The following is a 120,517-nucleotide window of genomic DNA, read 5'->3' as shown; positions in this document are numbered from 1 at the left end:
AAGAAAAAAATCAGGTGTTCATTTTTATAGCTCCCTGGGGAAGGGAATTGGGAAAATGGCACTTGTTTCCTGGGCTGGAGAGACCAATGTTGAATCATTTTGTTTGCTTTTTATTAACATAATAGGGGTTATTCCATTCCTTGGGAAACATGGTTCATTAATGAAAAGTTCTCAATTCCTGAAAGTTCTCTTTTTATGAAGATAAAAGAGAAGAAAGCAAGATGAGGAAAGATAAAAGGGAAAAAGAGTTTGTATATTGACCTGGGGTGTCTTCCCGGCGGAGAAATACTGAGGACCTGGAGGGAAGGTGGGTGTACAGGTAGGGCAGAGAGTGTTCCTGCATGCTGGGAAGTCTGTGTTCAGGTCACTGGGGGTCACGTTACAGTCTCAATGCCAGTGTGTAACAGATGAGAGGAAAATCCCAGATGCTTGTTGGATGGGCTCTTGGTCATTATTGTCATTTGCTCCAAGGCAAATCCTGTAACTCTCTAGGCAACAATTGTTTTGGGGATTAGCCAATGGTTCTCAAGGTGTAATTCTTGGACTGGCAGGTTCCACATCATCTAGGAACTTGTTACAAATGAAAACTTTCAAGCCCTAGCCACAGATCTGCGTTTGAGCCTCTGGGGGTAGGTGAGCCAAGTGCTTTGGTTGATTCAGACATGGATGCCACACTCTGGGCTCAGGGTGTGGGAGCACCCTCCAGGCTGTTTTAGTGGGAAGTCTTGAAGTGTCTACTGAGTATCTTTTCTTCCTAGAAATTAGGAATCAGCTAAGCAGGTTTATACTTTCAATAGAAACAATGTATATTGAATATTTTTTCCAAGTTTTTATTCCAGTTCACAAATAGTGTTCCATTAGATTCAGGTGTAGAATTTAGTGGTGATTCATATGAAATATTTTTGTGCCTTTAGGGACTGGCCACTAGTTCAGCCTTTTTCTGTAATTTTAAGTTGAACTTTCAGACCACTGTGACTGATGTTTAGAGCTGCTACAAAAACCACAGCACACTAATTCCTGCTATGAATAAGTTTTCTCCAACAGAACAACCTGCTACCACCCAGTCTAGCAGCTATTTCTTTTCACGCAAGGACTAAAAGGGGGCCTTTCCCCCATATTTGGCTCATTCTTGCATCAGAGCTTTCATTCCTTCATTATAATCCCCATTTCACCTGTTTCTAGAGAACAGGTGTTCTTTAGTCCTTAAGGACTTTGCTCCTTACCTGGGCATTGGGGGAGGTTGTGGGGCAGCAGCCATGGGTCTAAATCGGGGTGGGGTGCTCAGTCCTTCTGTGCTTCCATGGAACGGAGCCTGACCACCTTGTTGCGAATGGCCTGGCTCACACAGTAATGTAGGTTCACATAGAGCTCAGGAACATAGGCATCCAAGATACTGGCTTCGGAAATGTCTGTGATGGTGGTAGCCTCCACTGTGTGCTGAATAACCAGCTCAGTAATGGCTGTGTCTCTGGGTCCACTGGGCGCAGCTGGTGTGGTGGATAGGCTTGCACAGCCCTGGCCCTCCTGGGCATGATCACTCTTCCTTCTTTTCCTGGTCATCTTGGAATCAAGGACCCCAGAAGTGCATCAGAGTTCTTAAGAAACATTTGATGGAGATGTGAAAATAACTTTATGGCCTTCTTTTGGAACACTTGTCTCAGATTTTTGCTAAACTGGATTTTTAAACAATCAGCATTTAAAAAATATTTAAATGCAATTTGCTAACATAGTATAACCCCTAGTGCTCATCCCATCACATGCCCTCCTCAGTGCCCATCACCCAGTTACCCCATCACCCCCCCACTTCCCCTTCCACGACCTTTTGTGTGTTTCCCAGAGTCAGGAGTCTCTCATGGTTTGTCTCCCTCTCTGATTTTTCCCACTTAGTTTCCCTCTTTCCCTTATAATCCCTTTCACTATTTTTTATATTCCCCGTATGAGTGAGACCATATAATGGTTGTCCTCCGATTGACTTATTTCACTCAGCATAATACCCTCCAGTTTCATCCACATTGAAGCAAATGGTGAGTATTCATCCTCTTTGATGGCTGAGGAATATTCCATTGTATCTATATATACCACATCTTCTTTATCCATTCATCTGTCAAAGAACATCGAGGCTCCTTCCACAGTTTGACTACTGTGGACATTGCTCCTATAAACATTGAGGTGCAGGTGTCTTGGCTTTCCACTGCATCTGAATCTTTGGGGTAAATCCCCAACAGTGCAATTGCTGGGTCATAGGGCAGATCTATTTTTAACTCTTTGAGGAACCTCCACACAGTTTTCCAGAGTGGCTGCACCAGTTCACATTCCCACCAACAGTGTAAGAGGGTTCTCTTTTCTCCACATCCTCTCCAACATTTGTTGTTTCCTGTCTTGTTAATTTTCACGATTCTCACTAGTATGAGATGGTATCTCATTGTGGTTTTGATTTGTATTTCCCTGATGGCAAGTGATATGGAGCATTTTCTCATGTGCTTGTTGGCCATGTGTATGTCTTCTTTGATGAAATTTCTGTTCATGTCTTTTGCCCATTTTATGATTGGATTGTTTGTTTCTTGGGTGTTGACTTTGATAAGTTCTTTATAGATCTTGGATACTAGCCCTTTATGTGATATGTCATTTGCAAATATCTTCTCCCATTCTGTAGGTTGTCTTTTAGTTTTGTTGATTGTTTCTTTTGCTGTGCAGAAGCTTTTTATCTTGATGAAATCCCAAGAGTTCATTTTTGATTTTGTTTCTCTTGCCTTCATGGATGTATCTTGCAAGAAGTTGCTGTGGCCAAGTTCAAAAAGGGTGTTGCCTGTGTTCTCCTCTAGGATTTTGATGGAATCTTGTCTCACATTTAGATCTTTCATCCATTTTTGAGTTTATCTTTGTGTCTGGTGTAAGAGAATGGTCTAGTTTCATTCTTCTGCACATGGCTATCCAATTTTCTCAGCACCATTTATTGAAGAGACTGTCTTTTTCCAGTGGACATTCTTTCCTCTTTTGCCAAATATTAGTTGACCATAGAGTTCAGGGCTCATTTCTGGGTTCTCTATTCTGTTTCATTGATCTATGTGTCTATTTTTGTGCCAGTACCACACTGTCTTGATGATCACAAGTTGTAGTACACCTTGAAATTTGGCATTGTGATGCCCCTGGTTACTCAAGGTCTTTTCTGGTTCCACAGAAATCTTTTTTTTTTTTTTAAGATTTTATTTATTTATTCATGAGAGAGACAGAGAAAGAGGCAGAGATACAGGCAGAAGGAGAAGTGGGCTCTGCACAGGGAGCCTAATGTGGGACTCGATCCCAGGACCCCGGGATCATGCCCTGAGCTGAAGGCAGATGCTCGCTCAACCATTGAGCCACCCAGGCATCCCTGGTTCCACACAAATCTTAAGATTATTTGTTCCAACTCTGTGAAGAAAGTCCATGGTATTTTGATAGGTATTGCATTGAATGTGTACATTGCCCTGGGTAGCATAGACATTTTCACAATATTTATTCTTCCAATCCATGAGCATCAATACTTTTCCTCAGTTTCTCTCAGAAGAGTTCTGTAGTTTTTAGGGTATAGATCCTTTACCTCTTTGGTTAGGTTTATTCCTAGATATCTTATGCTTTTGGGTGCAATTGTAAATGGGATTGACTCCTTAATTTCTCTTTCTTCAGTCTCAGTGTATAGAAATGCCACTGATTTCTGGGCATTGATTTTGTATCCTGCCACACTGCTGAATTGCTGTATGAGTTCTAGCAATCTTGGGGCAGAGTCGTTTGGGTTTTCTATGTACAGTATCATGTCATCTGCAAAGAGGGAGAGTTTGACTTCTTCTTGGCCAGTTTGAATGCCTTTTATTTCTATTTGTCTGATTGGTGAGACTGGGACGTCTAGAACTATGTTGACTAACAGTGGTGAGAATGGGCATGCCTGTCGTGTTCCTGATCTTAGGGGAAAGGCTCTCAGTTTTTCCCCATTGAGAATGATATTCTCTGTGGACTTTTCATAAAGGGTTTTTATGATATTGAGAAATGTTTCCTTTATCCCTACACTTTGAATAGTTTTGATCAGGAATGGATGCTGTATTTTGTCACATGCTTTGTCTGTATCTACTGAGAGGATCATGTGGTTCGTGTCTTTTCTTTTACTGATGTGATCTCACACATCAATAGTTCTACGAGTGTTCAACCACCCTTGCAGCCCGGGAATAAATCCCACATGGTCGTGGTGAATAATCCTCTTTATGTACTGTTGGATCCTATTGGCTAGAATCTTAGAATTTTAACATCCATGTTCATCAGGGATATTAATCTGTAATTCTCCTTTCTGGTGGGGTCTTTGTCTGGTTTGGGGATCAAGGTAATGCTGGCCTCATAGAATGAATTTGGAAGTATTCCTTCCATTTCTATCTTTTGAAATAGCCATAGTGGAATAAGTATTATTTCTTCTTTAAATGTTTGGTAGAATAACAATCAGCATTTTGAAGGTATCTTTGCAACTTGCCATGAGACCCACTGCCCATATATGATCACTTTGTCTAATACTGCAAGATGCTATGTAACTTGTGATTCATGGCTAGCCTCATTGCCCAGCTGACAGGCTGGCTCCTCTGAAGGGCAGCATAGGCCCTGGGGTTGACAATGTGGATTACCAGGTCAGGGAGATCTACATCTCTGCTCAGTGCCATCTCTTCAGACTGTGGAGGGACACTCCAGTTGTTTGAGTGTCCCCAGCTGTAAACTGTAAAGTCACTGACAGGGTTAAGTTGATGAATGCCTGTACAGAGCACATTTCTTCCAGGAGTTATTGGTGGTTGCTGATGTCACCAGAATGTCTGTAATGACTGAATGGGGAACTCATGCTGCTATGCATCGTACGTAATGTCAGGGTGAGAAAGGATGAATGGCAAATTTGCAAACCTGGGCATATTTAGGGAGAGATGTGTAGGAAGTATTTGGAAAACCTTTTTCAAAAGGACTTAAAAAGAAGTTTCTAGATCTAAGATGCATCCATCTCCCATCAAATACAACTATAATTTCATTATTTGAAATGACCTACACATGCTTGTGTTTGAGTCCATTTTCTCTCTGCAAAATGGGGATAATGCTATTGGCTACGTGTGATGATTAAGTGGAAACATATGGCACAGGATAGGCTCTTGCTAAATAGCATTCCATTCTGAGGGATGAGTTTCTGCTCATCACCAACACTGCTAACCTCTCCAACATTTAGAACACAAGTGAAAAATATTAAATGCAAAGAAAAAGTTTTTATTCTTTGATATATAAAACCAAGAAAACTTTAATGTGTAATACAACATAGTATTTTTGTTTTGTTTTGTTTTAAAAAGAAAATGGCAGAAGATATGGTACAAAAATACACTGAAGCAGCTGTTCCAAGAAATTCAGAATCCCTAAAATTATGAACAACAGCATACAAGTCTGAGGAGGCTTCTTTTTTTTTTCTTTAAAAAATTATTCACATTTACTTAATTTAAAACATGGTAAGAAATATAACGTTCCTTCTTGGTAACAGATCCAGTTACTCAACAAGATATTCAATAACCAGCAATAACTTAGTAAAAGAACATTTCATTTCTGATAGTAAGTAGCACTAGAGTTTTGGTTCTATACTTATTGTAGTAAGAAAAAACCCACTTCTGACTGCTTAGGTGCCAAAAAAGATGCTCATACAGTTCACTGGAGCCCGTAAGTTTGGGTGCATTTGGACTCTCTGCCTAGACCTCAAAGGGAGAGCATCTCTGGTCCTCCCTTTGCTTAGGAATAAAACCAACAGTGATCCCGGTATACAAATAATAACATCAAACATAGGTGCAGGAGACCACAACTACTCAATAAAAGCTATTTCTGCCCAATAAATAGTTTCCAAAAGAAAATTAATTTGCTTTTACACTTAACGAATTCAGGAAAAATGGAGATGTTGACATAGGGTTTTCCCGTTTGTTAGCAGCAGGACAGTTCTGCCACCGACCAGCAGGGGTTGCTGTGCCACAGGAGAAGCATTGCCTGGAAAGGCATCCTAGAAAAATATTTTTACCTGTATTTATATGAAAGCTTTGTTTGGTCAGAGTTCTCGAAGTATAAGTGTAATATTTTCTCCTCGACAGTGGACTCAAACAAAATACACTTCATGTAAAACTGGGTCAAACATGAATAAATCTTTAAAATTACTGAATATATAAAATATTTCTGGAAGATCAAAAAGGAAGTGACAGTGAATTTAATGTGTTAAAAATAATTAATTTTCATGTGACTTGTAATTTAAAAACAGAGATAAGAGAAACTATACAACCAAATGACAGCTTTTAAAGGCGTATCTGGGGTTTGTGGTAGGTGGATCCATCCTTTCTGCTGACAATATTTCAAAAATTGCCCTCAATCAGTCTACAAGACTAGTTTTTATCTATATTGGCTTTTGGTCAGAGAAGTATTGCTGAGCATACAGTGCCATCCAGCAGAGGTGGCGTTTGCCCTCAGAGGCTGAAGACAAGCCGCCTCTGACCACCTGCAGGCACTGCCGGACTGTTTCACACCAGGTCTTTTTTCCAGGGATGTCTGAGAGTTCGACACCCACTGGGCTATCTGAAATAGAGCTGTAAATAATGTGAAAATTTGAGATTCATTGTTTATAGTCCTACCTGTTAAAGGTTTGGTATGTATTGTTAGAAACCAGTCTCTGCAAGTCAGCTGGAGCACAGTAAAAACAGTGCTGACTCGACAGGTTGTTTTTGCACAAGTCACGTTAAAAACACAAATTCGACTGTATTTAAAAAGTAATTTTAAAGCTTCATTTATAAAAGTATCTTTAAAAATTTCTGAATGAAATCTTTTCTGCACGCAGTCAGATCCTTTCTGCCATTTCGGGAAAGGGCCGGGACCGACCTCGGCAGGACGCAGACCGCAAATGAGTGCGTGTGATGTTCTACGCAAAAGTTCTGTAAAAATAGCATCTGTATTTTCTGTCGGCAGGTTTGAATAAAGCGAGCCCGGGGTGCGGGCCAGGAGGCGGGATGGACGAAGAGCCGGGTGGCGGGCTGCCGGGCGGCGCGGGCCTACAGCGTGACCGCCGGGCCGTGCTCCTCCACCGCCCCCGGGGGCAGCGGCAGGGCCAGGCTGTGGCGCGGGTCTGCGCGCAGCGAGCTGAGCAGCCGGTGCGCCGGGCCCTCCCTGCCCAGCCCGGGGCCTGCGCCGTTGACCCGCGCCTGGCTGCCCGGCGCGGGCGGCGGGGGCGGCGGGGGCAGCCTGGGCACCGGCCGCGGCCCCAGCACGCCCTCCAGCACCACGTCGGGCTCGTCGTCGCTGTCCACGTCGTCGGGCTGCAGGCGCAGCAGGGCGGGGGCCGCGGGCAGGCTGTGGCGGCTGGCCCCGCTGTCCGAGGAGCGGCCCGAGCCGCCCGCCACGCGGCTGCCGCGCACCACGTTGTTCCTCTGGTTGGCCGGCTTGACCGTGACGATGAGGTTGTGGCTGTTGGCGATCATCATGTCCGTGACCTGGTCCAGCGTCTTCCCCGCCACCTCGATGCCGTTCACCTCCAGGACCTCGTCATCCACGGCCAGCAACCCGGTGCTCTCGGCCAGGCCGCCGGGCACCATGCGCGAGATGAAGATGCCAGGCACCTTCTCCAGGCCCTGCGGGGCCACGCGCACGCTCGTGCCATCGCGGATGTAGAAACCCAGCGGCTTCTGGCAGCCGTGCCTGTACAGCCTCACGCGGCGGTGCGTCTCGGGCAAGATGTCCACGTCGATGATGGAGGACACCGGGCGGAAGTCGTGCGGCAGGCCGATGTGCAGGTGCGTCCGCCGGCGGGGGCCGTCCTCACGCAGTGCCAGTGCCTTCCTGCGGCGGGACAGCGAGCCAGCCCCGAAGCTGCCATGCTCGGCCTCCTCTGAAACAGCAGAGGGGACGATCAGGATGGGGCACAGTAGTGGAGGGTGGGGGCCCTGGGCCCGCCTCTCTGCTGCCCACCTGTTGGCTGGGCCCCGGGCTGCCAAACTCCCAGGCACTGAGCACCACAGTTACCTCTGGCTTCCATGGACTCCCAGGACTCTCACCCACATGCCTAGCAGGTCTCAGCCGCCAGGATGCTATGGAGGGACTTCCTGAGTTGTTTCACTGAGTCCGCAGTGATCCTGGCATCACTTGAGCTGGCCCAAGAGTTCAAGTCCAATCCCTAAAGTTAGCTCTCTGCAAATCTCCAGAACCACCCACAGGCAGTCGACAAAATGAATGAAAGGTGGAGAGGAAGAAACAAGAAACTGCAATAGATGGAAAGTTTAAGTGCCTGATTGGACTTTGGGAGGAGGGCAGCTCAGGGAGCGCCAGGACTCTCCCCGACCTCAGCGACCACTGCAGGGGCAGAATCTGGCTGATGGGACTATTTTGGGATAGTGGAGTCTGCTGAAGGATTCCAACTGTCCAGCAGAAGGAGCCAGTTCTGGTCTATTCTAGCTTGGAGCACAGGGGCAGCTACTCAGCCCTGCAGCAGGCAGCTGTGCATGTGTTTCAGGAGCCGCCTGCTGACGCCAGGTCAGCAGGAAGGACCCTTTCCTTCCAAGAGCAGAGTCTGTGCTCTGACTTCACAGGTGCAGATACAGAGGCTGCGGCCACTGCTGTCGCTGCTCTGGCTCCAGCTTGCGTGACTGCAATGGCACTGAGAGGGCGGGTGCCCCCTGATGCCCCTGTGGTTTCTCACTTTTCCCCTTTGGGGAGCCACACATTAGGACATTCAGAAACAGCTGCACACGTGGGAAATTAGGACGGATGGTGCCTGCCCAAGGGAAGGCTCAGAGAAGACCCCAGAAGACACTGAGCTTGCACCTTGGGCTGATCCTCAGCACAGAGGCAGCCTGCCACCATCCAAAGAATGATGACAACAAAACAGCAAAGCCTGGGAAAGGGGGGTGGGGAAGGGGAGTCTGATTTCCAGAGTCACCACATCAGGAGATTCGAATGTGCCATGTTCAGCCAAAAAATCACAAGGCACAGGGAGTTTGGCCCATTGAAAGGAAAAAGGGAATTCTACAGAATCTGTCCCTAAAAAAGACCTGATGTCAGATCTACTGGTCAGACGTTAACATGAATGCCCTGAGACCGTGGGGCTGAGAGTAGAGGAGTCTGAGCTCACCTCCCCCCACGGACACACAAGGCATCCACCACACAGAAGGCAACTCAACCCGAGAACCTGAGGCTAGCAGGACAACTCTTCCACAGCCAAGGACAGAAAGAAAAAGCCACACCAAGAAGGGCAGGAGGGGCAAAGACAGGAAGCAAATTCCTGGCACATGACCCACATGCAGGATGGCTATCACAGTTGCAGAGGTCCTCCCTGAGGACTGATGGCATCAAACCCCCAGGGTGACCCTGTACGAGGAAGATGAGCCCTCCTGATGTCTAGCTTTGAAAATCAGCAAGGCTCAACCCCGGGAGCTTTGAAAACTAGTGGAGCCTAACTCCAGGAGAGCAGGGCTGCTTTTGGAAGGCTAGTGTACTGTATCACTTGGCTTCAGAGCCAGTACAGAGGCAGCAGTCTGAGAAGTGCCTGGAGTATACGTAAGGGAAACTTACTGACAGATTTTAGGGCATGTGTTGCAGGGGCAGGAATCTGCAGGTGCTTTCTTTGGGAATGGAAGTGCTGATGGACACTACTGTTTTGCCCTCTTTCAGCCTAGCTGGCCAGGCACCACTACTGGCACTCTCCATCTAACGTGCTGGTCCTGCTTGCCTGGCCTTGGCAGGCACTCCTCCATCTGCCACACCCAGGGGGTAGCCCCAGCTGGGACGGACACTGCTGCACAGGGACTCCTGGCCCCAGGATGGGGGACAGCTCCCCCTACCAACATACTCCCAGCAGCCCACCCAGGGGACAACCCTGAAGCACATGCTTCTGATGACCAGAGGGGACTATGGCCCCAAAAGACATCTTTTGTGTGAGTCTATCACTTCAAGACCAGGAGACATAGCTGATGGATCTAATACATAGAAATAAACACAGAATCAGACAAAACCTCCGAAAAGGACCTAAGGAAATGAAGATAAACCACCTTCCTACTTGATAAAGAATTCAAAGTAATGGTCATAAAGATACCCACCAGACTTGAAAAAAAGAGTAGATGAACTCTGAGAACTTTAGTAATGAGAGAGTATTAAAAAAGTTGAATCCAATAAGTATAATGAAAATTATATCAGAGAAAACAAATAGCAGATTTGAGGATGCAGAATGGATCAATCAATGGTCTGGAAGACAGTCATGGAAAGCACCCATGCTGAACAACAACAAAAGGAAAAAATTAAATGATGAGACAGGTTAAGGGCTAAGTGTTTAAGATTCATGGGACAGGGGTCTTAGAGGGAGAGGAGATAGAGAAAGGTATAGAAAACCTATTTGAAGAAATAATAACTGAAAACTTCCCTAACCTGAAGAAGGAAAGGGATCTAGGTCCAGGAAACAGAGAGATCCCCAAAAAGATGAACCCAAGGAGTTACATACCAAGACATATGATAATTAGAATGTCAATGTTAAACAGAGAATCTTAAAAGCAAGCAAGAGAAAAGCTACTAGCTACGTAAAAAGGAAAGCCTATTAGACTGTCAGTTGATATTTCAGCAGAAACTTTGCAGGGAGGAGTAATAGGTTATAGTCAAAGTGCTGAAAGGAAAAAACCCTACAAGAAGAACATTCTGTCCAGCAGGGCTATCATTCAGTACTGAAGGAGAGATGGAGTTTCCCTGACAAACAAAAATTAAGAATTCCTAACTACTAAGCTGGCCTTATAAGAAACATTAAAGGGACTTCTATAAGTGGAAAAGAGAAGGCCATAACTAGAAGTACAAAAATTATGAAAGGGAAAAATTTCACAGATAAAAAGCAAAAACATAGTAAATGTAGTATAATTAATATACTCATTAAGAGTTACAAAACTAGTATGAATATTAACAAGCAAAAGTGGTAAAATAAATTATATCTATAAAACTTGGGGATACACAAAATAAAGTAAAATACATCATGTCCATAAATTATTTTTTAGAGTGCTTTTGACTTAATATAGATTGCTGTATATATGCTATACATATATCATGAATCTCATGATAACCACAAGCCAAAAACCAATAAATAGATACACAAAAAATAGAGAGGAATCCAAGCATAACACTGAAGAAAGTCATCAAATCACAAGGGAAGAGAACAAGAGAAGAAGAGAGGAACAGAATTATATCAGAAAACAGTGAACAAAATGGCAATAATTACATAACCTATTGATAATTTAATGCTCCAATCAAAAGACATGGGGTAAATGGATCTATAAACAAGATCCATCTATATGCTGTCTGTAAGAGACTCACCTTAGATCTAAAGACATACACAGATAAAAAGAGAAGGGATGGAAAAAGATATTCCATGCTAATGAAGAAAAAAAAAAAAGCAACTGGGATAGCAATACTTATATTGAACAGACTAGACTTTGAAATAAAGACTATAACGAGACAAAGAAGGGCATCGCATAATGATAAAAGGACCAGTCCAACAAGAGGATATAACAATCACAAACATGCATGCAACCTGAAGCAACTAAATACATAAAGCAACTACCAACATTCTAAAGGGATAAACTAATAATAATAGTAGGAGACTTTAGCACTTCACTTGCATCAATGGATAGATATTCCAGACAGAAAAATCAATAAAGAAACAGTGGCTGTAAATGACACATTAGACCAGATGGACCTAACAGATATATGTAGAACATTCCATCCCAAAGCAAAAGAATATACATTCTTATCAACCACATGTGGTGCATACTCCAGGACAGATCATATTTGGTCACAAAACAAGTCTCAATAAATTTAAGAAGATTGAAATCATATCAAGCACCTTTTGTGACCACAATGGTATTACTAGAAATCAAATGCAAGAAAATGGAGAAGCCACACACATGTCAAGGCTAAGTAACATGCTACAAAGGATCAACAAAGAAATCAAGCGAAATAAAAGTTCCTGGAGACAAATGAAAATGGAAACACAGTAGTTGAAATTCTTTAGGATGCAGCACAAGCAGTTCTAAGAGGGAAGTTTATAGATACGCCTACCTCAAGAAACAAGAAAAGTCTCAATCTAACCTTACACCTAAAAAAGACTATTAAAAAACCTAAAGCCCAAAGTTAGCAAAGGAAGTAATAAAAGATCAGAGTGAAAATAAATGAAGTAGAGACCAAAAAGATAATAGAAAAGATCAATGAGGGGGTCCCTGGGTGCCTCAGCGGTTTAGCGCCTGCCTTCGACCCAGGGCATGATCCTGGAGATCCAGGATCGAGTCCCACATCGGGCCCCCTGCATGGAGCCTGCTTCTCCTTCTGCCTGTGTCTCTGCCTCTCTCTCTGTCTCGCATGAATAAGTAAAGTCTTTTTGAAAAAAAAAGATCAATAAAACTAAGAGCTGGTTCTTTGATAAGATTTAAAAAATCGATAAACCTTTAGCCAGACTCATTAAGAAGAAAAGACGACTCATGTAAATAAAATCAGAAATGAGAGAATTTAAAACTGACATCACAGAAATCCAAAAAATTACAAGAGATTGCTATGGAAAATTATATACCAACAAATTGGACAACCTAGAAGAAATGGATAAATTCCTAGAATCTTCAAAGACTGAATCAGGAAGAAATAGAAGATCTGAACAGACTGCTACTAATGAAACTGAATTGATAATCAAAACCCTGGAAAAAAAAAAGTGCAGGGCCAGATGGCACAGGCGAATTCCACTAAACATGTAAAGAAGAGCTAAAACCTGTCCTTCACAAGCTCTTCCAAAAAATAGAAGAGGAAGGAAAACTTCAAAATTCATTCTTCAAGGCCAGCATTACCCTAATGCCAAAACCAAAGACACTACAAAAAAAGAAAATCAGAGACCAATGTCTCTGATGAACATAGATGTGAAAATATTCAACAAAATATTAGCAAACCAAATCAACAACACATTAAAAGGATCAAGTGGGATTCATTTCAGAGATGCATGGAAGGTTTGGGATCTGCAAATCAATCAATATGATGACCACATTAGCAAAATGAAGGATAAAAATCCTATGATCACCTTAATGGATGCAGAAAAAGCATTTGGCAAAGTCCAACATCTGCTTATGATAAAAATTCTCAACAAAGTGGGTGTAGGGAATATACCTCAACATATTAAAGGCTATATATGACAACCCACAGCTTACATTATACTCAATAGTGAAAAGCTGAAAGCTTTTCCTCTAAGATCAGAAATAAGTCAAGGGTGTCCACTTACCAGATTCATTCAACATGGTACTGGAGGTCTCAGATGGAGCAGTCAGACCAAAAAATGAAGTAAGGGGCATCCAAATTGTGAAGGAAGAAGTAAAACTATCACTATTTGCAGACTACAAGATAATATATATAGAAAACCCTAAGGACTCCACAAAAAAACTATTAGAATAAATGAATTCAATAAAGTTGCAAGATACAAAATCAATATGCAGGAATCTATCAGGTTTTTATACACTAATAACAAACTAGCAGGAAGGGAAATTAAGAAAATAATCCCATTTACAGTTGCAGCACAAAGAATAAAAAACCTAGGCAAAAACTTAGCCAAGAAGGTGAAATACCTATACACTGACAACTCTAAGACACTGATGAAAGAAACTGAAGAAGACACAAATGAATAAATGAAAGATATTCCATGCTCATTGATAGGAAGAATTAATATTGTTAAAATGTCCATACTACCTAAAACAATCTATAGGTTCAATGCAATCCCTATTAAAATTCCAATGGCATTTTTCACAGAAATAGAACAAACAACCCTAAAATTTGTATGGAATCCCAAAAGACCCCAAATAGCCAAAGCAATCTTGAGAAAGAAGAACAAAGCTGGAGGCATCATGCTCCCTGATTTCAAACTAGATTACAAAGCTCTAGTAAACTAAACTGTATGGTTTTGTCATAAGAATAGACACATAAACCAAAAAACCAGAGTAGAGAGCCCAGAAATAAACCCACACATATACGGTCAACTAATGACAAAAGAGACAAGAATATATACTAGGTAAAGGATACTCTCTTCAATAAATAGGCCAAGAAAACTGGGCAGCCATATGCAACAGAATGAAACTAGAGTACGATCTTATACACAAAAGTTAACAAAAACACTAATTTGAAAAGATATAGGCACCCATATGTTTATTGCAGCATTATTTACAATAGCCAAGGTGGAAGCAACCCAAGTGTCCATGATGGATAAATGGATAAAGATGTGCTGTATATACATACAACAGAATATTACTTAACTATAAAAAGAATGAAACCTTGCTATTTGTAACCATGTGGATGGATCTTGAGTGTATTATGCTAAGTGAAATAAATCAGAGAGACACAAACACTGTATGATTTCACTTGCATGTCGAATCTAAAAAGAAACCAAAACCCCCAAAATCAATAACAATAACAACAGCACCAGAAAGAGTCCTAAAATACAGAGAAAAAACTGGTGGTTGCCAGAGGGAAGAGGGGTAGGGGACAGGGTGAAAGAGGTGAAGGAGATTAGGATTATAAACCTCTAGGTATAAAGTAAGTAACACTGATGAAAAGTACAGTGTAGGGAATATAGTCAATAATACTGATAACTTTTTATAATAACAGATGGTAATTACACTTATTGTGGTGACCATTTAATAATGCATATAATTGTTGAGCAACTGTCATATGCCTGAAAATATAATGCAACTATTCTCTAAAATCACTAGGGAGATTCATGGTATGAATAGGTAGAAGGAATCAGGGAACCTGGAACTTGGCAACAAAAGTTATCTTGTCTGAGGAACAGAGAAAAAAGTTTGAAGAACAGTTAATAGAACTGAAAGAAACTTTGAGACACCATTTAGGAAACCAACATGTGCATCATGGGACTCTCAGAAGGAGAAAAGGGGGAAGAGGGAATAGTGGAAGAAATAATGCCCAAAAACTTCCCAAATTTGATGAAATGCATGAATATAAACATCCAACAAACTCAGCGAACTCTAAGATGAACTCAGATCCACACCTAGACAATTACAATCAAACTTTACAAAGACTCTTGAAAGCAGCGAGAGGGGAGTCACCATATATGAGGAGCCTCATCAGATGATCATTAATTTCTCATTAACATTTCTCATCAGAAACTGGTGGCCTGGAGGCAGTGGGCTAATATACTCAAAGAACTAAAAGGGAAAAACTGTCAACCAAGAATCCTGTATCCAGCACACTGTTTTTGCAAAGTGAGGGAGAAATTCACACATTCCCAGATAAATGAAAGCTGAGAGAGTCTGTATCTAGACCTGTTGGGCAAGAAATGCTCAAGGGAGTCCTGCAGGTGAAATGAAAGGCAACTAGACAGTAACTTGAAGCCATGTGAGAAATAAAGATCCAAATCAAGGTAAGTCCATGGGCTATTACAAAAGCTATTATTGTAACAACAGCCTGTAGCTGCTCTTACTGTTACCACATGGTTTAGACTAATATATTTAAAGGATAAACATTATTTGTCTAAAAGCTGGTATTATTGTAACTTTGGTTTGTAATTTCAAATCTTGTCTTCTACATAACATAAAAGACTAATACATTTACAAGAATTATCAGTTTATGTTTCTGGTCATGCAATGTATAAAAATGTAACTGTGACAACAACTACAAGAGATGGGGGTTGTAGAACTGTTATGCTTTGTTACTTAAATTCTGTTGCTATAAGTTAAGTTTAGAATGTTATATCCATAAGAAGTTCGATGTAATCTCCATGGTAACCACCAAGAAAACAGCTACAGAACAGACACAAAGGAAATTAAGGGATTTAAATATTTCACTACAAAAAATTTAACTGAAAAGAAGAGAGGAATGCAGACAATGAGGGAGGAAAGAGGTATCGGGTGTATAGAAAACAAACAGCACAAGGACAGAAGTAAGTCCCTTCTTACCAGCACTTTATATGTAAATGAATTAAGCTCTCAAATCAAAGAACAGATTGGGATAATAATGAAAACACATGATCCAACAATATGCTGTCAACAAGAGACTCACTTTTGGCCCAATGACACAAACAGAAAGTGAACAAATGGAAAAAGAGGTTCCATGAAAATAGTAACCTTTGGAATGGCTCTACTAATGTCAGACAAAAAGACTCCAAATAAAAAAGTTACTCAAGACAAAGGACATTATATACTAATAAAGTGCTCAGTGGAGCAAGATAATAATAATTACAAACATTTACACACCTAGTGACAGACCATCAAAATATATGAGGCAAATCCCGACAGAACTGAAGGCAGAAACAGTTCTAGAGTAACAACTGGAGACTTCAGTGCTCCTCTCATAATAATGGATACAAAAACCAGATGAGAGAAGTAGGCAAATAGAGGACTTAATGCAATAAGCCAAGTGGATTTAATACATACGTGTAGAACCCTCCACCCAGCAAGAAGAGCATACTCGATTTTCTCAAGTGCACACATGTGACACTTTCCAAAACAGACCAAATGTCAGGCTACAGATTAAGCCTCAATAGATGTTAAAAGATATCTTGTATGCATGGTATCTTCTCTGACCACAACATGACAAAGTAAAAATCAGTAACAGAGAACTGGAAAATTCACAGAAATGTGAAAACTAAACACCACTTTATAACAACAAATGGATCAAAGAAGAAATCACAGGGAAGTTAGATAAAAACTTAGATATGAATGAAAACAAAACACAACATACCAAAACTTATGGGATGCAGCAAGAGCAGTGCTAAGAAGGAAATGTATAGCTATAAATGCTTGCATGAAAACCAAGAAACATCTCACATTAGCAACCCAACTTTACAACTTAAGGAGCTAGAAGAATAAGAACAAACTTCAAAGCTACCAGAAGAAAGAGAATAATAGAGATTAGAGCAGAGATATACAAAGTAAGAACAGAAAAACAATAGAGGAAATCAGTGAAACAAAAAATTGGTTCTTCAAAAAGATCAACAATATTGATAAACCTTTAACTAAATGGACTAAGGAAAAAGACTCAAATTACTAAAATCAGAAATAAAAGTGGGGACATTACTACCATTTCTATAGAAATAAAATGGATTTTAAGAAAGTACTATGAGTAATTGCATGCCAATAAATTGGAGAGTCTATGTGAAATGGACAAATTTCTAGAAACACAAAACCTACCAACACCAAATCATGAGGAAATAAAAAACCTGAATAGATCTATAACTAGTAAGGAGATTGAATCAGTGATCAATAATCTCTCAACAAAGATAAACTCAAAATGGATGAAAGATCTTAATGTGAGACAAGATTCCATCAAAATCCTAGAGGAGAACACAGGCAACACCCTTTTTGAACTTGGCCACAGTAACTTTTTGCAAGATACATCCATGAAGACAAGAGAAACAAAAGCAAAAATGAACTATTGGGACTTCAAGATAAGAAGCTTTTGCACAGCAAAAGAAAGAGTCAACAAAACTAAAAGACAACCTACAGAATGGGAGAAGATATTTGCAAATAACCTATCAGATAAAGGGCTAGTATCCAAGATCTATAAAGAACTTATCAAAGTCAACACCCAGGCAACAAACAATCCAATCATGAAATGGGCAAAAGACATGAACAGAAATTTCATCAAAGACATACACATGGCCAATAAGCACATGAGAAAATGCTCCGCATCACTTGCCATCAGGGAAATACAAATGAAAACCACAATGAGATACCACCTCACACCAGTGAGAATGGGGAAAATTAACAAGACAGGAAACAACAAATGTTGGAGAGGATGTGGAGAAAGGGGAACCCTCTTACACTGTTGGTGGGAATGTGAACTGGTGCAGCCACTCTGGAAAACTGTGTGGAGGTTCCTCAAAGAGTTAAAAATAGACCTGCCCTACGACCCAGCAATTGCACTGCTGGGGATTTACCCCAAAGATACAGATGCAGTGAAATGCCGGGACACCTGCACCCCGATGTTTATAGCAGCAATGTCCACAATAGCCAAACTGTGGAAGGAGCCTCGGTGTCCATCGAAAGATGAATGGATAAAGAAGATGTGGTCTATGTATACAATGGAATATTCCTCAGCCATTAGAAACGACAGATACCCACCATTTGCTTCGACGTGGATGGAACTGGAGGACATTATGCTGAGTGAAGTAAGTCAATCGGAGAAGGATAAACATATGTTCTCATTCATTTGGGGAATATAAAAAATAGTGAAAGGGAATAAAGGGAAAAGGAGAAAAAATGAGTGGGAAATATCAGAAAGGGAGACAGAACATGAGAAACTCCTAACTCTGGGAAACGAACAAGGGGTGGTAGACAGGGAGGTGGGCAGGGGGTGGGGGTGACTGGGTGACGGGCACTGAGGGGGGCACTTGATGGGATGAGCACTGGGTGTTATTCTATATGTTGGCAAATTGAACACCAATAAAAAATAAATTAAAATAAATAAAATCTTTTGTATTTCCTTGGGGGGGAAAAAGTATAGTCCTGGACCTGACCGTTTCGCTGGTTAATTTTTAAAAAATTTTTTAATAAATTTATTTTATTTATTTATTTATTTATTTATTTATTTATTTATTTATTTTTTAATAAATTTATTTTAAATAAAAAAGATTTTGCATCAGTTGAGATGGTCATTGACTTATTCGCTGGTTAATTCTGCCAAACATCTAAAAAGAAATAATACCAATCCTTCTCAAACTTCTCAAAAATTCAAAAAAGAGAGAATATCTCCTAATTAATTCTAAGGCCAGCATTACCCTGATACCAAAGCCAGACAAAGACACAGACCAATATTCCTTATGATCACTGATGCAAAAGTACTCAACAAAATATTTGCAAACAGAATTTAGGAGGTATATTAAGAAGATTATACACCATGACCAAGCGGATTTCCCCTTGGAATGTGAGGACAGTTCAACACGCAAAAGTCAACATGATTCACCACATCAACATAATGAAGGGAAATACACATGACCATCTCAACTGATGCAAAAGCTTTTTTATTTAAAATAAATTTATAAAAAATGCAAAAAAGCTTATGACAAAATACAACACCCTTTCATTAGAAAAATATTCAACAAAACTGGGATAGAAGGAAACTATCTCTGCATAAAAATTTACATAGGAAAAGTTCATAGCAAATAGAATACTCAATGGTGGGAAAAAAAGCTTTTCCTCTAAGAGCAGGAAGACAATATCGACTCCTTCTCTGACTTCTATTCAACATAGCACTAGAATTTCTAGCCAGAGCAAATGGCAAGAAAAAGCTCAAGATGAATCCAAATTGGAAACGAAAAAAAATAAAATTAACTGTTTGCAGATGATATGATTTTACATGTAGAAAATGCTGAAGACTCCATAAAAAAAGCTATTAGAGCCAATAAATGAATTCTGCAAAGAGGCAAGACACAAATACAGTACACAAAAAGCAGTTTTCCTACACAAGAAATGAATGATCTAAAAAGAGTATTACAAAAATAATTCCACTTAAAATATCATCAAAAAGAATAAAAGATTTAGGAATTAACTTGACCAAGGAGGTGAAGACTTGTACAATGAAAACTACAAAATGCTGCCAAAAGAAATGAAGACATAAACAAATGGAAACATACCCCATGACCATGGACTGGAAGACTTAATGTTGTTAAATGTCAGTACTACCCTAAATGCTCTCCAGATTCAGTGGAATCCTTATCAAAATCCGATGGCTTTTTTTGTAGAAATAGTAATACTCATCCTGAAATTCATACTGAGTCTTAAAAAAATCCCAACAGCCAAAATAATCCTGAAAACAAGGAACAAAGCTGGAGGACTTACACTTCCTGATTTTAAAACTAACCCCAAAGCTCTATTAGTCAACACAGTTCAGCACCGGGATAAAGGCAGATCCACCCCTGGGGCAGATGGAGAGCCCGTGGGCAAGCCCCCATGGATGTGGTGAGTGGGGTAAAAAGCGTCTTTTCAACAAATGGTGCTAGGAAAACTGGACATCCACAGAAGAAGAATGAAGTTGGACGCCGACTTAATGCCACACACGACAATTAACTCTAAATGGATCAGAAACTTAAATGTAGGACCTAAAACTATAAAACTTAGGAGAAGACACAGGAGAAAAGCCTCAGGACACTGGATTTAGCAATGATTTCTTGGATGTGACACCAAAGGCAGAGGTGACAAGAAACTGAACTCTGAAAATTTTAAAAATGTGCATCACAAATGTGATCAAGAGTGAAAAGGTAATGGGCTGAATGGGAGACAACGTTTGCAATTCGCATATTTGATCAGGATCTATATCCAGAATACAGAAAATGCCCCAAACTCAATAACAGGATTCCAATTCAGAAATGGGCAGAGTTTGCAATATATGCAAATATCAAATAACTCCTGTAAACCTGGTATACACATATTATACACTACCTGTATACCTGAACTAATATAATGTATGTCCACCATTTATTTCTCAATTGAAAACACAGTTATGGTTATGGCAAAACAATAACATAAAAAGGCAAAAGAGGGATGCCTAGGTGGCTAAGTGGTTGGGCACCTGCCTTCCGTTCAGGTTGTGATCACGGGATCTGGGATTGAGTCCCACACTGGGCTCCCTGCGAGGAGCCTGCTTCTCCCTCTGCCTGTGTCTCTGCCTCTCTCTGTCAGTCTGTGTCTCTCATGAATAAATAAATAATAAAAAATCTTTAAAAAAAAGGCAAAAGATTTAGAAACATCTTGTCCAAACAAGATACACAAATCACCACGAAACATTCAAAGATGCTCAACATCATCACTGATAATTAGGGAAATGTCCACAGCATCCTTATTCCTAATCGCCAAAAACTAGAAGCAACCCCAAATGTGGTTGTAACCACACAATGGAATGTTATTCTGCCTCTAAAAGGAGGGTGCTCCTGATGCCTGCTATGACGTGAGTGACCCTGAAGGACACTGTGCTCAGTGAGATGAGCCAGAAAGACAAGCACCGCAGGTCTCATGAATACGAAGTACTCAGAGGAGTCACAGTCCCATGGATGGAAGGCGGGGGGGGGGGGGGGGGGGGGGGGGCGGGTAACGCCAGGGCAGGGGTTCATGTTTCAAGGGGACAGAGTTTTGCAAGATGGAAAGAACTGATGGGTGGCGGTGAGGGTGGCACGAGTATGTTTAATTCTACTGAATCCTATACTAAAAAGTCACTAAGATGATCAATGTTATGGGCATTTTATCTCAATACAAAAACCTTAACAATCCAAAACATTCTCCTGGGTGACAGCATTCCATGTCCCCTTCTGAGGAAGCATTCCAGCCTGGTCACCTTGTGTCATGTGGGTGGGCTCAGGGAGGGGGCAGCCCGTGACCACCACCTCCTTTGTCTTCAGCAGTATGGATTTTCAGAACTTATGCCACCTGACCAGGGAAATATGTATATTGTGTACATGTGAGCAAACAATTTGTGCGGGGAATGGGAAGCCCTGGGGCCACTGAGAGCGGGGTGCACTGCAGCTTCCTGGAGCACTTACAGGAAGTCCAGGGCGGGGTGCTCTCTGACGGGGCCACATTCATGCCTGTGTGTCCCCACCACTCCTGCAGAAGAGGGCTCCAGGCCCCAGGAGCTTGCACGGGGACAGGACACTGGCCTCCACTTACCCCACTGCCTTCCTATAATGTTCTCTGTAGGTCCTGTCTCTCACCCACAGGTCATTCGTTCTTTTTCTAGGTTAGCAGACATAAACACCCAAGAGCCAAAGTGTGAGCTAGCAGTGCAACCTAACTGAAGACTCGGGAGGGAAAGTGAATCACTCTTACTTAGTTTTGGTTAGTAAGTGACAGGGCGACAAAGGGGTGGAGCAGAAAACAGTTGCTCCTCCTGATAGTTGCTCAGATGTTGGTGGTGGCCAAGGAAGCGTCCTGCCCGCATGCCCAGCTCAGACCCTCCTGGGTATCGGGGCTGCAGGTGTCGTGAGACCCCGGGAGCCACCTGGAGCACCCACCTGCCTGTGCAGGATGGAACAAACACCAAGTGAACTCATGAACCAACCAGGGCGACTGTAAAGCAAAATTTTTAAAAATCAAAAGAACAGGAAGGAACCAGGCAGGTGACACTGGGATGCCCTGAAGAAAGCATTTCCTCATGTCGGAAACACATCTTGTTTCATGTCATTTCTGCTTTGTGGCTGCACAGGAAAAATACTCTGGGACCCAATGGACGTGGCTCCCGGCACAGCTGCCCAGGCTCATCTGCTCCCAGCTGGGGGGTCCCACAGCTGTGTCCATGTTTGGCCCCCGACCCAGGGCGTCTGCTGCACCTGACAGCCTGCCCTGTCTGCCTGGGCCCAAGTCTGCTGCTCCCCTGACATCCCCTCACCCCTCCCCACGCAGTGGGCAGAACCCTCACGGGCACCCATGAAACCATCTGCATGTCAACCCCAGCCCTTCCTCGTTCACCTGGATGCAAAACAAAAGATGGATCAATTGGAAGGAAATCAGCCAAGAAGCCTGAGCAGAACAGCTGGGTGGGAGAAAGAGGGAGGAGCAGAGGGGTCTATAGCACCTGTGGGAGCCACCACAGAGCACCCGTCAGTGCCTATCAAACAATTTCTCCCCGTTTCATCCCCCGGAAATGTGTAGCTCAGTCTCTAGGATGGGCTGCAGGCACGGAACCACGAAGGGAGAGGACCGGGTCCTCGGGGCCAGGACCAGGGCCGGGCGCCAGCCTGCAATGTAATGGCCAAGTCCATCGGTTGGTCGATTGCACCACTGAGTTACTGTCATTTCTTATCCACATCAATGTAGCAAGGGCCTCACTTTTTTAGAAAACATGATTTTAAAATTGCATTTGTAATATATGAGTGTGTCCTGCTCTTGTCCACAGCTGTGATCCCTGATGGCTGGGGTACCTGTCACACACGCACACGTGCGCTGTCTGCACCTCTGTCATTTTACAGGAATGGACCTTGCTCTGCACTCTGCCCAGCAGCTGCTTGTGCCCCTTCATCTGTGGAAGGGTTTTGGCTGCTGCTGGTGGCCCACACTGGCCTCTGGGAACCTTATGTGCTCAGCCCTTGCTCATTGACCTCCTTCCAGTGTCGGGAGTCCCTGACCTGAAGAAACCAGGAAAGCAGACAGCGAGACGTGACTCCAGATAACGCTGTCCAGGAGGTGCCTCAACAGGACCCCATGCTGGACCTGACAGGACCAGCAAAGGCTGGCGCATCCTCCAGGGAGGCAGGTGGAGAGGTGAGCACGCAGCTGGGAGGACGGTGGTCCGAAGCTGTTGCCAGGATGTGGCTCAGGGCCTGGGACAGAGTGGGCTCCCCCAGACTAAAAACTGAGCTCAGCAAAGGCACTTGCCCCCATGACCAGCTCGCCCTCCCAAGCAGGCTGACCCCGGGTGGAACCCACATCAGAAATGGCAGCTCCTGTGGCCAGGGAACTTGGAGATGTGTCCATGGATAACATGGGAACAGCTCCGTAAAGGACAGCAGTCCTCACAAGCTCCTCCAGCAGCTGAGCACCGCATGTGGCCACGAGCCCACCCACAGCCTTTCCTGCGGGTGGGCCGTGCCTGAGGCTCGTGTTCTGGGAGCTGCAGCAGGCCACGCACTGCTCAGGAGCTCAGAGCTCCAGAGGCCAAGCCCTAGAGCAGACGCTGGGCGGCCTGAGGTTGGTGGGAGACGAGGCTAGCCCTGGACCAGGAAAGACAACCGCCAGGCACCTCCGTGTGCGAAGGATTCAAGCACGAACTCAGGGATAGTGGGGGGCGGCAGGGGCTGAGCCACGATGACCGAGGTGCTGCCTGAGGCCCTGTCCACACCTCTGTCTCCCAGATCCAATCTGGGGCTGCACCAGCACCCGTCCCCTCCTAAAGCTGGCTCATCCAAGCCCCAGTTCACCTGACTCCCTCAGGCACGTTCCCTCCGGCAAGCCTGGGTGTGGCTTGCTCAGCCCCTGTGGCACCAGGGCTGGGCCCACCAGCAGTGGGCACTCTGCATGTGATGCATAGCTGACTCAACTGGGGCTCCGGGGACACCTCACCTGTGCACCCAGCACCAGCCTGCAAGTTGGGGCACAGAGGACATGATAAAACGGGGCTCCCCACCTAGGCAGACAAGGCCTCCAAACAGCAGAAGACACGTGTGGCCTTCTGCTCCCAGAAGTGGGTGTGTATCTCTACATGTGACACCACGTGAGGACACGCCGGGGGCGAGGCGCACATGGGGCCCGAGCCCCAGCTGCTCTGTTTATACCGCAACTGCCACAGATGAAAGCCAAGACCCTGCTCTCCAGAGGCCAGAGGGGGCAGCGTGGAAAGACACATTCAGACCCTGGTGCCCTACCCTGTCCACCACCACAGGAGACAGCAGAAGCCGAGAGAGGAGCCCAGTGGGGTCAGTGGAGGCCACGAGGGGGCCTGGGTGTCTACCCCGTGCCCGGGGCAGGGGGCGCAGTAGACAGTCCCAGGGATCAGCCGGGCTCCCCCTTCTGGCTGGGTGTCTTCAGCCCCACCTGGGCATGGATGTAATGGCACAGGCAGGATCCAAATAAAAGGTGAGACCACATGCACGTTAGTCACCTGCAAGCAGGAGGGGCTGCTATCCTGCGACTGCCTGGCTGCGTGCAGCACACAGAGGAGAACCAACAAGCTGGCAAACCCTGCAGGAGCTGAAAGGGAAGTCCAGAACCTTCTGTCTGTGGCTGACATCACACGTCCACAACATGCCATCAACCACCGGTCCGGCAGGTGTTTCCAGAGCAGCCAACCACAGCGGAGCACACACTGCTTTCACCCGCCTAGGGGACAGCCATGAGGACAGACCAACTCCCAGCCACTTCATGCTTCAACACATGCTGAAAGGTGAAAACCGCCATGTGTTTGCTGACCATGTTTCTGATTCGTGAGCTCACCCCAGATATAAGTAAGAGAGACCACAGGAAAATCTCTGAACACTCAGAAAATAACACCCTTCTGCATGATCTCCAAGGGAAAAAACCAACAGTGACCAGGGTGAAAATGAAACAGCACAGGAGAGTGTGCAGGACACTGCTCAGGGGGGCGTGATGCAGCAGGTGCTGGCACTGGGGCCCCACACCTCCTAAGCCCAGAGAGAGCACACAAAATGAGCCTAGGAGAGGCAAGGGAAGAAAATTACAGACAGGAAGGGATTCCATGAAGGTGAAACAACAGAAAAATCAATAGCATTAAGAGCCGGGTCATCCTGTCACAGTGTCATGGGGGCAGAGTCATCCTGTGGCCCTTCCCCCTGAGTCCTTGGTCCTTCTCCCCGGGTCTCCCATCCTCCTTCGTCAGCTCCCCTGTTCTCCGTTGGCTCCCCGTCCTCCTCCGTCAGGTCCTTGGCTCTTCCCCTGGGTCCTGGGCCACTGGTGCCCCCATCTGTGCTCCAGGTCCTCTAGGGCTCATTCATCACTTCTGTTCCTCCAGTACTTAGCCTGCTAAGCGTGTCTTCCAACTCCACCACGGCCTCTCCTCCCCATCTGCCGTATGAGCTCATGAGGCCATCCAAACTCCTTGCCATGCCAAGGCACGTTAGCACGACTGCTAACATGTTCTTTCCACCTTAGAGTTGGAACCCGTTGAACTTAAAGGGGCATCACCTCCAGGATATTTTCTCTTCTTGTCTAAAGAGCTTCTAAGACTTTCATATTCGAGTATTTTTTGTAGGGTCCATATTGTTGTTCATTAACACTGTGAGTGCTAGGTCCTGGGCCTTCTTGGACACTAACAGAGGACTGGGTGTGAGGGACCCACCTGACAACAATATAAAGTATAATCCCATCCAACTTCACATTTTAATAAGTGCTTTTTTAAAAATGGTGTTGAATCACTAACCTCTAGGAAGCTGCCAGAAAATGCTATCATTTATCATTTCCAGTTATTTCCTGAGTGACAAAGCTACCACTTTGTCACCATCTGGACTTGTAAACAAATGCTGAATCTTCTGGTGTGTTTCTCCTCTGAAATGAAGGCAGGCCTGCTAACAGTGCTGACTGAGGCCATATGTCAGGTTGGCACCAGTCATTAACTACTGTGTTCCTGCTCTCAGCTGCATCTACCTCAAATGACATACGCCCGGCAGTCCCAGCCCCAGGTCTGGGAAAGCTCACCTCACTCTGCCAGCGAGGCAGGACCATCTGGGGGCATCTGTGTCTGGCAGGTGCTGCTGACCCACCCATGTCCACAGCCTGAGAGCACCGGGAGGACTCCTCATCCTGGTGGGAAGTTCTGGAATTAGGTTTTTTTGAGACGGGCAGACGGAAGGCAGGAAGGCCAGGGAGCTGTGTCATCTCAGCATGGATGAATTATTAGTGTTTTCAGGGTTTTGAGCTGTGCTGATGTTCTTAGTCAAAGACTGTTCTTTCTAGCAATTCATGTACAGAAATACCAACTACTTTCCCTTTTTACCTGACTATGAGAAAATTACTGTAACAAAAGCCGGCTTGTACTTCCAAATAATACTCTACAAATTTTTTGTTCAAGACACTATTAATTCCATGCAAAAAGCATATCAGCATGAAGTTGGCAGTCTCGGAGTTCCTTAATCCTTTCTCATGCACAATTTTGGTTTTGACGCTTCCTTGAACAACATGTACACCAGGGTTTCAACACTAAGATTGTAACCTGTTCTCATTGATGAAACACGCTAGCCCTACCAGATAAATACTTAAACTGAATGTTGGTATTAATTATCCAATTACACATACGCACTTACACATACCTCCCCCTCCATTTGAATCTAAAGACCAACAAGTTCATATGGTAGGCAGTTAATTACAACCTGTGTCCAAGAGGTGACCTTGGGTCTGCCCCTTCTATTGTGAGGTGTAATTAGTTGCTAGATAAGAAAGCACACAACTGCTCAGTGCCAGCTTAGTATTTAAAAACTAATGTTTTCAATTTTAGTTAAATGTCCTCAGCAGAGATTATCACAGGAGTGGGGAAGACTGTGGCCCATTTCAACCCATCCCTGCTTCTTATAGCCACCCAGCATGTGCATCTGTTCTCAGTGACCTTTGGGGGAGCAGTGCCATGCACAAGTGCAGGCCCAACAGGGGGTTCAGGGCTTGAAAACCCACAGCCAGAGGGCCCTGAGCATGCCCTGGGTGATGTGGGTCCTTTCCTGATACCACGGCAGCCTCCTTTATTTAAGGACCCTACAACACCTGTAACATCTGACCTTTATCATGCTGGCAGGACTCAGCGTCCAGCACTGACCCTTAACCCTGCATGTCTAGCTGCCCTGGTTTATTCATCAGCACCTCCAGGAAAGTTTGAGCAAATGTAAAGGTGACCCAAAATGTCAACACATTGGATGCTTATTACTTTTTGGTACAAACAGGTCATTAGAAATGAACACTGCAGTAGCAGGTTCTCTGCTACAGTTTCCATCCTGGGAGCGCCTCGTCCCACTGGAAAACACATGTAAGCATAAGGTGGGCAGCAAGCACAGGTGCAGAGACCTGAGCGGGGCTCCTCAGAGGGGTGGATGGGGTCCCAAGAAGGGCCTCCACAATGCTGTGGCTGTAGACACACCAGACAGGGTGGGGGCACCACAGAGGGTCCTGCAATGCGGCCTTGCCATCGTTGCCCACCTTGCACCCCTCTCCAGGAGGGAGGCGTCTCAGGCCCCTGAAACATGTTTGTGTTGGTCAAAGCCCTCCAGGGGAACAGACTGATGGGACACGTGCGCACAGGGTGGGGGTGTGTGGACACACAGGTTTATCACACAGTGGCACTCACAGAGGTCCCACAATCTGCATCTGTAAGCTGGGGACCCAGGAGAGCCCACGGTGCACCAAGCCCCACAGCCCAAGAACCAGGGCACTGATGTCCCAGGGCCCTGACGATGACCTGGGGCACTGACGATGACATCCTGGGGCACTGACAACAACGCAGGGTACTGAAGATGACTCAGGGCACTGACAATGACCAAGGGTACTGATGACGTCCCAGGGCACCGACAACGACCCAGGGCACTGACGACCTGGGGCACCGATGACAACCTGGGGCACCGACGATGACCCGGGGCACTGACCATGACCCAGGGCTCTGATGACGACCCGGGGCCCTGACGATGACCTGGGGCCCTGATGATGACATCCCAGGGCACCGACAATGACCCAGGGCACTGACAACCACCCGGGGCACCAACGATTACCCAGGGCATCGACGACGACCTGGGGCCTGTCCCAGCTCAAGCCAACAGAGAATTCGCCCCTCCTCCATCCTCCTGCTCCATCCAGGTCCAGTGGATTGGGGACTGGATGTGCCCCCTCCACATTGGAGGGGGTGGTCTGCTTTGCTTGCTTCCAGAAACACCCGGGGGGACACACCCAGAAATATATTATGTGAGGCTGGTTGGCTGTCCCGCAGCTCCCTAGGCTCCGGGGCTCCCGCCTGCTGCTCTGGGCCTTGGAGCTGCTGCTGCCGAGTTCCAGAAGGCGGCCTGGGACGAGTGTGTGCAGGGCCTGCCTTGTAAACAGGGCCGTGCGGTGTTTTCCGCAGACCCTGGGTTGCGCGAGTCTGACTTCAGCCTGAGTGATGCCCTTGGTTCTTTGTCTGACCCTGACATCAAGGAACTGAGGAGGGAGGACAACTCCGGCACACGCGGCAGCTGTTAGGACGGTCTCCGGGCATCGGTGGGAGGCAGAGCCGTGCAGACGGCCTCTCAGGAAGAGGGAGCGTGGGCGTGGGGTCCCCAGGTGGTGGGCCGGCCTGGCATCTCCTCGCACCCAGGAAGCCCGTCCTTGCACTGTCCAGTGAACCGTGGCAAAGGCGTGAAGGCACACGGCTCCTGCTGCGTCCAGCACGTGTAGCTTCCTCACGCGTTTACACAGAAACCGTCACATACGAACTTCCTTAGTCAAGAACGCCCAACTGCTTAAAAACAAAATTCATTACAAAGAATAGCCCATTCTTAACATTCCAACATTAAAATAGTTTTTATAAGAGCAAAACCGTCAGCCTCTTTATGCCAAGTGATATGTTAAATCTCATGTTTTCTATGAAGCGAACAGTTGAGGGAGATTTGCAGATGCAGCCAAATGCCCACTCGCCCCTCCCCCGTTCTGTCACATTTTCACTCCAATCATATTTTTTTCTCTACTTCTATTTCTAGATGTCTTTGACAGGAAGAGAGAGAGACACTGGCCCCACTTTCCCCCAAGCAAGCCCGAGTGCGCAGGTGGGCGCAGGTGCTGGCTCTCCCTGTGCCCGGGTCCAGCCAGAAGGGTTCTGATAGGGGGGACAGCACCAACCCCTTGGAGGAGGCAGGTCTTCACCAGCTGCCCAGCTCCCCTGCTCACAGCACAGAACCCGCGACACACATATGGGAGACACGGCGACACCTTCGTGACAGGAGCTTCTGAGAGTTATCTTTAATTGGAAATGTGTGACATAACAGTGTTGCAGGGCCTGGCTTGAGCGCAGGCGGCCGATGGGCGTGGATGTGCTGTGCTCATAGGGCCTCTCCACCAGGGACCCTTTCTAGGCACACACGCTGAGCAGCTGAGCCCAGCGGGGTCACAGAAACCCAAGCCCACCAGGACCCTGACGCCGCACCTGGGACCCGGGTGGGAGCCACTGGCCTAATGGCTGACCTCGGCGCTGACCTCGAGGACGTGTGCAGTGTCTGCCTCCAGGTTCATGGACCTGTCTGAGAATTTTGGTGGCAACCTTAGGAATGTTCTTGCTATAACTGCAAGCATGACAAAAAGATCATGACAAAAGTAACCAGAGGTAGCAGCCCTGCCTGCTCAGCTGCGTCAATGGCCGAGGTACACCGTGTGCTGTGGCTCCTCCACCCCATGGACCCCTGTAACACAGCAGGGAGGGTACAGGTGGGGCTCGGGCTCATCTACAGCCATGGGGCAGGGATGGAGGGGAGGGACACGTGGGGCAGGGTCCCTGGAGCCACGAGACCAGAGGAGGAAGGTCGAAGGACCCAGAGCAGTGCAGGGAATCACAGTGGAGGATGGCCGGCTGGTTTCTGATGAAACTGGACCTACTTTCATCACACAACCCAGCAAATGAGTCCCTGGTTTCACCTAAATAAACTCAGGGCCACACAGAAGCTGCACTGGGATGTTCACAGTGGCTTCGTTCCTCATCATCAAAACCCGGCAGCAACCACAGGTGCCCCCAGCAGGTGGCAGGTCCATAAACTGTGTTCGTCCGCCCTGGAGACACAATTGGCCCTCAGGTGTCAGGGGCAGGAGCCATCGGGACCAGCAGTGGGAAGGAGTGGAGGGGAGTGTTCCCAGTCTCGCTGGTCACCTGGCCAACATAAAGCAAAGCTCCACGTAAGCAGCACACATATGTCCCTCTCGGCCTCGGCGACTTCGTGTGTGTCCAGGATGCAGGAACATCCACAGCCTCTACCCAGGAAACGGGGAAGGGGGATTTTGTTCAGTGGCCTTGGGCTGAGCTTGAGGAGGAGGAGCTTCGTGCCCACGAAGCGGTGGTGGGAGGCACCTCTGCCATCCCTGCTCACTGAGGAGGGACGCACAGTCCGGAGAGCCCACCTGTCAGGATGACATGGTGGCCGAAGTGGGGCCAGGGTGTCAACAGTGAGGATGGCAGGGCTGGCCCTGATGCCAGAGAGCTGGCATGGGGCTCATACGCCCGTCCAGGCTCTGCCCCCACGGCCCGAGGCCCGGGAGGCCCCGCACCTGCACACATGAGGCCGTCCTGGTCACAAAGGGCTACCTGCCCGCTGCTGCTCTTCTCTGGGGGTGGATACGCATTCAGTAACTCTGCCTCCTCCTGGTTTCTGGAACAGGACACGCTCAGGGGATTCTAAGCTGCGTGCAGACCTAACAACAAAATACCCAGCTCTACCGCTTGAGGGGACTTCGCTGACCTGCCGTTGCCCTCGTGTATGCGGGGAGAGGGTCGCAGTCTGGGTGGCAGTGCTCCTCTCATCCGTGCCATGGCGCAGAAACACTCGCTCAGTATATGTGTTGCTTTGAGAGACTCTGAGGGATGAACAAGATTCCAACACATGGACTCGCCTGCGTTTGTCCAACCCAGCCGTTGCAGTCGGACCGTCGGACAGCTGGCAGTCGGCAGCGAGGGGGCTGTGCACACCTCCACCCCAGGTCGGATGGTGAGCACGTCCCGGGGGTCATGCTGCCAGGTGTGGGCAGAGGGCCCGGGCTGCTCCTCTGGCCTGCAGACGTGCCTGTGGCCGCACACCCCCCCACTGGGTGTCATGGTGACAACACGGACACAGACACATGAGGAGACACCGTCTGTGGTGGCCATAACCTGCCGTTTGGGGGTGGCCTTGCGCACATGCTTGACCTGCTCTGCCAAGCAGCAGTCGGCATACTGCCATGCAGGCCTCATGCGGAGGAATGATAGACGCTGCGGGCACACACAGGCTGACCGGGGCCAGGGCTGGGGTCGGATCCACGCGTTGCTCCTGCCGCATGCTCCGACAGAGGTGGAAACTGCCGGCCCCCCAGGCCTCACTTCTCATAAACCAGTGGAGGCTCTCCCTCCCTCGACTTGAAGGCCTCGTGAAGACAAGAGCTCACCCATCAGCCCAATGTGGTCCAAGAATGACAAGATGAGCCCCTGTCAAGTTCGCCCCACCTTGCTCATCCAGGGGGTCACCTGGGGGCAAAGCCTTTCGGGAAGGGGTGCTGGCCAGGGGCTGCTGGCTTCAGGGGAAAGGAATTCTAGAAATAAAGAATAAAAGGAGGGAGGGAGGAGGAGAGGGAGGGAGAGGGAGAAGGGGAGGGAGGGGGAGGATGATGGGAGGGTGGAGGGGAGGGAAGGAGAGGTTGGAGGGCAAGAGGGTGAGGGCAGCATGTTTTCACTCTGGGTGGGGACAGGACACGGCACGCAGAGGTGACTGTAAGCACCGGCAGGGGTGAAAATGCCTTTCACGTCTCAGCTTGTCCAGGGCAGCGAAGACCAAACCCTCCTCTTTCCATAATTAGACAAACATGCAGACGCCATAGAAAATACCCTGGAAGAACCGTGCACCCGATCAAACACAAGTCAGCACAAGATTTTATTCTGAGAGATGCTGGAAATGTTAACATTCTAAGTCTGACACCTAAGCTGCAAAACAAGATGCGCCACACATGACGGAGGAAAAACACGACTCCAGCAGCGTCCGCCCCAGGCGCTGTCCTGAGGCTCCGGGCCCCCTCCGCCTTGGTGTCCCCCAGCAGGCGCTGCACTTGGGGGCCTTGGGCTGCACCCCCGCCCTGTGGGGTCTTCTTCCCTGCGGCACACCCCACCCCAGGCTGCCGAGGTGCTGGGTACATGTGCTCCCCGACATGCCTCCTGTGCTCAACATCTGACCTGGTGTCGTGGTTGCTTCATCAGGGCGGGTCCCAGGTTCCAAGTAAGTTTAATAAGCGTTTTTACAGAAGGACTAGAAGTGGCTGTGCAGTAAGAGGAAGGTGGGTCCATGTGGACTCTGGCACCCAGCAGCCCAAAGGATGTAGGAAATAGGAAATGCCGGCAGCTGAGAATGCAGGGCCAGGTCCTGAGCTATCCCCTCATTCTGCGAGGGCCCACTCGGCAGGCAGCCTGGGAGGGAGCAGCACTCCAGGGGCTGGGCCAGGGACTACGTCAGCGCCGCAGCATCTGTGCCCCTGGTCCGGGCAGCGACGGCCAGTGTCTTCAGGGCAGCTGGGACCCCCTCCCAGAAGCCAGCTGAGAGCAGGTAACAGCTTCTGATCATGTCTGTGGATCCTCCCTCTGTGTGAACCGCATCACGACAGTCTCAAGTTCTTCATTATGAGCGGTACTAAGGCACTGGGCCCTGTCTAGTGTGGCGGGGGCGCCGTGGGATGCCAGGTGGTACTCAGGTTGGGGCGGTTAGTAGGTGGGCTGAGATGCACCTGTCTGCCCAGGCAGCCGAAGGCACCTGGGCCTGTGCTCCTTGGGCCCTCAGAAGGGGACGCAGAGCTGACCCCGTGTCCCCAAGTCCACACCCACTGTGGAGACCACCAGTCCTGGAGCCCTCCTTCCCACTCACTCTGAAACATATTCTTTCAAAATCAACTCTCTTCATGTGAGATTTCAGAGGGGCTGGGAGCTAACCAGCTTCCTTTTTGACAAAACACAACACCCACGGAAATACCAGTTTTTACCTCGGTAGTGTTTTCTGTGACTTTAAAGAACATTTTATTTCTACTATGACAAGAAGGGAAGCCCAGGACTTGAAGTTCTTGACTGACTTAGGGGCCCGTTTCTGGAATGTTCCCCCGCTCCCAGGCCCAGAGCAAGGAGATGCAGGGAAGGAAGCAGCATAATAGAGTTTAAACATTTGCTGGGGGCATGTAAGAAGCATCTTGTTTGGTTCTGATTTTCTATCATTTCCCTTTAATAAAAAAAATCAACTCAAGAGATCCATATTTACTATGGAAATTGTGGCAGCAAAAATAAAGAAACCCAAAGACTGCAACCCATTAGCCTTTCAGTACCTCTGCTCATAACTGGGAGCCCCTGGGGAAGATCATGCAATACCCCTGCCCTGTGTGCTTCTCGGGCCCCTGTCCTAGCCCCCCTGCCGGTCAACATGTGTGTCCACCCTCCCCCCAGGATGACCTCTGTGGCAGGACACATGGCCCATCCTCGCCACAGCTGGGTGGTGGGAGGTCAGCACAGGGGAGCGAGCACCAGGGACACAGGCACCTGCCGGCCCCTCACATCACTAGCCTGTGTGCGTACGAGATAAGTTCATGTAACAGAACTTCACCATTTACACTATCCTAGGTGTACAATTCAGTGGTTTTTACTCTCCCTATATATAGTTAAGTCATTTTTGGAGAGAGAGAGAGAAAGAGAACACACATGCATGGAGCTGGGAGGGGCAGAGAGAGAATTGCAAGCAGAACCCGCTGAGTTCAGAGCCCGACACAGGGCTCGACCCCAGGGCCCGGAAATCACTACCTGAGCCCAAATCAAGAGTCAGACGTTCCACTGACTGGCCCACCCAGGCACCATGTGGTTTTTAGTATGTTAACAATGTTGTGGGATCATCACAATGATCTCATTCCAAAATACTTCTATCATCCCCAAAAGCAGCTCACGTTATGATGTCCTCCTCCCTCCATCCTTGGGCAAATACTGATCTACTCAGGGTCTCACTCCATGTCTCCATAGATCTGCCAACTCTGAATACTCTGTATACGTGGACTCATCCAGTATGTGGCCGTTTGTGTCTGACTTCTTTCACTTGGCATGATGCCCCCAAGGTTCAGCCACACTGTAGTGGGGTCACTGCTCTACTGGCTGAATGATCCCTCCTGCTGTGTGGATGGCCACCCTGTTCCATCCATGTGTCGCTGGCGGGTTGGGTTGTTCTCACCATTTGGCTGCTGTGGGCAACGCTGCTTGGACGCCAGTACACCTGGTTCTGTGTGCGTGCGTGTTCCCTAGGAGTGAGGTCACTGGTCACACAAGCCCACAATGCTGCAGCGTCTGAGGATTTCTCCACGTTTGCTCACTGGTCTTTCACCCTTCTCTGTGCTCACAGGCCATTTGTATGTCCTCTTTGGAGAAATGTCTATCCAGATCCTTTGCCCGTTGTCACTTGGGCTGCCTTCCTACCGACGTGTTTTTTACATACTCTAGATATAAGTCTCTTACGTATAAACTGGAGATAGCTTCCTCTATTCTGCAGGTTGTTTTCATTTTGTTGATAGTATCTTTTGACACAAAGTTTTAAATTCTGGTGAAATCCTATTTTACCTATATTTTCTTTTGTCATTGATGGTGTCATATTTAGGAAACCATCACCTAATCCAAGGTCATGTCCCAGGTCATTTCTAAGCAAAGCAGCTATGGCCCCGGTTCAAAATGAACAGGACCGCGAATAACACCCCATGCCTGGGGTCTGGCCTTCTGAGCTCTTTCTGCTTGTCCCAGACACAAAGTCCAACCCCAGATCCCAGGCGTTTACAGAAGTTGTCTGGAACCAACATCATGTGAGAATGAACAAACCAACTGTGCCCTGTGTAAAGTCCTAATTGAAGGAATTAAGAACCACTGAGGTCGGCTATCAGTTTCCAGACTCACGTGGGTGTGATATATGCCAGGAAATGCACTGCTCTGGAATGCTGGAAAAGTCGACCATGGAGGAGAATTCAGGACACAGACCAGACAACGGCAATGGTCCCTGCCTGGAAAGTGACCCCACCCTGGCAGACACCCCCCAGCAAAGGGAGAGACAGCGGGGTGCCTGGTGGCTCGGTCAGTAGAGTGTCTGCCTTTGGCTCAGGTCGTGATCCTGGGGTCTGGGGATCGAGTCCCACATGGGTCTCCCTGCTCAGCAGGGAGCCTGCTTCTCCCTCTGCCCCTCTCCCTGCTCTTGCTCTCTCTCTCTCTCAAGTAAATAAATAAATAAACAAACAAACAAGCAAATAAATAAACAAATTCTTTAAAAATAAAGTAAAAACCAATGTTTTTTTTCCTGCTAAAAGTTTCCTCAAACAACAGGTCTTTCTGGAAACCATCTCAAAGTCAGCTCTAATGTGCTTTACCATGTCTAAGTTTTGGGGGCTCTTGGATGTTCACAGCCTGTAGGGAGGGGAGCGGGGGCTCCTGTCCTGGGCAGCCCTTGACTCTCTCTGCCAGTTTCAGGGTTCCGCTTACTGTTGCAACCACTGAGGTTGGCGACACATGCACCACTGAGCCTACTGTTCTCTGTCATGTGGCTTGAGGACGGAGGGAGAAGCCAGGCTGCGGTACAGCCCTGCCAGCTGAGGGCGGCCTTCTGCCCTTCCAGAGCCACTGCTCACATCATCAGGGGTCCTGAGCATGAACCAAGGGGCTGCAAACACATGTCTGATGACATTCGCTGCCTCAACTGTCCTCAGACCCCCTGTGGCTGCTTGCTTGGTGCCAGGGCCCAGCCCTTGAGCCCGGCACACGAGAAGCAGGCTTGCGGGCCAGCCAGGCACTTCCGGGGACCTTCCTGAGGCCACACCAGGCCACGCGGGATGAGAATGCTGCTTGCTGGAGCTGGGCCCGGACGAGCTTCCCAGCCATTTCCTCCTGGGTCCTGCCCACCTTGAGGTCTCCTCCATGGGGGTGAGGTGGGGTGTGTGGGGACGACACTGACCCAGAGCCAGCAGCACCCCGGACAGCACGCAGAGGAAGACCTCACGGCACTGCTCCTCTGCTAAGGTCAAGACGGCCCTGCAAACCCTATGCTTGTCCCCATATGGTCATTCATTTAAACAACAGGCAGAAAGAAGGGCAACCCCAGTGTTGGGAGCAGGATGGATCTGGGGTTAAGAAGAAGGAAAACACCCCGTCATCTTGCCTCCCCACAGTCTGTGGTCCTGTCCTCCCCCCATGGTCTGTGGTCCTGCCCCCCAACAGTCCATGGTCCTACCCCCCCCATGGTCCGTGGACCTGCCCCCCCAGTCTGCCCAGGACAGACTAAGGCTTCGAGGGCACCCTGAGGGAAGGGACGTGCCTCCGTTTCACCGTTTGACACCAAAACCCCAGTGTGTACCTGAAAGGGGATGCTAAGCATCACAGCCAGCACAGCTGTGAGCCACTGTCCAGCTGACTCCCGTTACCCCACTGCCCGCCAGCACCAATGACCTGCTGTGTTGTTGTTCTGGTCAGAGGACAGGCAATCCCAACAGGCTTCCTGGAGGAGGTGCTTTGGAAGGGTTGGTTTGGGATCTACACTGATGGTCTATGGGGAGGAACAGCCAAGGATGTGGAGAGGACATGAGGAGCCACAGTCATGATGAAGACAAGAGGTTGGGGGAGGTCAGGAGGGATGTGGGGCCTAGGGGTCCCTTCTTAACACTGATGGAGTCACGTCTAACCTGGAAAACGTCATAACCGAGAGAAGTATGGGCACCAGGAGGGAGGAGTGGCCACAGACACAGGAGGAGCAGGATGCAGGGCAAGCACCCAGCAGACAAGCCGTCTGCATGAATACTCCATGTTCTCCCTAACGTCTGTGGCTGGAAAATCCAACACTCCCGAAGCCGCACACCCGGTGTGTTGTCTGAATGTAGAAAATGGGAGAAGCTCCCAGAACCAGTTGTCCTCCTTATGAAGCATATTTCCTACTCCCATCAAAACCTAAACCAAACATGCCCCAAAGCCCTGAACCACAGAAGCAGCTTTCACTGCCTGCAACTCGGCTGGGGACAAGGGCCAGATCCGCGGCTGGGGCGGCAGGAAACACGGGAAGAAGTAAGAGCACAGGCCAGCATCCAGCTTCTCCTGCCGCTGCCTCCGGCAGCGAGGCCCAGAGCAGCTCCACGCGGCGGGAACGAGTGTTGACAGGTGTCGGATGCAGGCTGCGGGCGGGACATTCTGTCAGCAGGCCGCCCCAGCCCTGGAAACTTTCTCAGGAAACAGGCTTAGGGTAGATCCCGGCCCAGGGAGATGGCGTGTCTCGCCAGAGATGCTCAATGGTGACTTTGTGTCTGGTTTTCCCAGAAAATGCTGAGATTTGCCATTAAAAACTGCACAAGCACCCAGAACAGTGTGTGAGCGACGTGCGGCAGGTGTGAGTGAGGAGGCGACAGCCAGGCTTCTGGGGCTCTGTGTGCTCTGACAGCTGCTGTCCCTGCAGGCAAAGCCCAGCCCAGAGCTCAGGGGCAGCCCGGTCGGGGTGCTGGTGCCCCTCCCTCGGGGCTCTGGGGTTTCTGTGGCACCTCGGGCTATACTCAGGTGGGAAGACGTCTCTGGGCCTCCTTTCCCTGGGGAGCCCCTGAGCCTGCCTGCTGACCCTGTCTGTCCCCCCCTCCCCCATTAGCCTGTGGCCCAGCTCTCCTCCCGGCTCCGCATCAGCTCCACTCCGGGATGGTGGGCACCCGTGGCTTCCGCACCACCAACTGGTCACGCCCTTCTGGAAGACCAGAGGTCTTTGTCCACAGGGCACCAGCAGCAGAGAGCAGTCACTCCTGCAGAGGGGTCTGTGGGGAGACACGGTGGCTGCCGTCCCACACGGCTCAACGGGGACACAAGGGGAGGGGCCTGTTTCCTGGGCCTTCGACACCTCCCCGGAGCCAAGCCTATAACCACTGACCCTGGGCAGCGTTGGCTCTCCTGTCCTTGGTCCCCTCCACTCCTGAGTCCTCAGTGGCCTTTGGGATTTGTAGCAGCGGCCCCTCCTGCTGGGAAGCAGTGAAGAGCCAGGAGGAGAAAGAAGAACCCACACTGCCCGACTGTGCCTTAAGAACGTGCAGAGTCAAGGGAAACAGCCGCCTGCTTTCCTACGTTCTTGCAGAAGCCACGGGGGGGGGGGGGGGGGGTCTGGTCACAAAGGCCCAACTGGAAGGCACCATTCCTGCCTCAAGCGCATGTAGGAGACTTTCTCACCAAACCTCGAGGCACCCGGCCCGAGCCTCCACAAGGGGGGCCTGGAAAGATGATGGCAGACGCGCCGTAACTGCACCAGGCAGAGCCCGGGAGCTGACATCACTCAGGTGTGTGTCGGCGGAGCAGCTGGCGGGCAGGATGACCTCACTTGCACAAGCCCCGAGCTGCAGCCACATGCCCCTGCCCGCCCACCCAGCGCAGGGCACGATGCTGTTCCTTGCCAGGGCCGGGTCCTACCATCAGCAGGTCAGAGCCCCCAGGGCCCCCAATGCTGCTACGTGCCCCCCAGCCCGTCCCCACCACCCGCAGGGGCCGCGCTCGCTCTGCAGTGTACCCGGCCTCTGTGCCTGAGTCCCCCCAGCAGCGCCTACGGCCGAGGGGGAAGAGCCTGAGTTGAGGCGGCATGGGCGGTGGGATGGCGGCAGATGAGTGCAGACACCCCAGGGGCTTCGGGTTCAGCCACTGCCCCAGCCCCTTGGCCCCCAAGGCTGCACTGGCCCCTGGATCAGCGAGCTCAGGGAAAAGGGCAAAGCCAAGGGTCAGCTCTAGCATTGAACGGCTGCCCCCAAAGCCCGGTGTGGCCACCACAAGAAGTCCCCGGGGAGGAGTCTGCCTTCCCATCAGAGTGTGGCTCCACAGCGCTCCTGCAGATGCTCGGTCACTTAGGGTCAGGAACGCAGGTGTCCTGGTCCGACACCGAGAGGCTGCAGTGGATGCCCTGCCCCGGGCTCACAACCTGGGACACGAGCAGCAGCAGTGACGGGTGGGGCCTGGCTGGCCCTTTCCCCATGGACAGAGCAGAGGTCGAGCAGGGTGCCTACCCCAACTCCGCCAGGGACAGAAGTTGTGCCAAGAGAAGGGAGAGTCACGTGTCCAGCGTGAGGGACACGAAGGCCCCGCCTGGTGGCCCCGCCTCTGGGCTCTGAAGTTGCTCAGCTCCAGGAGACCCACGGGCTTATGGCCCCAGGCAGGCAGCTCCTGGCAGACAGTGGACACGGCAGCAGGTGACAGTGCCATGCTCAGCACTCTGCCCGCAGGGGTGGGGTCCTTGCTGCCCTGGGTTCCCTGGGAGGGCACAGAGGCGGGGACCCCGCACCTCAGGCTGTGCCCCGGCCGCCCTGGTGGGGCTGTGCGCATGGAAACATGGACGTCAGGCCCTGCTGGGGCCAGGCTCTGGAGGGCCAGCACTCAGGCCCTGACTCCCCTCACACTCCCTGGGACATCGACCTACAGCGAAGCTGGGAAGCACCCCAGGGGCTGGGGCCCACATCTGCCCCTGGAAGTTTCCAGAATGACCACCTCATTCTCAAACCAACTTGTCTCTATCACGCTGCACGATGGGGACTCTTGATCTCCATGAGAAGCAAGACTGGTCTAGCTCTGGCCTTTCCTGGGGAAGCAGGACCTTCAGCCTGCAAGCCCGCTCCTTCCTCGTCACAGCACAGAAAACCCGCAGGGAGCCATCGTGACCCACCTCAGAGGTTCCCAACCCCAGGGACACGCGGTGACAATGGGCGCCCCACAACATAGAGGCTGGTGTTCGGGGGCCTTGTCAGGCTTGGAAGGGGCTGTGGGCCATACAGGGAACAGGCCCAGGTCACAGGCTGGGAGCTGGGGGGGCAGGTGCCTGGGGCTGGCTGGTGGCCTGTTCCACTTGACTGTCCTCATCCCAGGCAGGATGTCCCTGGATGGGGGAGCCTGGGCCGGGGCCACCATCACACAGCTGACCTGTGGGTAGAGCCGGGGTCTGGTGGACCTGGACGTGGTCTGCAGAGGATGAACTGGCTCTGGCAGATGATGCGTGTGGCTGTCCTCCGCTCTGGCCGGGACTCGGGGAACCTGCTGCACAGGGCAGCATGCATGGGCATTGGGATACCCTTCGGCCTGGGCCCCTGTGAGGATGCAGCCCCAGCGGCTGGGCTCTGCTGGGGGACCTGGGGTACATGCTGAGCCTCCTGTGGAGGTTCCTCCCCTCTCATCCTGCATCCTCCCTGGGGGTCTGACCAGGGCCCTGGCCCAGGGGGCTGGGGCAGGAAGCTGGGCCATTCCCCCGGTCCTAGTGGGGCCCCTTCTGCTGCTGGCCCTCCTGCCAGGGTCTGGTCTCACCCTGCCGTCTGCAGAGCAAATGTGGAAAGCAGGCCCCGGGGAAGCGAGCTGGGCCAGCCGATGGAACCCGTGCTCCCACAAGACCCTGGGACGGCATGCACATGGCAGGGGGGTGGGCAGCTTCGTGGAGGCCAGAGCCCTCACACCTGTGTCCACCTCCCCTGTCCTCCCCGCCACGGAAACCGAGGCCAGGGTCTGCAGCTGCTGGGCTGGTCACCCAATGCCCGCCGGGCCCCTCTGCATCCAGCATATGACCCTGCACCGTGGTGTCCCTGTCCCAACATGGCTGGGCCACTAGGGAAGCCTCTGCCGGGGGCTCAGAAATGGCAGCCCTGCTTTTGCACTCACACCAAGTAAGCGGTGATGGGGCTGTGTCTGACTCTTGGCTCTTGGCTGCGCTTAGGGAACTGTTAGCTTCCGCTGATCACAGACACATTTATTTGTCTTTTTTAAAAGACTTTATGTATTTATTTGAGAAAGAGAGTGAGTGAGCACAAGCAGAGGGAGGGGCAGAGGGAGAGGCAGACGCCCCGCCACGCAGGAGCCCCACGCAGGGACCGACCCAGGACCACGGGGTCAGGACCTGAGCCGACACTTCGCAGCCTGGCCACCCAGCATCCCCATATTTGCTAATGGCTGAGAACGACCTGGACACATGTACACACCTTAGCTTTAAACTTATTTCTGTCAATATCTGAAAATATGCATTAAAGTTAATTCACACTTTAAGGTAATAATGTTTTTGGCCAATGTGTTCTGATGACACGTACAAACTGGGCAAGGACAGCTTCCACCGGGCAAGGTGGGTACCCTCTGACTCTGCATCACCTGGACGTCACCCGGAGGTGTAGGCAGCCTTGCTCTATCCGCATTAGCCAGAAGTGCCAAACAGTTGAAGCAACATGCCGGCTGCAGAAACCCCTCCCCAGCGTGTGGGTGCACAGGGCTACCGCCTGTGCAGGGGGAGCATGGAGGGGATGCACCAAGTCCTCCAGGGGGATGGGCCTGTCCCCTGTGCCCTCCTGCATGGTCACTGTTAGAAGGTGGCATCTACAGGAAAATGCGGCAGACGGGAGAGCCATGGTGGGGCCGGGGGCAGGTAGGACTCAGAGCCTCAGTGTCTGCGGGAAGCTGGCCACAAAGGAGCCTGGTGCAGAAAGATTCGCTGGCCTGCCCATGGCTCCTGTAGAAACTACGACTAAAGTGACCCAAGAACATGAGCGGCAGCATCTGTCAGACAATCCTCCATGGCCCCGAGGACCAGGCTGAGGGCGACCCTGGATCCTTCGTCTCCATCCCTGTCCAACAAACAGCACAGAGGAACCAGCATCCTTCTGGCTTCAGCTCCCTGCCAGTCCCCACGCCTCAAAAGCTGAATTTAATAAACCAGTCACAGTGCTTTTTTTAGATCAAAACCAGCTTCGATGACTTCTTACACAACTTTTAAGTAAAAAAGAATGGAAAATACAAAAAAGAGAGAAAAATCTGTAAATCAAGCTGTGGAATGAAGTTAAAATTCTCCAAATCAGGAAATGAATTGACATGTTGTTGTGTGAGCTGAGCCCACAGATGAGGAAACCACACACAGACTAGGACAGACTCTAGGGACGTGTGTCCTCGAATGTCAATGCTGCAGAAACAGCTTTAATTGCTAAATATGTTGGAGCAGCCCCGGTGGCCCAGCGGTTTGGTGCCGCCTTTAGTCCGGGGTGTGATCCTGGAGACCCGGGATCGAGTCCCACGTTGGGCTCCCTGCATGGAGCCTGCTTCTCCCTCTGCCTGTCTCTGCCTCTCTCTCTTTCTCTCTCTGTCATGAATAAATAAATAAAACTTAAAAATTGGATTTAAAAAAAATTGCTAAATATGTTGGTGCTTATAGGTCTATCTTCCTGGGTCCTTTTTATATTCAAACAAGATGAATTTAAGAACCTGTCCCCAGATGAATTTGACCCCTGAGTAAGAAAGCAACACTCAGGTCTTTAACCCTACGAACCCACAGCACACCTCACACTTAACTGTGGATGCTCCAGGTTGGAGCAGGACAAGGACACTGCCTTGGATGTTCCAGCAAAACAGCGAGCCGAGAAACAGACAGAAGAGGCATCCAGGTGGGAACACAAGATGTAAACTTGACCCCCGAGTGGAACTGCGGGGCCGCATGGGAAGTACGTTCACCCTCTTGAGGAACCGCCGAAATGAAGGCAGCCACGTGTCCTCACAGGAACTGGATGGACTATGGCCATCTGGATGCGGAGCAGTACTGGGCCCAGAAAGGGACACAGCACTGACACTGCAGTGCGGCTACCTGCAAGGAGCACAGGCTCAGTGACCCATGCTGCCACCCAAGCCCACGCATTGCCCAACTCTAGCTCCATGACGTGTTCACAGACACACACAGCAGATTTGTGGGCACTGGGGACGACTTAGCGGGTACATAGCTTCTTTCTGGGGTGACAAGAAACACCGAAGCTTTGTTCGTGGTGCACAATTCTGTGAACCACCTAAAGGCCGCTGAATCGCACATTTGAAATGGGTGAATCATAAAAAAAAGAAAAAAGAAAAAGCCTATGTCTTTGCCTCTCTCTGTGTGTCTCATGAATAAATAAAATTAAAAAAAAAAAAAGAAATGGGTGAATTACGTGTAATTACGTGTAGATGTAAACTACATCTCAAAAAGTCTTTACTCAAAACACTTTATTGAAAAATAAACTGGTCCTTCCCAGCTTTGGGGGAAGGAACAGGTCCCAGCAGCCTAACACAGTGTGCTTTCCCATGGCTGCACCTCAGGACCTTCTGCAGGATGAGACATGGGCCGGTGACCCCAGCGCTACCCTGACTCTCTGTCTTTGCTCCTTCCCAAGTGCACCAAAGCCATGGGCACTGGATCAGTCCACACCATGCAGCGCATGCCTTGCCGTGTCCTGGGTGCATGTGTTAGTGTCTCGTTTCCTCACATGCTTCCTGTCCCCGGGATGAGGGCCCGTGGGAGCAGGGATGGGGCTGCAGCCATGAAGCCCTGGCTGATGTGCTCTCCAGTGCGTCTCTGAACGCAGTCACCAAGGCTCCTTTCCTCCTACTTCGTCCATAGGAGCTTGGCGCTCGTTCCAGGCCGTTCCATCCCTGCCTCTGTGCCAGTCTCAGAGGTGCCACAGGGAGGGTGGCAGTGTGTGAAGACTGGGCGTTGTCTTTCCAGGGTGATCCCCATGGGGAGGTGGGAGTGGCCTCAGGGGCATGTCACACACACCAGACCTCGCTGACACTGTTTCATTAACTCTGGTAGCACAGTTTCCAGACAAGCGAGACGCAACACGATCTCCACTGTGTATGAGACAGAGACGATGGTGCCAGGGTGAACGTCAATGCGAGTCCAGAACTACGATCAGAAGACAGAGGACGAGTTGCCTCATTAGCTCTGAAGCTGAGGCTTGAGTGACACCCGGTGCCCCTCACCACGCCCACCAGCAGCAGCATCCTCGCTCCCCTAGTTTGGAACAAGGTCCGGCCCTCTGACTGGGCAAACACTCAGCCAAGATCTCACAGATGGGCCATCCAATGGGGCAGGGAAGACGAACCCAGACAGCATGGCTGGGCTTGGGCTGGCCGACTTCCTGTCATCTGCGCCACACTCTGGGGTCACGGCCTCCAGGGCCTCGAGGGCACTGCAGACACCCAGAGTCTGACATAAGGCTGAGGTGAGTCTCCACCAGGCCACCTTATTACCCTCCCAGGCTCTGCTCTGGGCTCAGGGGACACTATGCTTTCTGGTAAGTTACTAGAAGATCATTCCGTCTGCAATGACCCGGCAGGTCCTGCAGGCGGCAGGTGTGCGGCCTCATGGTTCCAGTAATGTACCCTCATGGGTACACAACCTCAGAGGGCTGCTTTGCATTCCTGGCACGAGTGATCAATTCCCTCTAGCCCACAGGTGGCAAAGCCGGCATCTCTACTTACAGATCCATCTTGAATTACATCTTCAGAAGGGTCTTTAACTACTAACGTACTAGAAAGCAGTGACTTAGAAACTAATATTAGAGAAAGTAGATTAACTTTGTCTTTCCTACTTCACTACAGTCGGACTAGCGACCGGAATGTGACCTGAAGCAGAATCAGTCCCGACACGTAGTAAAGACCTGGTCACAACATGTGTCACGCACCCTGACCCCGGACAGCGGTGTGGCCACATCTGTGAGGGGCGCTAACAGTGATTTCACTGCAGCTGCTGCTTCTTCTATGGTTTTAAAAGTAACATAGGGATCCCTGGGTGGCGCAGCGGTTTGGTGCCTGCCTTTGGCCCAGGGCGCGATCCTGGAGACCCGGGATCGAATCCCACGTCGGGCTCCCGGTGCATGGAGCCTGCTTCTCTCTCTGCCTGTGTCTCTGCCTCTCTCTCTCTCTGTGACTATCATAAGTAAATAAATAAAAATAAAAAAAAATCTTAAAAAAAAAAAAAGTAACATAAAGTGGGGTATCTGGTGGCTCAGCCTGTAAAGTGTCCCACTCTCGGTTTCAGCTCAGGTCACCATCTCAGAGTTGTGGGGTTGAGCCCTGTGTCAGGCTCCAGGCTAACCTGAACCCCCTTCCCCTCTACCCACTTGGGTGCATGCTCTCTCTCTCTAAAATAAATTAAGAAATCTTAAAAAAAAAAGTAGCATAAAATTCCACCCCCAATCCCTAAAATCTGCTTCACGATCAATGTCCTCTCTTCTTTTTTGGTCTTCAGAATCAACGTCAGACATGGAGGAGGAATCGTCAAGAGTGGTTCTTATGGCGCTGTGCACACACACGGGACAGCCCCAGGCTTTGCACACCACACGCCTCCTGGTGAGGGCTCAGCGTGGAAGGAACCTCATTCCACAAGCAGGACACACGTGATGGGCCGCATGAGGGGCCCGGACCAGGAGCAGCAGGTGTGTGGCATGCTTGGGGACGTCCTGTGTGCCTGCCTCCTGTACCACAGCCCCTTCCAATGCCTCCAGGGGCAGGACAGGGAGGCAGGATGGCAACAGCTATGCTCAATGCACCTGATGTGCCAGGTGCCGTTCTGACAGGTCTGATGGGTGAGGACGCCGAGTCCAAGATGGGCGAAGAGACCCACCTGGGCCCATGTGGCTGCTGAGCCAGGGGCAGGGCCCCACATTCCTGGTGGCCCCTCCGAGGACCACGGCTGACCTAGGAAGTGGAGGACAGCGGTGACTCCCAAGGAGTGAGACTCAGAAAACCTCCAGTTCTGGGAGCTGATCTCACGCAGCAGACTTCACAGGATGTACTCAGATCCAGCACTGGCTGGGTGTTGCGGGCACAGTTGGTCCCTCCTGGTCCAGGGGGCTCCTGCCGCCCCAGGTCTGTGCTGTTTCATCCTGGGTCCTGATCCACATTCAGGAGCCACTGAGAAGTGGGTGGGGTGCTGCTTCCACAGCACCAAGGGCCTAGTGATCACCAGCCCAGACCGGGGGGGAGGGAGCACAGGGTCGGGGACCCAGGGGGGCATGGGGGCCGGGAGGACAGGGGGGCACAGGGACAGGGACCTGGCACCCCCCAGCCTGGCTGGTCCGTGCACCTGCTCTGCCGCCCTCCCGAGCTCCGTTCCCACCATGCAGCGCCTGTGCTCTGCCTGTGGCGCTCCCTGCGGTGAACAACAACCAAGAACAGGGTCTGGCCTCAGCGGGCCCACCTCGCCCACATCGCGCGCCCCATCGGAACGAATGCCCTGTGCTCCCCCCTCACATTGAAATCTCGTTTGTGGTGTAAGAGGTGGGAAAACAGGGGATGCCTGGGTGGCCCAGTGGTTGAGCGTCTGCCTTTGGCTCAGGTCGTGATCCTGGGGTCCCGGGATCGAGTCCCACATCGGGATCCCTGTGAGGAGCCTGCTTGCTTCTCCCTCTGCCTGTGTCTCTGCCTCTCTGTGTCACTCATGAATAAATAAAATCTTAAAAAAAAAAAAAAAAAAAAAGAAGTGGGAAAACAGGAAGGAGAGAGAACCCTGATTCCCCCCAAATGGCAGGACCGACTGACTTCCCACAGTGTCTCAGCAGCAGGGTGTCTATGCCAGTCACTCGGTGCCGGGATCGCCAGGCCAGAAAGCAGCTTGTCCAACACATGTGCAGGCCTGGGGGCCACCCCGAGGGTCAGGGCCATGGGCAGGCACTGCCGTCACACACCTGCAGCCACAGGGGTTGGGGCACTGGGCAGGCGGCGCCAAGTCATAGACCATAGGCCATGGCCACCAGCCCTGCCTTTTGAGACGCTGCTTCAAGCTCTTGGGATCACCGTCCACGTGTCTGCCCTCCCAGCCCCAGCTGTGCCTCGGCCTGTGTTTGCAGGACACCGTGGCAGTCACCAGAGAAGACAACTGTAATCAAAACGCCGAAAATAACTGCTGGCAGGGAAGCCCATACTTAGAGCAGACCTCCTTCTGTGGTTCTCATGGCCGCATTCCGTGCCCAGGCCTGGCTGCGGCGCCGGACCCCTCTTCCTTTCCAGGAGGACGGCAGGGGCTCCAGAGAGGCCTGTGATGAAGCCCCTGCTGACTCTGCCAGGGCCCAGCCACGGGGAGCAGCCCTTGCAGAGCACAGGGCCACTGGGCAAACGGCTCTGCTCCCATGAGCCCACCAGAGACCCCCAGTTTCTGCCGTCTTCCAGCCCTGCGCACAAGCACCGGCGAGAGCTACGCTGCAGCCACATAGCACTCCTTCCCCGCCCTGCTCAGGGCACGACCCCTGCGCTCACCCTTTCCCAGACAAACACGGCTTCACGGGGGGGCCTCCGTCCCGGGGTCCCCCTCACCCCATTTCCTCCTGGAGGGAAGGGGCAAAGCACCAAGAATTCAACAGTGTCAAATGACTGTACAGAGGCCCCGAGCCAAATGCAATGCCGCCTCAAGAAGAGTGAAGTGGCTGGATGGAGACGTGACACGGTGTGTGATTTCATCTACCGCAACGCACTGTGTGCCCCGCGCAAACCTATGCTTGTTGTGCATTCCCAGAGCTGCGTGACCAGCACCCACTCCTGCCTGATTCCAGAACATTTCGAAGGCTGTGATTTCTGCAAGTTCATTTAGTGTATTAACCTATAGATCATTTATGCAAATACAAGCAATGTGAACACAGATCACATCCTCTTGTTCTGTTACAGATGGAATAGAAGGCATTCTGTTCCTGTGTTTTCCACTTAATACGTCCTGGAGACCCTGGATTTTAAGAACTGAACATGTCACCTTCCAGCATCTCTAAGAGGCTACCCAGCACAGTAGCAGCCATCTGGGCATCTGGTCATCACAGTGGGCAGCGTGCTGCAGGCTAGGAAACACAATGCGTGTCCGCCTGCCATACAGATGTCAGTGTCCACAGGAATCTGCTGTCCTGGGCCACTTCCTGACGTTTCCCCTTCCCAACCTGTGTGCCATTCAGTTCACAAGCCGAGGGCTCTGCCTCCTTCACAACTTAAGCTGCGGGAAGAAACATGAGAGCAAGGACTGTGGAGGCTGCCCCGGGCACAGGCTGGACCCCTTGGCTCTCTCGGCTCAGGTTTATCCTCTGTGAAAGGGACAGTCCACCCTGATCCCCACAGGCTGGCGCAGGGGTGGGGCAGGGGTGCTGTGGGGTCTGCGGGCCAGGACACCCCAACTTGCCCATGATAGCTGCACACCTTCACTGGCCCCTGCCACCCACACAACGGGCAGGAAACAGGGCTTGTGTGTGCGTGGCTGTAAGCCTCACCCAGCAACCGTCCGAGGCCTGCGACCTGCCCAGCAGTTGTGTAGCCCCACCTATGGTCCCGGGAGTGCCTAGCAGTCACCCCATGGCCTGGTGGAGCGTGCGCAGCACAGTGGTACCTGAGTGCTACCTGGGTCTCCAGCACCAGGTGCACAAAGGTTGAAAGCAGCAAACAATAAGGAGGATGCACATTCTACCCAGAAGTGTGTGGCAATCCCCAGGAACCATGCTCCCTGCCTCATAAGTTCTTTTTGCGGAATTGGCTCTGCACGTGAGGTCTGTGTCCTCACCTCGGGGCAGGAGCTCACAACCCTACATTTGCAGCAAGTTCACTCCTGTGACTCTGAGGGGCAGGCGGCTCTATCGGTGTCGGCTGAATCCCTGTGTCTGCACACGTGGCAATGGTGGGGGGACCTGCAGGAGCCATCTACCTCTTCAAGCTAACGAACCCCGATTCCTAACGTTGGTCAAAGCTCTCTGACTCTGCCCTGCCAGCGAAATGCCCGCTTCAGGACAAGGAACCCCTGACCCATCACTAGGGGAAGCTGGAATGTCCTGGGAGGTGCTTGGGTCAATGGCGAGAGAGCACTCTGAATGTAACACACCAGGGCAGGGAGCACAGGCCAGCAGCATGACCTCTCTGCTCGGGTCACACAGGGAAGTGCAGGGTGGGTCAAGGCTGAGGGCAGGGCAGACCCTTCTGACACACAGAAAGGTGTGCTGTGCCATGGGCCCCGTGCGGCAGCTCAGTGATGCCCAGGGATGCAGGCAGGATGCAGGCAAGGATGGCTACCGGCCCTGATCCTCAGTCAGCACAGCCACAGGGAGGGAGCTGAGGGGCAGGGCTGTCACGATGCCTACTCGCATCTGGGAGGTGGAAGGAGAAATGTCCAGAGGGAAGCACATCTGCCACACTGTTGGTGGAGCCCCGGAGCCCTCGGGGCCTCCTGCCCTAGCATAGAAAGGCAGCACAGAGGCTGCCATCACAACACAACTCACTTCCCAACCCAGGCTCTTTACAACATATAAGGCCCCAAGCAGGTAGAGGACAAGGGTGTGGTGACCCACTGTTCTGAGTCATCGCTGATGCCCTGATACGTCCAGAGGGTCTGGGAGGCGCTCTTTCCTGGGGTGACTCAGCTGGAGACTCACAACCTGCAATCTAAGGTCCAGGATGCCAGCCCTGGTGCCGCTGTGGTCAGTGCGGGGCCCCAGGCGTGAGCAACCAGAGGGAGCAGGGCCAGCCACGGTCACTGCCCCCTGGGAAGGCCCAGTCCTCTGCGGGGGTGTGGGGACCCCATCAGCTTCTGCACAAGTACGCTTCCTCACCCTTGGATCTGAAATATTTAACAAGATGATAGACGTGAGACACACACGATGTGCAACAGGAACATGTGCAAGCAGAGCTCCGTCTGGACTCACCCGACACACAAGGTTCAACAGGTAGTGTTTCCCTTGGGAGGATGGAAAGTTCGGGAGATGGGTGCTGACCGCACAATACCTTGAACGTCCTTCACTTCACCGAGCTGTACACTCAAATGTGGTTAAAATGATGAATTTTGTGTTATGGATGTTTTTCCACAATAAAAAAAATTAGATTAGCCTTTATCGTTGTTCAGTACACACTGTGGTAACACCACCCTTTCCAATGCACAGCACTCCCCAGCTGGCAGGAGGCAGGAGGCAGGCGCGGGCTGGGCAGCCCAAAGGGGCCCATCCTGCACCTGCTCCTTGGCCCACCATCTGCCTCGTCCCTGATCTGTCTGCACGTGTTGAATGCCTCAGAATGGCCCAGGGCTTGGAGACCTGGGGTGCCAGGGACGTGCTGTGGCTGCTGGCCTCTGTGCTGAATCATTTTCCCACAGGACAGGGTGGAAAGTAGAGATACCGGGCAAAAACAGGAAGACAAACCACTGTGCAGGAGGAAATCCAAGTCTTGCTTATGCTTCTGGGAGAGAAAAGTTCACAGTGGAAATTTTTATATCTCTGGACTCCACATAAGCGCAGGTAAATCATTCGTGTGTGTGTGTGTGTGTGTGTGTGTGTGTCCTGCCCAGTATAGCCTGTCCAGGGGAGTCACAGAGACACGTGGAAGTGGGCAGCGCTGGCACAACAGTGCCGCCAGTGGGCAACAGGCCTGTGCTTAGGAAGGAAGGAAGCGACAGACGAGCAGGTGACCCTCTCCAGGGCCTGTGAGTCCAGGGGCCTAGGATGGTGGGGGCACCACCACGACTTTGTTCAGGGCTCTGAAGATCATTTCTACGGCAGAGCATCGCCTGTCCTGCCTGGCTGCTGGCAGTCTTCCTGGTGAATCCTTGGCTGGAGTGGGGGCCCCCGACACTGCCTGCTGGCCTGCACTGCTGCCCTCTGGAGTGAGAACACCTTTTAGAAAGACACGGTCCCCAGAGTGGGTGGAGCCTCTCCCTGGAGCGGTCCAGCTGGTGTGCTCCATGGGAGCTGCACCCAGGGTCCAGCCTCTTCCTCATGGGCCCTCCAGGGCCGTCAGTAACTGCACGTTCTCTCCAGCAACCTCATTCCTTCCTAAAAAGATGTTTCTCCAAATAGAATGGCATCTGATCAGGTTCAAAATGACCAGTAATCATACCGTAAGTAGCATACTCAGCCTAATTACCCTAAGAGCATGACTCAGGTGTAGATTTGGGGGCCTCAGGCTTAGGGAAGAGCCTCACCGGGTCCAGCATGCTGGTGCCTCTGTCTAGCAAAGATGCTTCAAATGCAGAATGCTTCAGAGAAAACACCGTGACGTTAATACCCACCAACTAGTTCTCACTTACACAGATGTTTCAGCCAGCTGCTTCATAAACAGGCCAAGAAACATCTCAACTCAGGGTAATCTGCGTACAGACACCCATGAGACATGCAAGTAGTCACAGAGCCCATACGATCCTTTGGTTGCTTCTCCTACGTGTCCTGTCTTCCTGTCCGCCCGTCCTGTGTGGTCTCTTGGCCAGCGGTGTCGTCTGCCAGCATCTGGTCCCCAGCTCCGCAGTGCACACCTACTGTGTGCAGGCAGGGACACAGCACCAGGGAGTTCCGCTCTGCGGAGCTCCTTGGTGCCATCTCACCATCTCTCCAGTGCTTGCTTCAGCCTGGCTCTCCTGGACTGAGCCCCCCAAAACCTTGTGATCTCCTGTGACTTCACACACTCTTCAGTTGGCCTGGCTCCACATCCTGAAGAAGCCAGGCTTTCCATTCCCCATCCCGGGGCTCCCACAGCACACTCACTGGGGTGGTCACTGTGCTCCTGGGCAGGATGTGGGGTTGCAGAGCCCTGAGGGCAGAAGACCCTAAGTGACCTGTGACTGTCTAAGTGCTGGGTGCTTACAGGGCTGCTAACTGGAGGAGCAGTGGCACAGCCTCACAAACTGGGATGAGCCTATTAGTATAGCAGTTGAGCTAAACAAAGAAATTAGCCAAGAGCTGGTAATTCTGTCACCATCACGAGTGACATCGGAGAAGCTGAATCTGCAGTGGAGGGTCCTACAATGTATGGTGCAAAGTCAGTGGTGGCTGACCTCCCTCGGACCATCACCCAGGTCAAAGGGGAATGGCAAGGACCTGACTTTCAGAAGGTACGCAAGGCCAGATCATCCCTCCAAAATTTCTGTGCTCACACCTGTGGCTGCCCATCCCCAGAAATGGCCAGAATAGTTCAAAGTTAACCCCTTGCTTACAAAGGCCCAAGGGGCTGGCATTCCTCGTTCTTGCAGAGTTTTTTTTTTTTTTAATTTTTTTAATTTATTTATGATAGTTACACAGAGAGAGAGAGAGAGGCAGAGACATAGGCAGAGGGAGAAGCAGGCTCCATGCACCGGGAGCCTGACGTGGGATTCGATCCCGGGTCTCCAGGATCGCGCCCTGGGCCAAAGGCAGGCGCCAAACCGCTGCACCACCCAGGGATCCCCCTTGCAGAGTTTAATTCAATAGTACATCAGGTTTCAACTCCATCCAACCCAGACAAGTAGGTCCTAACTGAACCCAGCGTCCTGTCCATGAGAGATACTTACAAAGACACTTCTGCTTCACAGAGCATGTGGTCCAGGACATTCAGGCGTGTGTACTTATCACCAGGCTTCAGAGAAGGCAGCTCAGCAGGCTTCCCATAACCTGCCACCTGCAGCAACATGTCTGTCGGGTCCCACGGAGGCCCTGCTGACCTTTCCCATGGCTCTCCAATACCAAACAACCCCTGCGCCCGTAGTAGACACCTGCACTCAGATGGTGGGAAGAGTATCCAGTTTGCTCCCACGCTGTTTGAGGAAAGTGCGAGATCTAGTAAACCCAGGGAGGGATGACTAGTGTGCAGGCTTGCGTGATCGGCTGGGCTCCAGGCCTCCACCTCCCATGGGAGGTGCCTGAGTGCCCAGCTCTGGCAGCTTCCAGACAGGCACACGGAGGAGGCTGTGAGTGCAGGGCATAGGGCTTACCAGGCAGGCCATCGGAAGGGCCAAAGAATACCTTTCTTCTAAAAATAAGTGAAGGCACAGAACCCTAACACACCCTGGTAACAGAAACACAGCCCTGTTATAGTATCTGAGGAGTATGCTCTTTTTGTTTAAAAAGATTTTTTTTCAAAGAGAAATCCTGCTAACACAGACAGCTTGATAACCAGTCAGTTGGCTCAGGATCGTCAGCTTAAACATGAAAAGAAAGCCCCACGCTGTGCTTCCATGCTTGGCCTTTCCCCTTCAAACGGGACATCCTTGAGCTCCTCCTCTCTGACAACTGGCTTAAATAAACATGTTAATTATCCAATGACCAGCCACTGTGACATGATGGAAAGGAAACAAGTGGGATGGTCACCTCCAGACAAACCACTCTGGCCTCCACAGAGGCTTCAGCAGGAACAGTGGGTCTGCGTATCAGCCACGGTTTGCAGCTCCCACCAGGAAGGCCAGGCTAAGAGGAGCTCCCTAAATTGCAGGACATCTGATACCAGGTATAGTAGGATAACAGCCCCAGAGGGTCCTAGCTGAGGGCCCAGACTTGCAGAGTCCCAAGCTGGGTGCTGTCTTAACAGGCGAGCAGCCTACAGCCTACACTTAGGCCAGACCCTCACTGGCCTTCAAGAGGGTAGATGAGTGTTCATGCCACACAAGGACAATCTTCAACGATGTGTTCAGAATGATTCCATCCAAATATCATTCAAATGCCCTGCTAAAAAGAAGACCACTGGAAGTATGTATCTTAGTTCAAAGTACACACCTAGCAAGACATCTCTGCTAACTTACCCCAAAGATAACCTGACACATATGTAAAAATGTACCACACAGTTTCTACGAATAAAAAGTTGGAACAGTTGAAATAGAAAATAAGAGGTTGGTTACATTTTTTATATTTATAACTGATATCTCCTGTTAAAAGGATGGTGTGTATCTACATACATCTACAAAAAGTAAAAAATACAATGCCAGCTTAAAACAATGTCTAAAAATTAATTTAAAAGTATGTGTATTATGACCCTATTACTATAAAACTATGTCCAACTAATTTACCTATACCAAGCCGTCAGGAAAGGGCTCACCAAAATGCTAATGTGGTTACCTTGGGGTGATGGAGTTGTTTATTTCCACATTGTTTGAATTTTCTTTTACAAATATGTTACAGGCAGAAAAGACTTTTTAAATAAAGTCTTACAAAGAGTTTAATGACAGGATATGCTTATGATATATTGGGGCTTTAAAAAGCATGAGTCCAAATCATAAACATACCATGGGCTTGAATATGTAAAAGTAAATAACACTAGAAAACAAGAAAAGAGTAGATTCCAATTCCATCTCACCATTCCTGTACAAGGTGTTTGCTGGGATGGGGGTTCCTCCCTCCCTCACACAGGTCAGCTGAGGGCAGGGGCAGAGCGGGTGCACAGGTGTGCCATGCTGGCTGGAAGATGCCGATGACCTCGTGGCTTCCGACCATCTGCACAGATGGCCAGCCTTTCCAGGACCAGCCCCTGGATTCTTCTGGATGGTGGGTGGCTCTGGCTTTGTTTTCTTTTTAATGAGCTACATCAGCACATTCTCTCCCCCCATCCACTCCCACTCCAGGGGTGAATGTGGGCTTCAGGCATTTTGTTTTCTGCATGTTCCCACGATGGAGCAGTGGGAGACTGTTTGCCCTTTCTTTCAATTATTAAAAAAAAAAAAGAAATTCTCCAAACATGCAAACTTTCAGGAATCAGTGGCAATTAAAGAGGCAAATGTGTCAGAAGAGCCAGCAGGGGGGGTGTTACATCTGCTCCTACAAGCACAAGGACATAGACAAGGTTAATTCAGCAAAACTATACATTCCGCTGCCTCAATACACACAGCCTCAAACCCTGGGCAGAGTATGGAGAAAGACAGAGACACTGAGTGTCTCCTGCTGCACAGTGAGCCCCCAACCTAAAACAAACGCACCTCTTGGTACTTAATGAAGAATCTGAGAAAAGCGATTATAAGCAGAATTTATATACCTAATATTTTAAGATTCTACCAGTGTGTATAACCAAATTCTCAATGATTACATACGGTTTACCTTGAAGAACATTCTGCAATTACTTTTTCTAGCAACATCCTTAAGTGAAATCATAAGCAAATACCTCCCTGCCATCCCCGATCATGCAACCTCTGATTAATCACACAGTTAGCAGACACACGGAAATAAGCAGTATTTATGTTTACTGTAAAGGTAAATATTTCAGAACATTTTAATTGTGCTGAAAATCCTGTGGCACAATTAAGTCCTCACAAGCCTCCTGTGACATCCTGAGATGCTAATCATCCGAGCCACAAAACAGCTACTAAAAGTCAGCTAGAATTCCATTTTGAGTTCTGGGCTGGGGCCGGTGCGGGGTGGGTGTGGGGCAGAAAGGCCCATCTCTTAAATAACAAGAGGGCTGGGTGGGAGTGCTCGTGTTTGAGGGGTTTATTTGATGGATAAGTGGTGAAAAGTTAGTGTTTGCACTTCCTGTTTATTCTGCTAAAAATAGACATACTCTGAGTGTCTCTGCTTGTTTGGGCCAACTTTCCAAACATTCCTGAGTCTTTAGGGAGGACTACAGGAGCACACAGGGGACAGAGAAAGTAGTTCCTCAACACGGACAGTGTGTGCGACCCAGGTCCAAGTCCAGAGTCTCCCGCTGTGAATTCTTGATTCTGTAACTTATTTAATGGGCAAAACGTTAAAGTAAAAGGCTAGTGATGTGTTATATACACACAAGGAGGCCTCAGAGTCCACATCAATGGACTCAAAACAGAACTCCTCAGGAGCCAATTGGAGGGTCCTTAGCACTGTCTTGAGTTGTGATGCCAAAGAAATTAATTATAAAGTGTAAGTATTCACACCTATTGAAAATGGCTGAATTTTGGAAATAAAGGCCAAAGATGAGCCCTAGATATCATCTAGGATTGAGGCTCAGAAACAGGACAGTCTGATTTAAATCTCCTATTTTAAAATTTATCAGAGGTATTAAGATATAATTTATTCATTAAAAATAATTTAAATACCATAACATCCTTTCACTTAAAGAGTATAATTCAATGGTTATGAGTATATTTACAAAGCCCTGTAATAAACACCACTATTGAATTCCAGAATATTTCCACTGTCCAGTAAAGAAGCCCCAACCTACCAATACCCTCTCCCTCTAGCAACCATGATCTGTTCTGTCTCTATGGATTTGCCCATTCTGGACTTCTCATACAGAGTTGATTATCATTATTCTTGGTGGTTACGTTCTATAAAGTCTCCTTGAACACTGAGCCATGGCTCCAGGGAGAGTATAGGGTTAGGTTCCTGTAAGCCTTTCAATCATGTTTTCTCCACTGAGCAAATATGAACCCTTGTGCTCTATGTGTTTCTATTTAAAGACATGTGTTTGGTATATATTACCAATTCATAATGTTGAACTCACCACCAAAGAGCATTTTCTTTTTCTTTTTTCTTTTTTTAAAAGATTTTATTTATTTATTCATGAGAGACACACAGAGAGAGAGAGAGAGGCAGAGACACAGGCAGAGGGAGAAGCAGGCTCCATGCAGGGAGCCCAATGTAGGACTCGATCCCGGGTCTCCAGGATCATGCCCTGGGCCGAAGGCAGGTGCTAAACCGCTGAGCCACCCAGGCATCCTGAGCATTTTCTACATAAGAACATCACATCCTTCTGGCACTGATGAAAACTCAACAGCACTCCTGCACTATGCTTGGGGTCATTTCCAACAGTCACATCATAAGAAAAGCACAGGGGGATTTTGGGACGAGGGCAGTGCAGGGAGCACCAGGACTTTCTCCCCACCCCAGCGACCACTGCAGGGGCAGAATCTGGCTGACAGGACTATTTTGGGATAGTGGAGTCTGCTGAAGGCTTGCAACTGTCCAGCAGAAGGAGCCAATTTTGGTCTATTCTAGCTTGGAGCACAGGGGCAGCTACTCAGCCCTGCAGCAGGCAGCTGTGCATGTGTTTCAGGAGCTGCCTGCTGATGCCAGGTCAGCAGAAAGGACTCTGTCCTTCCAAGAGCAGAGGCTCTGTTCTGACCACACAGGTGCAGATACAGAGGCTGCGGCCACTGCTATCGCCCCTCTGGCTTCAGCTCGTGTGACTGCAATGGTACTGAGAGGGCGGGTGCCCCCTGATGCTCCTGTGGTTTCTCACTTTTCCCCTTTGGGAGCCATATATTAGGACATTCAGAAACAGCTGCACACGTGGGAAATTAGGAAGGATGGTGCCTGCCCAAGAGAAGGCTCACAGGAGACCCCAGAAGACACTGAGTTTTCACCTTGGGCTGATCCTCGGGACAGAGACAGTCTGCCACCATCCAAAGAAAGATGACAACAAAACAGCAAAGCCTGGGGAAGTGGGGGAGTCTGATTTCCAGAGTCACCGCATCAGGATATTCGAATGTGCCGTGTTTAGCCAAAAAATCACAAGGCACAGGAGAGTTTGGCCCGTTGAAAGGAAAAAGGGAATTCTACAGAATCTGTCCCTAAAAAAGACCTGATGTCAAATCTACTGATCAGACATTAAACCCACAGTCTTAGAGATACTCTAAGAAGGGCACCTGGGAGGCTCTGTCAGTGAAGCGTCTGCCTTCAGCTCAGGTCATGATCCTGGGATCGAGTCCCAGGTAAGGCTCTCTGTTCCAGGGGGGTCTGCTTCTTTCTCTGCCCCTCCCCCTCTTCACCACTCATTCATTCTCTCTCTCTCTCTCTCCCCCTCTTTCTCTCTCTCTCTCCCTTCCAAATAAATAAAGTAAAATCTTAAATAAAAGATGCTCAAAGAATTAGAAAATGTGGGTAAAATCATGAAAAAAGTATGAACAAAATGGAAATATCAATAAAAAAGTAGAAAACCAGAAAAGAAATCCAAAAGACATTCTGGAGCTGAAAGTACAGTGACTGATATGAAAAATTCACTAGAGGGATTCAAAACAGATTTTAGTAGAGAGAAGAAATATCAAAGAACTTGAAGACAGGATAATGGAAATGATCAACGCTATGGAAAAGAAAGTACATGAGAAGAACAAACAGGCCTAAGGGATCTGTGGGACACCATCAAGAGAACCAGCATACACACGGGGGAGTCTGAGAAGGAGTAGGGGGCAAAGAGAATATTTGAAGAATGTTTTGAAAACTTTCCTGTTAGAAAGACATGAATATAAAATTCAAGATGCTCAACAAATTCCAAGTCAGATAAAGTCAGAGATCCACTTGGAGATGTGTTATAACCAGACTTCCAAAAAACAAAGAGAGAAGCATGAAAGCAGCATGAGAACATCCAAAGGATCTTCAGTAAGGTTATCTGTGGATTTCTCATTAAAAACTTTGGATCTGAGACAAAGAACACCAATACGATCAAAGTGCTGTAAGAAGAAAAACCTGCCAACCGAGAATCCTACATCCAGCTAAACTGTGCTGCAAGGTGAGGGAGAAATCAAGACATTCCCAGACAAACAAAACAAAAGCTGTGGAAGTTGGTGATCACTGGACCTTTCCTGCAAGAGCTGCTCCCAGGAGTCCAACAGGTGTAAGGAGAGGACAGGAGACAGTAACTTCAAGCTGTGGGAGAAATAAAATCTCAGTGAAGACTAACACAGCCAATTATAAAAGCTAAAAACCTAAATGTAAGACCTAAAAATATAAAACCCTTGGAAGAATATTTAAGACAAAGGCCTCAGGACATTGGATTTGGCAGTGAGTTCTTGGATATGACAGCAAAGGCACAGTTAACAACAACAACAAAAAAATTTACAAATTTAACTTTGTAAAAAATTACAAATACATCAAAAGACATAACCTACAGAAGAAAAAAGCAACCCACTGAATGAGAGAAAATACTTGCAAGTCATATATCTGACAAGGGATTAACACCAGAATATAAAGAACTCCTGAAGCTCACCAACCAAAGAGAATCTGGTGCAAAAATGGGCAAAGGACTTGAACACATGTCTCTCCAGAGAAGATGTATAAGTTGTACAAGTGGCCATTAGGCGCTAAAAATACACTCAACATCGCTAAATATTAGGGACTTAGGAATCAAAAGTACGAGATCCCACCTCATACCCACTGTGATGGCTACTATTGAAAATCAGAGGGGCACCTGGGTGGTTCAGTCACTTAGGTGTCCAACTCTTGATCTCAGCTCAGGTCTTGATCTCAGAGTTGTGAGTTCAAGCCCCATGTTGAGGAAAAAAAGATTAAAAATTTCAGAAAACAATAGGTGTTGGTGAGGAGGTGGAGAAACTGGACCCCCGTGCAGCCACTGTGGAAGGCAGTATGATAGTTCCTCAAAAAATTAAAAATTGAACTACCACGTGAAGCAGCAATATATATACTACAGGGTCTATACCCAAAAGAATTGAAAGGAAAGTCTCAAAGAGATATCTGTCTCAGGCTCACAGCAGCATCATTCACAATAGCTACAATGTGGAAGAAACCCCTATGTTAACTAATGAATGGATGATGAACAAAATGTGCTCTGTCCACACAAAAGAGTATTATTCAATCTTAAAAAGGAAGGAAATTGTGCAATATGATACAATGTGGATGAACCTTGAGGACGCTGTGTTCAGTGAAACAAGCCAGTCACAAAAAGACAAATACTGTGGGATTCCACTTATGTGAGCTTCTTAGAAGGGTCACAACCATACAGATACAGAGCAGGGTGGCAGGTGGCAGGGCTGCAGGGAGGGCAGCATGAGGAGTTAGTGTCTATGGGACAGAGTGCTCAGTGTTACAGAGAAACGGTCGTCCATCCTTGAGATTGTGTTCATGCTACTGAACTGCACAATGGCAAATTTTATGTTATATGGATTTTACCTCAATTTAAAAAAAGAATACACACAAGAAAATGACATATATGACACTACACAGTGTGGATAGGACACGAGTTTCTGGCATAAGAGCAGAGGCAGGAAGGTGGAGCGGTGCCCTTTCCAATCTCAGTGGTATCTCTGCCGCCAGCATGTCTGTGAATGGCCACCAAGGGTCCTGAGCATCAATTCTGGGCAACAAACACATTTGAGCCACTTCACAGACACAGACTCTGCACGTCAGAGGACATACTGTGAAGGGGGGCCCCCCGGCAGCAGCCTGCACTCCCGGTGGTTCCCACCTCACGCCCTCCCCAAGGTGCCCGTGTGTGCGTCTGTCCCTTCAGCTGTCCCACGGCACATCTAGGGCACCCACCCCTGGTCTGTGGCCTTCCACACAAGGTCCGCTGTGAGAACAGGACTCCACATCCTGGTGCTTTGGGGAAGAGTTTCCACGTCCCTATCCATCAGGGATGTTGGTTTGAAGTTTACTTGTGACATCTGTGTGGCTTTGGAGGAGAGGGCAGCTTTCTCTGAAAGTCCACAGCAAGGCTCATGAAGTTATTAAGTGAAGGACAAGTGACTGAAGCCATAGTGAAGCCATGAATACAGCATTACGTGACTGATGTCTCAGAACCCTTGCTGTGGGAAAGGACATGGGACTTCAGTGTTGCCTCCCAGGGAGGCCCCAGCAGCAGCCTGCCCACGGGGACACTGTCTTCCTCACAGCGAGTGGTCTGTCCTGAACATGGAGCCCGTCAAGGGGCTCCTGCTTCGCCCCACCCACAGAGACACAGCTGTCCTGCTTCTAACCACACATAGTGAGTACAGTGAGGGTCCCTTGGGGATAGTGAGAATACAGCCTTAGTTTCCCCAGCGATGGGGGCCCGAGGCAGAGGCTCTGTTGTCATACAGAGCAGGTCATGACAGACCTGCTGGCCACAGAGCCAGCGAGAAGGTGCGGAGGCAGTGACGGAATGGAGGTCCCCCAGCTCCTCACTGTCACATGACAGAAGGGGGGGGGTCAGCGGACACCTTGACCCTGGCCAGCCAGGAAAACTGAGCATAGTGAATAATGAAACAGGAGGCAGGGCCCAGCCAGTGGCGTGTGAGCCGCCCTGGAAAGTCAGCGTGTCTGTCCCCCTTGCAGGCACACGAACCCTGGAGCTCCCGGCACCACCGCAGCTTCGGGGAGTCAGCAGCACAGGGCGTCACGACCACTGGCGCTTCAGGGAACAGTGCCCTCGGCAGTGCCTCCACCTCAGCTCCGAGCCTCAGGCAGCCCTCACTTCCTGGGGACAGGAGTTGAGGCTCACACATCCACCGTGAGGCCTTTCTGTGAAAGGTGAGCGAACAGCACAGCCTCAGATGGCTGGGGCAGAGCAATGGATGGTGGAGTGTGGCCAGATGCCAGGACAGCTCTGAGGATGGCGACACACATGGCACAGAGACGTGGAATGACAGGATACAAGCTGGGTGGAGGGGACGCGAGGTCACGAGGTGCAGTGGCCTGAGATCAGGCCTCATGGAGAAGAGTGGTGTGGAGCAACCACTGGTCGACAGGCAGGGCCACGCCCCGGGGCCAGCAGGGAGGCGAAGTCCCCGTGAGGAAGTGACAGCTGTGCTGGCTTCTCGGTACCGTCAGCAGGATGTCCCGGCTCAGCACAGCCTGCAGATGCTGAGCTGTGTGATCTCGTGCCAGAGGACGGGTCAGAAAGGGATCTCCTGCAGTTTACTTTCCACGTGTCCCCTTCTATCGCCACAACAGCGGGCACTCACAGCACGGCCTGCTTACTTCCTCAGGATGGCGTGGGGACCGTGTGCTCAATCAGGCCTCACACCCAGTGGGGACTGTGGCACCTGCCTGCCTTTAGGACCAGGCGCCGGGCCCTACACCACGGCCCCGAGCCAGGCCTCCTTGTCCTCCAAATGTTGCAGCTGCTACTCACTGTGTCCATGCAGCAACCTGACTGGTCAGTGAATCCCCCACAGCAAACACAGTGAGCCCCAGAGTCACCCTGCAAGGGCCCCCAGGGTGCTCTGCCTCCATGGGTAGCCAGTGTGCTCATTACGGCACAGAAGGTCCAGGCATGACCAAGTCAACCAGGAAATACCATTTGCCCAACATCAACCCTCTCCTGCAGGCAGTACCTTCCTTCAGCGTGTTATTTTGAAATGTGAAGATTCTCCCAAGTTTAGAGATGAGAAAGCATACGTAAAACGCAGCTGAGAAGCGAGCAGCACAAGGACCCCTTGACCCAACAGTCCCTCTCAACCATTCACTTACAGCTTGTTTCCCATAAAGTGATACTGTTACAGCAAAGCTAGGTCCTCAGAGCGAAAAGTTAACCAAAGTTATAATTTAAAGCCAGCATCATTTTCCAATCCTAAAGACAGTGGGAAGCACACACAGGAAACCACAAGTTTCATTCTTGGGTTACTGGCTAATGCCCTTCTTTCAGTGACCCCCTTGCTTCCAGTTAAAATATGAAAGTATCAATATTATTTTTTCCTCAGTATTTAAAAATCAGAAGTCAACACTATTTAAGATGGAAAATGCATTAAAATTTTTAAGCCCTTCTAATAAATTAATGTTGACCAAACCAACATGACTTTCTATAATCTACCAGCACAGGCTACAAAAAAGAACCATAAGGTGCTGTGCTGCCCGACGTCCCTGGATGTGGCCTGTGTGTGATGGCACTGACAAGCAGCTCCCCACGCCCCGGTACCTCGCTTCTGGATGAAGACCCGGAGCAGAGGGTTTGCGCTTGAGACCGCCTTGCAAAAGTTGTCATCGTTGTTGATGGGCAGCAGGTCCCCGTGCACATCTGCATAGCCGATGGTCACATCTGTGTTGGCGATGTGGTGCGTGTGCACGACCAGCTTGTAGAAGTCTTCAAACTTCCCAGGCTTGTGCCGGTCCAAGGAGAACCTTCGGAACTCAGCCCCAAACTAAAACACAAGAGACAAGGTGTAAATGAGTAGCTTGTTCACTTAATGACAGGTGTGTGCCATCCTCCGTGAGGCCCAGGGACCAGCGGGGGTAGCTTGTGCAAAGTCAAAAGTGTGCAAGATTGTTTCTGTCACCTCTGACCCACATCCTGAGGACAGGACGGGTGCTAGAGCTCAGGCTGTCGAAGAAAAGCCCTGTTGAAATTAATTACAATGGGGATCCCTGAGTGGCTCAGCGGTTTGGTGCCTGCCTTTGGCCCAGGGCGCGATCCTGGAGTCCCGGGATCGAGTTCCGTGTCGGGCTCCCAGCATGGAGCCTGCTTCTCCCTCTGCCTGTGTCTCTGCCTCTCTCTCTCTCTCTCTCTCTCTCTCTATCATGAATAAATAAATAAAATCTTTTTGAAAAAAAGAAATTAATTACAGGGATGGTGGATGAGATGAACTGATTTGATATGATTTGCATTTCAAAAAGACCAAAGGGCTGTCCTTCCAAAGGATGGGAAGTGGAAGCAGAAGTGAAGGAAGTAAGGAAAGTGGTAAGAAGGAGGCCTCGGAAATCTCGGGAGACCTGGGTGCTGGCCAAAAACACAGAGCAGGTCTCTCTCCCTAAAAAGCTGGTATTCGCTCTGTCTGCTCTGGGGAATGCCCAGGCCCATCTTTCCTGACAGTCCCTGGCTCGGGGCCGAGAGTTATCTGCTGGGACAGGACCCTGGGTCACCTCCCACAGGCCAAAGTATCCTGGGACCCTGGCACACGGCCTGCCTGGCCTAAGGCTTTCTGGAGTTTTGCTGTTCCTCACTTGGCAAGAGAGACCTTTATTCCTCAGGCAGGACAAATGCAGCGCTCTTCAACATATCTGAAAACTAATTACAGGGGTTCCAAAATACACAAAAATGAAACGTCTGATGTTTATACTAAAAGAGTCATTACATCATCTAGATGTTATGTCAATTAGTCAAGGGCAAATCAACTCAGACCATATGGGTCTGTGTGGCTTTCCAATTGGGTGGGCATAAGAGCTACCTGAAGGCCCCAGAGGTCTGGACTTGGCTGACCTGGAGACCAGCCCGAGAATCTGCATTTTCAACAAGTTCCCAGAAGAAGCTGGTGCTGCTGGGCTGAGAACCAAACACATGAAACCTCTGATTTTAAGGCAATCTCCAAATCTCCAAGTCTGCAGATCCCTGAGAACCAGTTTCCCGATCCGTTTCCCTTTTCAAAAAGCAGAAGAAAACCAAGTCCTCAGCCATCCTGCATTGCCCCAGGGATAAAATACTTAAAGGCGCACAACAGTGAGACGTTCCAAAATACTGGTTTGAGAAAAGCCACCTTGGATGAGTAAGCAGAAGCCCCAGGGCCTCCCACACACTGGGTAAGGGGAGGAAGGCCCTGAGCTCACCAAGGCTCTGCTCATCCCTGCCGCAGCAGGAGGCGCCCTCTGAGCCCGGGCCTGTGAACACCGCACAGCAACCCCAAAATCCCTCCTGCATTATCTTCTCAGTGTTTATCCCGAGCACCATCACCTCCTGGCCCAGGGTGAGCAAACCTTTCAAGATTCAAGAGTTCACACCTACAAGATTTAAAGTGGTTTTGTTCAGATTTGGTTATGTCATCACATCATGAATATCTATTTCAACAAAAGCCATCATCTCTGCCATCTCTATCTAAGGCAAACTAACTTCTGGAGCAATTAGTTTTTACTCGTGTCCATGTTCTTTTCATTAAATACATAAAGAGAGTTGGAAGTTGGACTGTGTCCAGTGAAACAAGAAAGTGTCTCTCTTTTCCCAGGTCATTGGTGGGAGGTGATTCCAGCTGAGAGCCCCCCGGTGCGCCCCCATGAAGGGATGCCGGCTGCCCCCATCTCTGCAGGACTCAGGCCACATCCCTGGCAAGTGGTGAGTAAATGTCGCACAAGCCAGCCTGTTCTGCACAGCTTCTGCCCTGTCTTTGGTCTAAGAACCTCTCATTTCTTCTCACTGCTTCTAGTTGTTTTCTTCAAAATATGTCCTAATGTGTTGATCTGAAGTGAAAATGAATCCAGACTTCTTCCTGACAGGAGGCAAGTCTGAGTGGTGCTGATGAGGCTGACCTTGTTAATTCAGAAGGACGGCAAACACGGTTCCTATGCTGAATGGAACCCAAAGTTAGCAAAAAGAGATAGGAAAGGGGATGTTAGCATTTTCCCTATTTTTTATTGTGGCAAAATACACAAAACATAACATTTACTGTATTAACCATTCTTAAGTGTACAGTTCAGTGGCAGCAACACATTCACAGCGTTGTGCGAACATGCGCACCGTCCACGTGCCGTTTCCTCCTGTGAAGCTGAGTCTGTCCCGTCAGAAATGGATGCTGGGCCCTGTCCCTAGCCCTGTCCCCAGCACCATCCCCAGCACCATCCCCAGCCCCGTCTCCTGCCATGGCTCTAGGACCATGACACCTCCAACTCCTTCAAACAACTGCAATCCTATAGTTTTGTCTTTTTGTGATGGGCTTGTTTCCCTCATCAGACACATGATTTGAAACACTGTGTCTGTTCTGCTGGTTGCTCTACTCTTTGGATCTTAGTCCTTCTGAGGGAAACGTGATGGCTGTGGTTGGGGTGCAAGGAGAAGGAAGTGGATGGTCTCTCACTTGCCCGCTGACCTAGAGCACCAGCCATAAGAGCTTTTCTCAAAACTCTCCTCAGTGAGAACTGAGCTTTGAAGTGGTAACTGATTTGGAGTGAGGGGCTGGGTCTCCCCAGAGCAGCCCCCACTGTGGAATCCTGCTGGTTTGCAGGGACAAACGTGGGACAGCCTGCAAGTGACATGCACTCATCACTTGCCACCTTCCCTGGGGACCAAACGCCTGCGGGGGTCTCCGACCTTTCAGGCTGGTCTCCAGCCAACTCTGATGCTGGTTCAGGCATTGTCCTAGGCATCCCTCTACACAAACGCAGTTGTCTTCAAATGCCACATGCCTCCTAAAGAATTTTGAAAACTACCACTATAAAAAGGATAATATATTTTTAAGCTAGCATCTACATTTTTCATAATAAAATATAATAAAATATTTCAAAGTAAAAAAATATTTCAAAGTAAATAGGATATAATTTCTAGAGATGCCTGGTGGCTCAGTGGTTGAGCATCTGCCTTCGGCTCAGGTTGTGATCCCAGGGTCCAGGGATCGAGTCCCACATCGGGCTTCCCATAGGGAGCCTGCTTCTCTGCCTATGTCTCTGCCTCTCTCTGTGTGTCTCTCATGAATAAATTAATAAAATCTTGTTTTTTAAAGGATACAATTTCTAGCATACTGTAAACATTTCTTTTAAAAATAAATATTTTATCAGATGATCTTTTAATACAGTCAATGAAATCTAAATGCCAGAGTGATTTGATGTTGCCACCATGCATTTTAAAACAGGAAAAACAAGCTCTTTTATAACCATCAGAAATTCTACAGGGTTCCTTTAGAGTTCTGCTTGGTCTATCATTTCTATTATATTGCCCCAAGAGGTTTTAATCCTAATATTTTATCATGATAATTTATGCTTGAGTACCCTATCACTCTTCTATGCAAGAAAAACAGATAAATTGAATTAAACTTTTTTTTTTTCACATAGCCATTGTGAAGAATATTTCTACATCATTGTCAGTGGGTATGAAGTTTTAATTTTGCAAGATGGAAAGAGTCCTGGATCACACACACAACAATATGAATGTAACTAAAACCGCTGAATTGGAATCCCTGGGTGGCTCAGCGGTTTAGCGCCTGCCTTTGGCCCAGGGCATGATCCTGGAGTCCCGACATCGAGTCCCACATTGGGCTCCTGGCATGGAGTCTGCTTCTCCCTCCTCCTGTGTCTCTGCCTCAATCTCTCTCTCTATGTCTATCATAAATAAATAAATCTTAAAAAAATAAAATAAAAAAATTAAAACTGCTGAACTGCTCAAAAACTGGCTAAGATGGTAAATCTTAGCTAAGATGATATGTGTATTTTACCAAAACTATAAAGTAAAAACAAACAAACAAAAAAAAAAACCATAGATTTTCTTACAGTATAAAAGATTCTAGCCTGAGTCATAACAATGATTTTATCATGATTAGAACAGTTACAAGATTTCATAAATAATCATTAAACATCCAAAATAAACATTTAAAACATCTTTCACTGAATGAAAAGCGTTTAATGCCAGAAGACGCAAGCACAGCATCGTCTTTTTTGCTACTTCTTGCCTCAAATGTCAGCCCTGAGAAGCTGTCTCACGTCAGCAGGTAGATAGGACTGAGCACTCTGAAGGCATGCCACACGCCAGCTGCCTGACACTCAACAGGTAATATGCCAAAAATAAATAATCATAAAGTGGTCTATCATTAAAATTATTTTTAATAATCTATTAGCTGACAATTTGATTAGGGCAACTTTCAATGCTGTTGAAAGCAAAGTACTAGAAACCAGTGGACCTGGAAGATTTCCTACCCAATCCTTGGAACAATTCACTTTATCAATTTCTGAGAAGTACACCAAGAATTATATGACCATGAATTTTGCCTGCTAATTATTGCATTTAGAGAAAACTTGTGTAACCTAATGTAATGGGGAGATAAAAATATAAGACTAGTGGCCCATGCCAACATATATTTGTAAATAAAATGCTTTTATCACAATGAAATTGGATTCTTATGTAACACCATTACCAAAAGTCACTCAAAATGGATAAATGTGGGACTTAGAACTATAAAATTCTTAGATGAAAACTTAAGGAAGGGATCCCTAGGTGGCGCAGCGGTTTGGCGCCTGCCTTTGGCCTAGGGCGCGATCCTGGAGACCCAGGATCGAATCCCACATCGGGCTCCCGGTGCATGGAGCCCGCTTCTCCCTCTGCCTGTGTCTCTGCCTCTCTCTCTCTCTCTCTCTGTGACTATCATAAATAAATAAAATTAAAAAAAAATGTTAAAAAAAAATAAAAAAAGAAAACTTAAGGAAAAAGCTTCAGGACACCTGGTCTGGCAATGATTTCTTGGCTACAACACCAAAGGCACAGGAAGAAGAAACAGACATTGGTCTTAGTGAAATCTACCTTTTGTGCATCAGATGACACTAGCCACAGAGGGGCGTCTGGGTGGCTCAGTTGGTTAAGCATCTGAATTTTGGTTTTGGCTCAGGTCATGATCTCAAGATCATTGGATTAGAAATAAAATCTTTTTTAAAAAAGAAGACACTATTTACAGAGTGTAAAAGCCTATAAAAAGGGATAATATTCAGAATATATAGAGAACTCCTAAGTATAACATGGTATCTATTCATACAGTGGAACATTATTCAGCCATAAGATGGAGGGACACTGTGGCACCTGCAATGACAGAGGTGATACTGGAGGATACTATGCTAAGTGAGGCAAGCCAGACACGAAAGGATCAATGTGCTGTGATTCCACTTGTAGGATGTTCCTACAGCCATCTGATCATGGAGATGGAAAGCAGGCAGTGGTTGCAAGGAGCTGGAAAATTACTGCTTAATTGATAAGAGTTTTGGTTTCACAAGATGGAAGAATTCTGGAGACAGTGGGGACGTCAATCAGAGGTGGCTGGCTGAAGAAAGAATCAGCCAACATGAGGACGGGTAAATTGAGACTGTACAATCTAAGAAGCAGAAAGAAAAAAAGAATGAAGAGAAATGAACAGAGCCTCAGAGCTCTGTGGCACGCTACCAGACATCCCCAGGAACATATTACCTGTTGAGAGTCAAGCAGCTGGGGTGTGGCATGCCTTCAGAGTGCTCAGTCCCATCTACCTGCTGATGTGAGATGGCTTCTCGGGGCTGACATTCACAGCAAGAAGTAGCAAAGGAGCTGATGCTATACTTGCCTCCTGTAGCATTAAACATTTCTTCCTCAGTGAAAGGTTTTTTAAATGTTTACTTTGGATGGTTAACTAGAGAGAAAAAGGCAGAAAGAATATTTGAAGAAACGATGTCCATAACTTCACAAATCTGATTAATTTAATCTACCTATCCAAAAGTCCAACTACAATTAAGATAAATTCAATGAGTTCCACACCTAGCTGTATCATAGTCAAACTGTCAAGACCCAAAGCCAAAGAGAGAATCTTAAAAGCAGGAAAACAATTCGTTATATTCAAAGGATCGTTCAATAATATGACTGACTTCCTGTCTGAAATCACAGAGGCTAAAATGTCGTGGGTGGAGAATGTCAACTGTGAATTTTATCTCCAGCAAAACTATCCTTCAAAAACAAAGAAGAAATGAGATAGTCTGAAACATACAAAAACTGGAAGAATCTGCCACCAGCAGACCTCCCTTACAAGAAGTATTAAAGCTATCTTTCAGGCTGAAATAAAAGGACACTACATTAACTTGAATCCATGGTAAAAATAAAGAGCATTATTAAATGTAACTATAGATGTATGTAGAAGTGAAAGTCAAACTGTACCTGGCTTTCTCTCTCTCTCTGTCTCTCATGAATAAATAAATAAAAATATTTTTAAAAAGTATACCTGGCTTGCTTGTAACTTGTTTATTCTGATTAAAAAACAACTCCAGAGGCAGCTTGTTTTCCTACCTCCGACATTTGTAGCTGCTGGGAGCCTCTACTTGGTCAGGCACACTGACCCCACAGCAAGACTGGGTGTGGGGCCGCTGGCTTTCCCTGGATCCTGCCAGGCTCTCATGAGGGGATCCTGGTCTACTCTGCCCCCATAAATGAAGTACTGATAGATCCTACAACAAAGATGAGCCTTGAAAACATTATGCTAAGTGAAAGGTGCCAGACACAAAACACAGCAACCGTGTGAGTCTATTTACATGAAATGTACAGAACATGCAGATTCATAGAGAAAGCAGACTAGTGGTTGCCAGGGACCAGTATAAAAGGGTTTGAGAATGGCTGCCAATGGGGAGAAGGTTTATTTTTGGGGTTAACATTAACATTTGGGGGTTAGAATATTAAAATGTTCTAAAATTAGATAGTGGTAATGACTCTGCAACTCTGTAAATATACTAAAAAACTACTGAATTTATACTTTAAACTTTTGAATTTCATTTCATATGAATTATAGCTTATAGAGCTGCTGCTTTTTTAAAGTTTCACCTCAAAGAATAATTCTTTTAAGTAGCCAATTGAAGGCTGATGGAAACCCCAGAGACTGACACTGAACAGGTTCAATGCAGGCTCTGCTTTTGCTCCCGGCATATAGGAAACCCTAAGGGACCAGGTATCCAAGCATATCTTGTGAGCACAAATGGATTTAGAAGATAAAGACTTAAGAAGGTAGGGAAGCCCCCCCCATTACTCCTGGGTCTTCAGGGCAGAAACAGGATGCCAGACTTAGTCCAAGCTGGTAGGGCAAGCTCTTCCAGTTTGAGCTGGTTAAGGACAGAGGGCAGGCTCTTAGAGCAGGGTAGGACTTGCCTTCTCTCACACCCATCTCCACCCTGGCCCCAAACTGTAAAATGCCCTCAGTCCCTCTTCTCCAATTCAGAAACTCAAACTTTATATGAATGATATTTCTAGAGTTGCACGGCTCTGGCAATACAAATCTATTTTCATCATTCAATGTCATGTGACTCCAAGGATTATCCATTACTGCTATCATGATTCTTATTTTCCAGGTTAAAAATATTAAAAATGTAAAATTTTTATTTTCTTGATACATAATGAGATCTCTCTACTTTCCTGTATATTTTTTTAAAAATCTGTTACATGCAGAACACTGCAGAGCACATAAGGCTTGTTTGGGTTAGCTGTGTTCTGTCCATGACTAAATTTTAAGCTTCCCCCTGGAAGTGTCCCCCCCACCCCACCCCAAGCATCCATACTGATGGTCTCAGAGAGGGTGAGACATCTGCCCACAGCCACAGAACACCTCGATTCCAGGCTGGAAATAAGACCCTATTTCCTGCTTCTGATGCTATTCGAAGTCTGCAGCACTAAGCTGCTGCCACTTCAAGCAAACCTTAAAGTCATTCTTCCTACAATGGAAAACACGGTCCCTAGATTTCCTCTTAAACTTACTCAGGTGCTATTTTCTTAAAAACTCTAAAATGGCACAGTTTTCTGATGACTAACAAGCAGCTCTGGCTCAATGTCATCCCTCCCGTTAGGGCTAAAGTCAAAGGGAAGAGGACAATCTAACGGAGCACTTTCTTCTCACCAAGTCCCCTTCTGCTGCTGTCTTTCCAGCCAGGGAGGGTGATCCGGGCTTGAACCCCATGTGATGTGTCTGCATGTCCCAAAGAGCAGAGGGAGGGCCAATTATTCACTTTTTCCATCACTTGAGGATTAGGGCTCACACATATTCGTATTTCTAACAATTTCATGGGGGCAGGAATACACGCACACCATTTTTCATCTCAAGCCACTTGAGAGATATGCATGAACCCCTTCATCCCCTTCACAAGGTGGCAGCTCCAACGCAGGGGGTGAAATAACTGGCTCATGGTCTCTGCTGCTACAGTATCTGATGCAACTGCCCCCACCCCAGCTTACCTCTCCTCTCAGGGTAGTTTTCATAAAAACGGAAATCGAAGGGCAAAGGTGTCTAATTCTGAATTTCTATCCTCCTTCATCTTCCCCTTTAAAAAGGGCTTCTTTCGTCTTATGCATATAAACCAAGGTAGTCTTTGCCTATGACACAGTCAGAAAAGCTGGCCACACATGCCTGTGAACACAGCTACTATGAGGAAACCAGCAAGATCCATTCAAGATTTAAAAAAAAAAAAAAAAAAAAGAAAAGAAAAATTAAAAAGGAGGAGGAAAATCAAGGTCTAGCATCTGGAATGATGCTTTGAGGTGCCATCTGGAACGAGAGTGCATCTGTTCTGGGGTTGGTCCAATACCTGGGTTCGTTCACAAGGGTCCCATATAGGGACATCTGTGCCGTGTGAGAACATGCTCTTGGAGGCTTCTCTAACATGCATGCTTTTAAAAAAAAATTGGAAGCACATGCTGTTTGGTATGTTTTTCTTTATGGTTTGAATAGGGATAGAACCACATAGGTACTCAGTAAGAAGTCTCCCAGCCCCCTAGTCCCCTCCCTACAGGAACCAGTGACTGTAGCTGTATGTGCCCTTCAAAAGGCGTGTGATGGCAATCAGTGTGAACTCTATCTATGTTCCCTCTTTTCTAAACTTATGATAGTGTACTATCCACACTGGTCAACTCCGTGCTTTTTTTTCGTTTATCTGCTATATTTTGAAAACATTCTTTTTCTGGATGTTTGTGGTCTAGTGGAGGAGGTATCTCTAACTCTCAGATGGCCCTGAAGTGAGAAAGGTTAAGTCACTAGGCCCTGGTTTGTAAGGTCCTCACAGGGATATGACAAGGTATTGACAGATTCACCAGGCAAGGCCACAGGAGTCAGGCATTAAGGCAGAGTCCAGTTAGAATTTGCTTAGTAACTGAGTCACTTCTAAGACACCTCCCAAACCCCACGCAGCCACAAATTGATAATTACTGTATGAGTGACGGCAGCAAAATGCCACAGCTCACCACTGGATTACAAGCCCATGAGAGCAGGGTCTGCTTGTTCTAGACTAGCATAGTTCCTACACACAAATTGTCATTGAGTTAATGAATTAAACTTCTATTATTTTAAAATAAAATTCTAGAATTTTAATTAAATGGATATTGACTGACAGTCTCAAAACAGGAACATGGGAGGAGATATGGGCATGAAGTCCTACACCAGGTCCCATGCCACACACCAGTTCTGTCCCGTGTATTAGATTTGAAGCCATCAGCACCACCCTCCACCCTGGATGTCAGTACAAAGGTGATGTTTTCACCATCAAAACCAAGGAGGCAATGTTCCAATGACTATTTGCAAACAGGTGAGTATACAGGTGACATGGAGGGGTCTTTAATCACATAAAACAATTTCTGTGGTAACCAGTTTGTGACTACACTTCAGACAGCTCACGGAGTCTCAACCACACCCAGGGGCTGTCTGAAGGTGTTTCTTGAAGAAAGGCCTTCTTTCCAAATTAGTCCCCCAGGAAGGAAGGGCAGTCAGTTACTCTGACCACATGCCTTCTGCTTGGATAAACTTGGGCAGGAGCCCTTGGGTCAGTGTCACCAGGCTGCGCCCTCCACTAGGCACCACACAGTAGGCACCATATATGTGCTGCAGGCAGATGGATCCACCAAGAGGCTCTGAGGCCATGTCCTACCTGCATCCTAGCTCACATCCTTTCCCTGAGTAGAACTGACTCTAAAGAGAAGAATGTCTGAGAAGCATTACTCGCTTTTGCTGCTGCTTCCTTTCACCAGACAGCAACCCCCAGGACTAGCACACCAGCAGGACACTTGTGAAGGTGTCATATTAAGCAACATGTATGTGAACTCATTCCTCTAAACTATCAAGTGGGAACTTATTCATCAAACAAATATTTTCTTGCATTTGGCTTTGCAGTTGTAAAAGAAAAATATGGTCTCCATTTTATCCACACCCTCTTTTCCCGATCCTGGTATGTAGTAGGCACAAAAATACATTTACTGAATTAGTGCAGTACATGGCCCCTGCTCTTATCATCCAATAAATATGTATGCAGTGGCTCCAAACAATAGGTACTCTATACACTGGGCAGGGTGAGTAAAACAGAAAAGGCCTGTCCTCATGAAGCTTATATCCTAGAGGGGAAGACAGGGGGCAAACAGTACAAACAAGGAGCCGCTGTAAACCATACAGTGTGTCAGAAGCTGGTAAGTGCCACAGGACAAAGGACAGAATATACTGAGGAGCCAATGGGCACTCCATCCTGCTGTGAGCCCCAGAAGCAGCCCAGAGTTTAGAGGGCTTTGGTGTTCAGCCTGGCCCACCACAGGACGCGGTGCTGGGAGCCCCAGGACCAGTACGCAGGGCAGGAGGCCAGCTGCCACAGCCACTCTACTCATCATTGTATCAATGCAAGTCTTATCAGAACACTATTTTACTTAAAAAAAAAAAAAATCCTTCAGGGCCAGACTCCTCAGTGATCCTGAAAGTGCTTTAACTGTGAGGGGTCACAATTAACCGGGAGGACCCTAGACACTAACCTCATTCTGACATCCACTAAGGCCTGAGGCTGATGCATGCAGATTCCTAGGGTCTTTTCTGGTGTAAAATGTTATCTTGGATAAAAGATATCCTGAAGGGCATCCAGGGAGTTACTATGTCCCTTAACGCATAACAAACACAGACTTAAAATGATGCACTCACATCACCTAGTTATCTACCCCATTATCCAGGTTTCCGAGCTCTCCCTGCAGGGCACCACCCCTCCCAGCCCTAGGGGCCCTGCATCCAGGTTCCCCCCCAAAAGAAGGCACTTGAAGCGCTGGGGTGAGGCCAGGCCTCCGACTCAGGCCCCGCCCCCATCAGGGCTGCCTCACCTGGGCACCTGACCCCGAGGGCACCTGGCCCCGCCTCCAGGCCACTCAGGTGAGACCAATCAGGGGAAGTCATCAGAGACAGATTTTCAAGGAAAACCTTCACCAAAATACTTACAGTAGTAAAAAATGTTAACTCCATTCCTAGGATGGAGTATAATTACACCATCAGAAATGCCTCATTGGAAAGGGTTTAATGACTCCCAGAGGCCCTTACTACACCAGAAGTGAGAGAAAACAGGCCGAGCTGGATGCAGTGAGATCCTTGAGGCCAAGAGCCCACGGAGCCGTGAATACCTGCCCCACCTGCAGCCAGTGGAGCCGGACTCTCGGGCTGCACATAGGCACCTCAGGTTCAAAACCTCCCCAAAGTGTGTCCACTGAACCATTAGTATCATGGGCATCTGGGACCTGCTGGAGACGGTGACCTCAGACCCCAGGGCTTAGGGAGTCAGAATTCTGTCCCAACTACGTTGCCAGTGAGTCATGTGCACATCAGTCTGAAAACATCCCAGTGAGCCCCTTGTTGGGCCCTGCTAGGGCGTGTGTTTTAGTATTTGTTCACCGAACAAAATTTTACTTCAGACACGTGTGGCACCCGGTGCCAGTACTGAGCATCTTCATGGGGCTGAAGGGTGTCTGAGAGCCCAGGCCTGACAGTAATCACACACGCAAATGTGTAATTACAAACCAAGAAATGCACACATAGAAACTGCAGCACAGGCTCGAATTCAAACTGTGTATATGAGGAAAAGAATTATCCAGGTAGAGAGAACAGGAGCAGCTCACCCACAGCACAATCTAAAGGAGCCCAGACAGCCGCAGACAGGAAAGATCTCAGGTGCACACTTCCGCGTGGTAACGAAAGCACCTCAGACTGTTTGGGGACAGGGCCAGGGAGCAAGAGTGCACATGTAGGCCACAGAGACAACCGTGGGAAGACTCCCACTTAGGGAATGATCAGGAACCACAGGCTGTTATGCTCGTGTGGCATCTGTTGGAGCGTGGGACCCCGCCAGGGGACGACTTCCTGGGCTGACATGTTGGGACAGTTTAAAATCAGGCCACAGACCTGTGAGTCAGATGGGGCGGAGCTGAGCACAGAGCCCAGCCCCTTCCTGTGCCCCATCCACCCACCCTGATCTGGAGTCTGGAGTGATGATGGCACAGACACGAGTAGCCACAGAACTGCTCAGACGGGCACCACATCCTTTGTGAGGCTGCTGAGGACGGAGAACCCAATACACCTGGATCACCTTGGTGAGTGTGTGCGTGCTGTAGGTCCCATGTGTGCTCCTCTGCTCACAGACACGCACACCAGTCCGTATGTGCGATCTGTGTCTGGGGCACCGACTCTGGTTAATGCAGGGCTGGGGCAGCACTGAGAGTGGAGGACGTAGAGCCTTAGGGACAAGTCTGTGGCTTCTGTGTGGCAGGGATTTCCAGCATGGCAGAGGAGACAGGGTCAGTGCCACGCTTTGTGCAAAAGCTCTCCTCTTTAATAGTAAGAGCCACTGGGAAGTGTCACTGGTCCCATTGTAAAGGCCAGGCTACTGAGACCTGGAAGGACCTGATCCCTGATCACAACCGCGAGGGTAGTAAATGGAGGAACCGACGCTAGTACCGGGGGGAATGCAGAAAAGAGTGCAAGAGCTCCAGTGGTGGAGCGAGTACACCCTGTGGATGTAACACCAGGATGCCCCATTGGGAGTAGACTCCCCAGGGAGGAAGGGGCGCCTGGACCTCTGACAGCGTGGACAAAGACAGGCTGTCAGCAGGTGCAGCAGGTAGACTACTCTAGGAGTAGAGGTCCAGGGGCAGGACACCGGGCTGCTAGGAGAGGTGGAGCCGGGGGACTGGAGTGACTGCTCAGGCCAGGTTTCTTGTCTGTCCCTGCCTTCATGGGACTTATCAGAAGCAGAAATCCACTCCAGGAGAAGCTTGGGACCCTGGCCCTCTAGAGAAGCAAGGTCACATCCCAGGATGAACTCACTGTGCATGAAAAGGAGGCAGTTTCCAGGGATGGGGCTGGGCTGAGGCAGGAGGGGTCTGGACCAGTGGTGTCTCCGCAACACTGATGGGAAGGCAGAGTCATTGGACACAAGGCTGTGCGATGGCAAGTTCCTGACTCATCTTACTGGCTGTGTGACTTTGGATAATTCAGACTTCTCTGAGCTTATTTCCTCCTTTGTAAAAGCAAAGGGATAAAAATATATTTTTCATAGGGTTTTTGTGAGACTCCCACACATGTGCCATTCTGAGAGTGTGTGGCCCCAGCAAAGGGCCACTGTTCAGCAGAGTGCCTAGAGAACCTGCATGGTGTACAGGTGTTCACATGGCCGCAGGCTGAGTCCTCCTCAAAGCCTGAAACTTGTGGGGCGCCCAGGGGGCTCAGCAGTTGAGCATCTGCCTTCAGCCCAGGGTGTGACCCGGGGTCCTGGGATCAAGTCCCGCATCAGGCTCCCCACAGGGAGCCGGCTTCTCCCTCTGCCTCTCTCTCTCTCATGAATAAATAAATAAATAAAATCTTAAAAAAAAAAAAAAAAAGCCTGAAACTTGCAAACACAGTAAAGCAAGTCCTTTCACACACATGGATGTCATAAGCACACCGAGGACCACAGATAGCAGCAGGTCCTTCCTCAGTGGAGCTACCTTCGCAGTCTCTGAGAAGCCACCGCTTCTTTCAGCCCTGCCCCTTTCATCACTGGCAGGCAGCTATGTCTCAGGTCCATTTTTCCAAATGAAACAACTTTTGTATGATTCTGTAAGAGAAAAGCTGTGCTCATGGGCACGACCCAAATGCCGCAGCTCCAGGTGGAGGCTCAGAACCCAGCTGTGCACCCCTAGCCATGCAATTCAAAGGGCATCTGCTCAGTGACATATCCAGCTGTGCCAGGGCCTAGGGCGTTGCCAGTACTACTCTGTGCACAGCTGCAGCTGCAAAGAGGAGGAAGTGGGAGAGGTGGTCAGGTTCTCCCTGTACCCACCATCTCCCAGCAAATAGATGGTGCACAATGGCCAGAGCTCAGGGCACTGCCTAGGACAGGGGCTTTCACAGGATGCATGAGGGATACTGAGGAAGCAGCACAGCCTGGAGCCAGTGTCCAGGTGGTGCAGGAGAGGGTGGAGGGATAGAGGATGTGACTTCAGAGCACATTCAGGCAGGTAGGTGTTGTCTATTTTCCAGGAGGAAGAATCAGGGAATAATGTGAAATTGAGGATTTAAGACCTGTTTTTGCCACTTCTAGCTGGGACCTTGGTTAGGTGACCTAACAGGCTGGTCAAGACCTCAGGGTCCCCCTCTCCACCACCCTTGCACACGGTGTCATGAGCTTCAAGGAAAACATCTGTGGTAAAGACCTGGCGGGAGTGCTGGCAGAAGGCCGAGCACAGCTGATGCTCCAGGAAAGGGAGTTGTAACCATGAGATATCACTGGAACACGGAAGGTCCCACCCACCTAGACTCTCCTCCAGGTGATGTGACCCTGGTGGCAGCTGCTCCCACCAGAATCACCGAGGCTCCCGGTGCAGAGAGGGAGCCCAGAGACTGCATGCCTTCCAGAAACACAATCAAGGGGCAGCACCCACAGCACAACACTTGGCCACTCCAAGAGGGCCAGATGCTGATCCTCAGCAGTGCTGTGACCAGTCCTCAGCCCATTGGGCAGAGAGGAGGCACCAGTGCTCAATAGGCAGCGGGACCACAGCCCTGGGAGGTTGCTCCCAGCTTGGGTGGTGGGGAGATAGTACAGGCCACTCCAAGCTCATGGTGAGAAGAGACTCCAGGGCAGCTCATCTCCTGAGGAATGGAGGGGGGTCCCTAACACCCATGTCTGCTGCCACTGTGCAGATATGCAGAGCCCCTATACCACCTTCCAGTCAACAGGGGCACGGCCCAGTGAGGTTGGAGTCTGTGCCCCTTATGCCTGCACCTGCACAGTCACTAATGGGCCTGAGGGGACCAGAGGTTGGGTGCCCCCACCTCATCCACAGGAGGGACCATCCTAGAGGCACAGAAGTTTGTTTTGTTCCATAGTAACACCTCGTTGTTGTTCCAAACCAGTGAGGGAAGTGAGGTCAGGACTTGTGGGTAGGGAGCCAGTGGCTCAGACCCCACGCTGTGGAAAACAGGATACTGACATTACTTTAGTCTCCAAAGCCCTCCAGCACGGCAGCCCTGATGGCCCTCACAATTCTCTTCCACAGCCCTTACTGGGGACCTCAGGGTCCTTCCACAAAGCACATATCCCCCAACAGAGGCTCCTCGTCTGTCCCAAGCCTGTCTCAGAAGCAGAGGCTCTGAGAGAGGTCCACTGACTGACCAGTGCCTAACCCGCCTTTTGGCAAGTATGCCGCTGTGAGAAAATGGAGAATATACTTGCTGTCTAGGTAGAACTTTTAGGTGGAGCAGACAAAGCCCTACTGGTGGCTTCGCCATGACTGTCAACATCTGCAGGTGTGTGAGGGTACAGAGCTGTGGGGCAATAGCCAACCACTCAGGGGGAAGGCTTAAAGTTCTTATGTCCACCGGTATCCCCGGCCCACCCAGCTGGAGGCTGCTCATGGGTCTTTGTTCCACATGTGAAGCTCAGACACTTTCTAAAAGGGACACTTCCCATCCTCATTGAAGAGCCTGAGCATGAGATGCCTGAGGACCCATCAAGAGGCCCCAGGTCCATCACTGCTCATCTGGAGTCTCAGCTTCTCCCACAATACCAGGCTCACCAGATGGGCCCATGGGCCTTTGGTTTGGACCAAAGGAAAGCCAGGAAAGGCATGACAACAGCAACTGGAACCAAGGAGTCATGTGGGAACCTTAAATTCTACAAGACAAGGAATCTCTTCCTGATTTATTAATCAATAAATACTTAATACATTATGGTTCAAGGCCTTCAGGATTCCCAAATGGCCAGACCTCCTACAGCAGCCACTCCCCCTAAAAACAGTCTACTCCAGGGCTGGAGTAGAAAACAGCCACCCCAGAATGTGGGTTAGACTAACCAAGGCCACCCAGGCCTGCTCGATGTCTCCTGGCATGGGAGTATAGCAGCATCACAAAAGGCTAGCGAAAAGCATGGGTGCGTGCACCAAGAGGCACTCATGTACACAACCACCAAAGGACATGGGTGCAGCGTGAAGCACCATCTACACAGGCGGTTGCACACAACATGGATGTAGCCTACGTCATGCCCATCAACCAGCACATTTATCTTTGGTGACAGAAACCCTGATGGTGTTTACAATGGGGGTGGAATCTTCCCGGATACTGGAATGTTCCATACTTTGATCGGCATAGTGGTCACTGGGTGTGCCCCACCACATTAAGGAGGTCTGGAACAGCCTCTGCAAAGGCTGTTTCAGCCCTGAGGTAGAGCAAGACTAGGACAGGGGTGGGTTGTAAGAAGGTCAGCCTGTGGAGCATGGGCAGGAGACACAGCAAGGATTTAACTGGGCTGAGCCATGCACAAGGCCCAGGGCGGTTTTCAAACTCTGTAAGCAGCAAAAGCTTTTTTTCTCCCCCCAAGTAAAATGCAACACACACATCCTAAAATACAGAGCGGATGCTCCGGTGGGGGATACAGAGGGGAGCCGTCCAGCAAGCACCTGCTCAGAGTCCCAGCAAGGAACACAGCATTGGGAAGAGAGAGAGAAAGACGGATAGTGGGGTGTGGGAGACACACCCCTGGACCCCGAGAACTGAAATTAGGGGACAGACCACAAAAGGAATGGATGGTAGCTGATGTCACAGCCAGGATGGTGAGTATCCTGTGCTTCCTGCCCTATCTATAGGTAGCACTGGGTTGCCCAGGGGACTCTGCAGGGGGAAGCACATAGAGCTGATGGTCCGACAAGGAAGGGGTATGAACCCTGATCCTGGAGATGCTTTGAGGAGGGGCTGCAGGCTGTGCCCCTAGAGCTCTTCGCCTGTAATCAAACACCAAATAAGTCAGCAGACACCAACAGTGCAGAATAGCAACATGGACTTTTAAATCAATTTCCTTTTTACTTTCAAAGTTTCTCTCTTTTTTTGTGCAATTCATTTTCTCCCTGCTTTTGTCTGTTCTTTCCTCCACGGCAGGGAGCAGGAAGGGACCAGGCCGCTGACCCCTCTCTGAGGTCCCTAGGAATAATCCCAGTGGTGAGTCAAGATTTGCTGGCCAACCTCAAAACATAGTTCTTTTCTGAGGTATCCTAACAACTTCTGAACTGATAGCTATTGGGAAAATCGCGTTATTCCTTATCTGAATTCAACCCAACCAATATTTATGGGGTCCCTCCTCTATGCAAAACACTGTTCTTCACACTTTAGGTGCTGAGTTTTTCTTTGGAGCATCCTTCTCAGAAATGCAGCTAACTTTCTGAACTGGCCTCCCCCAGATGGGGAAAAGTGGAGGCCAGAGCCCAGCTGCTTCTGGAAGCACGAGGGCAGAAGGTGCTCTGACTAATCTCAAAGCAACCATAGCCGACTTCGACATCGCTGATGTAGAACATGGGCAGGACTGGTTCTGGAGCCTGAGTACCACAACAGGTCTTGCTGGGAGGGCAGAGGAAACCTCTGAGCTCAGGGAGATGTGAAGTGGTGACGCTTTGGACATTAGAATGAAAGACCCTGCCCCCCACTTCTCACTTGCCAGACCAAACTTTCACTGGATGGTAGGTTCCTATGGAGGAGATACTGTCTATCTTGACTATCTTTGTTCCCAGGACAAGCCCCATGCCTGACACATAGTGGCTGCTCAGTAAATGAATAAACGAATAAATGAATGGACTGACACATGGGAGAATCAGACCTTTAAGGACAGTACTGAATACAGAGGACTTCCCTTGAGACCAAGCCACAGAACCTGCTGCAGTTAAGTAAGAAACACAGAACCTCTTGCCCCAAAGCACAAGAGCTTGTCTCATTCTACACAAGGCCAGCTAGGGACCCCTTCATCAATACCTGGACCTGGATTCAGGGCCTGTCAGAGGAAGGCCTCCTTCCCCAGTGGCCACAGACATTCATGGCAAACAACATCCACCCTGGAGCCAGACTGCTCTCTGACCTTGGCAGCTTCATGTAACTCCTTAGTGTTCTCTCTTGTATTATGGTGGTGATAAGAGAACCCATCTGGCAGGGTTGTGATGGAGGCTAATGAAATATTATTTGCAGTTGCAATGTATTCAGACATTCAGGCATATATACACACATATATATTGGGGCAGATGGTTATCATCTTAAACACTTCTAAGTACAACCAACACACAGACGGCAGTGTCCAGCCTGGACCTTCTGTATATCCCCAGTGGGAGGCTAACACTCCCATGGCTCCCCAGGTTCACAGAAGAGTATAATTTGCCAAGAGGAAGTGCTCAGCCAGTAAACATGTACACAGCCAGCTGAACGAGTCTGACACTAACCCTGATGCTTCCTTTAACCACTGTGGTAATGGATGCTTCTGTAGCCGCCATTCCAAGCTCCCTGGTTGCTTGTCTCTGACCATTGGGAGGCCCATTCATGGGAAGGGTCAGGATGATTCTAGACACGATTCACAAACGTTAGAGCTTCTGATACCTTGAATGGTTACATCTTCTAATCCTTGACACCCCTTCCCTGAAACTGGGAGAACTATCTGAAATTCCATGGTTCCTAGGAAAGGGTCTGAGTCCCTGGCTAGCTGGGGTGTCCCCTTGGGAGAGGTCATAGGGCTCACTACCTACTAGAGACCCACATCAACATCACTGGTGCCCACCTGGGTCCCTAGTGAGAGTCTCCTCCAGATGCAGCTTCCCACATCAAGTCACCGAACCTGTCTGAGCACAGACATGCACACATACAAAACTGCAATCTTAAAAGGGTGTAGCTGACATACATGGGTGAGTCAAACAGTGTTAGGCAGTTCTCAGCTGGCCCATGGGTGGTAAGTGCTCAGTTGCCTATGGGGAGGGCCTGGCCCAGCCCCCCGCCCCTTAGATGGACAGACATTTACCTGCCACATAAGCCAGAGATAAGGTCTGAGGATCAGGGGAAATGTGTGGCTGAAACCCTGTAACCTCAGCACCGAATGGAAAATCTATCGTCAAGCAGTTCCTATAACTCAACAAAAAATAATAACACAAACAGAAAAAAAAAAAAAAAAAAAACAGGTGGGAAAGAAAGAGATACCTAAAAATAGATAAATAGCCCACAAATATAAAAATGTTCAATTCACTAATAATTCAGGATCAGATTAAAACAATGGGAGGAGGTTCCACTTATCTAACAGGAAAGAGTAAAAAAATATGCAATACTGGAAGGAGAGGAGAGAGAGCGATGGACAGGCACCAAACAGTATATAAATCTGCAGAAGAGCTTTTCTGCAAGAAAATTTAGCAATATATATTTAAAGTCTTCAAAATGTGCATCCTTTTAACATAGTAACTACACTTCCAGGAGTTTGTCTTGAGGAAATAATGAGTTCTGCACCAACTTAATAGAACCAGTAGCTCTTTATATCCTTCATGTAACATATCTCTACTTACTCTGTATATAATGTTTACGTAGAAGTTTGAGCACAAAGATGTTTTTCACAGCATTGCTTATTGTAGAAAAAAACTGGAAATGACCCAAATAGGATCCTGGTTAAATTAATCATGGTTTACACATAAGATAGAATACTAGGTCATAATTTTAAAAATATGTTTTTTATAAAATACTAATGCCATGAGAAAACACTTGCAGTGTTAAGCTGAAGTGGGGGAAGCAAGCTATAGAATAAGATGCCTGTAAAATGTGATCCTGATTCTGTAAGAGTTGTAGGCATGCATATGTGCACAGAAAACACAAGGAAAGCAGCAGCACTGAGGGGCAGCCAGTTTGGGATGGGAGAATGAGCCCACTTTGTGCCTGATATGGGTTCTAAACATTCAGCAATGACAATGTATTTATTTAGAATCCAGGAAAGCCCCCAACATGATTTAAACAAAGCAGCACATGCTGGAGTGAAAGCCCTCACATCACATCTCCCCCCACACAGGGCACACGGCAGGCCCTTAAAGAAGAGACCAGAAGGGGTCAGAGGACGGAGAGAGCCTGTCCGGCCTGGAGGTGACATCTCGATGGATCTGCAGGAGAGGGCAGGCGCACAGGGCAGATTCTCAGAATCTGATGTGGCTCTCAGGCGGGGGAGGGCCACATCACCAGGGCAAACAGACCACCAGGCTAAGAGAGCAGAGTGAGGCTCGACTAGAAGGCAGGGGCTGCAAGGGGGCACATGGCTGACAGAGGGTCCCGTACTCCTTCTCACAGCTAGAGTCCTCTGTGATCGCTTTGCCCCTTGCAGACTCAGCCCTCGTACTGCTCCTCCTGCTTCCCGGGCCCTGACACCCGTGGCCACACCTGCACACAGCCTCTCCCCTCACACAGCAGGTCTAACCACAGGTGGGAAGCGGGGGCCTCAAACCAGACCGAGGGTCTGAGGTGCATCCTGCTGGTTTGGGGAAGAGCAGAGGAGTCACAAGTACTAAAGCAGAGGTGTCGGGAAATGGAAGGGCCTATGTGATGGGGGAGAGCCACCGGGGAAAGATGGTGTCCTCAAGGCTTTGGAAGCTGATGACCTGTGGCATATGGGCAAAAGTTCTGAGAGGACGAGAGGTGAATTCAGACCCAATGTCCTGAAATGTCATAGAATCCTGAATAGCAGTCACTCTGCAGCTTCCAAAGTGCTTTCTTTTCTTTTCTTTAAAGATATTATTTATTTATTCATGAGAGAGACACACAGAGAGAGAGGCAGAGATACAGGCAGAGGGAGAAGAAGCAGGCTCCATACAGGAGCTTGACGTGGGACTCGATCCCGGGTCTCCAGGATCAGGCCCTGGGCTGAGGGTGGCGCTAAACCACTGAGCCACCTGGGCTGCCCTCCAAAGTGCTTTCACATCAACTCATTTTGTCTTGGGAGGTAAGCAGAATGGGAACAATGCCCATTTTACAGATGAAATAATGGAGGCTCTGAAGGGTCAAATGACTTTCCTGAAAACTCCCAAGAGGAGTAGGCAACAGACCTGGCTGGACTCAGCCCCCAGCCTCACTTTTGCCACAGGCAAACCCAGGCGTTCGGGCACTACATTTAACATGAATAAAGACATCATCATCACAAAGTTTTGCTTCCTGTATTTTGACAACAGCAGCTGCAGTAAATGCTCCCAGCAGAGATGGATTCCATGGTAGCAAATACTAATTTTTTAGGGGGTCAGTGGGAAGGTGTACACAGAGGGAAGAGCCAGGAAGACTTTGGACAAACGGCAAGGCAAGCCCCAACATCCAAAATGGTGGGTGTGCTGAACTAGCCCGTTCAGCAGGGCCCACGCATGTTGGTCTGGCCCTTCCAGGGATGCTCCCAAATTCAACAAAAACCCCAGCTCTGCCACTCACCTTCAGGGGAACATTTACTGTATCTGAACCTGAACCCAAGCCCCCTTTTTTGACTAGGGAGCTAGAGGGGGCAGTCTGAGGCAGCCTGCTGGGCAGCCAGGGCATCCACTGCCCCCACTCCCCTTCTGGAGGGAAGACAGAGACAGGCGCTTCCTCTCTACCTCCCAGCAGCCTGCATGATCCCAGCGGTCCAGAACTGTGGATTAAGGGCACTGCCTCCAGATGGGTCCTTCTAGATTGATCCTTCAGAGCCACCGCAAAGTGCATGTAGCTACGGTGCACGGTGCACGGTGCACGAGGAGTGTGGCTTGTGTGACTCAGGAAAAGTGTTCTTTGTTAGTCAATTTACACTTAGAATCAAATAGCCAGTGGGAGAGCAGCAGGAGCTACCCTTGATGGAAGGGTTCTGTATCTCCACTGAGCTTGCTGGTAACACCACGAATGTGCAGGTCAGGGGAGTCTCTTGTGTTCTTCCTACAACTGCCTGTGAATCCATGATGATCTCAGAAAGAAAAAAAACAAACAAACAAACTTAAAAAGACCCACCACATGTGCTCAGTGCCTATGGTAGTGGTCAAAGCTCTCATCAGCCACATTCCCAAGCCTGTTAAAGAAACCAGCAGTCGTGTGGAGCTCCCACCCAGGCTTGCGGCTTCTTCCCTCAGTAACTCACAGCGGGCACATTTGATCTGGGAGGGTGGGGGCACTCCTGGGCCAAAGGGGAGAGTTCCGGGCACAGATCACGGAATTAGCGTTGGGGGAAGGCTGCGACCTTAACAGAAGCGAGGAGTTCATAAAGAAACTGTCTCCCCAAGATGAGAATGAAATCCTGCAACTCAGGGTTCATCGCAGAGAAGCCGCCCCCCACCCTCGGCAGATGCCCTGTAAATCCCTTGCCCAAGGACTCCCTTGCCCTCGGCCGGCAGGGGTGGCCTGGGCGGGAGCCGGCCGAACTGGGCTCCTCAGGCACCACCGCCCCGCGCGGGGTTGGGGGTCGGAGCCCCGCTCCCGCCCGCCCCTCAGGCCGCTCCGCCTCCCTTTCCCCGAGGCGGGAGGCACAGAGAAAGGGCGAGAGGGCCGACTCCCGAGCAGCAGCACAGCGGAGAGCCCGAGGAGCCCCCTCCTCCGGGACCCTGAACAAACTGCAGCCAAGACCCTCGCAGACAAAAGCGCAGCCTCGCAGCCGCCTCTGCAAAGGGCAGAAGCGCCAGATCCTATCAGCCAATTACCCGAACGCTCACAGCAGCCCGCAAGTTGGGGCACGCTCGGGCCGGGGCGCGGGCAGCGGGAGGGGCCCCCGCGGGCGCGCCGGGAGAGCCTGGGCCTGGGGCGCGCCCGCGGGGCTGGGGGTCCGGCCGGCCGCGCCCGCGCCCGCGCCCTCGCCCGCGCCCTCGCCCGCGCCCGCGCCCTGCCGGCTCCGAGGCTTCTCCGCAGCCACAGGGGAGGCGCGGCCCGGCTCCCCCCGGCCCGGGCCCCCCGGGCTCGCGACCGCCCCGCTCTGAGAAGTCCCCGGGTCGCCCCGGAAACGCCGCCCCCCACCGTGCTGCGCGCCGGGTCGCCTCCCGCTCGTGGAACAAAAGAGCGGCTCCCGCGGGGTCCGGAGCCGGCGCGGCCCTCTCGGCGCCGGGCCCCAGCTGCACCCCGGGCTGCCGGGCTTTGTGTCGGTGCAGGGGCGGGAGGGGCGGGAGGGGCGGGAAGGGCGGGGGGACCCGCGTGCACCCCGCCGCGGCGCCCGCGCCCCAAAGTTGTCGCCAGCCGCGGCCCCTCCCGCAGCGCCCGGCGCCCCGCGGCCGCTCATTCATTCGCAGGGGGGCGCAGACCGCGGCTCGGGCTCCGGCTCACCTTGCTCTTGACTTCCACCGCGCTGCAGTCGTAGAAGCGCAGAATCTGAGACTTGTGGAAACTCCGATTCATGGTTCCGGCCGCGCTCAGCCTCGTCGTCGCCCTGGCTCCCCGCTCCGGGGGCCGCAGGAGGACGGTGGGGGCGGCGCCCCCCGCCCCGGCCCCGGCCCCGGCCCCGGCTCCGGCCCAGCCCGGCCCGCGCTCGCTCGGCCGCCCCAGCCGCTCGGAGTGCGGCGGCCCGAGCTGGGCTGGCCGCGCGCCTCGGGATCCAGGGGCCGCGCGCGGGAGGAGCCGGGTCGGGGGTGGGCGGACGCCGGCGCGCGCCGCCCCGAGGACCCGCCCCCAGTCCTGCCCCACGAGCCCCAAGGACCCACGTCCCGCCCCGCGTCCCCGGGACCCGCTGCCAACCCCCACTCCACGCCCCCCAGGACCCGCCCCCAAAGCTCCAAGCGCCCGCGTCCCGCCCGCGCCTGAAGACCCGGGCCACAGTCCCCGCCCCGCGCCCCGAGGGTCCGCCCGCCCACCCATCCCCGCCCCATTCCCCGAGGACGCGCCCCACGAGTCCAGAGGATCCTGGCTCCGCCCCGCGTCCCAGGCCCCGCCCCCGCCCCGAGGCCACCGCCTCCCCGGGAGGTGCGCGTCTCTGTCAGCGCAATACTGAGCCGCTGGGAGAAGCTTGCACCGACCCCGGGCGCAGCGTTCCCACCTGGGCACCTGCAACTTCTGTGTCATGCGCGCCCCCACCGTGATTCTGTTTACCTCCACTAGATGACCAGGGGAGGGTTCTAATTTGGGCCGATTTTTGCCGTTATCTTGGGCGATACGGGAACCAATAGTGGCTTGGCTCCAGCTGTCCATACTAGCTGCCAGGTTCTGCAGGGAGGCCAACTCCTAAGGCGTACTTTAACACAGGTAGAAGTAGAGGGTCGGCAGCACCTCTAGGCCTACCTGGAAAAGAAAGTCTTCTGCAAGGACGGTGGAATAAAGAATATCTTAGGAGGTGGATGGAATAAACCTAACCAAAGAGGTAAAGGATCTATACCCTAAAAACTATAGAACACTTCTGAAAGAAATTGAGAAAGACACAAAGAAATGGAAAAATATTCCATGCTCATGGATTGGAAGAATTAATATTGTGAAAATGTCAATGTTACCCAGGGCAATTTACACATTTAAGGCAATCCCTATCAAAATACCATGGACTTTCTTCAAAGAGTTGGAACAAATCATCTTAAGATCTGTGTGGAATCAGAAAAGACCCCGAATAGCCAGGGGAATTTTAAAAAAGAAAACCATATCTGGGGGCATCACAATGCCAGATTTCAGGTTGTACTACAAAGCTGTGGTCATCAAGACAGTGTGGTACTGGCACAAAAACAGACATGTAGATCAATGCAACAGAATAGAGAATCCAGAAGTGGACCCTCAGCTCTATGGTCAACTAATATTTGACAAAGCAGGAAAGACTATCCCCTGGAAAAAAAGACAGTCTCTTCAATAAAAGTTGCTGGGGAAATTGGACATCCACGTGCAGAAGAATGAAACTAGACCATTCTCTTACACCAGACACAAAGATAAACTCAAAATGGATGAAAGATCTAAATGTGAGACAAGAATCCATCAAAATCCTAGAGGAGAACACAGGCAACACCCTTTTTGAACTCGGCCATAGCAATTTCTTGCAACATACATCCATGAAAGCAAGAGAAACAAAAGCAAAAATGAATCATTGGGGCTTCATCGAGATAAAAAGCCTCTGCACAGCTAAAGAAACAGTCAACAAAACTAAAAGACAACCTACAGAATGGGAGAAGATATTTGCAAATGACGTATCAGATAAAGGGCTAGTATCCAAGATCTATGAAGAACCTATTAAACTAAACAGCAAAGAAACGAACAATCCAATCATGAAATGGGCAGAAGACATGAACAGGAATCTCACAGAGGAGGACATAGACATGGCCAAGAAGCACATGAGAAAATGCTCCGCATCACTGGCCGTCAGGGAAATACAAATCAAAACCACAACGAGATACCACCTCACACCAGTGAGAATGGGGAAAATTAACAAGACAGGGAACAGCAAATGACGGAGAGGATGTGGAGAAAGGGGAACCCTCTTACACTGTTGGTGGGAATGTGAACTGGTGCAGCCACTCTGGAAAACTGTGTGGAGGTTCCTCAAAGAGTTAAAAATAGATCTGCCCTATGCCCCAGCAATTGCACTGCTGGGGATTTACCCCAAAGATTCAGATGCAATGAAACGCCGGGAAACCTGCACCCCGATGTTTATAGCAGCAATGTCCACAATAGCCAAACTGTGGAAGGAGCCTCGGTGTCCATCGAAAGATGAATGGATAAAGAAGATGTGGTCTATGTATACAATGGAATATTCCTCAGCCATTAGAAATGACAAATACCCACCATTTGCTTCGACATGGATGGAATTGGAGGGTATTATGCTGAGTGAAGTAAGTCAATCGGAGAAGGACAAACATTATATGGTCTCATTCATTTGGGGAATATAAAAAAATAGTGAAAGGGAATAAAGGGGAAAGGAGAAAAAATGAGTGGGAAATATCAGAAAGGGAGACAGAACATGAGAGACTCCTAACTCTGGGAAACGAACAAGGGGTAGTGGAAAGGGAGGTGGGCAGGGGGTTGGGGCGACTGTGTGATGGGTACTGAGGGGGGACACTTGGCGGGATGAGCACTGGGTGTTATGCCATATGTTGGCAAATTGAACTCCAATAAAAAATTTTTTTAAAAACCAAACTTATCTTGGAAAACTCAAAAAAAAAAAAAAGGAAGTGGATGGAATAGGGAGTTAGCAACCTCACTGAGCACTTCTTTTCTAGAGGGCTCTGGAAGAGGAGCTGCTGAAATAAAATCCTCACCCTTCAGGAATTTGTGAAGAAGCTAAGAAGACAGGATAAATAAGTGTCTTATTTCCATTTTTATTTATTTATTTATTCATGAGAGACACAGAAGGAGAGAGAGGCAGAGACACTAGCAGAGGGAGAAGCAGGCTCCATGCAGGGAGTCGGACCTGGGACTCATTCAATCCCGGGTCTCCAGGATCATGCCCCGGGCTGAAGGTGGCGCTAAACCGCTGAGCCACTGGGGCTCTCCCAAATAGGTGTTTAAAAATTATTATAAAGTATACTATAAATAATAATAATTTATAAGTTATGTAATTGTAAAATTACAATACATTCATTGTAAAAGAGATCTGGAGAATACAAAGAATCGAAAGACAAAAGTTGCAGTCATCCAAAATTATACTAGTCACCAGTCAGTTCTGTTAACTTTTTGGTATATATTATCTTGTTCTTTTTTCTGTGTATATATTCATATATTTTACAAAATTGTGATCATGCTGTGAAACCAGTTTTGCAACCTACTTTTTTCACCTGTTATTTAAGGAACATATTCATTCACTGTTCTTAAGAAATACAGTTTTTAAGACCTGCATATATGAATATACGCATCACTTTTAATCATTCCATTATTGGATATTCAAGATGTTTCCAATGTTTAGCTGTGTTTCTTGAACTCACTTATTTCTGATTACGTCATTAGAATTGACTCCTAAAAAATAGAATTACTATGCCATGGAGTACAATATCCTTTAACACAGATTACCAAACTGTATCACTCAGAATTTAATTTTTACTTCATTTCACTAAATACCCTCTTATATACGTGCCAGCAGCTACAACCACAGAGATACAGAGTAACAGTCCTGCCTGTAAGAGAAACACCTGTCTGGTTAGGGGTCCAGACATATAGACAGAATTCCAAACTAAGGACACCTGCGTGGCTCAGTGGTTGAGTGTCTCTGCCTTTGGCTCAGGGCATGGTCCCGGAGTGCCAGGATCGAGTCCTACAACAGGCTCCCCACATGGAGTCTGCTTCTCCCTCTGCCTGTGTCTCTGCCTTTCTCTGTGTGTGTCTCTCATGAATAAATAAAATCTTAAAAAAAAAAAAAAAAAGAATTTCAAACTAAGGCAAAAATGCCAAGAAATTCCCACAGAAGAAAGTCAGTAAAAAAACATTCCAGACAAAAGGTTTTGGATGTGCACTGGTCTTGAAGCTACACAAGACCTGACATAATGGTTTATTATTAATACAAATTTTAATAAATTCTAGGCAGAGAGAGCAAAATATGCACGGAGGTGCTTTCTTTCAAAGAGAAATCCCCTAAACTGCATGTAGGTCTGTGGTTGCTGATTGTAGAGAATGGGCCTCACTGACAGCCAACAGTGGTCATGCTGAGGGGAGAGCTCCCACCTAGATTTCTGTAGAAGCTGGAACTAGGGGCTGAAGGAAGATGGACAGCATTCCAGGTGATGGGGGCAGGTGCTGGGCACCACTGGTCAGGGCTTGGAGATGAGGAAGGAGGGCTGGAAGCTGCAAAATTCTGTCCTTGATGGAAGTGAGATAACTCCTGTCATGCCTGTGGCCCCCATGGGGTCCAAGGCCCAGCAGTGCTTGCCCTACCCAGCACCCATTATCAACACCCCTCTCAGACCCACTGAATCAACACCTGAACAAGATCCCCTGGTGGTCCGCATGTACTTTTTTTGTACTTTGTCAGCTATTGCTTTGTCAGTTCTTAACTGGCATGGTAGGCAGGAGGGAATGCATGTGGAGAGGCCCCTAGTCTTCAGCTGGGCTTCAAGCTTGTGTGTGGGTTGAGTGTAGACAAAACCAAGTGACCAGGCAGAGTCTTCAGATGGAGAAGCTTCTTTATAGTCGGGCAGCATGATTGAAGAACTCCCTCAGGTCCTGGCCTGACACACAACCACAGGAGCACACAGCCTTGGAGGCTCTGTTGTTGGCTCCCTCTGGCAGGCAGGTAGGCTCTGAACAGCTTGTGCCATGCCCCAGTCACACATACAGGCCAGACACACAATCCTAATTTCCATGCTGTTCATTATTGCTGAGCTAGCTGCCTCAGCATCATGTTCAGAGATTGGGATGAGGTTAAATGAGGAGACTCACAGCAAAGGTGTTGGAAATTTTGGTTGGCTTTGTCTTTGCACTGTGTGTTCTGCAAGCATCCCACAAAGGACCTGCATCAGGTGAATTTTGGCATGTTACTTATGTGAGCCTCATGTTTCTTTATTTGTGAAGTGGGTGCCTCGGTCCTCCCCTCACCTGTTTGCTGGCAGTATTCCAGGAATGAAAAAACACAGTGGATGTGGCCCCATGGTGGAATCTCAAGACACTCTACCAGAACAAGTGGTCAGAGGGGTCTCCCGCCCAGCCTGGGGTGCACTTCCCCTGAGAGTGGACATGGAGGAGCCAGAGGCCTGGTCACAGAGATACATCCTTACCATTTGTTACAGGGTGAGCATCTGGTTTTAGAGAAAGAAAATAGAGAGGGGCCTAATCCTCCACAAATAATCCATCCAAAACTGGTGACCGAGCCGCCCTCAAAAGTCCCCCTCAAATATTGTAGGCCCAGAAAACTATGTTCCCCCAAAGCCCTAGGTTTGACCTCACCATTGTCAGTATCCACAGTGGAAGGAGCAGTAGAGTTAAAAATCTTGAACTGATAAATACATGAGGACTTAAGGCTTCTTCATCAGAAAGAAGAGGGATTTAATAATGAAACACACAGTGTTAAATTGTTTTTAGGATCCTGATCATAGGGAAGAGAAATGTTAACCTCATGTGTGTCACTGAATCAGCTGTCAACACATCCTGTTGATTCCAAGTGGGATGGAGCAGAGTCTATGAAGGAGCAGAGACTCAGCTGCTCCCCACCCCCACACCCTGGCCCCTCACCCCCGCACCTTCTCCCACCTCCTGGAGTGCCTGGCTAGGAGGGGGTCCTGCATGCACGGTCAGCCTCAGGGTGGGCCAGAGCCCAAGTCTGTGCAGCAGGGTAAGTTCAGGTGTTCCTCAACAGAACTCCTGTCCTCTCTCCCCAGGAGCACTTGGCAATGTCTAGAGAGTGTGCTGCTGACCACCCTGCAATGCACAGGACAGCCCCCATTGCAAGGTACAATCTTGCCCAGAATGTCAGTGGTGCCGAAGGTGAGAAACATGGGCAAGTGGTAATACCAGTCTCCAGAAGATGCTCAGGATCCCAGCACCTTCCTCTTCCATTCCCCCATAGGTGGTCCTCTGCTCTACCTTGGCAAAGTTTAAGGATCTTCTGTTGTTCACTGATGATGGGTCATCCAGTGCTCCATCCTTAGAAGTCAGGAATAGAGTTATCTGCCTGTCATGGGCTCAGAGTGACCACCCCAGCACCCCCACCTCACTCCTCCCTCCTCTGCTGTGGAGTCTAAAAAGCTCGATCTAGTGGCTGCTGGCTTTAGTGCTAGCAGGTTTGGTGCCAGACTCACTGGTGACATAGGCTGTGGTATTAGGTTAGAAAGAGACAATTGGCAGTGAGGCTGTGGCTGCTCTGTGCACCATCCTTGAGTAGCAGAGGTCTGATGAAGACACACTCTCACACTCCTACCCCAAGCCCAGAACCTTTCCCAGTCCACATCCCCGGAAGGCTCTCCCAGCTACAGACACCTTCCCTTAGGCTCTCAGCATGTTGCCCAGCTGTGTACCGGGAGGTCCAGGGACAATGTGTAGCATGATGTCCACTCCAGATGAAGCTTTAGGTCAGAGCAGCTCAGCCTGAGGCTGAAGGAGACCTGTCAGTAGGTTAGTGGTGGGTACCTCTTTGGGTGGAGTCCTAAGAAATGTGTATTATTTCCAGTGACTTGCATTTTGAAAAGCCTGCCATCAGCGCACATTGCTGTAATGAGTGACTAACAAGCTGGTAGCTCAGTGCAGGTCCGCAACTTTGCAAAAGGGTCCTGTCTTGCTCTTGGCCAGTCCCTTCAGCCATGGCCCCATCAGCAATGGTGACCTTCTGCAACACTGATGTCTTCTGACTTCCTTTTGTAGATTCCCTGGTTGAGGAATTTGAGTTCTGTGATTCTCAGCCTCCTCCTCTGTGGAGAAAAAGGGCAGAAAATGTTGACAAATGTCCAGAACACTTCTTGGGGAACCTGCCTCTGGGCACAGACATGTGCTACAGAAAGAGCAGGTGATGCTGGTGTCTGCCTCTCACGGCGCAGGCTCAGTGACTCAAAACAACTAGCCATTTTGTTTGTTTTCTTTTGCAGACATTCGTTGAGCAGAGTCCTGATACTGCTTTTGAGTTGATAAGAGTCTGAGCTTGTGTGGAGGAAGGGGCCGTGAGAGGGTCCACACACTTTTCCTTCCCAGCCGCATGTGTCCCGTCCCTCCCCAAGCCCTTTTGCTCTTACACTAGGTAGCACCTTCTTCCTTTTCTGTTATCTAGGCTCTCCCAATCTGTCTTCAGTGTTTCCCAGAATTGCAGCCTGAGGTTGCAGTAACTTGGCAGCACAGATTATTTAAGAGTCTTGAAGGGATTTATAATAAGGATCCAGCAGGGTCTCCTAGAACCTGGGTTTGGATGTGGCTACATTTCATGGGGGGCTGGAGCCAGAATCTTCCTCATAGGTTAAGGACATTTGGATTGTTTCCAGCTCTGATCACTCATCATGTATGAGGCTGGATACTTAACTCCCCTGCTCTGCCTCAGTGTCCTCATCTGTGGAGTGAAGGTAATAGTGGTACTTGCCCACCTGTGGTTGTTATGAAGATTGGAAGTGTGGAGCAGTAAGCAGCCCCCCTTGCAGCAGGAGGCACCTCTGTCTGTGTCCTTATCACCAGAGTCTGACTCCACCAGCTCTTTCTTCAGTGGAAAGCAGGGAGCAGCTTTGGAAGAAGGGAGAGAAGGGTACTAAGCAAATGGAGACAGAGGGAGGTCCACCGGATAAAGGTTTCTGCAACCCATGGGTGGGCCTGGGAGACAGGCTGAGATGTAATGTATGTGATCAAGGGGACTTGGCCAGGAGCAGAGTGGCTACCAGCCAGGCTGGAGGTCTGCACAGGAAGACACCCACTGTGTGCTACATCCTGGATGCAAGGACGTGAAGCAATATTCCCTCCTCTGTCGCCAGTCCCACAGAAACAGAGAGGGGCCGGTCAAAGTTGCCAAGTATGCATGGTATGCAAGAGATCGGTACCACATGCTGTCTATAGTTAATGATGCTGTGTTGCAAAGTTAAAATTTTCTAAGGGGATGGCTTTCGTGTTAAGTGTTCTTACCACATATGTAAATGATGCAGATGATGGCAGTGATGATGATGATGAATACATGGGGCAGGAAGAAGCTTTTAGAAGTGATGGATATGTTTATGGTATAGATTTTGGTGATGGTTTCACAGGTATAAATCCATCTCCAAACTGATCAAATTGCATACATCAACTACATACTGCTTTTTATGTCAGTCATACCTCCATAAAGAGGTTTAAAAACTAAAATAGAGAATATAGTCAAAGCACTGAGCATGTTACAGGTCATAATAAATACAGAAGTAATTATAATTATTGTTAAACCTCAGTTAAGGGCTGGGAGTTGGTCCCCTCGGTACTGGATAGGGGGCATCCATGGCCAGGACATCCATGGCCAGCACAGCCATGGCCAGGACATCCATGGCCAGGGCATTCATGACCAGCACATCCATGGCCAGGGCATTCATGACCAGTACATCCATGGCAAGCACATCCATGGCCAGCACATCATGGCCAGGACATCCATGGCCAGCACATGACAGCCAACATGTCCCTAGCCAGTACATCCATGGCCAGCACATCAGGGCCCAGCACATCCATGGCCAGGACATCCATGGCCAGCACATCCATGGCCAGCACATCCATGGCCAGCACATCCATGGATAAGCACAGCTTTCTGCTAAGCCTGAGGGCAGCACAAACAGAGGAACCAGGTCCAGGTGTGGCTCCCTCCTGTCAGCCAGGGCTCATTCTCAGCAGGTAGAGAAGATTTTAGACACTATGATACCTTCTTTTGATTACTTGCTATCTGTCCCCCATTTTTGTCACCCAGATCCCTGAACTGTGCCAAACCTCAGCTCCTTTCTGTGGGAACTTGGTTTTACAGATTTCCGTAGACATTTCAAAGTGTGCACATTCATCTTGCTTTTGTTCACAGTCCTTGGGTCCAGATACAGGTGGGAAAAATCAACAATAATAAATGTCAGGTGTGTTCTGCTCTTTGAGCCTCAGAGAAATGGCAAACTACTCACCTCATTTTATACACAATCTGTTTTAAGGACCCATATAAGGACTCATGTAAAAGGAAAATGTGCTGAAAGACATCTCATTACTGAACGTTTGCATTATAGAAGACACTTTGGGATAAAAGTCCCTAAGAAAATGTTTTTTAAGGAAGCATAAATGCAAAATATGTTTCATGAATAGAGTTCTTTCCTTCTCTTGAAGGTGAAATGAGCAGACAGTATAGCTCAGAATCCAGCTGCATCTCCATCACTACCACCAATTGTGCGTAGGGGGAACCCAGAGGGCTAGACGTTGGGAGCAGCTGATAGCGTTGGGTCCCCTGAATGCAAGCATGGTCGGTGTCCTTGGTGCTCTGGGTCCAACAGGTCTGGAGATGGGTGAGAAGGGAGGTAGGAAGAGACATGAGGACACAGATTGCCCTGATCTAACATGGTAGATGAAGGTCAGTGACTAGAGAGGTCCAAAGCAGACATGGCTGGGCCTGAGACAAGATGAATGACCACAGCTAGGGTAGCAGGGATAAGATGAAGGTTCAGGTTCGGGTTTGGGTTAGGATAGGGTTAGGGTTCAGATTTGTGTGAGGGTTCAGGTTTGGGTTTGGGTTAGGGTTAGAGTAGGGTTAGCATTCGGGTTCAGGTTAAGGTTAGGATAGGGTTAGGGTTCAGGTTCGGGTTAGGGTTAGGGTTCGGTTAGGGTTTGGGTTCCGGTTTGGGTTAGGGTTGGGGTTCTGGTTCGGGTTAGGGTTCGGATTCGGATTCCAGTTAGGGTTAAGGTTAGGGTTAGGATTAGGGGTTAAGGGTTAGGCTTACGGTTGGCATTAGGGTTCAGTTGTATGTGTTAGGGGCTTGGGGTTTGTGTTTGGTTTTCGGTTAGTGATAGGTCTAGGGTTTGGGTTGGGTTAAGGTTAGGATTAAGTTTAGAGTTATTGTTATTATCTGGGTACAGTTAGAGTTTGGGTCTCGGCATGTGCCTGGCATCTGGGGCTCCCAGTATCTTCGGTGAGTTAGTTTTAAGCACTATATTTAGGTTTTGTGTTCGAGGATGGCCTGGCTCCACCAAGTCCAAGGCCTCTCCAGAGAATGAAACTTCAGGCATCTGCTGGGATGAGAATAGCTATGGCAGCCACCTCTTGAGCTGAGATAAGGAGGGGATTTGTGGCTCTAAATAGTCTTTTTTTTTTTTTTTTTTTTAAAGATTTTATTTTTTTAATTTTTATTCATTTATGATAGTCACAGAGAGAGAGAGAGAGAGAGAGAGAGAGAGGCAGAGAGAGAAGCAGGCTCCATGCACCGGGAGCCCGATGCGGGATTCGATCCCGGGTCTCCAGGATCGCGCCCTTGGGCCAAAGGCAGGCGCCAAACCGCTGTGCCACCCAGGGATCCCTCTAAATAGTCTTTATATGGATATTCAATTTATTTTCTCTTTTTTGTCTCTGTGCACACCTGTTTCATGAATACTAACAATTGTTATTTTTAAAAGTTTATTTAAATTCCTGTTTGTTAGCACAGTATATTAGTTTCAGGTGTACAACATAGTGATTTAACACTTGGATACAATGCCCGGTTCTCATCACAGGTACCCTCTGTCATCCCCATCCCCTGTTTCCCCATCCCCCCTCACTTTCCTCTGGTATTTATTAATTTATTATCTATAGTTGAGAATGTGCTTCTTGGTTTGCTTTTCTCATCACCCCCAACCGCCCCCTCCCCGCCTTTGCCAGTTTATTTGGTTTCTTAAAATCCACATATGAATACAATTGTATGGTATAAGTCTTTCTCTGACTGGCTTTTTCAGTTAGCATAATTCCTTTCATGTTGTAAATGGCATCATTTCATCTTTTCTGATGACTGAGTGATATTCCAGTGTGTATATTTGCCACATCTTCTCTGCCCATTCATCTGTCAATGGACATTTGGGCTCTGTCCATAGTTTGACTAGCTATTGTAGATAATGCTGCTATAAACATCAAGGTGCATGTACCCTTTCGTATTTTTGTATCCTTTAGGTAAAGCCTAGTTGTGCATTTCTGAATTGTAGGGTAGCTCTATTTTTAACTTCTTGAGGAACTTCCATACTGTTTTCCACAGTGGCTGCACCTGTTTGCATTCCCACCAGCAGAATAAGAGGGTTCCCCTTTCTCCCCATCCTCGCCAATGCCTGTTGTTTCTTGTGTTGTTCATTTTAGCCATTATGACCGGTGTCAGGTGACATCTCATTGTGGTTTTAATTTGCATTTCCCTGATGATGGGTGATGCTGAGTGTCTTTCCATGTGTCTGTTGGCCATCTGGATATCTTGTTAGAGATGTTGTCCATTCATGTCTTCTGTCCATTTTCAATTGGATAATTCGTGTTTGGATGTTGAGATTTCTATTTTGGATACTCTTTATTGGATTTGTCATTTAGAAAGATCTTCTCTCATTTTGTATGTTGCCTTTTATTTTTTTTAACATTTTATTTACCTATTCATGAGACACACACAGAGAGAGAGGCAGAGATACAGGCAGAGGGAGAAGCAGGTATATATAGGGAGCCTGATGTGGGACTCGATCCCAGGTCTCCAGGATCAGGCCCTGGACTGAAGGCGGCACTAAACTGCTGAGCCACCTGGGCTGCCCATATGTTGCCTTTAAGCTTTGGCTGTTTCCTTCACTGTGCAGAACCTTTTTATCTTGATGAAGTCCAAATGGATTATTTTTGCTTTTGTTTCCCTTGCCTCAGAGGCATATTTAGAAAGAAGATCCAATGGCCAATGTCAAAGAAATCGCTGCCTATCTTTTCTTCTTTTTATGGCTTCAGGTCTCACATTTAGGTCTTTAATCCATTTTGAATTTATTTTTGGGGGGATCCCTGGGTGGCTCAGCGGTTTGGCGCCTGCCTTTGGCCCAGGGCGCGATCCTGGAGTCCCGGGATCGAGTCCTGCATTGGGCTCCCAGCATGGAGCCTGCTTCTCCCTCTGCCTGTGTCTCTGCCTCTCTCTCTCTGTGTCTATCATAAATAAATAAATAAATAAATAAATAAATAAATAAATAAATAAATAAATATTTTTCACATATGGTGTAAGAAAGTGGTCAAATTTCATTCTTCTGCATGTGTCTGTCTAGTTTTCCCAACACCGTTTGTTGAAGAGACTGCCTTTTTGCCATTGGATATTCTTTCCTGATTGTTGAAAATTAATTGATCATAGAGTTACAGGTTTGTATCTTGTTTCAGTTTTCCATTCTGTTCTATTGATCTATGTGTCTCCTTCTTGTGCCCGCACCATACTCTTCTGATCACTAGAGCTCTGTAAAATAACTTGAAGTCTGAAATTGTGATGCTCCAGTTTTGGTTTTCTTTTTCAACACAACTTTGGTTATTTTCAATCTTTGTAAGTCCATACAAATTTTAGTATCGTTTGTTCCAGCTATGTGAAAAATGCTATTGCTATGCTGATAGGGATCGCATTAAATGTGTAGATTGCTTTGAGTAGTATAGCCTTCTTAACAATATTTGTTATTCCAATCCTTGAGCATGAAACGTCTTTCTATTTTGTTTGTGTTATCTTCAGTTTCTTTCATCAGTGTATTTTTAAAAAGATTTATTTATTTATTTATTTATTTATTTATTTATTTATTTGAGGCACAGAGAGAGGCAGAGACACAGGGAGAGGGAGAAGCAGGCTTCCTGCAAGGAGCCCAATGTGGGACTCGATCCCAGAACCTGGGATCACCCCCTGAGCTGAAGGCAGATGCTCAACCGCTGAGCCACCCAGGCAACTCTCATCAGTGTTTTTATAGTATTTACAGTACAGGTCATTCACCTCTTTGGTTAGGCTTAATCCTACGTATCTTATTGTTTTTGGTGCTAGTATAAATGAGATTGAGTCCTCAATTTCTCTTTCTCTGCCTCATTATTGTGCATAGAAATGCAACAGATTTCTGCACATTAATTTTATATCCTGCAACTTTTCCAAATTCATGTTTGACCTCTAGCAATTTTTTTTGGTGGAGTCTTTTGGGTTTTCTACATAGAGTATCATGTTTTCTGCAAGTATTGAAAGTTTGACTTCCTCCTTGCCAATTTGGATCCCTTTTATTTCTTTTTGTTGTCTGATTACTGAGGCCAAGACTTCCTAGGAGTATGTTAAATAGGAATGGTGAGAGTGGACATCTTTGTCTTGTTTCTGAGTGTAGGGGAAAGACTCTCAGTTTTTCCCCACTGAGCATAATATTAGCTGTGGATCTTTGGTATATGGTCTTTATCATGCTGAGGTGTGTTCCTTCTATCCCTACCTTGCTGAGCTTTTTTTTTTTTTTTTCAAGAAGAATGCTGTATTTTGTCAAATGCTATTTCTGCATCTACTGACAGATCATATGGTTCTTATCCTTTCTTTTATTAATGTGGTGTATCACGTTGATTGTTTTCTGAATGTTGAACCACCCTTGCAACCCAGGAATAAATCCCACTAGATTGCAGTGAATAATTCTTTTGATGTACTGCTGATTTTGATTTGCTGATATTTTACTGAGAATTTTTGCATTCATGTTCATTAGGGCTATTGGTCTGTAAATCTTCTTTTTAATGGGGTCTTTGTCTGTTTTTAGGATCAAGGTAATGCTGGCCTCATAGAACTAGTTTGGAAGTTTTCCTTCCATTTCTATTTTTTGGAAACATTTGAGAAGAATAGGTATTAACTCTTCTCTAAATGTCTGGCAGAATTGCCCCAGGAAGCCATCCAGCACTGGACTTCCATTTGTTGGGAGAGTTTAAAAAAATTTTTTTAGATTTTGTTTATTTATTCATGAGAGACAGAGGCAGAGACAGACGGAGAGGCAGAGGCAGAGGGAGAAGCAGACTCTCTGCTGGAAGCCTGATGCAGGACTTGATTCCAGGACCCTGGGGATCATGACCTGAACTGAAGGCAGATGCTCAACCACTGAACCACCCAGGTGCCTTGCTGATTCAATTTCTTTGCTAGTTATGGATCTGTTCACATTTTCTATTTCTTCCTGTTTAAGTTTTGGTAGTTTGTACTTTTTTTTTTTTTTTTTTGAGGTTTGTCCATTCCTTCCAGGTCTCCCAGGTTGTTGGCATATAATTTTTCATAGTATGCTCTTATAGTTGTTTTATTTCTGTGGTGTTGTATGTGATCTCTCTTCTTTCATTTGTGATTTTATTTATCTGGGTCCTTTCTCTTTTTGACAAGTCTGGCTAGGGTTTTATCAATTATTTTGAAGAACCAACTCTTAGTTTAATTATTCCATTCTACTGTTTTGTTGTTGTTTCTGTATCATTTATTTCTGCTCTAATCTTTATTATTTCCCTTCTACAGACTTTAGGCTTTATTTGATGTTCCTTTTCTAGCTCCTTTAGGTGTAGGGTTAGGTTATGTATTGGAGACTTTTATTGTTTCTTTGGGTAGGCCTGTATGGCTATGTACTTGTCTCTTAGGACTGCCTTTGCTGCATCCCAGAGGTTTGGACAAATATGTTTTCATTTGCATTTGTTCCCATATATTTTTAATATTTCTTCTTTAATTTCCTGGTTGCCCCATTTATTCTCTGGTAGGATGTTCTTTAATCTCCATGTATTTGTGGTCTTTTCACAATTTTGTCTTGCAGTTGACTTCAAGTTTCATAGTGTCGTGGTCTGAAAATGTACATGGTATGATCTCAATCTTCTTGTACCTGTTGAGGGCTGATTTGTGGCCCACGATGTGATCTGTTCTGGAGAATGTACCATGTGCACTTGAAAGGAATGTGTAATCTGCTCTTTAGGATGAAATGTTCTAAATATATCTGTTGAGTCCCTCTGGTCCAGTGTGTCAAAGCCATTGTTCCCCTGTTGATTTTCTGCTTAGATGATCTGTCCATTGCCATAAGTGGGTGTTAAAATCCCTTGTCATTGTATTATCATCAGTGAGTTTCTGTATATTTGCTGTTAATTGGTTTGTATATTTAGGTACTCCCATCTTGGAGGTATAAATATTTATAATTGTTTCATCTTCTTGATGGATAGTCTCCTTAATTATTAAATAATGCCCTTTTTCATCTCTTGTTACAGTCTTTGGTTTCAAATCTAGTTTGTCTAAGTATGGCTTCTCCAGCATTCTTTTGATGTCCATTAGTGTAATAGATGATTTTCCATCCTCTAACTTTCAATCTGTAGGTGTCTGTATGTCTAAAGTCAGGACCTTGTAGGCAGCATATAGATGGATCTTGTTGGGGTTTTTTTAAAGATTTTATTTATTTATCTGTGAGAGAGAGAAAGAGAGAGAGAGAGACAGAGACAGAGAGACAGAGAGAGAAAGGCAGAGACACAGGCAGAGGGAGAAGCAGGCTCCTCACAAGGAGCCCAATGTAGGACTTGATGCCAGACTCCAGGATCATGCCCTGAGCTGAAGGCAGACAATCACTGAGCCACCCAGGCATCCTGGATCTTGTTTTTTAATCCATTCTGATACCCTATAGCTTTTGATTGGAGCATTTAGTAGTCTATCTGAATTCAGAGTGATTATTGAAAGATATGAATTTAGTGCATTGGTGTTACTAGTAGAGCTGGTGTTTCTGGTGATATTCTCTGGTCCTTTTTAGTCTTTGTTGCTTTTGGTCTCTTTATTTTCCCCCCCTAGAAGAGTCCCCCTTAAAATTCCTTGCCAGACTGGTTTAGTCATCATGAACTCCTTTATTTTTTGTCTGTCTGGGAAACTCTTTATCTCTCCTTCTATCCTGAATGACAGTCTAGCTGGATAAAGAATTCTTGGCTGCATACTTTTCCCATTCAGTATATTGAATATTTCTTTCCACTTCTTTCTGGCCTGCCAAGCTTGTGTGGACAGATCTGCTGCAAACTTGGTTCATCTTCCCTTGTAGGATAAGGACTCCCAACCCCCACCAGCCACTTTCAGGATTCTTCCCTTCTCTGTATTTTGTGAATTTGACTCTGAGGTGCCTTGGCGATGGTCAGCTTTTGTTGAATTTAGTGGGAGTTCTCTGCACTCTTGATTTCAGTGCCTGTGCCCTTTCTCAGATTAGAGAAATTTACATAATTTGTTCAAATAAAACTTCAGCCCCTTTTTCTCTCTCTTCATCCTCTGAGTCTCCTATGATATGAGTGTTATTGTTTTAATACATGGCTGAGTTCCCTAAGTCTGCCTCTGTGATCCATTACCTTTCTTGTTTTTACGGTTTCCGCGTGGGACTGCATCTCAGTTATAGCATTTTTAATGTTGGCCTGACTAGATTTTAGTTATTTTATCCTTACAGCAAGGGATTCTCTAGTTTTCTTCTGTGCTCTTTTTATAGTCCAGCTACCATCCTTATAATCATTGTTTTAAATTCTGGTTCAGGGGACACCTGGGTGGCTCAGTGGTTGAGCACCTGCCTTTGGTTCAGGTTGCGATCCTGGAGTCCTGGGATTGAGTCCCACATCGGGGTCCCCATGGGGAGCCTGCTTCTCCCTCTGCCTATGTCTCTGCCTCTCTCTCTGTGACGTTCATGAATAAATAAATAAAATATTAAAAAATAAATAAATTCTAGGTGTGACATCTAACTTATATCTGTATTGATTAACTTCCTAGCTGTTGGTACTACCTCATGTTCTTTTTGGGGGATGAATTTCTCCATCTCATTTTTTCCAGAAAATACAAAAGAAAGAGAAATATAAGAAAAAAACAATAACAACATCACTCCCTGCCCCCCAAAACTAGATCCTGTGTGTGTGTTTTGGCCTGGTTGTTAAAAGAATTTAAGTACCAAAATAAGAAAGAAAAAAAGTAAAGTACAATGAAAGTAAACAAAAAAATATGTATATACATAAAAATTCAGCAATTAATAAAAAAGAATTGAAGAAAAATGAAAAAATAATAAAGAACAAAGTACAAAGGATCCTACTTTCCCCATAGAGCTGAAGCTTTGCAGCCCTCTGTGATCAGTACACTTGGTGAGAGCCCGTGTACTTGTCTGTGCAGGGCTTCTGGGGGAGGGGCCCGTTGCCCTGATTGTCAGGTGCACCCCTGCCTTAGTGGAGATGCACCTGTAGGGCTCAGACACGGGGCTCGGTGTAAGTGCCCCTGGTCTTCACCAGGTGGCGCTGTGCTGCTCCCTGAAAACAGTACTGATGGGCTGGATGAGAGTGGGGGCGCCGGGTTGTCTGGCCCTGGAGCTGAACATCCAGCCCCCCAGTCTGCAGTGAGCCTTCACAGAAGAGCTATCAAGCCCACTTGTCTCCACAGTTTCTGTCAGAACCCTGCGTTCACCCTGCCTGCGTCTGAGTTTTATTTGTTTGGTTTTTTTTTGTTGTTGTTTTCTTGTTTTTGTTTTTTTTTAAATCTCAGACAAGTGACTCAGTTCCAAAACCCCAAATTTTAGGGACTCCCTGTTGTGCCCAGGATTGCGAATCCGAGAAATCACCAAGGAGCCGACACCGATGCAAGTGCACGAGGGTTTATTTACAAGCTCGAGCTTGGGTCCAAGTACACCCGACACAGCGGAGCAGGGACTTGGACCCCGAGACTAAGAGGCGTAGCAGCTTTATAGGGGCCAGTGGCCCATGGGATACACAGAAAGTTGCACAGTCATGTCGGTCCCCACGCAGGTGGCCGATTGAATTACATCTTCCCCTATAGTATCCACTTGAACTGGCCTATTACTCGTCAGAATTGGCGCGCAGTTTTGGCGGGCACAAAGCAGGGTTACATGGTTATGAGCCGATTTCTGATTAGGGTGTGCCCAGCGGCTTGACTAGGCTGGGGCAGCGCCTTAAGCAATAAGCAGGTCATGTGGGTGTGATACAGGAGGTGGCGGGTGTAGCACAAAATGGAATTAGTCCTGCTCTGCTTGTCCAGCGTTGGGGATTTTTGTTAAATTTCCTGGGTTCCACACTCCCCTGGTAGAGACCTGTGCTCTTCCTGCCCGGAAGGGTCTCCTTCCACTTCTGGCCTTTGCTGGCCCGTCCCAGGAAAGCGGTCCCATGATTGCACAGGGCTTTGCAGTTTATGGCCACATAGGGCAGACAGCTGGCCCCTAGACTCGCTGCTTTCAGCGGGTTTCCCGCTCCTGTGCTGGGAACAGTTGGCGACACCATCCTGGTGACCCCGGGGATCCTGAGGCCACCCTGTCACTCCAGGGGCTGCCCCATACATTGCCACCGAAGCACCGTTAAGGCTGATGTGTCCCACACTCTAGCAGACTTCTGAAAGTTCTGATTTTGTGCTCTGCTGCTTATAGTTCTGTGCATAGACTTGTAAGCTGGGTCCTGCCCCTGTAGGATCCATGTCTGTGTCTCCCCCAGATCAACTGATTGAGTGATTTTTTTTAAGATTTTATTTTTCTGTAATCTCTACACCCAACATGGGGCTTGAATTCACTACTCCAAGATCAAGAGTCGCATGTTCTTACCAACCACATTGAATTGGCCAGGCTCTCTTTGATTGATTGATATGTATTAATTGAACCAGACATGCAGCATGTGTCAGGGCAGAAACTGAGCCCACACTTTGAGGTTTGGTGGAGTTATTTGGACTTTGATCAATGTTAAATAAATAATAGCTTCCCTGGGAGCCCAGGGAGCAGGGCCTACATGCGTGAAAAGTTGACAATTTCCTTTACCACTATTCATTTTACTGACTATTTATTTAAAGTGCTATTCAATGGCAAACATCGTTTTAAGATTTGGAGGTAGTTAAAGCTCCTCCATCATGAACTCAAGTGTTCCAGTGGTATGAGGAGATAGGCAAGCAAGCAAAGAGATATAAAACGTGGCACTAGGGTGCCTGTCTGGCTAGGTCGGTGGATCTCAGGATTGTGAATTTGAACTCCATATTAGGTATAGATGTGACATAAAAATAAAATATTTAAAAAATAATAAATGGATGAACAAATAAAGCATGCCATCAAAGGTAAGTGCTTGCTTTAGGAAAAAACTCAAAGCAGACTAAGTCTAACCCAATGGGGAACCACTGAGTGTCTTTACCCTAAGAACAGGAACATGACAGGGATGTCCACTCTCACCACCGCTATTCAACACAGTCCTAGAAATCCTAGCCTCAGCAATCAGACAACAAAAGAAATACAGGGCATTCAAACTGGTGAAGAAGAAGTCAAACTCTCCCTGTTCCCAGATAACATCATACTGTACCTAGAAACCTGAGAAGACTCCACCCCAAGATTGCTAGAACTCATACAGCAATTCGGTAGCGTGGCAGGATACAAAATCAATGCCCAGAAATCAGTGGCATTTCTATACACTAACAAGGAGACTGAAGAAAGAGAAATTAAGGAGTCAATCCCATTTACAATTGCACCCAAAAGCATAAGAGACCTAGGAATAAACCTAACCAAAGAGGTAAAGGATCTATACCCTAAAAACCACAGAATGCTTCTGAAAGAAATTGAGGAAGACACAAAGAGATGGAAAAATATTCCATGCTCATGGATTGGAAGAATGAATATTGTGAAAATGGCAATGCTACCCAGGGCAATGTATACATTCCATGCAATCGTTTTCAAAATACCATGGACTTTTTTCAGAGAGTTGGAACAAATCATCTTAAGATTTGTGTGGAGTCGAAAAGACCCCGAATTGCCAGGGGAATATTAAAAAAGAAACCAGAGCCAGGGACCTCATAATGCCAGATTTCAGGTTGTACCACAAAGCTGGGAGACAGAATCCTTCCTTGTCTGCAGCTTGCCACTTGCCTCTACAACGTCTTCTGACATGCATGTAACATAAGGGATTTAGAAGCACAGGCAATGTGGAGCTATTAGAGACAGCAAGTTTGCTCAACCCTCAGAAATATTTATGCCTTGAGTCCAGCTTTCAACTAGCCCTCTCTCCCATGGGAGTTAGAATGTAGCTCCATTCTAAGTGCGGGAGTTCCATGGAAATCTCTGTATTGATCTCAGACACGCAATCCTCCTAGGCCTGCAGTTTGCCACTTGTCTCTCACACGGCTTCTGTCAAGTATCTAACATAAGGGACTTAGAAGCTAAGTGCACAGGCAGTGTGGAGCTGTTAGGGACAGCAAGGGTGCTCAACTCTCAGAAATAATACGTCTTGCACCCAGCTTTCCACAAGCCTCCCTCTTATGGGAGTTAGAATTGAAGTCCATTCTAGGTGTGAATGTGCTATGGAAAGCGCTATATTGAGCTCGCACACACAGGCCTTTTGGGCCTACGAGTCTTGTTACCACTTGTCTCTCAAAGATCTTCTGACATGCATCTAACATAACGGAGTTACAAACTAAGTTCACAAACAGTGTGGAGGCCTGAGCGACAGCACCTTTACCTAATTCTCAGAAATAATTCCACCTTGATGCCAACTTTCAACTAGCCTCTCTCCTACAGGAGTTAGAACGTAGCTCGATTCTAGGTGAGGAGGTTCCATGGAGAGTGATATAGTGAACTCAAAGAAGGAATACTTCCTGTTCTGCAGCTTGTCACTTGACTCTCACACAGCTTATTTCAGACATGTAACATTAGGAAGTTAGAAGTTATAGCACTTCAGTTTGGAGCCGGAAAGGACAGTACCTGTGCTCAACACTCAGAAATATGTGTGCCTTGAGCCCAGCGTTCAACTAGCATTACTCCTATGGGAGTTAGAACGTAGCTCCATTCTAGGTGAGTAGCTTCCATGGAAAGCGCAGTATTGAAATCGGACACACAAACCTTCTGGGCCTGCACATTGACAATGCCTCTCAAACAGCTTGTGACAAGCATCTAACATAAGGGTGTTAGAAGCTAAACCCAGAGGCTGTGTGGAGCTGCCAGGGTCAGGCCCTTTGGTCAACTCTCAGAAATAAGTAGGCCATGGGCACATGGGTGGCTCAGTGGTTTAGCACTGCCTTTGGTCCAGGGAGTGATCCTGGAGACCCGGGATCGAGTCCCACATCAGGCTCCCTGCATGGAGCCTGCTTCTCTCTCTGCCTGTGTCTCTGCAACTCTCTCTCTGTCTTTCATGAATAAATAAAAAGATAAATAAATAAATACTTAAAAAAAAAAGAAATAAGTAGGCCTTGAACACAGCATTCAACTAGCATTGCTCCTGTAGGACAGAGCTCCATTCTCGATTAGAAGTTTCAATAGAAAGTGCTGTATTAAAGTTGCAGACAGAAGTCTTCCTGGTTTGCAGCTTGCCACTTACCTCTCACACAGTTTCTATCAGACTGATAGAAACTTTTTTTTTAGACTCACCAAGATTTCATATTTCCTTTTTTATTACCAATCAAAAATAAATTCCATATATTATTTAGCAAATATTATCATTGTCTTGTGACAAAAGACACAAGAGTCATAACAACAAAACTCCCCAAGAGTCAAACTCATAACAATGCCAAAATAAATCACAAAAATATACAAATTAAAATCTTATGCAAAATAAATATGAGTTATTTGCAATGGTGGCTGTGACTTGCCTACCCATTTGGAGGCCATTTGTGGTGGTCTCCCTTACATGGGAAGACCCTTACATGGGAGTGGGCCAGTTCCAGGGTATGGCTCAGCCCAGGAACCAGAGGTTGGAATAGGAAGTGAAAAATTGCACTGGGAGGAGGAAGTCGTCAGACCAGTAATATTTGGAAATAATTATGACCCTCTGCAAGAAGTGATTAGAAGTGGGAAAAAGGGACGGGTTGAGGGACCATCTCTTGGTAGTAACTGTGTGTGCAAAGAGGTAGCTGTGGAAGTGTGTGCACCTGCTCCTTTTACTTCACACACTCACTTGGTTCAGGCCAATGCGGTTTGCTCCACTTGGCACTCAGGCATCTCAGGAACATAGCTTTGCAAGCTCCCATGGACCCGCAGGGAGGCTTTTTTTTTTTTTTTCAAAGTACATATTTTATTTATATAGAATAGTGCAAGTTAAATGAAAATAATGGTTGGTAATCTAATTTATATAGCATCAGGTGCTGGCTGGTTGTCCTGACTGTGGTGGGAGGTGTGGCTGGCCTTGGGAAGAAAAACGATGAACATTTCCATGATTTGGACGCAATGTGAATTAGCCCAGGGAGTAATTTTTCTCAACAGCGTGATCCCAGCGTGATCTGAAGGTTCTGTGAGACACTTAATTGGGCTGTTTTAATGTTCAGAGACTTCAAAGGTGGAAATATGAGTAAAAACCATAGCAATTCTTTTTTATAAGAAATCAACTCCGCTGTTTGCCTTCTTCCTCTCTCAATCTGTGGTAATTCTGAACCTCGTGTAAATCCCTATCCCATCTTCCTGTGTCTTTGCAAATACTCTTCTCCTTAGGATGCCCCTTTTTCTGAAAATGCCTTCAAGTCTCAGCTCAAATAATATACCTTTCTCTCCACATAGCTGCCCCTGATTTCCCCAAACATGCCTTCCACTACTTCTTATAAATATCCTCTATTATAGCTTGTCCATATTCTAGTGGAAGTGTATATTTCCCTACTCTCAGTTCTTGAGGATAAAGGACCATGTCTCACTGTCTCTAGCAAGCACATTTTGGAGATAGGGCATAGAAAGCACACCTGTTCCTTTTGTGTGTTTTAGTCACAAAACACACCCAGAGTAGTGCTGGGAGCACAGAAAGATGATGTGGTCTTTGTCAATTCCCCTCAATGTGCTAATAATAAGACATCTGGGATATTGGAGAGAATGGATATTTGGGAAAATTTAAAAATAAAGGGTAGTTTTCAACTAAATTTAAAAGAGTAATCATGGCTTGATTGGTGGAATATGCAACTCTTGATCTTGGGATCCTAAATTCAAGCCCCACAGGTGGTATGGAGTTTACTTAAAATTAAATAAATGACTGATTATGCTTGAAAAAAAATGTATGGGTGTTAAAAATTAAGTACAATGAGAGTGTGGAGCCACGTGGGACAGGGCATTTGCTCAAATCTCCGATGTAAGTATGCCTTGAAGCCTGCTTTCCACTAGCCACGTTTCTATGGGTGTTAGAATCTAGCTCCATTCTAGTGGAGTATTCCATGGAAAATGCTGTATTGAACATAATTCAAGGCTTGCTACTTGCCACTTGCCTCTCACACAGCTTCTCACAAGCATCTAAATATAAGGGAGTTAGAAGCTACTTTCACAGGCAGTGTGGCTCCGTGAGGGACTGTAAGTAAGCTCACCTCTCAGAAATAATTATGTCTTGAACCCAGCTTTCAACTAGCCTTGCTCCTATTGGAGTTAGAAACTAGTTCCTTTGTAATGTCACGGTTCCATGGAAAGCGCTCTATTGAATTCAGACACGCAAGCCTTCTGGATCTACAGACTGCCACTTGCCTCTCACACAACTTCTAAGAGACATCTAACATAAGGGAGATAGAAGCTAAGTTCACAGGCAGTGTGGAGGCATGGCAGAAAGCACCTTTGCTCAACTCTCAGAAATAAGTATGCCTTGATGAGAGCTTTCAATTAGCGTCTCTCCTATGGGAGCTAGGATCTAGCTCCATTCAAGGAGATGAGGTACCATGGAAAGTGATGTCTTGAGCTTGGAGACAGAATTCTTCTTGGTTGGCAGATTGCCACTTGCCACTCATGTGGCTTCTCTCAGGCACCTAACATAAGGGAGTTAGAAACTAATAGCCAGGGAGTTTGGAGCGGTGAAGGACACCCCCTGTGCTCAACTCTTACAAATAGGTATGCCTTGAACAGAGCTTTCAAGTAGCCTCGTGCCTAGGGGAGTTAGAACCTAACTGCACTCTACAAGTGAGGGTTCCATGGAAAGTGATGTATTGAACTGGGAGACAAAATCCTTCCTGGTTTGCAGCTTGCCACTTGCCACTCACACGGCTTCTCTCAGGCATCTAACATAAGCGAGTTAGAAACTAAGTCCATAGGCAGTGTGGAGCTACAAAGGACAGGCCATTTGCTCAACTCTCGGAAATAAGTATGTCTTGCAGCCAGCTTTCAACCAGCCTTGATCCTGTGGGAGTTAGAAGCTAGCTCCATTCTAGATGAGTAAGATCCATGGAAAACTCTGTTTTGAACTCAGAGACATAAGCCTTCCTAGTCTTCCTGGTCATAAGCAGCTTGCTACTTGCCTCTAACACAATTCTGACATGTAATTAACCTAAGGGACTTAGAAGCACAGGTAGTGTTGAGCCGTTGGGGACAGCAAGTGTGCTCAACTCTCAGAAATAATAATGCCTTGAACTCAGCTTTCAACCAGCCCTGTCTCCTATGGGAGTTAAAATGTAGCTCCATTCTAAGTGCGGTGGTTCCATGAAAAGGTCTGTATTGAGCATGGAGACACAAGCCTTCTGGATCTCCAGTTCACCACTTTTCTCTCAGGCAGCTTCTGACAAGCATCTAACATAAGGGTGTTAGAAGCTAAGACCACAGTCAGCGTGGAGGCATGAGGGACAGTCACTTTGCTCAACTCTCAGAGGTAAGTATGCCTTGAAGCCAGTTTTCAACTAGCCTTGTTTCTATGGGATTTAGAATCTAAGTCCATTCTAGGTGTGGAGGTGCCATGGAAAGCGCTGTATTAAATTCACACACACAGCCCTTTTGGGCGCACAACTTGCCACTTGTGTCTCCCACAGCTTCTGACAAGCATCTAACATAAGGGAGTTAGAAGCTAAGTTCCCAATCAGTGTGGAGGCCTGAGGGACAGCACCTTTGCATAATTCTCAGAAATAAGTCTGTCCAGATGCAAGCTTTCAACTGGCATCTCTCCTATGGGAGTTAGAACGTAGCTCCATTCTAGTTGAGAGGGTTCCATGAAGAGCGACGTATTGAATTCGAAGTCAGAATACTTCCTGTTCTGCAGCTTGTCACTTGCCTCTCACACAGCTTCTTTCAGACATCTAATATTTGGGAGTTAGAAGCTATGAGCACTGCAGTTTGGAGATATTAGGGACAGTGCCTGTGCTCAACACTTAGAAATATGTTATCCCTTGCAGTTGCACACTGCCTGTCGATTTAGTTTCTAACTACCTCATTTTAGATGCCTTTCAGAAGCTGTGTGAGAGGAAAGTGGCAAGCTGCAGAACATAAGGCTTGTGTCTCGGTACTGTACAGGGCATTTCATGGACCCCCTCAACTAGAATGGTACTAGTTTCTAACTTTCATTGGAGTCAAGCTAGTAGAAAGGTAGCTTGAAAGCATTACTTACTTCTGAGAGTTGAGCACAGGCACTTTCCCTCATGGCTCCACACTGCCAGTGGATTTAGATTCTAACACCCTTATATTAGATGCCTCTCAGAAGTTGTGTGAGAGGTAAGTGGCAAAATGCAGGACCAGAAGTCTTGTGTCTCTGAGTTCAATACGGCGCTTTCCATGGAACCACCTCACTTAGAATGATACTAGGTTCTGAGTCCCATAGTAGAGACGCTAGTTGAAAGCTGACTTCAAAGCAGAATTACTTCTGAGAATTGAGCAATGGTGCTATCCCTTGGGCACCAATGGCCTGTGGACTTAGCTTCTAGCTCCCTTATGTTGGATGTTTTTCAGAAGCTGTGTGAAAGGAAAGTGGCAAACTGCAGAACAGGAAGTCTTGTGTCTCTGAGTTCAATACATCACCTTCCATGGAACTTCCTCAACTAGACTGGAGCTAGGTTCTAACTCCCGTTGGAGAGAGGCCAGTTGCAAGCTGGCTTCATAGCATACTTCTGAGAGATGAGCACAGGTGTTTTCCCTCATGGCTACACACTGCTTCTGGACGTAGCTTCTAACTCCTTTAAGTTAGATGCCTGACAGAAGTTGATGAGAAGCAAGTTGCAAGATGCAGAGGGGAAGGCCTGTGTCTCCAGGTTTAATACAGTGCTTTCCATGGAAACTCCTCACCTAGAGTTGAGCTAGGATCTAACACTCATAGGAGATATGTTAGTTGAAAGCTGGCTTTAAGCATACTTACTTCTGAGAGTTGAGCACAGGTGCTTTCCCTCGCAGATCCACACTGCCTGTGGATGTAGTTTCTAACTACTTCATTTTAGATGCTGGTCAGAAGCTGCATAAGAAGCAAGTGGCAAGCTGCAGCCCTGGAAGGCTTGTGTCTCTGAGTACTGTACAGTGCTTTTCATGTAACCTTCTCACCCAAAATGGTGCTAGTTTCTAACTTCCATCAGAGCAAGCTAGTGGAAGGCTGATTTCAAGACATACTTACTTCTGAGAGCTGAGGAAAGGGTCTGTACCTTGCGATTCCACACTTCCTATAGAGTTAGCTTCTAACTCCATTATATTAGATGCTGGACAGAATTTGTGTGAGGCAAGTGGAAAGATACAGAAAAGGAAGGCATGTTTCTCCTAGTTCAATACAGTGCTTTCCATGGAAACTCCACCTAGAGATTAGCTACTTTGTCATTCTTATAGGAGGGAAGCTAGTTGAAAGCTGGCTTCAAAGCACTCTTGCTTCTAAGAGTTGAGCACAGGCGCTGTCTGTCATGGCTCCACACTGCCTGTGGACTTAGCTTCTAAATTTCTTCTGTTAGATGCTTATCACAAGCTGTGTGAGAGGCAAGTGGCAAGGTGCAGAATGGAAGGCTTGGGTCTCTGAGTTCAATATTGCGGTTTCCATGGAAACTCCTCCCCTAGAATGGAGCTTGATTCTAACTCCCGTAGGAGAGAGGTTACTTGAAAGCCGGCTTCAAAGCGTACTTCCTTCTGAGAATTGAGCAAATTTGTTGTCTCTCGCAGATCCACACGGCCTGTAGACATAGCTTCTAACTCCTTTAAGTTAGATGCCTCAGAGAAGTTGAGTAAGAAGCAAGTAGCCACCTGCAGAACAGGAAGGATTGTGTCTCCGAGTACAGTACAGAGCTTTGCATGGAACCTCTTTACCTAGAATCACGCTAGGTACTAACTCCAATAAGAAGGAAGCTAGCTGAAAGCTGGATTCAAGATGTACTTATTTCTGAGTGTTGAGCAAAGTGCCTATCCCTCGCGGTTCCACACTGCATGTGTACACACCTTCAAACTCTCTTATGTTACATGCCTGTCAGAAGCTGTCTGAGAGGTATGTGGCAAGTTGTAGAACACAGTCTTGTTTCTCCTACTTTAACACAGCACTATCCATGGAAAAACCTCACCTAGTGTAGAGCATTTTATAATTCTTATAGGAGAGAGGCTACTTGACAGCTGGATTCAAGGCATACTTACGTCTGAGAGTTAAGTGCAGGTTTGGTCCCTGCAGTCTGCACTGCCTGTGGATTTCCTTTCTATCATCCTCATTTTTAGATGCTTGTCAGATGCTGCATGAGAGGCAAGTGGCAAGATGCAGGCCTGGAAGACTTGTGTCTCCGAGTTCAATACACCTTTTGCAATGGAAATTCCTACCGTAGAATGGTGTTAGTCTGTAATCCCATAGAAGCAAGTATAAAAGGAAGTTGGCTTTAAACATACTTACTTCTGAGAGTTGAGCACAGGGCCAGTCCCTCCCAGTTCCACACTACCTGGGGATTTAGTTTCTAACATCCTCATTTTATTTTATTTTTTTTAAATCCTTTTTTTTTCTTTTTTTTTAATTTATTTATGATAGCCACAGAGAGAGAGAGAGAGGCAGAGACACAGGCAGAGGGAGAAGCAGGCTCCATGCACTGGGAGCCCAATGTGGGATTTGATCCCGGGTCTCCAGGATCGTGCCCTGGGCCAAAGGCAGGCGCCAAACCGCTGCACCACCCAGGGATCCCTAACATCCTCATTTTAAATGCTTGTCAGAAGATGCATTAGAGGCATGTGGCAAGCTGCAGGCTTGGATGGTTTGTGTCTCAGGGTTCAATACAGCAATTACCTTGGAACATCCTCAATTAGAATGGATCTAGGATCTAACTCCTAAAAATTGGAGGCTGGTTGAAAGCTGGCTTCAAGGCATACTTTCTTTTGACCGTTGAGCTGATGGCCTGTTTCTCCTGCATTCTGATTCCCTGTAGAATTAGCTTCTAACATCCTTATGTTAGATGCCTGACAGAAGTTGTGTGAGAGGAATGTGAAAGTTGCAGGCCCAGAAGTTTTGTGTCTTCATGTTCAATACAGCAATTTCCTTGGAACATCCTCACTTAGAATGGATCTTGATACTAATTCCCATAAATGAGAGGCTTTCAACTAGAAAGCTGGCTTCAAGGCATACTTTCTTTGAGCATTGAGCCAAGGTTCTGATCCTCGCTTTCCACACTGCCTGTGGATTTAGTTTTGAACATCTTCATTTTATTTAATTTTAATTTTTTTAATTTTTATTTTTTGTATATTTTTATTGGAGTTCTATTTGCTAACATATAGCATAACACCCAGTGCTCATCCCATTAAGTGCCCCCCTCAGTGTCCGTCACCCAATCACCCCAACCCCCCACCCACTTCCCTTTCTACCACCCCTTGTTCATTTCCCAGAGTAGGTGTTGCTCATGTTTTGTCACCCTCACTGATATTTCCCCACTCATTTTCTCTCCTTTCCCCTTTATTCCATTTCACTATTTTTTATATTCCCCAAATGAATGAGACCATATAATCTTTGTCCTCCGATTGACTTACTTCACTCAGCATATTATCCTCCAGTTCCATCCACGTTGAAGCAAATGATGGGTATTTGTCGTTTCTAATGGCTGAGTAATATTCCAACGTATACATAGAACACATCTTCTTTATCCATTCATCGTTTGATGGACACCGAGGCTCCTTCCACAGTTTGGTTATTGTGTTCATTGCTGCTATAAACATCGGGGTGCAGGTGTTCGGCATTTCACTGCATCTGTATCTCTGGGGTAAATCCCCAGCAGTGCAATTGCTGGGTTGTAGGGCAGGTCTATTTTTAACTCTTTGAGGAACCTCCACACAGTTTTCCAGAGTGGCTGCACCAGTTCACATTCCCACCAACAGTGCAAGAGGGTTCCCCTTTCTCCACATCCTCTCCAACATTTGTTGTTTCCTGTTTTGTTAATTTTCACCATTCTCTTCGCATCACTGTCATCAGGGAACTACAAATCAAAACCACAATGATATATCACATCCTCATTTTTAGATGCTTGTCAGAAGCTGTGTGAGAGGCAAGTGGCAAGCTACAGGCCTGGAAGGCTTGTGTCTCCGAATTCAGTACAGCTTTTGCAATTGAAATTCATACCATAGAGTGGTGTTACCATAGGAGCAAGGATAGTTGTAAGCTGGCTTCAAGGCATACTTACTTCTAAGAGTTGAGTACAGGGGCTGTCCCTGGATGTTCCACACTGCCTGTAGATTTAGTTACTAATATCTTCTTTTAGCTGATTTTCAGAAGCTGCGTGAAAGGCAAATGGCAAGGCCTGGAGGGCTTGTGTGTCCGATTACAATACAGTGCATTGCTGGAGCCTCCTCGCCTTGAATGGTGTTAGATTCTAAGGCCAATAGAATAAAACTATTTGAAAGCTGGCTTCAAGTCCTACTTATTTCTGAGTATTGAGCAAAGTGCCTATCCCTCACAGTTACACACTGCGTGTGTACTTAGCTTCAAACTCCCTTACGTTACCTGCTTGTCAGAAGTTGTGTGAGAGGCAAGTTTGCCACTGTTCAAATGGAAGGCCTGTTTTTCCTACTTCAGTATAGCACTTTCCATTGAAAGTTCTCACCTAGAGTGGAGATACTTTTTTTTTAATTTTTTTAAATTTTTACTTATTTATGATAGTCATACAGAGAGAGAGAGAGAGAGAGAGAGAGGCAGAGACATAGGCAGAGGGAGAAGCAGGCTCCATGCACCGGGAGCCCGATGTGGGATTCGATCCCAGGTCTCCAGGATCGCGCCCTGGGCCAAAGGCAGGCGCTAAACCGCTGTGCCACCCAGGGTTCCCTACTTTTTAATTCTTATAGGAGAGAGGCTACTTGAAAGCTGGCTTCAAGACAATCTTACTTCTGAGAGTTGAGCTCATGGCAGGAACTTCGCGCCTCCTGACTGTAGACATAGATTCTAACATCCTTATGTTAGATGCTGGCAGAAATTGTGTGAGAGGCAAGTGGAAGTTGCAGGCCCAGAAGTTTTACGTCTCTGAGATCAATACAGCGATTTCCTAGTAACATCCTCAATTAGAATGGAGTTAGGTCTAACTCCCATAAATGAGCAGCTAGTTGAAATCTGGCTTCAAGGCATAATTACTTCTGGGAGTTGAGCACAGGTGTTGTCCCTCACAATTCCTCACTGAGTTCAATTTAGCTTTTGCCATGGAAACTTCTACAGTAGAATGGAGTTAGCCTCTAACTTAGGGTCGAGTCTAGTTGTAAGCTGGCTTCAAGCCTTATTTACTTCTGAGAGTTGAGCTCATGGCCTATCCCTCCCGCATCCTGTTTGCCTGTAGACTTAGCTTCTAACATCCTTATGTTAGATGCCTGACAGAAGTTGTGTGAGAGGCAAGTGAAAGTTTCAGGCCCAGAAGTCTTGTGTCTCCATGTTCAATACAAGGATTTCTTAGGAACATCCTCATGTAGAATGGAGCTAGATTCTCACTCCCATAAATGAGAGGCTAGTCGAAACCTGGCTTCAAGGCATACTATATTCTGAAAGTAAAGCTCATGGCCTGTCTCTCTCGTATCCTGACACCGTGTAGTCTTAGCTTCTAACATCCTTATGTTAGATGCCTGACAGAAGTTGTGTGAGAGGCTAGTGAATGTTTCAGGCCCATAAGTCTTTTGTCTCTGGTCAACACAGCGATTTCCTAGAAATAACCTTACTTAGAAAGGACTAGATACTAACTCCCATAAATGAGAGGCTAATTGAAAGCTGGCTTCAAAAAAAAAAAAAAAAAAAAAGGCTGGCTTCAAGGCATACTTACTTCTGAGAGTTGAGCACTGGTGCTGTCCCTCGTAGTTCCCCATTGCCTATGGATTTAGTTTCTAACATCCTCATTTTAGATGCTTGTCAGAAACTGTGTGAGAGGCAAGTGGCAAGCTACAGCATGGAAGGCTTGAGTTTCTGAGTTTAGCACAGTTTTTGCAATGGAAATTCCTACCTTAGAATGGTGTTAGCCTGTAACTTCCATAGGAGCAAGTATACTTGTAAAGTGGCTTCAGGGCATACTTACTTCTGAGAGTTGAGCAGTTCGACACTGTCTGTGGATTTAGTTTCTAACATCCTCTTTTAGATGATTGTCAGAAGCGGTATTAGATGCAAGTGTCAAGCTGCAGGCCTGGAAGGCTTGTGTCTCCAACTGCAATACAGCTTTTCCAATGGAAATTCCTACTGTAGAATCATGTTAGCCTGTAAATCCCAGAGGAGCTGGTATAGTTATAAGGTGGCTTAAAGGCATACTTCTGAGAGTTGAGCACAGTTGCTGTCCTTGGCAGTTCCAAAATGCCTATTGATTTAGTTACTAACGTCTTCTATTAGATGATTGTCAGAAGCTGCCTGAGAGGCAAGTGCAAGCTGCTGGCCTGGAAGGTTTGTGTCTTCGAGTACAGTACATTACTTTGCATGAAACTTCCACACCTAGAATGGTCCTAGGTTCTAGTTACAAAAGAAAAGAAGCTCATTGAATGCTGGCTACAAGACATACTGATTTCTGAGTGTTGAGCAAAATGCCCATCCCAAGCAGTTCAACACTGCATGTGTACTTATCTTCAAACTCCCTTATGTTACATGCCTGTCAGAAATTGTGTGAGAGGCAAGTGGCAAGTTGTAGAAATGGAAGACTTGTTTTTCCTAGTTCAATACAGCACTTTTTTTTTTTTAATTTATCTGTGATAGTCACAGAGAGAGTGAGAGAGAGACAGAGACAGAGACACAGGCAGAGGGAGAAGCAGGCTCCATGCACCAGGAGCCCGACATGGGATTTGATCCCGGGTCTCCAGGATCGCGCCCTGGGCCAAAGGCAGGCGCTAAACCACTGCGCCACCCAGGGATCCCCAATACAGCACTTTCTATTGTAAGTTCTCACCTAGAGTAGAGCTACTTTGTAATTCTTATAGGAGAGAGGCTACTTGAAAGCTGGCTTCAAGTTATACTTACCTCTTAGATGAGCTCATGGCTGGTCCTTCCTGTATCCTGACTCCCTATAGATTTAGTTTCTAACATCCTTATGTTAAATGCTGGCAGAAGTTTTGTGAGAGGCAAGTGGAAGTTGCAGGCCCAGCAGTCTTGTGTCTCTGAGTTCAATACAGTGGTTTCTGAGGATCATCCTCAGAATGAAGCTAGAGTCTAACTCCCATTAATGACAGGCTAGTGGAAAGCTGGCTTCAAGGCATACTTACTTCTGATAGTTAAGCTCATGGCCTGTCCCTCCCATATCCTGATTCACTGTAGACTCAGCTTCTAACATCCTTATGTTAGATGCCTGACAGAAGTTGTGTGAGAGGCAAGTGAAATTTGCAGGCCCAGCTGTCTTGTGTCTCCGAGGTCAATAAAGCAATTTCCTAGAATTAGCTTCACTTCAAGACATACATATTTCTGAGTGCTGAGCAAAGTGCCTATCCCTCTTGTTTCCACACTGCAATGTGTACTTAGCTTCAAACTCCCTTAGTTACATGCCAGTCAGAAGATGTGTGAGAGGCAAGTGAAAGTTGCAGACTCAGAAGTCTTGTGTCTCCAAGGTCAATACAGTGATTTCCTAGAATTAGCTTCACTTATAATGGAGCTAGATACTAACTACCATAAATGAGCGGCTAGTTGAGAGCTGGCTTCAAGTCGTACTTACTTCTTAGAGTTGAGCACAGGTGCTGTCCCTCGCATCTCCACATGGCCTCCGCATTTCGTTTCTAACAGTATCATTTTATATTTTTTAAACATTTTATTTATTTATTTGGAGAGAGAGAGAGAGAGAGGCAAAGACCTAGGCAGAGGGAGAAGCAGGCTCCATGCAGGGAGCCCAACGTGGGACTCAATCCTCGGTCTCCAGGATCCGGCCCTGGGCCGAAGGTGGTGCTAAACCGCTGAGCCACCCGGGGCTGCCCTAACAGTATCATTTTAGATACTTGTTATAAGCTACATGAGAAGCAAGTGGCAAGCTTCAAGCTTGGAAGGCTTGAGTCTCCGAGTTCCATACAGCCCTGCAATTGAAATTCCTACTGTAGAATGCTTTTAGCCTGTAACTCCAATTGGAGCAAGTATACTTGTAAGGTGGCTTCAACAGATACTTACTTCTGAGTGTTGAGCACAGGTGCTGTCCCTCACAGTTCCACACTGCCTGGGGATTTAGTTTCCAACATCCTCATTTTAGATGCTTGACAGAAGATTTGTGAGAGGCAAGTGGCAAGCTGCAGGCCTGGAACATTGTGTCTCCGAGTTCAATACAGCTTTTCCATGGAAACTCCTAGTGCAGAATAGAAATAGCCTCTAACTCCCATAGGAGGGAGTCTAGTTGTAAGCTGGCTTCAAGTCATACTTATTTTGAGTGTTGAGCAAGATGCCTATCCCTAGTGGTTCCACACTGCATGTGTACTAAGCTTCAAACTCCCTTATGTTACATGCCTGTCAGAAGGTGTGTGAGAGGCAAGTGGCAAGTTGTAGAAAAAGAAGGCTTGTTTTTCCTACTTCAATATAGCACTTTCCATTGAAATTTGTCACCTAGAGTAGTGCTGCTTTGTAATTGGTATAGGAGAGAGACTACTTGAAAGTTGGCTTGGCTTCAAGGCATAGTTACTTCTGAAAGTTGAGCTCTTTGTAGGACCCTCCCGTATCCTGTTTGCCTGTAGACTTAATTCTAATATCCTTATGTTATGATGGCAGAAGTTGTGTGAGTGCAACTGGAAGTTGTAGGCCCAGAAGTCTTTTGTCTCCGAGTTCAATACAGCAATTTCCTAACAACATCCTCAATTAGAATGAAGTTAGGTTCTAACTCCCATAAATGAGAGGCTAGTTGAAACCTGGCTTTAAGGCATAATTACTTCTGAGAGTTGAGCTCATGGCCTGTCCTTCCCATATCCTTACTGCCTGTACACTTTGCTTTTAACTACCTTATGTTGGATGAATGATAGAAGCTGTGTTAGAGACAAGTACAAGATGCTGGCCTGAAGGTTTGTGTCTCCGAGTACAGTAGAGTGCCTTGCATGGAACTTCTTCACCTAGAATGGTGCCAGGTTCTAGCTACAAAAGGAACGAAGCTAGCTGAAAGCTGGCTTCGAGACCTACTTATTTCTGAGTGTTGAGCAAAAGCCTATCCCTCATAGCTCCACACTGCATGTGTACTAAGCTTCAAACTCCCTTATGTTACATGTCTGTCAGAAGGTGTGAGAGAGGCAAGTGGCAAGTTGTAGAAATGGAAAACTTGTTTTTCCAAAGTCAATACAATGCTTTCCATTGAAAGTTCTCACCTAGAGTAGGTGAATTACTTTGTAATCTTATAGGACAAAGGCTATTTGAAAGCTGGCTACAAGGCATACTTAATTCTGAGAATTGAGTTCTTGGCAGGACCCTTCCCCATTCTGTTTGCCTGTAGACTTAGCTTTCAACATCCTTATGTTAGATGCTGGTAGAAGTGG

General features: G+C 47.9%; 2 protein-coding genes across 2 annotated transcripts; one reads left to right on the top strand and one right to left on the bottom strand.

The window, feature by feature from the left end:
- Nucleotides 1-5,238: 5,238 nt before the first annotated feature.
- Nucleotides 5,239-86,279, bottom strand: PARD6G (par-6 family cell polarity regulator gamma). The gene is made up of 3 exons (XM_025421918.3): nt 86,054-86,279; nt 62,227-62,449; nt 5,239-7,894 (listed from the first exon to the last, which is right to left on the bottom strand). Exons 1-3 carry the CDS (start codon nt 86,123-86,125, stop codon nt 7,062-7,064), a joined length of 1,128 nt encoding a protein of 375 aa, XP_025277703.3. The 5' UTR covers nt 86,126-86,279; the 3' UTR covers nt 5,239-7,061.
- Nucleotides 86,124-86,714, top strand: LOC112645641 (basic proline-rich protein-like). The gene has a single exon (XM_025425306.1). It carries the CDS (start codon nt 86,124-86,126, stop codon nt 86,712-86,714), a length of 591 nt encoding a protein of 196 aa, XP_025281091.1.
- The last annotated feature ends 33,803 nt before the right edge of the window (nt 86,715-120,517 follow it).

Source organism: Canis lupus, chromosome 1, assembly GCF_003254725.2.
Source record: "Canis lupus dingo isolate Sandy chromosome 1, ASM325472v2, whole genome shotgun sequence".
In the NCBI taxonomy this organism is placed as follows: Eukaryota; Metazoa; Chordata; class Mammalia; order Carnivora; family Canidae; genus Canis; species Canis lupus.
This window is presented reverse-complemented; position numbering and strand designations above follow the sequence as displayed.

Coding starts and splice junctions, on each gene's coding strand:
- LOC112645641 (XM_025425306.1), top strand. CDS start 86,124: ATGGTTCCGGCCGCGCTCAGCCTCGTCGTCGCCCTGGCTCCCCGCTCC.
- PARD6G (XM_025421918.3), bottom strand. CDS start 86,125: ATGAATCGGAGTTTCCACAAGTCTCAGATTCTGCGCTTCTACGACTGC. Junction 62,450..86,053: donor CGGTGGAAGTCAAGAGCAAG/GTGAGCCGGAGC, acceptor CTTGTGTTTTAG/TTTGGGGCTGAGTTCCGAAG. Junction 7,895..62,226: donor GGTCTTCATCCAGAAGCGAG/GTACCGGGGCGT, acceptor CTGCTGTTTCAG/AGGAGGCCGAGCATGGCAGC.